At 38.5% G+C, this 126,956-nt stretch overlaps 6 protein-coding genes across 13 annotated transcripts; 3 read left to right on the top strand and 3 right to left on the bottom strand.

Moving 5' to 3' along the window:
* The first annotated feature begins 13,596 nt into the window (after nucleotides 1-13,596).
* LOC103703703 (heterogeneous nuclear ribonucleoprotein Q-like) lies at nucleotides 13,597-36,690 on the top strand. 2 transcript variants are annotated; one of them, XM_039117022.1, is made up of 9 exons: nucleotides 13,597-13,732; nucleotides 17,480-17,973; nucleotides 18,062-18,178; nucleotides 18,271-18,411; nucleotides 18,499-18,675; nucleotides 35,137-35,341; nucleotides 35,710-35,864; nucleotides 36,011-36,096; nucleotides 36,202-36,690. In XM_039117022.1, the coding sequence occupies exons 2-9, from the start codon at nucleotides 17,575-17,577 to the stop codon at nucleotides 36,323-36,325; spliced, it is 1,404 nt and encodes a 467-aa protein (XP_038972950.1). In that variant the 5' UTR covers nucleotides 13,597-13,732; nucleotides 17,480-17,574; the 3' UTR covers nucleotides 36,326-36,690. The 2 variants fall into 2 exon arrangements, with proteins under 2 accessions (XP_038972950.1, XP_038972949.1); XM_039117021.1 differs by lacking the exon at nucleotides 13,597-13,732 and having other exon boundaries at nucleotides 17,306-17,973.
* Nucleotides 36,691-45,531: 8,841 nt separating this feature from the next.
* On the top strand, nucleotides 45,532-47,345 carry LOC120105000. The gene has a single exon (XM_039117020.1). The coding sequence runs from the start codon at nucleotides 45,912-45,914 to the stop codon at nucleotides 46,437-46,439; it is 528 nt and encodes a 175-aa protein (XP_038972948.1). The 5' UTR covers nucleotides 45,532-45,911; the 3' UTR covers nucleotides 46,440-47,345.
* On the top strand, nucleotides 46,578-48,915 carry LOC120104999 (NAP1-related protein 2-like). The gene is made up of 7 exons (XM_039117016.1): nucleotides 46,578-46,589; nucleotides 47,461-47,583; nucleotides 47,702-47,752; nucleotides 47,966-48,037; nucleotides 48,146-48,254; nucleotides 48,347-48,408; nucleotides 48,873-48,915. The coding sequence occupies exons 1-6, from the start codon at nucleotides 46,578-46,580 to the stop codon at nucleotides 48,361-48,363; spliced, it is 384 nt and encodes a 127-aa protein (XP_038972944.1). The 3' UTR covers nucleotides 48,364-48,408; nucleotides 48,873-48,915.
* Nucleotides 48,916-51,915: 3,000 nt separating this feature from the next.
* Nucleotides 51,916-55,041, bottom strand: LOC103703702 (endoglucanase 1-like). Its single transcript, XM_008786651.3, has 8 exons — nucleotides 54,587-55,041; nucleotides 54,278-54,487; nucleotides 53,999-54,199; nucleotides 53,824-53,916; nucleotides 53,578-53,739; nucleotides 53,391-53,502; nucleotides 53,149-53,312; nucleotides 51,916-52,428 (listed from the first exon to the last, which is right to left on the bottom strand). The coding sequence occupies exons 1-8, from the start codon at nucleotides 54,791-54,793 to the stop codon at nucleotides 52,096-52,098; spliced, it is 1,482 nt and encodes a 493-aa protein (XP_008784873.2). The 5' UTR covers nucleotides 54,794-55,041; the 3' UTR covers nucleotides 51,916-52,095.
* A 27,897-nt stretch (nucleotides 55,042-82,938) lies between these two features.
* Nucleotides 82,939-87,183, bottom strand: LOC103703701 (beta-carotene isomerase D27, chloroplastic). Of its 5 annotated transcripts, none has more exons than XR_603479.4 (8): nucleotides 86,614-87,181; nucleotides 86,315-86,407; nucleotides 85,075-85,136; nucleotides 84,778-84,884; nucleotides 83,656-83,751; nucleotides 83,519-83,578; nucleotides 83,343-83,429; nucleotides 82,939-83,258 (listed from the first exon to the last, which is right to left on the bottom strand). XR_603479.4 is itself a non-coding variant. In XM_008786650.4 (8 exons), the coding sequence occupies exons 1-6, from the start codon at nucleotides 86,977-86,979 to the stop codon at nucleotides 83,529-83,531; spliced, it is 774 nt and encodes a 257-aa protein (XP_008784872.1). In that variant the 5' UTR covers nucleotides 86,980-87,181; the 3' UTR covers nucleotides 82,939-83,258; nucleotides 83,427-83,429; nucleotides 83,519-83,528. The 5 variants fall into 5 exon arrangements, 3 of the variants coding, with proteins under 3 accessions (XP_008784872.1, XP_026659051.1, XP_026659052.1); XR_603481.4 differs by having other exon boundaries at nucleotides 83,381-83,429; XM_008786650.4 differs by having other exon boundaries at nucleotides 83,427-83,429.
* Nucleotides 87,184-99,226: 12,043 nt separating this feature from the next.
* Nucleotides 99,227-114,922, bottom strand: LOC103703700. 3 transcript variants are annotated; one of them, XM_008786648.4, is made up of 3 exons: nucleotides 114,645-114,922; nucleotides 99,939-100,086; nucleotides 99,227-99,652 (listed from the first exon to the last, which is right to left on the bottom strand). In XM_008786648.4, the coding sequence occupies exons 1-2, from the start codon at nucleotides 114,765-114,767 to the stop codon at nucleotides 99,970-99,972; spliced, it is 240 nt and encodes a 79-aa protein (XP_008784870.1). In that variant the 5' UTR covers nucleotides 114,768-114,922; the 3' UTR covers nucleotides 99,227-99,652; nucleotides 99,939-99,969. The 3 variants fall into 3 exon arrangements, with proteins under 3 accessions (XP_008784870.1, XP_008784869.1, XP_008784868.1); XM_008786647.4 differs by having other exon boundaries at nucleotides 99,287-99,697; XM_008786646.4 differs by having other exon boundaries at nucleotides 99,287-99,658.
* Nucleotides 114,923-126,956: the final 12,034 nt, after the last annotated feature.

The raw sequence follows: 126,956 nt of genomic DNA, 5'->3' as shown, positions 1-126,956 counted from the left end.
TTAGCTCCGAAACCACTATAAATTTCCTTGTGTTTGTGATTGTCTTGTTGTCTCTTACTTTCATTTCATACACTGCACATAGCATCTAATTAATTCCACTTGCAAAAAGCATTAATTAGTTATTCACAAACCTTTTAATTGCTATAATTATTTTAAGACCCAATTCACCCCCCCTCTTGGGTTGTCTATCTGGGCAACACGATCCCTGAATTAGAAATTCAGATCGTCCAATGCCTAAGTACAGTGAGTTGCTTGCAAGTCACCGTGACAGTCTCAGATCTAAGGGGTACTTATGTCCATACACTTTGCTAGCTAAACTTCCGACAGTGGAGTGCTACACAGGTGAGTCACTGTTCAGTGACGATGTACTCCTACATCTCACCTGTATGCCATACAGTATCTCTACATTTCTTGATTTAAGAGGACAACCAACTAAATGGTATACAACGACCTATACTTGACATAGTTATCGTCCAATTAACAGCTCATCATTTGGTCGCGAACTGGTTTTAAGGACTAAATGATAAACCTTCTTTATCCACTAAATTAGTCCTAAGGACTTCATCACAATACACAGGAGTTCAATTTGAAGATGTAACACTTGTGATGAATAGAAAAATGCCAAAATAAATTTTTATTCATTTTAATAAAACATATACATACACCAAATTTCTTACAATTAAAAAATTGGCTTTGGGACAGCAATTTCCAACAACTCCCACTTGGACTAAAGCCAATTTGTACATTATCTTATACCCACTTTGTACAGTATCTTATATCCATTTTCGATTTGTGATAATCGAACTCCTTTACAAAAAGGGTTTTAGTGAATGGATCAGCTAGGTTCTCCTTTCCATGGATCTTCTGAAGATTGACGTCACCCTCGTTCCACGATCTCTTGTACCAGGTGGTAGCGACGTAGAATGTGCTTGTTCTTATGGTGAGACTTTGACTCCTTTGCTTATGCAATGGCTCTAGTATTGTCACAATACAAAAGAACTGGACCGTTGATTGAAGGAGCAACACCAAGTTGATTTATGAACTTCTTGATCCAAATAGCTTCCTTTGCGGCATCTGATGCAACAACATATTCTGCTTCGCATGCAGAATCGGCTATGGAATGCTGCTTGAAACTTTTCTAGCAGACTGCTCCTTCATTCAAAGTAAACACAAATCCTGACATACTCTTACTGTCATCATGATCTGACTGAAAACTGGAGTCTGTAAACCCCACAAGTTTTAAGTCAGATTCTCCATAGATTAACCATTGGTCCTTAATATTTCTCAAATACTTAAGGATGGTTTTCACCACCTTCCAATGGTTCTTATCCGGATCAGACTGATACCTACTCGCTACTGCTAAAGAGTAAGCAACATCTGGTCTCGTACATATCATGGCGTACATGATAGATCCCACTGCAGAAGCATGTGGGATTCTACTCATACGCTCTTTCTCTTCGGAAGTTGTCGGACAATCTTTTCTTAGAGAGAGAAATTTCTTTGGCCTATCGGAAGATAGCCCTTTTTGGAATTCTCCATGTTGAACCGCTTCAACATAGTATCGATGTACGTGGATTGGGACAATACAAGCAACCTCTTAGACCTATCTCTATAGATTTTCATCCCTAGGATGTAGCATGCTTCTCCCAGATCCTTCATGGAGAACTGTGATGACAACCAGAGTTTTACATTTTGTAATGCAGGGTTGTTATTCCCAATTAGGAGAATGTCATCCACATACAAGACAAGGAATGTGATCACTGAACCATTAGCCCACTTGTAGACATAAGGTTCTTATTCGTTCTTAACGAAGCCATACGTTTTGATAGTTTTATCGAAACGTATGTTCCAATTTCGAGAAGCTTGCTTAAGTCCATAAATGGACTTTTGTAGCTTGCATACTTTGGACTCATTTGTGGATGTGAAACCCTCAAGTTGTATCATATACACCTCTTCTTCCAGCTCTCCATTTAGAAAAGTTGTTTTCACATCCATTTGCCAGATTTCATAATCCATATATGTTGTTATAGCAAGCATGATCCGAATAGATTTTAGCATTGCCATAGGGAAAAAAGTCTCCTCATAGTCGATACCATAATATTGACGATACCCCTTGGCAACCAAACGGGCTTTATAGGTCTCCACCTTTCCGTCTGCGCCTCTCTTTCTTTTGAAATCCATTTGTACCCTATGGGTTTTATCCCTTCGAATGGATCAACTAGTGTCCATACACTATTGATTTCCATGGATTCCATTTCGGATCTCATGGCGTTAAGCCATAACTCGAGTCGGACCTCTGCATAGCATCCATATAAGTGATCGGATCCTTATTGTTCTCATCGAGCTCAATGGATCTGCGTCTTGGACCAAGAAACCATAGTATCTGTCCACTTGACGCGGTACTCTACCTGATCGTCTTAATGGTGCTTCTACATTGGGCTCCGGATTTGATCTAATTGAATCTGGTTCTGTGGGTTCAATAGATTGTGTTAAATCTTCCACCTGCTGAACTTCACTAAATTCAACCTTAGAGGCAACAATTCCTTCACTAAGGAATTTCCTTTCCAAAAAGGTTGCCTTAAGTCCTACGAACACCTTTTGTTTATTAGGAAGGTAGAAGTAATAGCCCCTAGTTTCCTTGGGGTACCCTACAAAATAACACTTATCGGACCTAGGACCAAGTTTGTCAGTTTGAGAACGTTTAACATAAGCCGGATATTCCCAAACCCTAAGGTATGAAAGTGTCAGCTTACGCCCAGTCCATATCTCATATGGAGTCTTCTCAACGGACTTACTTGGAACCTTATTTAGTATTATATACGCAGACTCTAAAGCATAACCCCCAAAAGATAAAGGCAGACTAGTAAACCCCATCCTGGATCAAACCATGTCTAACAGAGTTTGATTCCTCCTTTCGGATACACCATTGTGCTGAGGTGTTCCTGGAGGGGTCCATTATGAGAGAATCTCATTCTCCTCTAGATAAGTCAAGAAATCACCGGAAATGTATTCTCCTCCTCGGTCTGACCGAAGGATCTTAATACTTTTTCTAGTCTGTTTTTCTACTTCATTACGAAATCGTTTGAACATTTCAAATGATTCCGACTTATGCTTCATTAGATAGATATACCCATACCTAGATAGGTCATCTGTGAAGGTTATGAAGTAGGCATAACCACCTTTGGCACTTACGTTCATGGGTCCACATACATCAGTATGTATGAGGCCAAGAACATCGTTGGCTCGTTCACCCTTTCCAGAAAAAAAGTGTGGCCATCTTACCCAGAAGATAGGATTCACAAGTTGGCAATGATTCACAATCATTGATTTCTAAAATGCCCTGTTGGGCTAACTTGTTTATCCTGTTTTTATTTATGTGACCTAGCCGGCAATGTCACAAATAGGCTTCATTGACATTATCTAACTTAGGGCGTTTATTAGAAGTGTACATTATATTCACAGGCAGTGATAGAGTATAAATGTCATGTGTCAATTGTCCACGAAAAATTTTAATACCATTCAGAATGATATCACAAAAATTTTCTTTTATTGATAAACAATAACCATTTTTGGCCAAAAGACCTACAGAGATGACATTCATCAAAAATGCTGGACAATAATGACAATCATCTAATATGACTACTCTAGATTTAAAAACAAGCTTAATGGCTCCTAAATCTAGGATTGGAACAGATCTTCCATCTCCAACGTTCAGGAATCTTTCGCCATTCTTGAATCTTCTACTAACTTGAAATCCCTGCAACGAATTGCAAATATTAATTGGACTTTCGATATCCAATACCCAAGCAGTAGAATCATAAATAGAAAAATTACAAGGTGTTATCATATAATTACCTTGTGTAGCAACTGTTTGCTGCTTTTTCTTCTTAGGCCTGTTTGGATCAAGGGACGCTATGTAAGCCGGACAGTTCCGCTTCCAATGACCCATCTTCTTACAGAAGAAGCACTCTGCCTTGCTCTTATCAGCTTTATGCTTCTTAGTCTGGCTGCGCTTAGAGACCCCAGCACGAGCTTTCTGCACCTTCTTCTTCTTTTCTTTCTTAAAGGAAGAAAGTCCTGCAGAAGTCCCACCTACCACATTCACCGACTCCTTTTTGAGTTGGTGATCCTTCTCATAGGTCTGCAGTAAACCTAGCAAACCATGATAGGATACTTCAGGTTTAGTCATTCTATAATGACTAAGGAAGGTCAGATAGGACTTGGGAAGTGAGTTCAAAATGGTGTTCTTGCCCAATTGCTCGTGCAAAGGAAAGCCAAGTTTACTCAGGCGATCGATTTGTTCGACCATGTACAATACATGATCGGTGACTGATGCCCCTTCCCTCATGCGGGCATTGGAATATAGCGCAGGAGGTCTTATGTCGTTCGACATTATCAGGTGTGCCGAAAGACTCCTTCAACATTTGAAGGATTTTCACTAGCTGCGCTTCCTTGAATTTACGACTAAACTCGTCATTCATCGAGGCCCTCATGATGCAGCGCACTGTAGTGCGATCGTTGAGCCACTTTTGATAAGTGTCTCTGATTGCACGTGGTGCATTGGCTGCAGGTTCCTCAGGTGCAGAATCCGATATCACATACAGGATCCGCTCATGCTCTAATACTATTTTCAACTTTCGATACCAGCTATTGAAGTTAGGTCCATTAAGCTTATCATTGTCTAATAGTGTTCGGAGGGACAATGAGTTAGCCATATTTGAAAAATAAAGGAAAACCCAACTAATCAGTATATGACTTATTTAATCCTAAAGACTTGGACTTTAGTTTAAAGTTTTCTCCCACTATTTTAATCGAATTAATAGCCTCTACCTTTAATTCGAGGAATTACTTTAATTCCCTAGTGGGTACTAGAATCCGCATAGATTGCATACGGGCCCGAGGAAGGCTCGGCCAACCCATGTGCATCTAAGAGTAGGTACATTACCAATTGGTTCTTTAAACAATTTCTAGTAATCAATTTTGCCCCAGGTGGTAATCAGTAGGCGGAGGCCTCCACTGAAAATCCTGGTTAGGTCCAACTATTAATGAACTAACTCGATGACACTACCTAATGTATGATTAGGCCCGAGGAAGGCTCGACCAACCTAATCATAATTAGATAACTCAAAAAGCTATCATATAATGAAGGATAATTCCAGTATTCAGAGGAACACCAGACGGAAGCGTCCTGCATGTTCAATTGTAATATTGGACCCATTATCATTCACCTTAATGGGAGGCTATGATCTAGTTATCTATATAACTTTATCATTTTAAGGACCTAATAATTTAAAGGATTTTAATTGATATGTGACACTGACCGATAATTCTAAATTCTCCCATTGACTTCACCAAATCATACAGAGGACTAGCTCTTATTGGTCTATTAGACACCAAAATCAGTCACACTGATTTTACTTAATGGCATGGGTGAGTGCCAAGTCTCAAGGTAGCTTAATCAAAACTTGATCGACCAAATTGGCCAGGTAAGAGAGATTATGGGAGGGTTACGCCATTAACCTCTTTTCTAGGCACCAACTATGTTGGCCAGGTAAGAGGTAGCCCCAATTAAAAACCATGATCAAATGCCGACTTACCTTAGACACCAATTGGTTTATCAAGTTGATTTAAGTTATCCTTGGGAACTCGGGCTCAACCACTGAGCCACAATCAGATCCAATTGAAATGTTTGGATATGATAAACTACAACTATTGAGTTTGATCATTTTATAAACCTTGATTTAATCTAGTTCAATAATTGATTAGATTAAATCATGTTTCTTAAGTTAGTCCATTTCAATTTGATTTCATGATTAGGTCTAACCTAGTCAACTAATCTGATTGTGCTAACCCATGCCCCAAATCCCATGTTCAAATTTAAATTTTAATTCAAATTTCAAATTTTGAATTCTAAATCTTTATTTGAAATTCAAATTTTAAAATTTAAATTCAACATTTAATTCTTAATTAAATGTATTATGATCATGGATTCAAGGTGTCAATTTATTCCAAATATAAACAATTTATATTTAAACTTTGTGGTCATAATAAATTTAAAACTGAAATTTTATAAACATCAATTATACATAATTTCACAAAAATAAACTATTTATTTTATGATACAAATTAATCTCAATTTTGTGCTAGGACAACCTTTTCACTATAAGGGGTTAACCTTATAGTAGGACAACCTTATAATTCAGCACAAGATTGATATTTTATCAATAAATCTAGATCTAATCTAAATTTAAAAATTAAATCATGCATAATTCTAGATGTTATAGGCCAATTCCATCGGCCAACCTAGCTCTGATACCAGTTGAAGGGAAAATTTTCCGAGTTGTCCGATAAAATCGAACGCCAGGCATGAAAATCAGTTTTAAAATTTTTTATTTATTTTATTTATAACAATTATAAATATTAAATTTAACTTTTATGTAAAATTATCTCAAGCCCGCAGCGGAAGTTAGTCGAGGTAATCTAGATCTGAATCCCTGAAGGTAGCTCTGCGAGGCCTGAATCTGCAAGCCCTCTACTTCGCATGCACGTCAAGCTTCGCAATAAGGTTGGATGATGTCTTTACTCGTGCAAAACAATCTTTTGCAAAAGGACCCTTGGAAGAAAGGAAATCCAGAAAAATGACCTTCTCTTTTCTGTTTCTTTCTTTCTTCTCTTTCTTTCTTTCTTCGGTTTCTTTTCTCCCGTTCTTCACAGCATGCCTGAGAACAGACGCCCGTCTCTTGATCCTGATCACAGAGGGAATGGAAGGGAGGAGAGGACACCGGACCTGGGCCGAACTCCAAACCACCAGACAGAAAGGACTCCTTCCTCTCTCTTCTTCTTCTTCACAGAATCAACCTCTCTCTGTCTGACGTTTTCTTCCCAAGAAAAATTCTCTCTCTCTCCTTTCGAGAGGAAACGGTGGCCTACATATAGGCCAATGCTGAGAGTTAAGAGGCGTAAATGGCCGAGCGTTATTGAATTCATTCATTATCGAATATGAATGAATTTGATAACGATTGTTTCAAAAACAACCGTGGAAAAAAAACAGCGATTAATACCAATTATTGTCGGATTTCAAAAATCAAACTGAACTGGAATGTTGGCGGTTCAAAACCACACATTCCGGTCCAGTCGGCCGTCTGGCCGGTGGCCGGTTGGCCGCGCAATCGCTGGTCTAAAGGGCCGCGGACGCGTGGAACAGAGCTTCTCTGTTTCATGCATCCCCGGTGTGAGTCGCGGCTCGCAGAAAAAGTGTTAATGGTCCATGAGGGGGAGTGGTCCACGGGTCCATGAGTAATATTCACGGTCAGTAGCCAATTTAAATGAGAAAAGTCAGCTTCTGATTCAAATGGGTCAGCCCATTTGATCATAAGCTAGCCTATTTGATTCTAAACTAAATTGGCAGCCCATTTGAACGAATTTTTGACCCGAAAAATTTCCACACGAGTCCGACTCATAGGAGATTCAATTGGGTCCAGTTTCGGCTCAATCCAAGTCCGACTTAGATCAGAACAAATACGAAATTAAATCTTAATTAAATCGTGATCGAGCCCAATTATACTAATTGAGACTTAATCAAACCCAATCTCAACAATTGAGTCCTGATCAAGTTCAATTACATTAATTGAAACTTGATTGACCCGGAATACAGACTTAATTAGTTGTTCATCCTTGAAATTTAGCATGTACCTCATGCTCAGTGCTAGCTGAACATAGACAGAACCAAATTCCAAATGACCCATAATTTAATTTTTAATCAAATTGGGTCAAGACCTTCCTACTTAGCTTGACTAATGTGTGTGACTCCGATGGGTTGGAACACTAAGCCGGTAGTACATAAACTACTTCATGCACTAATCGAGATGACCATCTAGCAATGATACCCGACGTCCGGATAGGTCAAATATGCAAAGCAATATTTAAGAACCTAGACGTATGGTTATTGCATAATTCATCCCTATGACCATCAATGCTCAAGATGACCTCAGAGTGGACTGCCGAACTCTGGGTCCGGTCATCCATAGTGTATGTTAAATAATCAAATCAAGTGATCTATCACTTGGTTTACCTTGGCCAAGGTTTTACTGAATTGAAATACAACGAGACATCAACTCCTATAATCTGGAGCGGTCAATCCCATCTTGACTCATACACAGACTTCGAGAGTACTTGATTGCACCCAGCATCCTTCCGATCTCTGAATTAGAAATTCAGGTCGTCCAGTGCCTAAGTACAGTGAGTTGCTTGCAAGTCACCATGACGGTCTCAAGTCTAAGGGGTACTTATGCCCATATGCTTTGCTAGCTAACTCCCGATAGTGGAGTGCTACGCAGGTGAGTCACTATTCAGTGACGATGTACTCCTACATCTCATCTGTATGCCATACAGTGTCTCCACACTTCTTGGTTTAAGAGGACAACCAACTAAATGGCACACAACGACCTATACTTGACATAGCTATCGTCCAATTGACAGCTCATCATTTGGTCGCGAACTGGTTTAAGGACTAAATGATAAAACCTTCTTTATCCACTAAATTAGTCCTAAGGACTTCATCACAATACACAGGAGTTCAATTTGAAGATGTAACACTTGTGATGAATAGAAAAATGCTAGAATAAATTTTTATTCATTTTAATAGAACATGTACATACACCAATTTCTTACAATTAAAATATTGGCTTTGGGACACAATTCCCAACATTGTCATCCCCACACCACACACTATGCGGAGGTATGCTCCCCCCGTCTGCTGAGGACAGATCTCGTCGGGAGTCTATTCCAGACCACCTTTCAAAGGAACAGAGCCAGTCTCAGGTGTAGACTAAATCGCCAGACCCAAGCGCAATCCAGGCTGGCCTCATGATCCAACTCCAGGACCCGGGCGACGTCCCCTACCCTGACCTTGGTCGTATAGGAGGTCTGTGTTGCCCAAGGAGACAACCCAAGAGGGGGAGTGAATTGGGTTTTGATTAAATATTGACCAATTAAAAATTAGGTGGGTGATTAACTAAATCTATTGCAAGTGGATTAGTTAGATCACTAGATGCAATGAGTGAAGAGAGAGAAAGAGACAAAGACCAATACAAACACAGAGAGGTTTATAGTGGTTCGGAGCCAACACTTGCTCCTACGTCCACTCCCCAAGCCGCACTTGGGAGTTCACTATAATCCCCAGGATTACAGCCGGTTGTTTTGCAAGCTCACAACCAAACTTATTGTTTTCACGAGATCACAACGAACTCGGTCGGTTTTGACAGGCTCACCGACTAGAACCAAACAATTGTTTTTTCGGGGTGACAATCAAACCCAGTTGGTTTTTTCCGGTTCACCAACCACAACCTTACACCGTTGGTTTTATCTTTGGCTCACCAACAAATCTTGCAACCCTTGATTCAATCCTCTGATTGAATCAAGTACAAAAAGCAAGAGTTTAAAGTTCACAAGTAGAGCTTCTGAAAAGCAAATATGAAACAATATAAACAATATTGAGTTAGAAGCTCTCAAACAGATTTGAGATGAGGAAGTGGGGCTTCTCGATTTCTGAGTCTCCTCTTGAATGAGTCGGAGGATGGGGAACAGTTGGTAGAGCTTTGAATGCGAAGAAAGCCTTTTTGGTTTGAGTTGAATGCACACTCCCTCCTTTTGCTTGGATTCGCTCTTGAGATGCTTTTGGTGGTTGAAAACCTTTAATACTCAAATGGAATAACTCTCTTCTTATCTACTACTGTTCACTCTAGCTATTTAAGTGATTTCCTTCGAAAAATAGCCGTTAGAGAGGAGATTAGAGCCGTTCTGACCCATCTGCATATTCTGACAATATATCCGTTGGGATCGGAGTTGACTCGCGCTTTACTGGAGACGACTCGGCCACTGTTCCAAATTTGAATTAAAGTGCATGCCTTGTTCTGGGGTCGACTCGGACTAAACTGGCGTTGACTCGCCAACAGCTGGAGATGACTCGGGCACTTAGGGGTCGGCTCGTTTTCAAGGTTCTAGAAATCCAACTTTCTGTATTTCTCTCACGAGTCGACTCAGCCAAACTAGGAGTCGACTCGGATGACTTGGGAGACGACTCTGGAACACATGGAGTCGACTCGTTCACAGGGTCTCCGAAACTGATTCTCTGCCTTTCAGACTGCTTTTCTCTGGGAGTCGACTCGCGCTTTACTGGAGATGTCTCGAAGTCTTTGCGAGTCGGCTCGCTGATAGGGTCTCAAAAACTGACGTTCTGTCTTTTTGTCTGCTTCCCTTTGGAGTCAACTCGGGACCATCTGAAGTCGACTCGCCAAGCATCGGAGTCGACTTGCAACCTTTTGGAGTCGACTCGCTAACAGGATCTAAAATCCATCGTTCTGTCTGTTCTCAGTCGGAGTCGACTCGGAGAGTCCCGGAGTCGACTCGAGCTTATGCCAGAAACTTCAAATGTCCCGGAGTCGACTCGCAAAGTTCAGGAGTCGACTCGTGATGCAGGCTTTGGTTCAAATAGAGTTCAATACTTAACCAAAATACTCTAAACCAAAGCTCAAGGCACTTAGACAGAAATTCATAAGGATTTACCTGAAACACTAGATTGAATTCATTAGAACAACATAAGATATACTCAAATACTTTGAGCTCATCAAAATCAATTAGGGAATACTCAATCACTCCGCAGTTTGCCATACCCGGACGTCCGGTCTCGCACACCTTGGCACCGGGAGGAGCTGCACCCATTCGGCCAGATGCACACGAACACCGGCCTCAATCTATCCTCATCCCACTTCCCCCTCCTGTAGTGAGTAGGTCGCTCACCCGTAGACCCTCGACCCCCTCTGGGCTGACCATGGTCGGCCACAACCTCAACTGTAGGGTGTCCATCCACGTTTCTCTTACCACGTCAATGCTCCTTCCGTCATCGATCAGCCAACTAGTGTTAGTCAGCGCTATTGGCAGATACCTCCTAATCTCACGCCACATAAAGGAGACTGACCTCCCATGCCGAATCCCCTCCACCGGCCCTACTTGACCATATTGGGCAACCATAGCTTGACTCCAGAGGCCCTAAGGCTCAAGAAGGAAACGCACCACATGTTGGGCAATGATCGCCTCACGCCTGGTCTAGGGAGACTATAGTCTAAGGCCACCTTCCCCAAGGGGCCGACAAACACTATCCCACACCACCATGTGCACCCTATGCGCCCTCCAAACGAACCCCAAAGCAAGCTCCGCAAGAGCTGCTCAATCCCGTTTAACACATTCAACAATAGCACCGTATTGGCCATAAGATACATGGGTATCGAGCTCAGTATTAACTCGACCAAAGTCAACCTATCCATCATGGAAAGCGATGATGCTTGCCAGCCCTCCAGCCTACTCTGAATCTGCTGCACCAGTCCAGCGCACTTAGAGATGCACAGCCTCCTACCAATGATGGGTATACCGAGGTAGCTCCAGACACGCTCTTGCTCTGGTATCTCTAGGATCCGCTTGACATTACGGTCAGTGCTCGAGCTAAAAGAAATGGATGACTTCTGGAGGTTAACTCTCTGACTCGAAGCAGCGCAATAATCCGCCACCACTCCTTTGAGGATCGGTGCTTTCCTCACCCACGCCCTGTCCACAAGAAGGCAATTGCCGGCAAAAAGTAAATGAGAAATGGGCCGGGCTCCCGGGCTAGGAACATAAGCTTCCATGGCTTGGGAGGCGCAAGCAGTCCGTAGTGCACGCGACAGTGCATCAAAGCACATGATGAACAAAAATGAGGATAAGGGGCATCCCTGTCGCAACCCCATAGTTGAAACTGGGCCCTCAAATGCAGGCCAACACCCAGTCAATCCAGATACTATGGAAGCCAAAACTCTTTAGTGCATGCCGGAGGAAACACCAACGAATCCTATCATAAGCCCGCTCCATGTCCAGCTTGAGAGCCATCAAACTCCGCCGCTCTAGAGCTCGTTGGAGGTCCCACATCATCTCTTGGGCTAGCATGACATTATCCGAGATACTCCTCCCCCCCACAAATGCCCCTGTTCTTGGCTGATAATAGCCGGCAACAAGGGTTTCACCCTCTCCACTAAGATTTTCGCTACAACCTTGTACAGGGTAGTACACAGGCTGATGGGCCTAAAGTCGCTGGGTTCCTTTGCATTATGGTGTTTCGGGATCAGGGTAACATAGGTAGCCTTTCAGTCCTCAGCCATTACAACCCGACTCAAGAAACATTGAACCGCTTCCACCACTGATCTCCGAATGATCCACCAATACTTCTGAAAGAATAGTGGTGGGAAGTTGTCCGATCCTAGGGCCTTATCCTCGACTAAGGACCAGACCACCTCCTACACCTTCCTCTCCGATATAGGCCTCACCAAAGTCTGTTTTCCGCATCTCCTATTCGAACGTCAGGTCTCAGGATATGCACTACCTCCGCTACGTCTCCCTCCTTCGTCCACCTGGATCGAAAAAAGTCGAATAAGACCCTACTGACAGCGGCTTCTCCCTCCACTCGCTGACCCGTCTCATCGCATAAGGATCGGATCATACTCCTCTGCCTCCTGATAACCGTTGTTCGTTGAAAAATTTGGGTGTTCCAATCCCCCTCATGGACTCACTGAATCCTTGATTTTTGCCTCCAAAACACCTCTTGTTGTCGCAGAAGTGAGTGATGTGTGGCAAGATCTCGTAAGGTAGCCATATCAGACTCTGAGAGTTCGCCCCCCTGATCTTCTCTATTCTGCATATCCACTATAGAAGCTTCCACCTTCTCCAGTCTGCGAAAGATGTTCCCCACAACCTTCCGGTTCCATCGGTATAGCCACCTCTTAGTAAGCTCCAGTTTTCTCGAGGCCTTTTGTATAGCATCGCCTCGGACCGGCAGAGCCCAGGCCGCCCTGACGATATCCTATGACTGGGGGTAAGACAACCATATCTTTTCAAAGTGAAATAAGGGATGATGACTCGAGCCCGAGGTTGTGGAGACTAGTAGCGGACGGAGGTCCGACGCAATATGGGGCAGGTGTCTCACATGGTAGGTAGGGAACCGGAGGACCCAATCCGGGGACGCCATGGTCTTGTCGATCCGTTCCCAGATCCTGGCTTTGCCTATTTGGTTATTGCACTATGTGAAACGCGGACCGGTATAGCTAAGATCCACCAACCCATTACACGACACGAAATCCCGAAATTCCCTCTTATCCATTGAATCAGTAACCTTCCTAACCCCCCCCCTCTTTTCTCACTAGGGCTCATGATGCAATTGAAATCCCCAACTACAGCAATGGAGATACCCTAGGATACCAAGGTGGTGATCTCATCCCACAGCACATGCCGAGTCTTGTAGCCAGTGCTCGCATAAACCCCGCATAGCACCCATGGGTCCACACTGGGCTCAGAGATGACCATGATAATCTGTTGGGTGCAATTGCGGAAGACATCCACCGTTACCACCCACCGTACCTGAATGTTTTAAATCATCTATTTAGTGTTTACCATATTATTTTAATCGGGGAATCGCGCACCATTTGCATGTCAATCCGAAAGTCGGGCGGATCCACCAAATGGCAAGATAGGGTTACCGTTTTGACACTCCCAACCGTCAGATGTTCCCCGGACGTCCCCGGAATACTTCACTTGTTACCGTGTAGTGCCGATAAAAAGCAGGGGACGCAAAGTAAGCGACTCTCACCCCTCTCCCACTCTCCCGAGCCATTAGCCTCCGCGCCAGCGCACGGCGAGCCAAAACCCAAATCCAGTAAGCTAGCCCTATCTCTCTTCTTTTTTTTTCCCCTTCTTCGCACGTAGAAGGGTTCGTATATATTAGAGATGGGCACTGGGCCGGGCCGCCCACGGCCCGGCACGGCACGGCACGAAGCGGGCCGTGCCTGGCACGGCCCGCCAGCTACAGTGCCGGGCCGTGCTTGGCACGGCCCCTTTGATAGGGCCGTGCTGGGCTAGAGGTTCCTGGCAAGCGGGCCGTGCCAGGCACGGCCCGCTTCGGGCCTGGGCCGGCACGGCCCGGTCTAGGCCCGCGGGCCAAGCACGGCACGGCCCGCGGGCCAGCACGGCACGGCCCATAAGGGCCTGGGCCGGGCTGGCACGCGAGCCTGGCACGGTCCGGGCCTGGGCCCGGCTCGGCCCGATAAAATTTTTTTAATAAATTAATAAATATTGAACACTAAGAAATCTTGATTTATGAATATAAAGCCACCTTAATGGTGGGGGGTTTGGCATAGACCCCTACCAGTTTATTAATTTAAATCAAAATGGTACATGAAGGGAGGTTTGGACCTTGGTCTGACCTCTAGATTCTAGAATACAATAAGAAACTAAGAAAGGGCCGAGGTTTGGACCTTGGTCTGACCTCCAGAATACAATAAAAATGTACAATTATAAAAAATTAAGAAATCTTACTAATCATCAGTGATTCAGTGAATCAGTATTCACTCTTCAGTCTTCAGTCTTCAGTCTTCAGTAGTGTTTGTATCATCATCATCAGAGGATGTTGTATTATGTCCACCTTTATCTTGAAGTCTTGCCTCAGCATCTAGCCAATCCTTGAAGCAGAGAAGCATCTCCACCGTTTCGCCCGTCATCCTACTTCTCTTTTCGTCAAGAACACGCCGACCTGCACTAAAAGCGGATTCCGATGCTACCGTGGACATTGGCACAGCTAAAATATCGCGTGCAATTGCAGACATAACAGGATATTGATTTCTAACACTCTTCCACCAAGATAATACATCTAGATTCTCTATTTGATTTTCATCATATGCAGACTGAAGATCATTTCGTAAATAAAATTCTAGTTCACTACTTAAAGATGAAGAAGATGAAGAGGAACTTGAAGCATGTGTGTGTCTTCTCTGTGCAATGAATGAAAAAATAGATGACGAACGAGAACTACTAGAAGGAGGAATAGAGGTTTGTATTTGTGTTCTAGATCCACGAATTTTTTCATCATATATAGCATAAATATCATAAAGAAGTTGTCTTACCTCATCTTTAGCAGATTCAGCATCTTGATTCATATTTTCAGCGTATGCATCAAGTAAAATTAGCACGCCATTTAATTTAACTCTAGGATCAAATACAGCAGCTAAGTTATGCATAGGACATATCCTGTCCCAATACTCATTCCATTTAGATTCCATTAGGTGAATAATAGGCATTAAAACATCATCATATCTATGTTCTGCAAATTTTTGACTAATTATATATGCTTGTTGTAAAAATGAACATGAAGTAGGGTAATAAATACCAGAAAGAACATTGGTAGCATTATAAAAACTAAGCAAAAAATCTTCCAAAATTTTTCCTTTATTCCAATCAGTTTCAGTCAATGTAAATCCTAATCCACGATCATTAATATATGCACTTAATAAATTTTTATATGGGTATGCATCATGTATCATGCTATATGTGGAGTTCCAACGAGTAATTACATCAAGTTTAAATTTTTTAAAACGTTTACCATGATTTATGCATAATTCCTTAAATTCTTGAAGTCTTGATCTAGAAGCATGAATAACTGGAATATAGGACGAATACCTTGAAGAACTAGAAGTATAAAGAATTAAGTAAGATTGAAAATGTTTTCTTTATAAATTAGAAACTGCATTTCTAATTTTTGAAATCACATCTTGAATCATGCCCATGCCAGCTTGAACAGAAAGATTTAAGATATGACATGCACATCTAATATGCAGTAAATTTCCATCTAATATGGGATGCAATGAGTCTTTTAATAATACAACAGCAGAATTATTATTAGATGCATTATCAAAAGTAATAGACATAATTTTATCATTAATATTATATGAACATGCAGTTTGATAAATTATATTTGAAATTTGTTGTCCAGAATGTGGAAAATCAAAAGCACGAAAAGCAAGAATACGTTTATTTAATTGCCAATCATTATCAATATAATGAGCAGTAATGGCAATAAAACAATTACTACCTACAGATGCTGACCAAATATCAGAAGTTAATGAAATTTTTACATTTAAAGTAGAAAGTGTTTCAATTAAATTTTGTTTCATTGCTAAAAAATTGGTCATAGCTACTCTTCTAAATGTACGCCTACTAGTTCTTTTGTAAGCAGGTTGTAGGTTTAATTGAACATATTCTTCAAAATTAAAAGATTCACATAAACTAAAAGGTAATTCATCCTTAACTATCCATTTTACAAGTGCTTTTCTTTGATTTTCATGATTATATGCAAAATTACCTACAAGTAATCCCCCTTGTATATTAAGGCTACTTTGAGTTTGAGCATGAGAATCATGCATCCTATGACTCTCTTGATGTCTTTTTAAATGCCCTGTTCCCCCACTACTACTACAACTATAAAGTTTGGCACATTTTTTACATTTAGCTTTCCAGACTCCCTCAACCATAACTCTATCAAATTCATTCCATACAGTACTAGTCCTCTTACGAGAAGAGGTTTGACCTTCACTCGGTTCACCAGTTCTAGAGGAACTAGGAACAGGGGGGTTGGGGATTAGTTTCTTCTCCCTCAGAAACAGGAATGCCAAACTGACTTTCCTCAAAAGATGACATATCTATGATTAATTCAAAAAATAAAAACTAACCGCAAGGAGGAATTGAGTAGAGGGTCGGAGGGCAGAGGCAGAGCCGAGATTCCGAGCTTCCTCTTGTGCTCTCAACAGAAGCGACCTTCTCTTCTCAACAGGAACCTCCTCTTGTGTAGCACTTGAACAAACTAAAAATTAAATTGCTAGAAGAGCACTTTAGAGGAGAGAAATAATAGCAGTAGAGAAGGAGAGAATGAGAGGTTTGGTGTGGTGAGAATGAGGGAGGAATGGGCTATTTATAGAAGCCCAAAATTTTTTTTTCCCAAAATACCCCTCCATTCAGCCGTTATTGGACTGTTGGGAGGGGTAAAATCGACTTTTTCCCGAAAATAGCCGTTGGAAACGGCTATTTTCCCTCCCCCTCTCCAGACGGGCCGTGCCAGGCACGGCCCGTCTGGAGCCGTTACGGGCCGTGCTAGGCACGGCCCATTTAGAGACGTTGCGGGCCGTGCCTGGCACGGCCCGTTTGCGCCCGTTACGGGCCGTGCCTGTCACGGCCCGTGCCGTGCCGTGCCCGGCCCGGCCCACCAATAGAGGGGCCGGGGGCCGGGCCGGGCTGGCCTTCCGTGCCTCACGGGCCGTGCCAGGCACGGCCCGCTTCATAAGCGGGCCGTGCCAGGCACCTGGCACGGCCCGCTTAGAATTTGGGCCCGGGGGCCTGGGCCGGGCCGGCCCGGCACGGCCTGTTGCCCAACTCTAGTATATATTTTCTCTCCCCGTTGTCTCGTCCCTTTTTAATCTGGGAATTGTTGTCGTTGAATCCTTTATCGGAGTTTAGGGTTTTAGGATTCGCCGGAAAATATTCCTTAATAGATTCTATTTACCCTCGTTTTCTGTGATTTTTGAAACTGTTCTCAGTTCTCACACACACTATTTGGAGCTATTTTGATGGTTTCTAGGCCCTTTTCTGAGAAAAAGATAATGGAGTTTTAGGGGTAGAAGAGTTGTGCGAGATACACGAAAGTATTTGAGTTGTTGCTGTGACTGTCGAGCTATGGCGGAGCCGGAGGAGCAGGTGGACCTCGATGGCGACAACGAAATCGAGGACATGATGGACGACGATGATGCTGGGGAAGATTATGGCTACCGGAAGGTCAGGCAGGAGTCCCCGGATGAGGAGGAGGAGCGTGAGCACGGGTCGGACAGCGAGGGGCAGGAGAAGGCCTCGCCATCTGATGGAGCCAATGATCCTGCTCGTGATTCGATGAAAGAAGGGGAGGAACAAGAGGAAACGCCGGGAGACGGGTCGAAGGGAGAGGCTGACGCCCAGAAGTGGGTGGAGCTGCTTGCACTGCCACCTCATGGGTCGGAGGTTTTCATCGGCGGGTTGCCCCGAGATGCTACAGAGGAGGACCTCCGAGAGCTATGCGAGAAATTTGGGGAGATTTTTGAGGTTAGATTGGTACTGAAAATACAGAATTTTGGCTTGTTTTATGAGTTTATATGTTGGATTGTTGTGTAAAATTTGTGATGGGTATAAGGTAAGGCTAGTGAAGGATAAGGATACAAGGGAAAGCAAGGGTTTTGCTTTCATTACATTCACAAACAAGGATGCGGGTCAGAAGGCAATTGAGGAGCTCCATGACAAGGAATTTAAGGTAATTTGGTTGATAAATGGTTGCTTTAGGGCTATGCCGTTGCTTTACCTTTTGGTTAAATTCTTGAAAGGTGTTTGCTTTTGTTCATTTAGGGGAGAACCTTGAGATGTTCTTTATCGCAAGCAAAGCACCGGTTATTCATTGGTAATGTTCCCAAGAGCTTGTCAGAGGATGAGTTGAGGAAAATCCTTGAAGAAAGTGGCCCTGGGGTTGAGAATGTTGAAATGTTCAAGGTAGGTGCTTGTCTATGAACTTTAGTGAGTCTCAAGCAGTCTGGATTCTCTGTTGGCCTCCTTATTTTTTTCCAATGATGATCTCAGGATCCGCAGAACCCCAGCCGCAACCGTGGTTTTCTTTTTGTTGAGTACTACAACCATGCCTGTGCTGATTATGCCAGGCAGAAGATGTCGAGTCCAAACTTTAAGATGGATGGAAGCAACCCAACTGTCAGCTGGGCCGACCCAAAAAATTCGGCCGACTCTTCTGCTGCTGCTCAGGTAAAGCAACTTACATAGAAAAGAATGTAATGTAGTATGTCTTGTTGTTTGTTTTTGACCTTTATATCATGTATGCTCTTATTTTTTTCAGCTTCTTTATTCATTATTGGCAGCACTTAGTTATTATTCATGCATATGAGCTTCTTATATGATCAAGATATACGGTTAGAAATGTGGCAAATGTTGCTAGATAATAAGTATCTGATTTTTGCCTGTGGCTGCTTGTTGATTTTTGTATTACTGTGTTGCTATATAACAGGGCAAACTTCCGTAATAAAGGGAGGTTATTCTGTCAAATCAACAGTGAATTCGCAACTTTAAAAATTAATTGGTTGCTTGGCTTGATAAAAATGCATTGTAACAATTTCATGATGAATATTATGCAAGGTCAAGTAAATTTCTAAATATTTTATTCTTTGCAAATCGTACAAAGTGAGATATTGACTCAGAGCTTATGTCTTTTGGTTTGATATCCTCACAACAGACTACGTTTAATAGTGGTTGAAGGGTAAAATGATCAAACTATTGAATATGTTCTCTAGCTAGATTGCTTACCCTAACACAGAAGGTGCTTGGCAGTGGAGATGGTGAACTTTGTGATTTGACCGATGCATCAATACTACTTGATGGCGTCAGGTTATATTTAATGAAAGTGGATATATGTAAATCCTTTATGGCGCTGATGGTTAAAGTTTTTATGCAGATTAGAGATTGTGTGGCACTGGGGCACTTATTCAGCTTCATAGAAATTCAAAAGGTTCAAAATGTGTTGAAGCTTTTAAAAACTGAAAAAACTTTTTTTAATTAAAAATAAAAGAATCATAATTCGAACTAGTTTTTAGTTGGAAACTTGAATATTTAAGGGATGAGTGGCAATTTAAGTATTTTCCTTATGGTAAGGGAGGCACTTGAAGTAGTACTGAATGTTTGGATAGCTGGGCTGAGACTGTCTCTGTCAACTGAGAAACTCAAAAAACATGTCACTAGAATTCATTCAAAAACAATTTTTTCATTCAAAAAGGAGTTCTGGGTTTTGCTATGTTCAGTAGCTGTGTCCAATTACTTTTATGTAGGAAACTATTTTGATCTTTTTGACTATGTACAATTTTTTGTACGTTACATGACATCATTGTATACCATGTGGAAATTGCTGTTGTGAAATTTGATTGAGCTTGCCATGGCTAGTGTAGTGGTACAAGAATGCAGTCCATATAGGGGTTAGACTAGTTTGAACTGCTGTAGGAACTGAGAACCTAGGTACATGGATGCTCCAAATTGCATGCTGTGATTATATCTGACAGGTGTTGAGTACCAATACTTGGTAGATACATACTTATTTTTAATGGTTTTTTTTTTTAAGATTGAGAATCCAAAAACAAGGTCTCTAGTTACTTCTTGTATATGCTGGACATACTCCCTAGATCATACCTTTGGGGTGGGAGTTTTTTTTGGGTGTTACTTCAAATAAATGTTCTCTAGTTTGGGGATATCTATGTTATTCTGTGTAGTATAAATGTACTACTGTGACGACCCATTATACTTTATGGATGCCTTTGACATATATGAAAAATTAAAGATTTTATATTTATTCTCATCTTTCAGCCATATTGTGTTTTTTATAATTTTTTCAGTATCATGCTGTATTTGTTTCTTGTATCCATTTTTTCATGCTCCACAGGCAAGCACTGGCTGTGAATTTATATTACCTTAGATCGCATAGCGGTATAAATTTCTTAATACTAATTATTAGTCAGGCTTAAACAATCATGGGCATGGCATAAATGCTTCATGCTAAATTTGTAAATGGTCATGTGAAGCAATTAAGTTGCGCAATAGGGGATTTGAATACAAATGATTATTCAAGGACCCTCAATTTTATGATGTCCTGTCATGTCACCCTTACAACCATGCCATGGAAATATGTATATCCAATATCAATATTCAGTAACTTGACAAGAGACAGTAAGTTCCACTAATAACTATGTTAAGGCATGTGTCTGGTTTATATAAGCTTGGCATTATAATTAGAAAATCTAGTAATTGGAACTCCTTGACCAACAGCAATTTTGTTTTTCCAGTCGCCATCATTATCCCAAGTAATGTTCTAATACAGGTTTTTGAGGCCATTGTGAAATATTTTTACTAACAAATTGGCTTCTCTTATGGGTGGCAAAAGAGGCTTTTTTTGTTCTAAGAGGCCTTTTGTACTTATTAATTACAGTAATTGAAATAGAGGAATATATTGGGAGTTCACTGTACATGAGGACTTAGAAATCTCTCAGTTAAAGTTTGCTTTGCAAGTGATGCTTGATTTTATAATAATGATGATATTAAGCTTTACATGCATCTGTATGGTAATTCCTGATTTTTTGATTTGATTGAGCACATGAATTTCAACTTTCTACTTATTCAATAAGTTTTTACACTTAAGTGAAAATTTTGTTTTGATTTTGATTTGCATCAGATAAATATAGTTATAATTACCTTTGTATTTTGTGCATCCAAAGACTTAGGTGCTTTCCTAACTGCTCAAAACTTGAAATTGTAGTATAATCTTTTGAAAAATTGCTCTGTAGAGGTTTCATAAATTGTTCACAAGCAAAGCTCAACCAAAATAATATCAGTTATGTCAAAAAATCTTTTTACATTAGTTATTGAAATGAAAAATGTTAAATGACATGGGTAACATTAGTTACACATGGTGAACCCCCACCAAAAAGAAAAAGACAGTTATGTTAGTTTTGGTTTAAACTACTCAAATTGAGTCAAAGGTATTTGATTTCAGCCAAGACCTCTGGGTACTAGGGCAGTCTTGGTTTGAATTTGATCAGAGTTATGATTCATTTCAAAATGATTTAGTTTTGGCGAACAGTTCAGATCTTGACCATGGCAAAATCATATTTTCCAGCATGGTGGTTGGTGGTTTAAATTCTATAATGTATTAGTTTTTTCCTCAGGAAGTAAGCAGACATAAATATATTCAAATATCTTGTTGTTGGTTCTTCTATTGTTGTGGTTTTTACTAGTTTAATTGTCCATTCAATGGATTTGGCATATTTAATACTAGTTTATGGGCAAGAGAGTACGGGAAGAATTGATTCCTATGCGTCCGAAGCTAATGAATCTGATGCCATGGATTCTGTTTTCATGCTAGCGAGAAACGAATACCTGGCTTCAAGGGAATGGGCAGAGACCCGGATTTACCTAGCCGTCAATCATCCCACTTCTTTCACTCCTGGGGGGTCAGATACTCCTGCATTAATTGTATTAAAGGGGGAATGTTGTATAGCACTCATCGTAGGCCCCATTTAGCAGAGCTGTTGGCAGTTGAGCTTTCGGAAGTAGAGCTTTTTAAAGTAGAACTTTTATAAAAAGCTATTTGCTGTTTGGTAACTACATTTCTAAAATATTGTTAAACTTTAATATGTGTTTGGTAAACAAACTGAGAAAGTACTTTTGGTATGATAAAATGACCTTAAAGAATATTGCATAATATTATACAACAGAACATAATAGAATATAATATGTATTAATACATAAATATATGATATGGTATAATATTACTGTAATGTAATATAATATTATTATAATATAGTAATATAATATTGTATACTATAGCATAATAGTATAACATAGTTTGATATTATATAACATAACATATCAATGTATTATGATATAATGTAATATAATATTATATTTATAGTATAATACAATAATAAAGATATAAAATATTATAATTATTATCATTATATATCAACAAATATAAAGGGACATTTTCTGTAATTATAATATTTTATCATGGGTATTTTGGTTCAAAAAAAAATTATAAATCAAAACAACTTTCCGCCGCATGCTAAAAGTGCTTTTCCGAAGAAGCTTCATTTTGGAGTTTCTCCCAAGAAGCTGTTTTAGCTTTCTGGCAAAGCTAAAATAACTTTTCAATTTTTTTACTAAACACCTCTATTCTATCCAAAAGTATTTGTGGAGGGTCAGAAAGTGCTTTCTGGCCCACCAAAAGCTCTACCAAATGAGGCCTTAGTAGTTTGAAGCACATAAATTGAAATTTAGGGGCTACATGCTGAACCTAGAGCTGATCGCGGGCCTTCTGGCTCGCCCAGCCCGCCCAGCCCGACCCAGAATTTTTCGGGCTTGGGCATTAAAAAAAGGCCCATGGGTCGGGCCTGGGCAGGAAAAGCGGCCCGACCAAAAAAATTGGGCCGGGCCTGGAAACTTTTAAAAATGGCCCGGTCTGACCCATGTTTTATATATAAAGGTAGAAAAATACATCCAGTTTTAGAGAGCCCATTAAGCTGTTGGGCCATTATGGCCCATTTTCAGATTCCAAACAAAGAAAAATATCTATTAGAAAAATAGAACTCTATTAATTCTATTTAGTCATATCTAGTTCTATATTATTAGTTATATTAGTTATCGGGTCGGGTCTGGGACCAAATTTATAAAGTCAGGTCGGGCTTGGACAAAAATTTAAGTCTGACAGTCGGGCCGGGCCGGGCCGGGCCTGGGCATAGCTATCGGGTCTAATTTCTGCTGTAGAGCCCGGCCCGGCCCGGGTTTTGAGCAGCTCTAGCTGAACCATGATAAATAATATTAGTATTTGTTAAAAGATAATCAGATGATTCAGATATTTATTGCTTATAGTATAAGTATCAATTAAATTAATAATTCTTGATGTATTAGTAGTTTTATTTGATTTATAGTTTAAAAATACTTGTGCTGGTTGTTGGCAATATGTGCTTTACATGAGTAGGTCATGCTCAAGAATGTGAATCCTCAATTTATACCATGTTTCTGAGGGTTCATTGATGCATCTTCTCTATTTAAATGGCCATTTTTTATTTACAAATGTGAGATTCAGGCTCATAATCCTACTTGTAGAATTACAGCTCTCTTTCTATGCATGCTCGCATGCACGTGTTTGTTGTTGATTCGTGTGTTGGATAATGCGACTGTGCAACTCTACCAAACCACCGACAAATAAATTTAAAGGCATGAACAGCCTCTTTAGCAAGAGAGGCCTTCATGTCTGGATTATTACACCCTATATACCCTATTTTTGAAGTTAGTGTTTACTTAACTATTGTCAAGAACTAATTTCCAAGGTATGACTGACATTGATCGTGGAGTTGATTTCGAATATACGTTGTTGTAGAACATTCACATCTTTAGTTATGGCTTCATTGGAGCTCACTTCAGTGTACTTGCTGCTTGGTGACCTTAAACATGCCTTTTGTCTTCATGGTCTGCTCGTATGTGGTCTATTAAAATACTACCAATTGGATGATTTCAAATCTTATGTCATTTCTGTTTGAGTACTGCTGGTAGAAAAGTTGAAGATAAAGGAAAAGTGTGGAACAAAGAATTTTCTTAAGAAAAGTATGGGGCACAGGTGCAGGAAATCTATCCGAACACTGTGGAGAAAAGCAAATGTTATCAAATTAACTATTAATGTAGACAATAAAACTTTTACAAAGCTCATAGTAAAGGGATTTAAATAGCTGAAATATTTAAAATTCAACATAAAACTTCTAGAAAAATAGTTTCAAACAAATAAAATTCAACATATTGTGAAAGTAAAAATTCTGAGACCAACCCCGAAACCAAGTGGAATGGAGGTAAAGGAATCATGTAATTGACCTAACTAGTTTGGGATTAAGGCTTAGTTGAATTAAGATTTTTAGACAAGTCAAATAATCAAGTTCTTACTTTTCAAGGAATTTCTGCAATTATTGCATATATATAGTTCTTAAAAATTTCAACAACATTAGAAATTTATAATGTTCCTAATAATACTTGACCTTAAATGCATCATCTACATATGTTCCATATAATTCATCTTCTAGCTTTAGTTTGTGCATGTGTCTTTCACACAGTAAGTAGCTATATATCAACAAAATTTGGACATTACCATCACATAGTTTTATTCCCCTAGTTAACATGTTAGACGAATTCTCGATGAGTTGATGATGCATCTTAATCCTTCTCTCGCTTCTTTGGCATCACGATCACATAGTTATTTTTCCCAGTTAACATCTTGGACTAATTCTTGATTATTTGATTATGCATCTTTATCCTTCTCTTGCTCCTTACCTTCATAGAGGTGATAATATATCTCCATGCCATGGTCTATAATTATAGGTGATATTGTTGGATGATTGAGTAAGAAAAAATGGTGAATCCTCACCTTGGTTGGGCTATATCTTGTAAATGAGAGTGTCTTATATTGTTGGACCTAGGCCATCAAAAGATGGACCTTTAGATGTGGCTCTAGACTGGTCTCTTTGTGACCTTTGGCAAATTCACATGTACTTGTAGAAACTGCAGAGCAAAGGGAAAGTGTAGAGAGATATGTAAAACATAAACTAATATACATGAATTACCATATATTTATGTGTATATATATGTATGTGATCATTTGTACTAATAAAAAGTGCATGATTTATTAGTATTTAGGAGTTTCCTTTAGGGCTTTCACTTCATGGTTTTGCTAGAGAACTTGTATCCTTCTTGTTTTGGCTTCATGACTCTGTTGTTTAACATAGTTGTTTCAAATAGAGAATATGACTTTTAATATCTCCACTACTTGTTGGTCTTTCACTGTAAATTGATATCTAGGAAAAAAGAAACATGTGACAAGAAAAGGAAAAAGCAACAAGATAAATAGGGGTGAAAAATAGACCAAGAATAATAATAATGCTTAGGCCACCTCACATAACTAAGTATGATGCAGTTACCATATGTCTCATAAAACCGTATAGATGATCGTGGTTTCAAATCCCGGTGGGACATCTTGTAGGATGTTAGGAAAGGGTACCATCCTAATTGTCGGGATGGGACTGTCTTGCCATCATCTCAGCTTCTTGATCGGCACATCTTGGCATTCCCTGCCCCAAGTGTCGAGACAGGGTGGGATGGTGGTGCGTCCGTTCTATGAAAAAACTGGGACAACCCTATCCCATAGGATTTAAAACCTTGAAGAGGATAACTAATCGATCTTAGAAGATGACTTAATCCTAAAGGCAAAAATATTTGAAAAGTTTGGGATGGGTTTTGACTTAGCACTGGAATACATAGGATTTTCTGAAACATATCCATAAATAGTTCTAAAAATTAAAAACAACAGAAAATCCGGAGGTACTTTTGTTAATTGACTTTACTTGCATCTCAGGAGTTGTGATAGAACTTCGAACAAAGTAAAATTTGAGGATGCTTTCCTAAGCTATGTAGAGCTAAGTTGTACTGTACTTCAATCCCTTGTTTCCCATCAACACCCCAATGGTAGGGATGGTCATATAGGTCATTGAGAGATGTCTAAGACTTCATCCCCAAATCATGTCTCCATTGGCAGAATTAACCTGACTTCATTTGAATAGTAAACCATCTACAAAACAGTTCTACAAATTAACTATATCAATGGTCCTCTCTGCTGACTAGCTGACACAGACAACCACTTGCTTACTCCTTTTATTCGAAATACCCAAAGAAGCCGTCAGAGAATTGATCTTGAAGTTATTAACTCCCAAGTCATATATATAAAGCCACCTGATGTCATTTGATGAAGTAGTAGGGATGTCTGAGAGGATCCCATCAAGTTGAGAAAGAGTCTAGAACTTTTTTAAGCACTCTACAATGATTTAAAAGGTTATTTTCCATCTTCTTATCATCTTCATGTATGACACAGGTGAAGGTTTTTGTTAGCTATAATTAGGAACTTTTAATTGACAGTAAATACTATTGGTTGTTTCGAACAACAAAACAAATTTAACCTCCCCAGCTTATGACATGGTGCCCAACTTATTACATGGCGAAGGGAGTGATATATGCTCCTGCTTTTGATTCTGAATCTTTCTCAATGAAATCGAAGAGAAGTGGTTCCACCAATTACTTTGCAAAATATCATTGTAATGGAGTTAGGTTGACCTACATCCAAGGTTTTAGTTAGACATTCTATGACAGCAACTTACAAATCAGTCGGCATTTTGCCATAAATCCACTTGCTTCAAGAAAGTCTTTTTCTCCATTATGATATCTTCTCTGATAGTGGGGTTCAGTTTATGCTCTTTTTCCTCCTCTTCTTCAAGTAGCTCAGGAATGCCCAGCCATGATATAAGCTCTTGCTCTGTAATATCTGGAACTTGAGAAGAGCACTCTGTGGGAGCAATATCCCAAGCATGTTCATGTAGACGAGGAACATGCTTCGAGACTAACTCATACAGGCTAAATTGTGTATTGGCTTGTCTAATGATGACGCATCAATTTAACCTTTTTGACTGAGCTGCTTCTTGTTCTTCTTTTTATTCTTCATCTCTTCATACTTGAGATTGGTGCTTATGTTGAACTTCAGAACTTTATTTTACTTGAGAATGCCGTATCATGAAGTTTGTCACTGTATAATGCATATTTATATCTGAGTAGTGAAAATTTGGTCAACTGCAGACTTCCTAAACTTGTTATATAGTGCTATCTTGACTCATTTTAACATGTGGATTTTCACTATACTGTCTTATTATGTCAATATATTCGCAGTATGAGTTTCATAGGAATTATATCATGAGGAGATTGTGTATGCGTATTCTACATGATACTGTACTTTGTTGCCTAGCTTATAGGTGTCATTAACAATTGTCTATAATATATGTGGGTAAGTTCTAGGAAGCACTTTTCCTAGAAAAATGTGTGATACTGTGATTGTTAACAATATCTGAAAAGTGTTCTACAGGAAGCAAATGTTGAAAAAGTGCTTGTAAGAGAAGGTAGAAAAACTAGCTTCTGGCTTCTTGTTTTGCGAGAAGAACTTTTTAAGTAGTAAAAGCAATACCAAACACACGCAAATGAAATAATGCCTTCATTCTGCTCGCACTCTTTCTCCTTAAGTTTGTGGTGCCTTCACCAACTCTGGAGACTTGCCATGAAATAGTATAGTCAGTCATCGACCACCACTCTTCATCAGTGTCTGTAGTGACCATTTGGTTGAAGAGAGTTTGTTGGCATTAGACTAGGCCCTATAGTTTGTTTTTAAGAGCAGTCTTGGTCTTGTTCCTGGATTTCATTTTAACAGATTTTGATAATCTGAACCCTACTTTTAGATTAATTATTGATGATTGACAAAGTATTTTTTCTCTCCTAGCTTTCATTTATTTTCCATGGCTTTTCTTTGACTTTTTGAGAACCATCATGCGAATAAGCAAATTTCCTATTTGATTTAATTCAGTTAAAGTTTGTGTTCTCTAATCCAGCCTAACTGATGGTGGGACACCAGTTCCTTTTCTCATCTACATGTTTTGCACCTATCTTGGAATTTCCTTTGTGATTTTTACTGTTCCTGGTTCCATCATCTGCTGGTTTATATTTTCGGCCACAAGGGATTATAGAATGGCCTTGATCCTATCTTAAGGATATTTTTGATCTTCTGTCTCTCACAATGCAAAAAACCCTAGACAAGAACTTTTTCTAGTCTTTTCATGCTATTTTGAACTTCTTATTGCACCTTAAATGGTTGTCTGTCTGCCTTGTGGAGGCTTTTAGTATTCTATTTTTGTTAGATTGCTTTTGAAAGCATAATATCTTTTTAATTTTTATGCTTGACCTTGGGACCTTTTAGTTTGTGGTGCAACTCTTTGGTTCATCCATTTCTCTACAAGTTAGATTATTAATGGCCTTCATGTTTTATGCAATCCAGATTCTTATATGTCCCACCACATTTGCAATTCCAGGATTCACCTGTTTTTTGTGTTCTGCCATTGTTCCATGAATTTGTTCTATTATTGTACTTCAAGTTGATATATGGGTATACAGGCATCCTTTTTGTTTCACATTTCAATCATGTTGAGGACCTGTTTTTACCCCTTTTTGAGCTTCTTTATACTTTTGAATTGTAGCACTGTCAGCCTGTCCTGTCATCTGAATTTAGCCTTTTGTTCACATCAATCTGACCATGATAAAATGTTTTTATTGGTTGATGTCATTGTCCATTTTGCTCTGTTTGAGATCAGTTCAATTTCACAATTGGTTAATTACCTTCAGTTATCAGGCTTTCTTTTTGTTGTAATTTGTCTATGCTTTAAGCTAGATCTCAGGGTTGCTCTCTTGCCTCTCACTATTACTTAATGGATAATATTATGACTGATCGCACCTCATTGCTTAATTTTGGACTGCTGTCTGCGTACTTATCATACATGCTGTTTCTACAGCCCGAATACGTGATCCATGCAGCTTTAAGACTGCCTGCTTATTCATATGTATTTAATTGATAGGTATTTCTCTATTCTTATAATATCTCTTGAGCATGTTTCTGTGAACTGACTGGTCATCCCCATGAACTGATCTTGTTGGTGGCTTGTTTGTCATATGATTGTAGATTACCACCATCTTTATTGCCTATCTCTGCTTGTTTCTGGCATCATCTAATCAATTAAGTTTTACAGAATCGTTTGACCATGTGTAATTTGCCATGTTGTTTACCATAGTAGTTGGGGCTTACCGGCTTGTGGTCTTAACTAGCCGGAATTTTATATCTGGATATTCATGCAGTCAATCCAATTTCTTCCTGAGGCTTTCATGGCGGATGAATCACAGTTCCAATAACTGTAATGTGATTCAACTTCTTTCTTTGCATACAAATTCTTTTGCTACTTGTAGTGCTTGCAAATCTATCAGCAGTGATGCAACTTCTTGTCCCTACTTCCTCAATATGCTGTTTACAATGCTCTTGATCACTTCTTAGTGCTAGTGCTTTTGTTAATAAAATCTCAGCCCACAATCAGAGTCATCACCAGTCTACTCTATACTGTAATTATCGAACCATTTCTTTTGACTGACATCGGTGGTGGAGGTGGTAGCAGCTGTGTGTATTCTATTTTCTGGGTTGTTTTTCCTTTTTTTCTTTTTTTGGTTCTATGTGTTCGTATGCATTTTTTTTTTTGTGTGTGTTTTTTTTGTGGGGGGGGGGGGGGGGGGGGCAGGGGAGGGGGAGCGAGGGACGGTTATGATATGCCTGGTGTAGTTGCTTATATCAATATGTTCATTCTTTTGCAATTAATTATTTGTTGTCCTAATGCCTATATTGTATTATATGCATATGATTCTATTTATGTGGCTTCTATGATGTATATGGTTGCAGGGTTTTATATACATCGTCAACATAGTGTCCCACAGGTGCATCAGAGAGCTGGGGACCTGTAAAGCTTGTTCTGGACTTATTTCTAGTTGTCTTTCTTCTTCTTCTTCTTCTTCTTCTTCTCCTCAATTTTCTAGATAACTCATTTTTGGTAGGAAATTTTCTAGTTGACTTTCAGTTCTTACTTTTCAGTAGGTTATTTGTAGTCAAGGGATAACACTAAAAGATCATGGACCTTGTTTGACAATTTGATTAGGACTGTAGCAGTATCATTCATGGTATTTATCTTGCTATAGTACCATGAAAAAGACCTTTTTTTGTCATAGTGGTATTTTGAGGATTTTAGGTTTGAGTTGGAGTTTCTACACTCATGAAGCCATCTAACACTCATCATAATTCAGTTTTAGATGATTTAATTCAGTTTTAGTTTATTCTAATAGATTGAAGACTTCTTTCTTTTCAATAGCTAGAAAAGGTGCTCTCTTTCTCTCCCTCTCCCTTCTCTTTGTATTTTCTCCTTTCCTCTCTTTTCTTTCCTCTCACTGCTTTATTCCTTTTCTTAGATTGCTTATTAATTCTTTATTTTGTTGGAAATTTGTCATATTCTGCTTTCCTTTTTTTGCCACTTGAAACTAAAGCAAGTTAGTTTACCTTTTTATATGTTTGATCCTATGGATAGATACATCACAGCTGTGGGTCAAATTCATGCTTATTGCAAGATAAGTCTCTTTGGATGCTTTCTGGAATTTTCAGACAGCCATAAACCTTTTTTTTTGTTATTCCTGTGCTAGAACTGCTAGGAAATCCTAATCTTGTGGCACTTTCTTTAGGGTTTAAGCCTGCTAAAAGTTTAGAACAGCACTTATAGTTTCCCTTGAAATTCTCATATTCCTTATGGAAGGACCTCTGAACCCTCTTACATATGGACCTAACACAAGATTTGCATCACCTATGATATGTTTGCTTAATATCTTGATCAGATAGTTGTAGCCCATGCTCGTCCTATTTAGTAGTATTCAATAGCCCAAGGCTCTAAATCTCGATTTTGGTTTTAGTCCCCTAGGTAGAGTTTCGGTTGTGGCGGTTTCGGTGATTTTGACAGTTTTGGTCAAAAATTCATAAAAAATTCAGAAAAATAAAAATTAAGAATAAAAATCAAGACAAATTATTTCGCATTATTTTACCAGACCGAGATTAGTTTAAAAGCTCAATGCATTAAATATATCAAACTTTTCTATGATTTTTGTTTCCTATCCTTTTGTCTACTTTTTGTAATTTTCTATATTTGCTCTAATTTTGTATTTGGCTACACTTTTCTCCAACCATAATTTATTTTATTTCATTTTAATAACTCATCTAAGAAAGAAAATAAATCCATTAAAGCATATTTCATTTGAATAACCCATCCAAGCAAGAAAAAACTCACCTATGTAAACCCTATTTTATTCTGGTATTTCATTTTCATTGTTATCATTTTATTCTTAAAAAACAATCATCGAATGATATAATCATGCAATTCTTTGTATTAGTGAAGATCAAGGTATGTTGAACCGATCGAAACTGGTCGGTTCAGCTTGTGCCCGTCGGCACCGGTACGGTATAGCATATAAATTTGGTTCCGACCCAAACGGGTCGGAACCGATTGGTTCCGTACTTGAACTGGTGCAAATCGGGCCGGTTCGCACTGGCCCAAGCACGGCTTCTCCACGCGCGCGGGGAAGAATGCCTGCGTGGGGGGCAGCGCGCCTGCGTGGGTGCGAGGTGGGAATCGTGCTTACCCGCGGTTCCCTAAGCTGCGGTCTCAGGGAACCGCGCCCGCGCGGGGCAGCGCGCCCACGCGAGCTGGCAGCCTGCGTGGGTCATTTAATGCTACTCTGTGTCGCGCGGATGCGGAGTTTTTTCCCCATCGACTCGCGGACTCATGAACGGGGAATCGCGTGCCTGCGCGCGATTCTCCGCGCAGGAAACTGCGCCCGCGGCCAGTTCTCCAGCTGGGAATCGCGCCCGCGGCCGGTTCTCCAGCAGGGAATCGTGCCCGCACGCGGTTTCTCGCATGGGGCAACGCACCCACGCGGGCTATTTAATGCCACTCTGTGGCATTTTACGTGTCCGCGCGCGCACGCGACACGCGCGATTTTTTTTTCCGTCCGCGCGTCACGTCCTTGTGCGTGTCTCTGGTTCGGTACCGGTTCCAACCGGTACCGATGCCCACCGGTACGTTGGTACGGTTGGTCTGGCGGAATAATTAAATCATTAGGGCCTATTTGCTAGGCTGAATAACCCACGGACAAAAGCCTTTACTTTGTGTTATGCTGCTAAACAACAAAAAAGGACAAGCAATAAGAGATAAAACCATTTGAGCCCACTTATACCATGTGCAGGTATAAGTAGGCCCAAACGCTATAACTTATACCCCAAAAATAGGAACTAAAGTTATATGGTGGAGTAGGGGAAACTAATTCCCAGTAATTATCTTTTCACCCCTATCAACTCTTTAATCAAGCAAAAAGTGGAAGAGCAATTTTGTCTTTATGATGAAATCCAAATCTATCACCAAATTCATTGCCTTCTATTCCCTTGTACTTATCTCTCCAACCAAATGCCTAAGAAAACCTATTCTGCTCTCTGTGTCCTATCCATCCATGGTACATGGTGTAAACCTTCGTAATTTATTCCGCCTACCAACTGCTATCTTTGGGTCTGTGATTAATAGAATATTAAATAATATTGACAAATTTTTGAAAACACTAGAAGACATTAAACATATATATGTTCAACAATAAAATGATCAAAAACCGTAGCTTTGGTTAGCAACATTCTTAAGATTGTCCAATCCACAATCCAGATCAAACTGCATAAAATCGATCCAGATTGGACCAACTGATCGAAATCAAGATAGAACAATCCAATGTTGGATTGATACAAATTGTGGATCGTCTGATCCATTCAAACAGCCTTTTGGGTGCTGTTCACATGCTGAAACAGCATGGGTGTCCCTATTTTCGCATGAGGAGGTAAACGATGCCCAAATCTGATGATGGATTTTTCTTTTTCAAAATATAATGTCGGAACTCAAGTGATGAAGTTTTGCAATGCTAGGACTTTAACATCCTCACCACCTTAAACTTTTATCTGATTTCTATAATTTTCCTATTTTTTGTCTTCTTTTTGAATTTTCTGTTTTTGCTTTAATTTTTGTATTTAGCTAAAATTTCTCTAACCATACTTCATTTTATTTCGTTTTAATAACTCACTTAAGAAACGAAAAATCCAGCTAAGCATATTTCACTTGATTTCATTTGAATAACCCATCTAAGCAAGAAAAAACTCATCTAAATAAAAACCTATTTTATTTCAGTATTTTGTTTTCATTATTATCATTTCATTCTGAAAATGAAAAAATTCGTCTATGAAGAAAAGCAAAAATGATATAAACATGTAATTCTTTGAAATTAATAAGGATAGACATCATAATAAAAAAAAAGCTTAGCCAAAAATAACATAGATTAAATCATTAGTCTTGTTTGCTAGGTGGAATAGCCCACGGAATAAAGCCCTTATTTTGTTTTATGTTGCCAAACAACAAAAAATGGCCAAGTAATAGGAGTTATACCATGTGTTGGTATTAATGGGCCCAGACAGTATAACTTATGCCACCAAAATAGGAAGTGAAGTTATATGGTGGAATAAGGGAAACTTATTCCCTCTAATTATCTTTTTGCCCCTATCAACTATTTAATCTGAGCAAAAAGTGGAAGGGCAATTTTTTCTTTGCGATAAAATCCAAATCTATCACAAAATTCATAGCACTTTATTCCTTGCACTTATCTCTTCCATCAAACACCAAAGAATACCTATTCCACTGTATAAGTTGTATCCCTCCATGGTACATGGTGTAAACCTTCAGACTTTGTTCTACCTACCAATTGTTGTCATAGGGTCTATGACTAATAGAATATTGAATTATATTTACATTTTAGAAAATACTAAACTAAAGACATTAAACTGTATATTTGTTAAACCAAGGTTCGCCGTACCGTACCGTACTGGTTCGGTATCGGTACATGGTACGGAGGGCGTATCAAAACTCAGTATGCTGACCGGCCCCTCACCGCACCATATCGACATAGTAATAGTGTGGCACCGGTATGGGCTGAGTACCGAGACGGCATACCTTGTGTTAAACAATAGAAAGATAAAAAACAGTAGCTTTGGTCAGCAACTTTCTTAAGATTGTCCAATCCACAATCCGGATCAAAATGCATAAAATTGATCCAGATTGGACCAACAGATCTAAATAAAGAAAGATAGAACGATCCAATGTTGGATTGATCTAAATCATGGATCTTCCAATCCATTCAAACAGCCTTTTGAGTGCTGTTCACATACTGAAACAGGATGGGTGTCCCTATTTTCGCATGAGGAGGTAAACAGTGCCCAAATCTGACGATGGATTTTTCTTTTTTAAAATATGATGTCAGAATTCAAGTGACGAAGTTTTACAATGCTAGGATTTTAACTTCCTTAGCACCTTATCCTTATGAGCTCTCATGCAACGCTTATCAATCTGCTTTTCAACTGATCCAGCAACATTCACCTCTAAGAAATATCCTGTCTCAAAGTTTATTCAAAGCTTCCATGACACCTCAACAAATTCTCATCCATCACGTGATTCTAAGCTCCTAATTAATCTCATTAACTGAATGAGGCCTGCGCATGAGATAAAAGCACAACAGCAAGGGACAGATCTGTTCATGTAGTCAAGCAGAGTCTATTTTTCATTTTTCTCAGGAAAAACCTTAAAAACTTAACTATCCATGATCCATTATTTTTCATATACGATCCAATCCTGATCTTAACAATATTGTCGGTTAGTTTCAGTCGAAACTCAACCAATACTGACCGAAACTGACCAAAACTGGAATTTTTGGTTAAGTTTGGTCGAAACTATCCGTTTTAGATGAAACTTTAAACCATGGAATGACTATTAATTTCTTGTAGTAACTGTTAGAAAATAAATATTGTCACACTGGCAGAAGTATGATATGAGTATATGGTAGTAATAATTACTTTAACAGTAACCCACAAAATGAGAAGTTTATGAGGTCTCATAGTGTCGTGCCATAGAACTGCTTGACAATTCAGTTATATAGTTGCTTCTCCTTAATTTGCTTTCTGAGTTCTTTGCACCAGTCTTGCATATAGTCTTATGGATCCAGTGGTTTCATGTTTCAGATATTGGATTGGATATGTACATTCTAAGTACCTTTGAAGCTTTAGCTGCATTAAAATACAAACCTTATTATGGTCCTTTGAATTTCTTGCAGGTGAAGGCTTTATATCTGAAAAATTTGCCTGAGAATGTCACACCAGAAAAGTTGAAGGAACTTTTTGGACACCATGGAGAGGTCACAAAAGTTGTTCTGCCTCCTGCTAAAGCTGGACAAAAACGAGATTTTGGATTCATTCATTTTGCTGAGAGATCTAGCGCGTTGAAGGCAGTTAAAGGAACAGAAAAATATGAAATTGATGGTAAGTTTTCTTGAAGCTTTTACCTTCTGAACAAATGCAAGTAGCATCAGTGCAGTTCCTGCTATACCTGAGGATACATCTTTTTTAGCAACCAATATATTTTATATTTGAGTTTATTTGTTTATTGATATAGATGAGGGCTATATGAACGTGCAAGTCATCTTTTGCTGGGTCTGGTATGTTGGAAGGCATCTAGATTCCATTTAACATGTAGAACCATAATTATATTGGTCTTATAAAGTTAACAAATTTACTCTGAGCGAGAACAGCCAGTTGAATGATTTCTGCTCTGTTTGCTGTAAAACTTTTGGTGATGATTGTAACTTTTAGGACAATTTTCATGACTAAGAGATTAATTTAAACCACAGGGCATGTTTTGGATGTTTCCCTGGCGAAACCTCAGGTCGACAAAAAGTCTGATTATGCTTCAAATTCATCCAAACCTGGGCTTCTTCCAAGTTTCCTTCCATATTCCCCATATGGGGCCTACGGTGGTGGATATGGTGCAACAGGATTTGGCCAGGTTGGATTTCCCTTACCACTGCATTTGAGATTGCGCATGCATTGTAGTTCCGCCATCTTTCTTTCTTCACTGCTAACTCTTATATGAAATTAATGAGATTCTGCAAATTGCTAGTTGACGTTGTTTGATATTTGTACTGTATGCAGCCAGTGATATATGGTAGAGGACCTATGCCATCTGGGATGAGAATGGTGCCAATGGTGCTACCTGATGGTCGACTTGGTTATGTTATGTGAGTACATGGAATTCATCTAGTATATGGGGCATTTTTATGCTGTTGTGGCACCTGATGTTCTTTCATTTATGTATGGCTTGTTTTACATGATAAATTGTTCAGGCAGCAGCCTGGTGCACAGGCTTCTCCATCCTCTCATCGGAGGAGTGATCACAGTGGCGGCTCAGGTGAGGGTGGAGCTAGGGGCAGTGATGGGAACCGTGGGCGCCGATACCGCCCTTACTGATCTGGTGTTGAAGCTTGCACATCGCTCACTATGCAAATCTTTTCACCAGCTACCCATTTTGGCTATTGCTCCAGATAGACCGAAGTTTTACAAATGAGGACATGTAGCATCATCAGGGTTCTGTGCCTACCATCTGATCAATACGAGCACAAGATTGTTGTACCGGTTTCTCCTTTTGAGATTAGTGTTTTTGTGTTTCCATAAATCAAGGGATGGCATGATCTTGAAAGATATAGCAACAAACATTGGGTCTATTAATCGTAATATGGATGAGCCTTGTTAGCATGTAAGGATATTTGGATCCTCTTAATTTCTGTCCTTAATATGGACCGAGCCTTGCTAGTGATGTAATGATTGTTTCCTTTCTGTGGACCTGTTAGATCACCCAGAACGAGAATAGCGGGAGGGATGTAACTGGAACAACCCTCTCTCTTTGGCAGTGGATCTAAATGTTACATGTAGGGTCTGAAGGAGGGCTGGGTAGGGTGGGATACCAGTTTGTGTATCGCTATACCCATTTCCACTTTTGTTTGATGAATACAGATGCAAAAATTTATATCTATTTTTATGGATTTTGATTGTATGGGTGTAAATATGGATATAAATAGAATGGTTAAATTTTATGAATCACCAAAGATAAGATGTCACTAGGTGGAAGATAAGGTAAAACTTGTCAGCGTTGTCACTTTTGTTCCTCAAGTGTTGAATCTTGCTCATGTTAATAGCCATACACTAATTAATTGTTTAACCTATGGTGGGGCAGTGGAAAAGAGTTTTCTAAGAATTGAAATGTGAAACTGGAGCCTCGTGGATAGGGGCACTTGTGAGGTTTAATTTAATTGTAGAATAGAGAGATATTGAGCTCATTGTACTCCTTGTTCGCATCCTTCTTGTTCCATCTTCCTATGAAATTGGTTATGCTTAACGTATTAATTTGAAATGTCCGGTGCAGTCTCACTAATAAGCTATAGATAAACTTTAGCAAAACCATGTCAAACAAAATTCTGCATTGCTATTTAAACATCGTAAAGAAAACTTGAGTTTGCATCCTACTCAGAACTTGGGTTTTCCTTCGTCCACTGAAACAGATGTACTGGGTTCTACATTCTCTATTCTTCTTCATGCATATCCTCGCCCTGGAGCTCTAAATTGAAGTTTTTGGGCGCTCATTGTCTTGATGATGGCTCCCGCTAAACACATTCTGAACTGGAAGGAACTAGCAGCATGGCCTGGATCTTCATGCAACAATGGGCGATGTTCTTATTAAATTTCATAATGGAAGAACAGAGGGTTAGAGGCACCTTTCAAAAACCGTGGTCCACTTGAATCACTGTGCCATTATAGTTGCTGGAAAAAAGAATTCATACCTTCCATCCTTCACATTTTAATTAATCACGTGGTATGCATTACATGAGAATGTGGAAACTTGACCTGCCAATAAAGTATGTTTCAAATCCAACCTTCATCAGTGTTGCTAGAAATATTTCGACGAGCTACTCTTATTCTCATATATAACAGTCGTCGTAACATGTCGCTGCAGAAATATTCTGTCCTCTAATAGTACATTGCATGAGCCTTCACATGCTGTTATGTGACTATGCTAGCATGGCCACCACTGTCATACGCTGCTTATTGCATGCAATATATTTGCCAAGATCTACAAGTACGCCATTTTTTTTTCTTAATAACAATGCTCATGGCTTGAGGGAAAAAAGAAAATATAAAATTCATTTCTAAACTGGTTAATCCTTTTTTTTTCTTGATAAATCTAAACTATTTTTGTGAGGGCTAGCCTTATTGGACCGGCCTGTTGGCCTAACCCAACTTCCGAATGCGGCCTGAAGGCCCGTCCGAACCAAAACTAGGGTAGAGCCCTAGTTGAGCAGGGCAGAACCAAAACATGGCTTGCCGAAGCTCTTCGCTAAAGATTTTGTTGTTTTTTCTCTCCAAACACCGATTGCCATTTGCGCTGCCGCCACATCTGAATGCTGGTGGAAACCAGGTAAGGGCACGACCATCTTCGATTTACTCATCTCCTCCTTCTTCCGGACTATTTGAATCTTCGATTTCCGTCGGTGATCACTAGAATTTGGTTGAGAAGGGCAATGCCCTATTTTCCTCTGTTTCGGTAGATCAACCTATGTTTTTTTTGAATTCGGCTGTTTCGGCCGTTGGTGCTCATCGTTGGGCTCTTCCTCCAATCCACCGTAGTCGCAGAAAACCATGGCCGGAGCTCCGCCTATTAGGATGCTTGACTTCCGCAGTTAAAGGGGCCGGAGCTCCTATTTTAGTGGATTTGGTGCTGCCAGCCGCTAGTCGCCGCCGGCCGCATGGTGGCCGGCAGTGGGTCCCTGACCTGGGGCACCACTTGCATCCACCCTCTTTCTTTCTCTTTCTTGGTTAGAGAGAGAAGCTTGTTCTTTTTTCTCTCTCTTTCCCATACTTTCTCTCTCTTATTTTTCTCTCTCTACTTAGACTTTCTTTCTTTACTCTCTCTCATGGTAGTTGAATTCAGTAGGGACTCTTCATCGTGATTTTGAATTGACCATGGTTAAGGATCCGAATCTAGAGTCATCGGACGATGTCTCTGCTTCCACCCTGCCTCATGCCAAACAATGTTAGATTTGATTGCTTCGATTTTTATTAAATCATCTATGCTATAGTCGGAGCATGATTCTGAGTTTCGCTTTGATTAGATTGACCAAAGTGTTGGGCACTTCCGCTGAGCAAGCCCTGTGAGAGTGTTGGAATTTAAGGTTTTTATAATTATGATGAAATTTTGATGAAAAGTATAATCTTTGGATATTAGGCTCTGGGAAGAATTTTTAGAATTAATTAAATATGTTAGTTAAATTGCATTCGCAAGATAACTAATATTTTATTTTTTCTAAATTTATCAGCAATTATTAAATTATTATATTTATGACTTTGAGTGGTATTGTTCATGATGCATAAATTTGATGGATAGTATATTATTATATAATATATTATTTTAAAAAATTATGACGATATATGATTTTATTATGGATTTGATTGATTAATTTTGATACCTCATAATTTTAGAACTAGAATATGAAACTTAGAATTATTTGAATTTCAACTTGGCTATGTTGAGGACCCCGCCAATAGGGGTTAATATGTTGGCGCGTGATTTGTTCTAAAGGTTGGGTCTAAGATAATTAGTGACGTACCGCCAGTAGACCAGCCATCCTGAAGGACTTTGTTGCAAAATGATGCGCAACTCACCGTAAAAAAATTAGTCGGTGCTATGATCGTGCCACACGATGATGCGCTTATAGCTCAGAATCAATAAGATGATTTGAATATTTGAAAGAATTTGTATCTATGAACAAAATTTAGTAGTTTAAGAAAGATTTGATTCGTATATTAATGCTGTATATATGTTTATTTTCTGCAAATTATTATCTATTTGATTGTCTGATTTTGTTTAGTTAAAGTGATCATTGCTTACTGGGCTGTTTAGCTCATTATACAATTTTTTATTTTTTACGGATTCAGAGAACTAGAATAATCGAGGTTTTCAATATAGAAGAGCAACTAGCAAAACTTTGGCACAAATTATCTTAGAATAGAGTTGATTAAAATTGATTTATTATCCTAGAATATTGTTAGAATCGTAGATATTTAAATGTTGAGTTAGTTATTGAAATAAAGTGTGCACATTATTATTTAAATTGTTCTGCTGCATATTTATGAAATCATGTTAAGATGTCTTGCATGGTTGTGGAGAATGTTGCTTATGAGTATGCGGCGGCTGTCACAACCTTCGGTTTGTGAACTCATGTTAGGGGCATGACAATTATTATGGTATCAAAGCATAAGTGGATAAATTCTAAGATAAGAAAATTTGCATAAGATGACTGTAAGTAGGTAGACACTAGGAATATTGGGACGTACATCCATGTTGATTGTATTGTAAGGTGCTTTAAAGATTTTCTGTTAAACCTTTGTAATCATGTATGAAAAGCTTACGAGGAATTTATGATAAAATTATTTATAAGGTTTGAAACATTATGTAAGGTTGGACAATCTTGGAATCAAGTTATAATTAGTTAGATTTGTATCTAAATTAAGTGCAAAAGGATTGACCATAGAATAATATCATGCATTGTGATTATTTGTTATTTAAGTGAACTTTGAAAACTCAAAAATCAATATGGAGGTATATTATGATATTACTTAATTTTGAAATTAATTTGTTAGTGGCACGGTAGGATTTATTTATAATAAGTTATTTAAGATTTAGGACCATGAAAGATTTTTATGGTACCCGATTGGAATATTCTTCGAGCTTTGAATTTGTATATAGATTATGAATGAAACTAGCATGTAGAAAGAAAATATGCTTGGAGATACTGTAAAAATTTTATTTTTTTATTAAAGAATTGATTTTATTTGAGATCATAAAGTATTCATCTTGGTGAAATTATTAAAAATTTTTATCACCATCTTTAGATCCAAATAATAGATCTTATTTATGTCTACGGAGACTATGTGGTGTGTAATAAACTTTAACTCAAAGTTTGGGCTTATAGGTTGATCTAGAGATCTTTTGCCAATGTTTTTGAGGTTGCTAATGAAATCTAGTTTTGCATAAAGAATTTGATTTTTTGAGGCTTGCATGATTATCATAGAAGATTTTGATAAATGCTAAATATCTTAATGAAGAAAACTCTAGGTGAGATGACTGAGTTGATTTTACTCATATCTATTGATTTAAGGTCTTCTAATTTGGTAGAGCATTGAGAATTTTTTTTTGGTTGTTTTACTTGTAGCAGTTTGATTTGAAATTGTCTAATTGAGTTGATAAGAGAATTAAGATTCAATTCATTTTGAATTATAGTAACTAGACTATATAATGGTTTTGAATGTATCAATTAACTGGAGGGTTAATCTAGATGGATGTGTTGGAGGTAAATTAGGGGACGAGAATCCAAAGTTTCTTTTTGGGCTTTACTTGGAAATTAAAATTTTGGATTTCTTTAGTTCATAATACATAGTAGTATTTTGATAAAAAAAATATTAGTGAATCCAAAGAATTTTGGTGGTTTGAATTAGAGTGCGCAGCAAAAATGTAGTGGTCTGAATTATTTTAAGTTGGTCAAAAGTATTATCTCTTTGATTTGGTAAATTTTAATAACAAAAGACTTGATCTGTTTTCTTGTGTGGTAAGATTTCTTTGAGAAACGAAAGAAAAATATTCTAATTTTTGGATGTCGATGCACTATCTTAGGTTCTCCAATTGTATATCGTGCTCATGAAATTCTTAGCATCTTGAGACTAGAATTAATGGATCATTGATTTTTGATCTTGGATATGGAATATTTTGGTGTAGACCTTTTTCCTCCTAAATCTAAAGCTTGTACTTCTTCAGTTTAATATCAATCCTCTATTTGATTGAAAGAGGCTGAGGTTATCTATCAACCTTGATGAATATTTTACTAGGGGCGGCTTAGAGTTGATTATGATCTAATCTTGTGATAGATCGATTAATCAAGAGTAGTTGATATTTTGACAAAGAAACTTCTTGTTCTTATTCGGAATTAAGACATTTTTTTTCGTTTATAAGAGAGAAGTTTGATTTATATCATCTATAGAAAGAATCAAGATTGGAGATATGGACTTTATTCTTCTGATAAGATCTAATGATGAAGTTGTATTGATATTGAGGATGAGATTAGAATTATGTGTCTCTAACTTTTTGAAAGCTGAAAAAAAAATCGAGGATGAAATTTTTAAAGGAGGGGAGAATGTGAGGCCTAGCCTTATTGGGCCCAGCTTTGAGACGCAGCCCGAAGGCCAGTCCGAACCAGAACCAAGGCAGAGCCATAGTTGAGCAGGGCAGAGGAGGATGAGTTCTCCTCCTCCTCGGACTCTATCGAAGAATAGGGCTTCCTAGTCTCTGGTTTATTTAAGCTCCTCCTCATCCTCCCTATCCCCCCACTGGAGGTCCAACCGTGATCGAAGTTCTTCGTCGGAAATCCTAGTCTTCGATCTATTTAAGCTCCTCCCCATCCTCCCCATCTTCCCACCAGAGGTCCAACCTCGATCGAAGCTTTTTGTCAGAGATTTTGTCATTTTTTTCTCTCCAAACACCAATTGTCATTTGCGCCGCCACCGCATTTGAATACTGCCAGAAACCAACTAAGGGCTCGGCCATCTTCGATTTACTCATCCCCTTCTTCAGGACTATTTGAATCTTTGATTTCTGCCGGTGATCACTAGAATTTGGTCGAGAAGGGAAACACTCTATCTATCTCTATTTTAGTAGATCGACCCATATCTTTCTTGAATTTGGCTGTTTCAGCCACCGATGCTCATCACTGGGCTCTTCCTCCAATCCCTCGCTGTGGAAGGAGACCATGGCCGGAGCTTTTGCCATTGGGATGCTTGATTTCTGTGGTTAAAGGGGTCAAAACCCCTTTTTTGGTGGATTTGGTGCTGCCGGCCGCTTGCTGGCTGGCCTTGGGTCTCTAACCCTAGGCACCACCTGCAACCATCCTCTTTCTTCCTCTTTCTTGGTTAGAGGGTGAAAGAATCTTGTTCTTTTTTCTCTCTCTTCTTTTTTCTCCCTTTTCTTGTCTCTTATTTTTTTTCTATACCTATACTTTCTCTCTCTACTTTCTCTCTCTACTTTTTCTAAGATAGTTGGATCCAGTAGGGACTCTTCACAGTGAATTTGAATTGACTTTGGTGAAGGATCCTGATCCAGGGTTGTTGGCGGCGTGTCAGCCCCCACCTTACCCCAACCGAACACTGTTTGATTTGATTGCCCTGATCTTTATTGAACCATCTGTGTTCTAGTTCGAGCATGATTTGATGTATTTAACTTTGATTGGACCGATTGGGGTGTTGGGCACTCCCGCTCGCTTGGTCAACCCTGTGAAGGTATTGGAATTTAAGGTTTTTATAATTATGATGAAATTTTAATGAAAAGTATAATTTTTGGATACAAGGCCCTAAGAAGGATTTTCAGAATTAATTGGATATGTTAGTTGGATTGCGTTCGCAAAGTAAGTAATATTTTATTTTTTCTAAATTTATCAACAATCATTAAATTATTATATTTATGATTCTTAGTGGTATTATTCATGATGCATGAATTTGTTGGATAGTATATTATTATATAGAAAATTATGACGATATATAATCTTATTAAGGATTTGATTGATTGATTTTGATACCTTATAATTTTAGAACTAGAATATGAAACCTAGAACTATTTAAATTTCGATCTAGCTATGTTGAGGACCCCACCAATGGGGGCTAATACGTTGGCACATGATTTGTCCTGAAGATTGTGTCTAAGAAGATTAGTGATATACCGCTAGAGGACTAGTGGTCCTGAAGAATTTTGTTGCAAGATGATGCACAACTCACCGCAAGAAGATTAGTCGGTGTTATGACCTTGCCACAGGATGATGTGGTCATAGCTTAGGATTGATATGATGATTTGAATATTTGAAAGAATTTGAATCCATAAACAGAATTTAATATTTTAAGAAAGATTTGATTTATATATTAGTATTATATATATGCTTATTTTTTGTAAATTATTATCTATTTGATAGCATGATTTTGTTTAGTTAAAGTGATCATTACTTACTAGCCTGTCTAGCTCATTATACGATTTTTTTTTAACTGATTCAGGAACTATCCTGATCGAAGTTTTTAATATGGGAGAACGACTAGCAGAACTTTGGCATAAATTATCTTAGAACAGATTTTATTTAAATTGATGTACTATCCTAGAATATTGTTTGAATCGTGAGACATTTAAATATTGAGCTATTTATTAAAATAAAGTTTGTACATTATTATTTAAAATGTTCCACTGCATATTATGAGATCATGTTGAGATGCCCTACATGCTTGTAGGGAGGGTTTCCTATGAGTATGTGGCGGTTGTTATGACCTCTGGTTTGTGAACTCGGGTTGGAGGCGTGACAATTTTAATTTTTATTTAGATGATCCTTCTCTTTTGGTCTATCATCCTATCCCTTATTTTGTTGTTATCATGGACCTATAGCAAGTCAAAAAGAAAATAAAGTAATAAATAAATAAAAAGAAGTAATTTAGTACTATAATTAGACAATTATAATGTGATGCCTCAACCTCGTCATCTGGGTTGACTATGTAATATGGCCACATGAATCCTAGAACGATGCTTAGAGATTATGCAAGGTCTAAAATAAATAAATTCCAATAATTTCACAATTTTAAATCAACAATTAATAACCAATTAATTCAACTAAATAAATCCATTGTGAACAAATATCCAAGTTGTTCAATTACACTAATTTTTAGATGTTCATCAACATCAAAGAGTAAACTAACTCACTCTTAAGCTCGTACTCCATGCCCCACCCGTCCATAACTAAGTACCATGTGTCTTTAGAAAAAAGAAAGAGATAGATATGAGCTTTTCTAGCCCAGTAAGATTTCCACATAGTCACATTTTATAATAATAAACAAGAAAAGTAATAAATAATTTGATGTAAATTTCATGCCATAAATTAGTATAATTGCAAAATGAGCATGTAACACATCTTTAAAATTCAACAAATCACATCAAATAGTTTTCTTAAAATAGCTTATATTGAATTCGGTAGCATCTAGGTTCTCAGTTTTGGACTATAATAACCATGTTTCTGGCCCGTGGTGGGGCATCAACAGTACCACATTTTCTGCTCATGTGGAAAATCAACAGTACCATATTTTTTGTCTGTGACAGGCATCAACAGTACCACATTTCTGGTCTATGGTGAGGCATCAATAATGTGGCTAGTCCACCACAACCAATCATGCAGATTTACAATCTATAACATGCTGAATATAACTAAACATCACACTCTTTCACAAAATTCGATACACACAAATAACCAAGTCTACAGATATCAAAATTAGTAATACATGATACATTCATCCATAAAAGATCCCTATACACTTAACAATTGAGTATATACTACGCAATCATCATATACCATATAAAGCACAATCATTGGTGCACAAAATAATTATATATAAATAAAGGTAATTAATGAACAGGAATTTTTATCTATATTTCTGACAAAACTTAATCCATACCTTCCATGGAAACCGGTGTCAAGAACCTGCTCGACGTTCTCCTGTCCCACTGATCGTTCCCTATAGTACCGAATGCATTACACTACAACAAAAAAAGATTTTTGCCGACTTTGTATTGCCGACGCTAGTTAAAAGCGTCGGCGATTTTTTTTGTTGGGACAGTAACCACCGACGCTTCTGGGAAGCGTCGGTAAAAAAGCTTCCAGCGACGCTTTTTTTAAGCGTCGGCGTCTGGGCGCATTACCGACGCTTATAAGCGTCGGAATATTTAAACACCGACGCTGTTATGCGTCGGCATAACGGAAGAACACGACGACGCTTATAAGCGTCGTCGGACTTCATTCCTCCCGCATACCCCCTCCCTCTAAAGCCCTAAATCCCCCGACCGACTCCCTCTCTTCTCAACCCTTTTCACCGATCTCATCCATTCTCCTCCGCCGAGCGCTCTCCGTCGTCGCGATGGGGGGAGTCGCTGCTGATGCGGGCATTGAGCAAGCGGCGGACGTGGGTCTTCCTCTTCCTCGTCGTCTACTCCCTCCTCCTCTCCTCCTCCTGGAACCTCCTCCTCTCCATCCGCTCCTGGTACAACTCGGCGGCCGCCTCCGCCTCCTCCCGCGCCGCCGCCGGCTGGAAGGCCCTCTACGCCTCCGTGCTCTACGGAGGGGTCTTCGGCCTGCTCTCCATGGGGGCGGCGCTGGCCGTGGCGGTGCCGGCCACGTTGGTCACCTGGATCACGATCCTCGTGCTGCTCGCCTTCGCCGGGAAGCCCCGACGGGCGCTCGTCACCGACGGCCGTCGGATCACCGCCGACATCGCCGGTTTCGCGCTCAAGATCCTCCTCCGAGAGGGAAACCTCGTCGCTGTCGTCGGCGCCGTCCTCAGCTTCGTTGCCCTCCTCCTCCGACGGAGACGAGGCGGAGCTGAGGACCAAGGTTTTTGTTCTATCATTGCATCTCCAGAGTCTTTCAGAATATTTCGTCTAAATCATTACATTTTTTTTTCATAATCTATAAAATTTGGATTTATAGCTGTACCTTGTCTATTTTGTGTTAATGCTTTTTGGTGGATAGCTATATTCTTCCTTAATTCCTGGGATTTTCTTCATTTACTTCTTGCTGTTGTCACTAGAATCCGAGGATAAAGTATGGCCTTGGATGTCTCTCATCTAATTCTATGTAATTCTCTTTTTCTTGGAGTTAACCTTTTCTTTTGTTGCTTTTGATTGACCGAAATTGGTCCATTGCATTGTTATTGCTTGAAGGTCTTTCCTCTGCTCTTTTGGTGTGCTTTTGAGGTTTAATTGTTTTGGGTGGGAAAAATTGTGTTACAAGCTCATGATTAATAGATAACAAGATTGTTCTCTTGTATTTCCCTCCTTCCCACCATTTGTGTTACTCGATCTATTGTTCTGCTTCTTTATTTAGCTGACTGAGCTCTTTTTGCTTATTTTTCACTGAAATTGTGCCTCCCGTTATTATCTTGTTTAAAGCATTACTGAATGTTTTGAACTCTGATTTGATAACTCACTGGTGATATGGAACATTGAATGGAGATTTGTAGGAGATTTTTGGCCCAACACATACTCGTATGTTGACAGGGCTTTACACATATGGTGTCTTTTTATCCTTATGTTTGCACCAATAATGTGGCTTACATGTTCTTCATGTGATCTAAGAACTAGATCAGTTTCATGAGTGAACAATGGCTAGGCCTTTGACTGACATGTGAGCCTTGCAGTCAAGTTTTAGGCATGTCATGTGGTTTTTTGTCTTTCTCAATGTTGGAGAAGAGAATGGCCAAACCAGCTACCGCACAAAGTGTTCTGAATTTTTACTTGTAGAATTTTAAGGCTCACCAAAATTGTCTGTAGTAGAGTTTCTGTCCAACATAATCTCTACCACGATTTAAGTAGAAATTTCTTTTTTACTCTCATAGTATTTCTTTTTTACTCTCATAGTATTTTTACTTGTAGAGTTGTCGGCCTGTTGCCTGTGTCTGCCATATGCTCGTCTCATTCATGACTGTAGGTTAATGAGGAAGCAAGTGATAAAGTTTTGGAGGTGGAACAGAAATATAATGAGATTCGAAGACCTGTCTACGTTAAACGGAATGAGATCATCCAATCCATTCCAGACTTTTGGTTAACTGCGGTTCGTAATCTCTCTTTTTTTAGTAATTATATATTTAAGCTACAACCTCTTTTTTGGAACATTCTCATCTAATAGTTTTTCTTTTTTGTATTTTTGTGTGTAATGTTTAACTCTTTAGTTCCTGAGTCATCCTGCTCTTAGCGATCTTCTGACAGAGGAAGACCAAAAGGTATGCATGCTGTTATTTTTGAAACATGCTGTGTTCAAACTAAGTGTGGTGGAAATTGTTACTCCATCCAGAATAAATATATTAACTATATCAATTAGAGATATCATTCTAGGACCTTTGTCAGCTTCTTCTGGATTTATCTGATGTCTGGTATTACTTGGAACCCATTATAGATTTCCAGGTGCTTGTGTTAATAAAGTTCCTTTGATGCAAATTTTCAAGTATTTGGTTTCATTGGACGTTGAAGATTGTCAAGATTTGAAGTCAGGCTACTCCATTATATTTGTGAGATGTTGTTTGTTTTTGACGAAATAGCCATTCTGTTGCTATGAATAAGTATATTCTTGTGATTTATTACCTTTAATCAATTGACTGGGTGTTTGTAATGTATAGAACTTCTCTCCTAACCCATATTTTGAAGACACAAAGCTTGTGAAGACTTATTCCTTCACTGAGGAAGGAGTGGCTAATATAACCGGTACGACTATCAAGTGGAAGGAGGGTATCGTAAGGTTATTATCTTATGCGGTAATCATTGATATTTTTCTGAGTCAGGTATTAGTTTTAATATTTGTTTCTCATAATATCTTGTAGGAGATTGCCAATGGTAATGGTCATGAGAAGAAGGGAAGCAAGCGACCTTTTACTGAGGAAAGGTTGGCTTTAGTACCATGTAATCTTGTTTTATAAGCAGTTGCTGGATATTTAACTGATTTTGTCACGTTGAGTATCTGATAATTTATGATAATTCTGCTGTTGTTGCTTTCAATATTAGGATTATTCATGTTTATGTATATCATATGCATATTCTTTCCAAGTAGATCGCCGTTCACATTTCCCTCCTAGTTCTTCTTAGAAGACCAGGAATCTTATTTTTGCTATGGCTATGGCTATGGCATGCAAGCAGTCAAGGACTCCATAGTGCATATACAATGTGTAGGTTGCATATACAGACAATATGCAATTTGTATCAACATCCATGTAGTGCCCCAGCATGAAATCCATCAAAGGCCAGCCTTCTTAAGTCCTTCCTTCAACATGCATATAAATAAGTATCATATTTTTTTGAAGAGCTTAATAAATTTTGTATTCTTAACTTCTTAAGGTTTTTTTATTACAGGTTCCTGATACTTCATCTGCTCGTAGAAATGGTGACTCCGTTGATCCCTGAAGCTTTTATTTTGGAGTTTTATATGCATTTTTTTATGCTTTTTGAAGTACATTGCAAATGTAAATTGACAGTATGAATGTAATTTGACAATATGAATGTAATTTGACAAAATGAATGTTTTGATAAATATGTTTGATTGTGCTATGAGTATAATCTCGTTTAGTGTGAATGCCTTTGATTTTGTAAACAGAGTTTTAAAAAAAAAAATTTAAATTTTTTTTAAAAAAAATTATACTCTAACGACGCTTTAAAGCGTCGTTAAAATCCCGGTGTTTTAACTATTACCGACGCTTTAAAGCGTCGGTAGGTTTGACTTTAACGACGCTTTAAAGCGTCGCTAGTTACCGACGCTAAAAAGCGTCGCTAAATTGCAATTAGCGACGATTAAGCGTCGCTAAATTGTACGTTACCGACGCTAAAAAGCGTCGCTAATGACCGACGCTTTGCAAAGCGTCGGAAAATTATTTATCCACTGCAACATAGGCGACGCTTTACCGACGCTTGGGATAGCGTCGGGATGGTTTTTACCGACGCTTAAAAGCGTCGCTAATGGCCAAAAAAAGCGTCGCTAATGCCCAATTTTCTTATAGTGTTATTAAAATAAAAACCATCAACTAAAATCAACTACCTAGAACTCTCTACTGGGATTCACCGGTGATCTACCCCTGATTCTCTCTTCGGCCCAACTAGAGAGAGAGAGGTTTGAGAGAGGAGAAAGCAAGAGAGAGAGGAAAGAGAAGAGAGAGAAAGCTTTCTTCTCTTTCTCAAAATAGGGGAGACATCTCCCTCCCTCTCTTTCTCAACCTATGCCATGGAGGAGCCAATGGATGGTGGTAGATTACAATAGCCCCCGGTAGCGTCGACGGCGATGGCGACAGCCCCGAGCAAGAGCCGCGGCCAGCGGTGGTCAGCAAAAACCAAGGAAGAAGAAGATATAGGGACTACCTTGCTTCATGCCATCCGGCAGCTCGTCGACCGAAATAAAGCGGCGACCGCGACTAGAAGACCCAAAAAAAGAAAAGAAGAAGGGCAGCTTGCTCTTTACCTTAGTTCGACAAGGCCAACAGGGTAATCCGGAGATCCTTTTTGGATCGCATAGAGCTCTCGGTTTCGGGCGCGAACGGAGAGAAGACTCCCAACCAGTCTCTTCCTCCCCGCCCCTCACGTGCAACGCACGTTCAAAGCCCAAGGCCCCAGCCTCTTCAGGCTGACCCACTAGCCCAAGAGATATTGGGCTATCACGTACATGTAAAGAAATGAGTTAGAACAAAAATCAAAATTCAGCTAAGTTTTCTAGTCTGTTGTTCCATTCATCTATTTTTTTCTCCCTTTCCCTTATTATTATTATTATTATTATAAGGACAAGGAGAGAAATTTGATATGTATTTTTTTTTAATAAGAAATTCTAGTTCCAATAATAAGCCTTTGTGCGCCTGTTATGGCAATTCCAGCTTATTTGCTTGTGCTAGTTTCATTGTTATGCATTTAACTCTGTAAGAGGATGTCCTGTAAGTCTCAGAACTTGTTGGATTATTTTAAAAAGCAAGGAGAATTAGCTCCACTTTGGATGCAGAGTGGAACACATTGCTGATAATGGCGTCTTAGAACATGAAGGACATCAAAATAAAGTCTTTGTTTCGAAAAAAGAGTTCATCTCTCTATCTTTTCTAGAAGATTTAGTTACTCTTCTTCTGTAGGATTGGATGAGGACAATCCCTTTTAAACTCAAGAGAGGCTAATCTTTTTTTCATTATTTTAGTTTGGGATAAACGGCAATGTAGGCAAGTGAATTCTGTTTGGTTTATTATTTTGGTGTAGATATATGTTAGTTTTTACGTTTTTTCTCCCTTATGAGGAAGCTATTTACACTTTCGTTTTTCCTTTATGACAACATATACTTTTCATTCCCTATTTTCATTCCTTTATTATAATTATACTTTTCATTCCTTCAAGAAAAGTTGAGTTGGATACCCTTGGATTTTTTTTAAAAGAAAAGGTCCATCACCATCTTGCTATGTGTAAATAAAGGATTATTCATACTGCGTTATATTTCGTGATCCAGCGTTGTCTCTGAATGAGCTTTATTGTGAATTAGCTGTTCTAGATGTTATGCAAAACTTATGTCGAATATTGTAGGGAAAACTCTCCATTTACTCGAAGATTTTTCTTTACCAAAATGATTCTTTCTTCAACATATTATTCACCAATTATGCAAGAATTCGTCATGTTCAAGAAATTTTCATGAACTATTCATGGCTTACAAGGTGAATTGATTGTGAAGTGTAAGACAGCTGATGTCAATCAAATATCTCTGGAGTTTCATAAAATTCCTAACGAATATGTAGGAGAATGGTTAAATCATCTATTTTTGATGCTGATGACATCTCAACAAATAATACAGGAGGAGGCTACTACTTTCAAAGCCGTTCTCTGGAAGATCAGAGTAAATAGTATGTTGTAATGGGGTTCAAGAGTATTTGCTTGTTTTGTTTTTCTTTCTCAGGTTGGTTGCGTGTATAACTTTATAAATATCTATTTACAGCGTATGCTTATAAAGTATTTTTTTTTTTTGCATATCTATCCTCACAAATTTACTATTTGCATGTGTTCTCATATAAATTGTTTCTCTTTGCATGCCAACCTTTTATACATGCAAAAATATAATTTATAAAGGTACATATAAAAATAGTAAATTTTTGAGGATATGCATGTAATTTTAGATATATGTATGTGAAAAAATAATTTATGAGGGTATACATATAAAGAATCTTTCTGATTTTCTCTCTTACTACGTTTTTTTTTTTTTTTTTTTTGATCATAACTACGATTTCTTTTATTTTATACGTTTTACTTTGCTTTTCTTAACTTCACAAAAAAAGAAAGAAAAAAAGAAAAATAATGAATTTGCTTATCATTTTATTATTTTCTACTTGTTATGTTTGATCTTGATGCATGCAAATACACACCCATGCATATACGGAAAGGGAAGATGTTGGGGATAGAATAATAGGCATCTTAGTCCACTCGAGTGACCAAACAGCAAAGAAATGCTAAACCGAAATATTCCAATACTTGTACATGGTCAGGGGAGTCCAGGATTCTCACATCCCACTTCACCATGCCTCACAAATTCTACAATGGCCGCTCTGTTGCTTGGGAGCCATGCTATAACTCAGGCCACATTCTGCGTCCCAGCAAAGAAAGCTAGAGCACCAACCATGGGGGCATTGATGTAAGTAGCCGGTTCGGTCTGCTGGTAGTTGTTCCGGTCATCGGAGAAGCCATCGTTGCCATCCGGGCCACCAAGCACAGCTCCTACAAGAACGTTTGGATTCGGAGAGCCTGAATACAAGTACTGAAATCCGTCGTTGCAAGAGACATGGCCCGGGTGGGCATGCACAGAGGGAATTGAAGAGCCACGATGGTGAACATGCAGTGGATACCGCTCCCCAAATCCAACCATATACGACATCTTTGCCGGATTCTGGCCCAATATGTAATCAACCTGGTGTTTCAGAAAATCCTCGAAAAAATCAGACTCATGCACCGTGACAAGTATAGCATTTGGAAAGGAATATTCAGAGACTAAGATTGAAAATTTGGAAAAAAAAAAAAGATGTCAAAAGTTGAAAAGAAATTTGAATGATGACGAGTAATGAAGTATTTGACATGGTTTAATACTGTTAAATCTTATTTTAAAACAATATAAGATTAACAAAATGTGAATGTATTCATTCACTGGAAAACAAGTATCAGAGTGGTTTTTAAGGCCGGCAGTTCCTCATTGAGTGGCTGAAGCAAAGATGAGTAAGAGACTTCAGTGAATATATTTAAAAAATGTGAAGACAATTGATAACTAAAATACTATTTTTAACTTAAGCTAATTAATGGGGGAATCACCTATCACTTGGTGCCTGTTGTTGATACAAACTGATATTACTTAGTAAAAACAACATCATCAGCAGCAAAAGCACAAAAGCGTTCTTAATTTATAATTGATAAATATTTTCTTGAATTACTTGTTAATAATTCATATATAATTGTAAAATCTGTGAGTAATTAAAGAACTCTTGTTAGATTAATTTATCACAAGTATTTGAGAGGCACATAGCCAAGGAACAAATCAACAATAACTCAAGAATTTTCAGTAATTCAGATATGCTCTCTAGTGTTGGGAGAAAAAATAATGCTAGCTTGAGATATTGTTACTGTTCTTCCGATGTACCTGTTTCTTAGCTAGTGAGGTAAGTTGAGGGGCAGTGATCTTTGAAGTCCCACACGAGACTGATCCCCCATTGGAGTTGAGGTACTTGGCATAGGTGAGAAGAAGAAAGGTAGCAGATGTGACATACTGCAGGTTGCTCTCTCCTTCCTTGTAGAGCAGCCCCCCTGTTGGTGAAAGTAGCGAAGTTAGTTCTGTTCGGAAGAACAAGGTCATCGAAGAGGAGTGCCGAAAAAAAGATTGACCTGGAGTATATTGGGCTTGGAAACCATTTGCTCCTGGGACCAGAGAACAAATATAGTTGTCTGAATGAACTTTGTATAGCTCTAGCTGTTGAATCCTGTTCCGCAAGAAGCCCTGTAGAGATAAAAAATAAAGCATTCATGCTACTCTTCTCGGAGAGATGGGAGAGTACGGTGAGAGCTACGACACCTGGGACAGAAGAACTTTGGTGCCGGGTCGCTTGTCGTCCCAACTGAAAGAGTACGTATCATCTCCTGCCCCCAATGTATTGCCATTCGAACTTACATATGACAGGAATGAAGCATTCCTTGATGCCAGATAAAGCCATGATGCTCCCCACAGGAGCTCATCCTGATCCCAAATTTTTATCAGTTATCAAAATTATTCGAAAAGGCTGGCTAAAGCTAAGATTTACTAGTAGTTTGAACCCCTTACATCATAACCAGAGTAGGAGCAGTAGAATGGGCAGACAACCGAGCTAAGAGAATCACTGTACTTTCCCCTGTACCGGTTGGCAAAATCAAAGACCTGCATCAAAAGAATCACCCTCTTGTATTAATCATAACATATGAACTGCATCCGAATTATATAGCTGAGGGAGTGCCGTTACTTTCGCAGCAGTTTGAAGCAACTTGGCAGAGTAAGCAGGGTCGGTGCGTCGGAAAACAGTGGAAGCTGCAGCTAATGCTGCAGCAGTCTCCGCCGCGACATCTGAACCGGGATTCTGGCTCGTTACCTTGTACGCATTGCGAGCCGTGTCCATGTCTTCAGGCCTCTCCCAGCAGTGATGATCCTGGTTCGGGTCTGAGACCTGTAATGCAAGATGATATAAGACAGTCATGTTCATGCCATTAGCTGTGTTGGTTGATATGCTGTTCTTGTTGATCACCTGAACATAGAGAGTGTCAGGAGCTGCAGTGGCTGCTTTAAGGAGGTAATCTGCGCCCCAACGGACTGCATCCCTGGCATAGTTAATTTGTCTACCCATCTGGTCCCCGAACTCGATAACACTCCATGCCAGCATTGTGGTGGTGAATGCCATTGGCAGGCCAAACTTCACGTTGTCGCCGGCGTCGTAGTAGCCACCAACCAAGTCCACCTGAAAGGCCAATGCATGCATGGATGTTAACAATAACAACTTCACATTATGTGAGTAGGAGAAGCTCCAACTTTATTGAACATTTTGTGGAGCCTATACATGGTCAGTGGAGCCGTCGGACAAGCCCGAGTGCCCTCTCCATGTCAGACGCTGGTTGGCGGGCAGTTTCCCCGACCGCTGCCCCTCGAAGAAGAGGATTGACTTCTCGAGAGCATCGGCATAATTCAAGGTGGTGGCAGAGGCAGAGGGAAAGATCAAACAGAGTGAGATGAACAATAAGCATATGATATTGAGCTCCATCTTCATTAGTGGTGGTGTGTAATATATTACTTGACACCACTAGAAAATGGAGATTGGATAGGGCTGAGTTGGTGTGGGGAATTGATGGTTTGGGGTTGCAAATTTATAGTGGAGGAAGAGGGAGAGATGCTGGGGTGAGATGACCGTTAGTCGTTGGAAGCCACGGAACAAACGGCATGGGTTTCGGGACTGGCTCATGCTGTTCACTGAATCAGCTCCGGAAAACCGGACATTAGAATCAAGGTCGGGGGAGGAAAGAATTGTTTTGACTCTAAGGCCTCTTTAGCCAGAACGCATACTATCTTTTCTTTTAGTTAGATTACACCCTTTTAGATTTTGCCATACGCAACCTCTAGAATATCCTTCATTAGATGTTCATTCTGAGATTCAGATATGATGAATCTTTACAAGGAAAGGAATATTTCATCATATCCCTACTTATAACTAAGTACAATGAAGGGATGTGATGAGAAAAACTCAGAGGCATCTGACGTTGATGGTATCTTCTTCGTATCTTAAGGTGAAATTGCTTTCTGTCCATATTGGAGAATTAATCATATATTACTGATAGTATACAAGGCGAATATGATAGATCTCAGCTTAATTATTAAGGAGTCTAGCCATGCATTAATTCTAGAGGTTGAACAAACTTTAGTCTGATATCATAAAGTTTTCTACTGATGAAGTCGAAAAAGGAGAGCCCAGTCATTTGTTTGCAAACCAAAGAATCAGCCTACGACCAATCCAACATAAGAGGATAGTGATCAAGTTACAGAATCAACTTTATATGGATAGTTTCTATCTTGCACATCATTCTTTCTAAGAAAGATCAATTATAAAAACTAATTGACAAGTCTTATATAGATGATTAAATTTTTAACTTTTCTGTTGAGAAAAATCCAGAATGGCGATGACTAAAATGTTTCCATATATGGTGTCATTCTCATGCAAATCGAATACCTTTGCAAATTAGATGAATCTTGTGCTTTAATATTTTATACAAGAATTATATATGCTATACAAAATTATCAACATTTCTTAATGAGAATTTGGCAATATTTGTATCAAAGGATTAATCTGTCTTAATGACTCAAAAAAAGAAGAAGATATTTTTCATAAGTTGCAACTACTTGGGTTATTTTCTTGCCTACTATCCATGATATTAGTTGGTCTTTTGTAGGCCAATTAAGGTAGGCCTAGCTGGATACAACTTTATAGATTAAATGATCCAACTTTTGAAACCAAACCCAGTCCACGGGTCTGTTTTGGATGGAGGCACAAGGAGAGCTGCGGGTTTTGTCATCCGAGACTCGAACTCCAGGGTGGTGGTAGTGGGCGGCTACCAGCTATTCGACATTTCGATCCTCGGGGCGGAGTTGAAGGCTACTTGGGCATGTCTTCAACATGCACGACGAGTGCTACAGACCATCCCGGTCATCTTGAAGGGTGACTCAGCCACGATGATCAGTTGGATACAAGGAGGTCCGAGGGGTGTGGGCTTGGACCACCCTCTGCTTCGAGACATTTGGATGATGGTAAGGAATGGTGGGGCCTTCCAGACCAAACATGTCTTTAGAGAGGCCAACAGAGCTACGGATTGGATGGCCGCCTATGTGGCTAGTCGTTCTGAGAGCACTTTGTTTGCCGGAGAGGGAGAATTGCCTCAGACACTTGATTTTTTGTTTTCTGATTTTATTGGATGTATTCGTACACATATTGTATGATATACTTGCCAAAAAAAAAAAAAACCATTTTATGGGATACGCTACTGCCTTTAGGTCAATGGATTTCCATTCAGATTATTGCTTCATGTGGCCTCAACGATGACATGTCCATCTTATATCATATCATAGAATCTAATAGACATCACCCATATAAAATGCCGTTCTTGGCGTAGTTTGTAAGCCGTAATTTGAGGACGAGATTTAGAATTTGGAGCAGATTTTATCCGACTCTCTTGCCTCGTCGCCTTCTTCACCGCGGTACGTTTTGTTTGGTAGTAGCAAGTCACGGACGGATGTGTGGAGAAATCACGAGCCTAGACGTTTTTTTCGGGGTTTTTGGGAGACAGAAGTCACGAGCTTAGACGAGACGTGACGCAAAGGAGCTCATGTTTGGCATGGTAGTATTTACTCTCCAAAGAAAACGGCCTGTGACTTGCATTGTACTATTGTAGTTGAAGAAGACTAATTAGTTAACAAGCGGCGTAGAGACAGATAGGAACAACGGGGGGAAAGGTTGGCTCGTATTTAATTAGAGAAGCTCAGCGAGGGGTATTAGTGGATGAAACTTGAAGAGGGCAAGTGGTGATTCACAAGCAGAGAATTGGGCTGGGGTTTATTGAGATGTGGCCAAGATCAAGCATTAGAATAATATTTGGGGAGGCAAAGTTGTGCCGTATGAGTTTCTAGTGCTTTGGTTTCTTGTGATTCTATCCACATCCCTTAAGACCGTGACATAGGATTCCATTTCCACTGGAAAATGTCTGAAACAATATCCTGCATATACTGTGATTGTCCATGTAAGTTCTGTACCGTGAGCCTGAATGTCAGCATGAAAATGTGCAGCCGATAGGTTTTGTTACTTGGATGAGAAATTTAATGGAACTTATATTGGATAACATAATAATGATTCTTTTAAACTGATACACTTATATCTCTAGCTGATACAATATTAGTATGCAGGCCAATTAACACATCTTAGTCTCTTATTGGATTCTTTATTCTAGAAAAAATTCATGCATTGGAATTTCAAAATGCTATTTTGAGCCTTTTTGGATAATCTAATAGAGTCGGACTAAATTTATTACTGGATTCATGCATTGGATAGATTATTTGAGTGTGTGTCCCGTATCAACCCAATACCTTCCGATCTAAATAGTATGGGAAGAACAAAATCCACAGAACTTTCAGCGAAACCTTAATAGATGCAAGCTGGATGGGTAAAAAGGCACAGTTCTTATGAGATATTTATATAAAAATATCCAAATAGGCTCTTAGGATCTGTTTGGCTAGATCGGATGATAGAATTGGAGTAATGAGTCAGATGAGGAAGGGAGCCAGAGAGGAGGAAGGGACTCCCCCTCCATCCAGCCAATCTAACCGCATTTAGGCAGTCCCATACAAGCCGTCAATCTTGTAATAGATAAGTTTGTCTTTACTAAATTACTTGTTGCTTTGATATCTTGATGACTGAGATATGGAGAAACCTAGCGTGTTCTGGCTTCCCACCTTGGCGGAAGTAAACCGAGATATAGTTTTCTTGCCGTATAATAGCCTCTCAAGTTGCCTAGAATTTAACTTACAAAATCAATGAAACAGTGATATTCTCATGGGTTGATCCGCGAATTAGGCTATTTGGTTTTGTTCCTGACAGGAAGCTTTTGCGTTAGGACCGGCGAGGTTTGCTGCCTCTACTAGGGTTCTTGTTGACGTAAAACGTTACAAACGTTGCGTTTACCTTACGGATAAAGTGGGAGAGAGAAGCAGAATTCAAAAAGTTGAAGTTATCTTACTAATAAGGGCGACATCAAAATGAAAATATGAATTTTTGATCATTAGAAAAGTAATTCTACATGTTTAGTTCAATAATATGCATCGGATTGGATAGATCTTGAATGCTCATACAGAGTAAAAAAAATTAAATAATATCCTTCGGCTTGCTTTTTAAAATAAGATTATAGGTTATGATAAATGATATTAGAGTAGATTTGTCTATGGTCTATGTGAAGTAGATAGAAGACACTAGCATAGATTCATTAGAGTTGACCACGGATAGATTATGGTGCTTATAATTAAATTTGAATGAATTTAGATCCTTAGCCATGAGACAATTTTAGAATTTAAATGGAGAAAATATGTAATGATCCATGCAGGCGTAATTTTTAGTTCTATATCTGCTATATAATATAATAAGTAGATTTTGGATATTTATATAAGGGCAAGAAACTCAAATAATACTGGCCACACTTTCTCTATCATAGTCCACAATCTTGTTTATACTGCCAAAGACTGCCTGATATACCCTCTTTTAAAGAAAAACAAAAGAAAGGGGATTCACGTGACAAGTCTCGGTTGTGCAGGCTGCGAATAGCTAATCCTAGGAGCCTACCTTTCTATTGTTTTCGGACGGCCTGGTAGTTGTGGATAGGCTGTCCAAGCCTAGCCCCCGTGAGGTGCTTTGAGGCCAGGATCTTTCTCAACTTTTGTGGAATGAGCAGTAAGAGTACTAGGCGAGAATTGATTAGAAATAGGAGAATGGTGGGCTTGATTCTGAAGCTCCAAATCAAGGACCGTGCCTGCATTTAGAGGACTCTGTAGCTGAATTCATCGCAGGGTATAACTATTCTCTTTCTTTGTTTAAAAGAAATAAAGGGGTTTTAAAGTTCCTCAAGAAATAAAAAAGGAACAAGGAATGACCTCCAATTGCAAGTATTTGTTTAGATTTAGGCAAACATGGTTTTGGCGACTCTTTTGTTTTTTCCTCCTTTTCCTTTTATATAAAAAGTTCATGTAGTTCGAATTGGGATTTTAAAGAGAATTGAGTATATATGTGTACAAAAAAAAGAGAAATGGTTATATATAGAAAATATCCCACCTAATTAATAATTATGGTGAGTACAAAATAACCAAATAAAAAGTTAAAAAATTTCCAAATAAACAAAATTAATATGGTTACAAAGTAGAAAATTTTCAAATAAACAAAAATTAAAATTATTTCAAATTTAAGCCAATTGAATTTAAGTAAAATATATGCAAGTAGAATGCTTTCAATTTAGTATAGTTAGACATTTATGAAATTAAATAGTGCAAAGTACCAATTTTTCAAAGAAATAAAGTTAAAATTTATTTCAAATTTAAGTTAATCATGTTTGAGTAAAAAAAATATGTGAGTAGAATATTTTGAGTTTACTATAGTCAGATATTTATGTTGAGTAGAAAATTTAATATTTTTCAAACAAAGAAAATTTGAAACTATTTCAAATTCATAATCAGATAATTATGATGAGTAGAAAATATCCAAATAAAAATAAGAATTTTTTCAAATAAATAAAATTAATATAGTTAGTGAGTAGAAAATTACTAAATAAAAACTGAAACTATTTCAGATTTAATTTAATCAAAATTAAGTAGAATATTTGAAAGCAGAATATTTCTAAATTAATATATTCAGGTTAGTAGCGAAAATTTAAAAATTTCGAAATGAAGAAAAATTGAAACAATCTCAAATACAGTTTAAACATCACCGAGTAGAATATTAGCGAGTGCAATATTTTTAAATTACTAGAGTCAAATAATTACGGCAAGTTAAAAGTTTCCAAATTAAAAAAAAATATGATTTTCAATTTAGGTTATTATAATTGAGTAGCTTGCCATCTTTGCTCTCTCTATCTCTCCTCACCACTCCCATCTCCTCGCCCCTCCCTTCTCCTCGTGTCCTCTTTCTATCTCTCCTCATGTCATCCCTCTTCCTCATATTTCTCTCCCCACATTTCTTCCTTTGCTCCATCTCTCTTACGTTTTCATTATCCCCTCTTTTTTCCCATGCCCCAAGTCCTCTTGCATGCTCTATCAATTACTACATCGTCTACTTTTACTTATTTGAATGATTACTTATATTTTGTTTTATCTATATTATTTTAAATTTTTATACGCTATTTTTACTTTATTCTTATTAATAATTTATTTTTTGTAATTTATTTATATTTTTATATTTAATATTTGTTTTTTGTGTTTCCAAAACTTAAATTCTTTTATCTTTAACCCTATCCACAGTTCAGCTCATATATAAGACTTAGAATTTGGAAACTAACCCTGGAAATTAATCCCTAAAACCTATCCAAAAGTTCAAATAAAATTAAATAGTTACTACTGCAATTCATTTCAAAAATAATCGTAACTCCATAATTATAGAAGAGTACTAAAATAAGTCAACAATATCCTAAATCAATTTATTTGCATTAGTCTCCTTTGCTAAACATTTGAACTAGCATTAGTCTTTTCTGCATTTTATAGCAAAATAGTTAGTTAAACATTTGAACTAATGAAGTATTGACAATATTTTTACCATCACTTGTATTGTTTTAGGCCAGTCAATTTTTCTCAATCACTGTTAATTTATCTAGTTTTCTCCAAATTGTTTGTTGTCTCTCCAATGATTGAATCTTGTATTTTGTCAATGTTCCTTACTTTAGATTGTATACAAAGTGAAATATTATTCGATAATGAAAATGATGTGGAATTTCACAAACACAATGACATGGCATAGTAAGATTTGTCTGGCTTATGACTTATATAACCATTCAACCACATTCAGAAATTTTTCAAAGAATTCTAGTTGGGCCTCCTCAGACTAACTTGAAGGCTAGGTCGAGCAGATCAGAAGTAGCCAACCTCTAAGGCTGGTACCTCTCAGCCTAGCTTAGTGACCTTGGCTACTGTTCTGAGACAGGTAGATCCTCTTGTGGAAGAAGCAGCTCGGTCGATCTATCTTAAAGGCATGCATGATTCGACCATGTGCTAGGTTATTACAGCACGTCTCCAATGTTGTTACGCCACATTAGCAATTTGTTGCAGCATGATCCTAAGCTTGTTGGGATACGACACCAAAAGATTTGGAAACCTATTTATTAATAGGTCTAAAGGCTCTCTGCAAAAGGTAACAAAACCTAAACAAAAAAATTACCTAAGCTAGGGAAGACTCTGTTCCTCTATTCTTTCCTCCTTCATTCTTATGTTAAACCCTCTCTAACATATCCATTAGAGGGCCCGACCAGAGCCAATCTAGCAATCTCTTACCCTCATCTATTATCTTGTCGGTCTAGGGATGTGGTCTGTTTCAGCATCCTAGGATCGACGATAGTAGATTGGCATTGCTTGCGGGAAACTTGAACGAGAAGCCATGCCATTTAGAAGGAAGAAGTAGATTGCAATATCTCTCATCAAATCTCAAGGTTCTCTAGGGAAGGACCCCTTGAGAGGTTCCCACCTTCCTCAATCATGGTTGTCGACTCCACCGCCTCAACTGTCTGCTAGAATGTTGGTGACCATGGAATAATTTGACCAGCTTCAATAGCATGTTCAGGCTTTGACCAGTCTGGTCAGGGGCCTAGTCTTAGAGAAGAAAATCCAATTAGCAGAGCCCTTTAAAGACCAATCAAATCAGCAGTTAGGTCCTAGCCAGAGGGATGATCGGCCTTACCGCTACTAGCCCCCTAAAAATGGCTGAGAAAGCTCATGCTCGGAGAATAAATTAAAGGAGTTTGAGGGGAATTCCAGCCTAGGGCAAGACTCATTCACTTGCGGAAGAGAGCGATGGTCTCAAAGAAGGCAGAAAGCTAATTTAACCTGCTAGCCAGATGAGATGAACGAGTTCTTGGCATAGGTCATGGAGAAAGTAAAGGAGAAGAAAGTAAGAAGTCCAAATGAGCCTATCCTTTGTAATGTAGCGGACTTCACCAAGCAAATCATGGCTAAACCCCTTCCTCCAAGGTTCAAGATGCCCAAGGTAGAATCGTAGGATGGGATGATGGATCATGTTGACTATCTGGAGTCTTTCAAGGCTCTTATGCTGTTACACAGTGTTTCCGATGCCATCATGTTTGGTGCCTTTGTTACCACATTGAAGAGAGCAGTTCAAGCATGGTATTTCAACCTTCAGCCATGCTCGATTAGCTCATTTGATCAGCTGAGTCAAAGATTTGTGAGCTACTTCATCAATAGCTATAGCAACTAGAAGTCCTTTACCGCCTTGATGAGTATTAAGTAGAGGAAGGATGAGACCCGCCATGAGCCTTCAATTTCGAGGTATTGGAAGTTTGTGATCTTAACCAAGCTGCAGCTATTACCATCTTGATGAACAGTCTGAGAAACTCCCGACTTAATTTTTCTCTCTCCAAGAGGCCTCCTAAGGACTTCACCAGGCTTCTTCCACGAGCAGAGAAATGCATCAATACTAAGGAGACTATGAGATCGGGTGACAATCAAGCAAAGAACATGAGGAAGAGATGAGAAGACCCATCATGGGAAGAAGAGGACTTTGGAGGGCAAAGAGCCCCCACCATGTCTGAGGACCCCCCTTGGAGATACAAGAATTATACCCTCCTGAATACTTCACGAAGCAATATTTCTATGAGTATCAAGGGGGAGAGGTACGTTCAATGGCCGGAGAGGATGAAATCAAATCCTTCTAGGAGAGACTTGAATAAGTTCTATTTTTTCCACCGTGACCACAAACATGATCCAAAAAAGTGTCAGTAGCTAAAGGATGAAATTGAGAAGCTCATCTAGCATGACAACCTCGACCAATTCATCAAGCATGGCTGAAGAGAAAGAAGGAGGAGGAGCAAACAGCTTCAGTTGACTTTAGCGATGGGCTCTAATGCCGACTCTTTGATTTTTTTTGGGTGCAATAGGCTCCTTGGGAACTGATACCACGATGACGAGCTCCTTGTCCGGTGGACTCTTAGTGATTGGCACCCAAACAATAAGCTCCTCGGCCATGGAATTATGGCTATAGATTTGCCAATGATTATGGCTCCTATGGCAGTGGGCTTCCGGACATCCGATAGAACTTCGATAAAGGTGTGCTACTGCAACTCCTGCTCAGGGAGGCAAGATCGCAATAGGAGTCTAGGAGAATGAGATCCACACTTGAGAAGAGGATCCTGGTTTGTTCATAATAATACTCGAAGCATACTAGGTATGACTTGTTCCCAGCCTGCTTGAGCTCATCCATGAACACCTTCGAGATCTTGTACACGAGGATGGCTTTCTTGCCCTTGTTTACCACCTTGGATTTCAGGGCTTTGATCCTCTCATCGGTGGATGCCAAGTGCCTCACTAGGGAGCTGATGTCATACTTGAGATGCCCAATATGGAGTTCTTGCTCCTTCAACATCTGCTTGGCATCTATAGCCCGGGCCTTTTGCAGCTCTCACCACTCCTCCACCTCTTCTGCCACTCTAGCAGCTTCCTTGGCTCTCTTCATGGTCCCATTAGTCCCTTTTCTAGACTCTTCAGCCTCCTTGTTTCCCACCTCCTTCTCGGTGAAGGCCTCATCCAGGTGAAGACCCACACTTTGGAGGTGGTCTCAAAGGGCTCTGATGCCAGATGTGGCCTGCAAGATGATAATTAGATTGCCTCAAACCCAAAAATATTTAAAGCATGAGAAAAGCAAAGGAGACTAGCACTTACTATCATGGATGAGTGAGTCATGAGCAGTCTAAGCTCAGAGGCTTGCATCACCCCCTTCAGAGGAGTCTTGAAGGGGGAGCTCATAATGCGGAGGGCATCGGTAATCATGGGGTCATCTATGAGAGGCCCAATGTTCACTAGGTCGGCCTGCTTGGCTTTGGAGGCCTTTGATCTTAGCTTCATTGCCTCGGAGCTGGGACCTTGGCTTGACTCCTATGCCTCCAAAGTGTTCCTGCAGCTGACCTTCTCATGCCGAGCCTCGGACCTAGAGGGCTCATATTGCGATGCCTTCTATTGCAAAGCTCGGAGCTTACACCTTGATTGGACAATGAGGTCGGAGCCTAGGGATTCCAGCAAGACTTCTTCACAAGCTGTTGATTATTTTGGACTTTGCTCCAAATAGTAGTTTTGAGAGGGACTCATTTGCAAGATTGACATCCCATTATATATATAAGGTAGCCTATTCTCTTATTCGTGAGAGGTGAAAAGGGTTTTTTGTTTTTGGGTGAAAGGAGGATCCAGCCGCCGCACTCCATCCTTTTTTCATCCTCTCGTGCGCTCTCGGTCTTCCGGCAACAACAGGCTTGTGTTCTTTTGATCTACCGCTCGCTGGAGGCCTTCTTCCTTCTTCCCTTCTTCAGCCGTGACTCCTCTTTGTAGCTTCTTGTTTTCGTGAGCCCCTTTCTTCTTTGCTGTTCACAGTATATGAAATAAAGGAAGGTAAGACTTTTGATATTCATTTGATCTACCATTGGAGCCGTAGAAAGGTTGCTTTGCATACTACACTTTTGATCTATCATTGTGGCTGCAGAAGGGTTGGTCCGATCGGTTATTTTGCCTTATATTTTGTTTATTGTTGTTTCCTCTTGTGATCATTTGGCAGTCCATATTTTGGGCTTTTATGTAGTTTTGTTTGTACCCTATTAGGACGATTGACATAGTGGATTGCTCCTCTCCGTGGATGTAGGCACTTGCTGCCGAACCACGTAAATCTTGACTCTTTGTGCTTATCTATTTATGCCTGTGATGTGTTTGATGAAATGCTTGAATGAGAATAACTATTAATTGGTAAGCCGGATAGATTCAATTTTGTGCCTAGTAATCCCAACAATTGGTATCAGAGCTATAGCTACTGTCGGGCAAAAAAAATTCATCTAGGGCTAATGATTCGGCTTTTATTTATCATTCCACTACTATAAGGTATGAAGTGGCTGTATTTGATGGCACAGGAGACTTCTCACTATGGAAGGTAAGGATGAAATACTTGTTGGTTAAAGAGGGTGTAACAAAGGCCCTCAAGGGTATGGATGCAATTCCAGAAGATAAGGAGGCTGTCAAAGAAGAGATTAATGAGAGAGCACTCGGGACTCTGTTTTTGGGCTTGAGTGATAAAGTCCTACGCAATGTTGTGGATCTTGATACAGCTAAGGGAGTATGGAAAAAATTGGAGAGTCTATATATGGCAAAATCCCTTACTAATAGACTGTATTTGAGGAAAAAGTTGCACACATTTCGTATGGCAGAAGGGGCTTCACTCAAAGATCACTTGGATGAGTATAATAAGCTTCTGCTTGATTTAGCAAATATTGGTGTTGAAGTTGATGAAGAAGATAAGTCTTTGATTCTGATCTACTCATTGCCTAAGTCCTTTGAGCATATTACTACTACTATGCTCTATGGAAAAGAGACAATAAGTCTTCAAGAGGTAGAAGCTACTTTGTTATCCAATGAGCTTAGATTGAAATTACAGCTACAGCATCAGGTTCAGACTCCAGCTCAAGGACTTATAGTTAGAGGTAGAGATGAACAGAAGAAAGGTGGACAAGGTAGAAGCAAATCCAAAACCAGATCAAAGTCTAGGTCCAAAAGACCATGTGTTTGTCACTATTGTAAGAAGTCAGGCCACTGGAAATCAGAATGTAGACTCCTACATTCTAAGAAAGAGAGGGAACAAAGGATAAAAGAACCATCTCAGATTTGGCAACAGTTGCAGTTTCATCGCAGGTCACAATAGTAATGATAATGATGCAGTATTTACAGCTGCTTGCAGTGTTAGTCATCCTGATACTTGGATTGTGGACTCTGGAGCATCTTTCCACATGACATCCCATAGGGAATGGTTCTCTTCTTTTAGATCATGTGAGGGGGGCACCATTCTTCTTGGAGATGATGGCATTGGCAAAGTGGAAGGTGTTGGTACAGTTCAAATTAAATCTAATGCAAGCACTGTGGTGATTTTGGACGATGTCAGATATGTTCCTCAACTAAAAAGAAACCTTCTCTCAGTACATGCTTTCGATAGTGCAGGTTTTGAGGGCAGATGGGGTAGAGGATCAATAACTATCAATAAAGGAGTATTGACTTTATTGAAAGAAAAATTGTGTGGGACCCTTTACTATTTGGATGGTAGTACAATAGTTGAACAGGCTTCAGCAGTACAGTCTTCTATTGAGCAGCTGACACACCTGTGGCATCAGAGATTGGGCCACATCTCAAATAAAGGTTTACAGGAGTTGAGCAGACGTGGTTTGCTAAGTGGTCAGAAGGTTGGTGCACTTGGATTCTGTGAGCATTGTGTGTTCGGAAAACAACACAGGGTCAGCTTTTCTACAGGCGTGCACATGACAGCTGGTATATTAGATTATATTCATTTTGACCTATGGGGGCCTGCCCCAATTACATCCAAGGGTGGATCTAGGTATTTACTCACTTTTATTGATGACTACTCCCGCAAATTCTGGATATACACTATCAGAAATAAGAGTGATGTGTTATGACACATTCAAGAGGTGGAAGGCTATGGTCGAGAGGCATACTGATAGAAAGTTGAAAACCTTCCGAACTGACAATGGATTAGAATTTGGTTCAACTGAGTTTGATGACTTTTGCAAATCATTGGGCATTGTTAGACACAGAACCACAGTCGGTACACCTCAACAGAATGGTGTGGCAGAACGCATGAACCGCACACTAATTGAGAGAGTCAGATCTATGCTATCTAGTTCTGGATTAACTAGAGATTTTTGGGCAGAGGCCGCTCATACAGCCTGCTACATTATAAACCGATCTCCAGCATCAGCATTGGGCATGAAATCTCCGGAAGAGATGTGGACAGGAAGACCTGCAGACTATTTAGTACTCAGAGTCTTTGGACCCCAAGGCTAAGAAGTGCGTATTTCTTGGATACGCATATAGGGTAAAAAGCTACAGACTATGGTGCACAGAGCCTGGATCCCAAGAATTTTTATTCAGTAGGGATATGACATTTCATGAGATAGCCACTTCTTTAAGGCAGCTACATCCTAGTTCTTCTCAGAGAGATCAGGATCAGAATCAGATGGATAGGACTGTTATGAATATTGACCAAACTATCAGATCACAGCAGCAGCAGGCAAATGAAGATACTTTTATTCTAAATTTTCAGCAACACCTGACAGATGCAGAGATACAGACTCAGGAGGAGGTTACCATGCAAGGTCAGGATCAGATTGATAGCATTGCCACTCGTAGACCTAGGCGTCAGATCAGAACACCACAAAGGTATGGCTTTGAGGATTCAGCTTGTGCTGGGTTAGTTTATTATGCTCTGAGCATTGCAGACATTATTGGTGATGAGCCGACCACATATCAGGAGGCTATTAATAGTTCACAGGCTGAACAATAGACCGTGGCTATGGTTGAAGAACTACAATCTTTAGAGAAGAATCAGACTTGGAAATTAGTCAGATTACCAGAGGACAATAAGGTAATTGGCTGCAAATAGATCTTCAAGAAAAAGGAGGGAGTCAGTCCTCAGGATTTTAGATAAAAGGCCAGGTTGGTAGCTAAGGGCTATAGTCAACAGTAGGAAATTGACTACAAGGAGATATTTTCTCATGTAGTCAAACACTCTTCTATCCGTGTGTTGCTTGCTTTAGTTGTTTCTCAGAATTTAGAGCCGGAACAGCTAGATGTTAAAACAGCTTTTTTTCACGGTGATTTAAAGGAACAGATTTATATGCAACACCCACCTGGTTTTGAGGTTCCAGACAAGGAAGATCATATATGTTTGCTCAAGAGATCATTATATGGTCTCAAGCAGTCTCCAAGATAATAGTATCGCAAATTTGATAAGATTATGGTCGACAAGCCAAGAGGGGGGGTGAATTGGGTTTCCTAAATTTTTAATCCCTTAATCAATTTGATAGATGAATGGGTAATTTAGTTAATACTAATTAAGTGCGTGTAGTGAAGTTAGTAAGACACTCAAGGCAAACACACAAGAAATATAGTGGTTCGGTGCTCTTCTAAGCACCTACATCCACTCCTCAAGCGTCCCCTTGGAAATTCACTATAATCCCGTGGATTACAGTTGGATTGTTTTTCGGGCTCACAATCTAAAAACCTTTACACTTTGATTTTCCGAGATCACCAAAAATCTATGTTAGTTTTGCGGGCTCACCAACAACCTACACCATTGGTTTTACGAGCTCACCAACCAATCTTACAAGAGATTTAAAAAGAAAAGAAGTTTGAAGCTCCTAAATGAGCAAATATAATAAATATGAACTCAAAGAAGAGATGAGAGATAGTTATCGCTTTGGGATGCTCTTCTCTTCTTTGCTCAGGTTACTTCACTTCACAATGGGTTGGTGAAGCTGTTGAATGCGCTTTCAGATTGCTCAACCACCTTCTTTTGGGATTTGAATGAAGCAACTTGATGAAGAATGCTAGGGCTTGCTTTAACTTGAATGCTCTATTGATTTCTTGCAAAAGGATATTTTCCTCTGATGAATAGTGTCTCTTAAATATCTCTCAACCTCTATTGGTCACTTTCCATTCATTAGATTTGAAATACTAGCCATTTCTAGCCGTTGGAAGCTTAAAAAGTACTTCTACAGAACTAGCCGTTATGCTCCTTTCCCTGCTGGGGTCGACTCAAGTTACTGTTCATCAGCCTTGGGGTCGACTCAACCTTCTCAGGGGTCGACTCAAGCTTCTTTGGGGTCGACCCCTACTACAGTGGGGTCGGCCTTCTCAGAAACCACAGAAATTTTATTTTTTTTTGGCATTTTCACTAGGGTCGACTCATACTTTCTTGGGGTCGACCCGTGCTACAGTGGGGTCGACTCAAGTTCCATTGGGGTCGACCTTCTCAGAGATTCCAGAGACATGATTTTTGAACACTTATCCTGGGGTTGGCTCCACTAGGGTCGGCTCCATTGGGGGTGGGCTCCACTTGTTGTTCATCTGAGCCATTTTTTCAAGGATGTGCCAGATGGTTCCAAAATGTGCCAAAGTCAACTCTACTTCTTCTCGGGTCGACTCAACTCACAATTTTCTACATCTTAAGGTTAGACTGATTCATACAATCAATGGAATATATTTCAAATAATTTTGAGTGTATGCCACGGTAGAACTTCATACCCTTAACAATGAAAATTACTGTTTTGCCCTTAAAAATATATTTCACTTGAAACTTTGCCGAATTAGATTTAAAAGCTCTCTAACATTTTTATCTCGTTGTTAATCATTGGGAGTCGTCTTAATCTCATTCTTTCAATGTATCAGGAGTGTGGTATTCATTAGTGGTGTATCAAGTTAAGCTATATTATTAATTTGATATTCCCTCAATTGTTGTGTTAATCATCGAAATAACACTATTATTCTCAATCTCCTTCTTTTTGATGATTACAAAACATTGAGTATTGGCAAATTGACTCTTGTATCAAAATTAAGGGTTTTGATTTGGAAAAAACTTAAGTTGCTGAATTTCAGCTTTTCTAAATATGAAAGTGAAAGCTCCCCCTCCTTCATCCAAATATTGCCAATTTGAACATTTGATTTTCTCCCCATTACACTTGTATTTTAAGAAAGATGGAACTTCAAGAGTTTGAGATAAAACAGGATTTTCAAGTTATGTATCGAGGCATGAGGTGTATGTGCCAAATTCAGAAATTTTGCTTAAAAATTCAGATTTTCTTGTTTTGAAATTTGAAGGTGTAGAAAATTTTCATTGTTGCACATATCTCCCCCTTAAGTGAATATATTTTCTTCCTATTTATTTCTACATTGCTCCCCTATATTGCAACTTCTCTCTTTTCTTACTTCTTCCCCTTTTTGTTATCATCAAAATGTATAGCAATAAATGATAAAATCTAAATACCATTGATCAAAATGAAATATTGTAGTACATGGATGTCAAAAGTACAATGTTTATCAAATTAGATGCAAAATACATCAACAAGATAAAATGCATATGAATACTAGATAGATCCTAGGCACTAATCATGATGTGCTCCTGTAGTGCTATCATCGGGCCTAGGGGGAGTCTAGTGGCTGTGATCTAGTCCTCATCCTCCTAGCATAAGTGGCGAGGGAAGGTCTGGCCTGATGAGACTGAGTCTGTCGTGGGGCTCTGTGAACTGGGTGACTCTGTGCCGAAACCTCTGACTCAGCTGCTCGGGGCACATATGGACCATGAACCTCTCTCTCTAATGCTGTCATCCGGTCTGTGAGGCCTGTCAGCTGAGCAGATAATCCTCTAATCTCAGTATCATACTGTCCATTCTGCTCATCATGCTATTATAGAGAATCCTCACCTGAGCTGACACAAGCTCAGTCATCCTACTCCAGTATTCTTCTGTACATCCCGCAGGTGTGGATGATGAAGGTCCTGCCTCTGAATGTGCTGTAGGGTGATTCGCAGGTATCTCAGGCTGAGGGATAGAGTCTCCAAGCTCTGGTGCATCAGCCTCCGGTGCATGTGCCCCTACACCTCCACGCACCCACTGACCGTCCACCTTCTCATAACCCATGCGCACTAGGGATCGTGAAGTGTAGGTGTCGGTAAATAACAAATCTCTGGATATCTCTCCCTCTACAGATATGTCATTATGATTGAAAATTAAGGTGAGTACCATACCATAGGGCAAGGATGCTCTCAATCTGCATATGGCCTCACGCATCTGCCTAATGATCATGGCTGGAAGATTCAGGGGTATACCCTGAATGACATGCTCCATAATGGCCAAATCGCACGCTTAGATACATGATCAAATCTTCCACTTTTCGGAAACAGTATCCGACCTATGAAGTTATGCAAGAACCTCATCTCAGCTGATAGGGAGCTAGCTACTAAATTTTCTAAATAATCAAAGTCATCTCTCTCTAAAACCAGCTGTAGGACTCTCATCTTATGCTCTGGTTTTTTTGGTGTGGCACCCTCATAGGGAAGATGAAGCAACTCACTCAGACTTTTTTCTGAAATACGAACTCGAACTTCTCGGACCTCAAACACAAGCCCTCCCGGACCGACCTTTAGAAAGGCATAGAACTCACGAACTAAACCCGGGTAGGTCTTTAAATCTAGGGAGCAAAGATACTCCCATCCTTGCCTTCGGATCCAACCCCTCAACCGGAACCCTTCTTGATCCAAAAATTCGGAATGGATCCTTCTACTCGTGGTAACCGGTCTCCCTACATACTTAGCAAGTTGAACTGAAGGGGAAGGAGGTGGAGGAGGCTATGCACTTGTCTCACCTTGTGGAGGCACTGTAAAAGACTCTTTAGGACGCCCTTCTACAATGTTTGGCTGTGAAACTCTCCCGGATCTCTTGGCAACGGCTCGCTTGGGTCCTATTTTCACCAAATCCCTTCTTAGATCTTGATCTAACGGCTTGGGGAAGCAATCTACTATTGTTTGGAAGTGATTGGAGGGAATTGGAGAGTAAGAAATTTGATTTGAGAAAGGGTACAATGAACAGTGATGCCCTAATGTAGCTCACGGGTCCCCTTTTAAAACAGGGATCCCGCCGTTGGGTCGACCCCAGCTTTTGCTTGGGTCGACTCAAGAAGGGCTCGACCCCATTCTGGACTCGGGTCGGCCCCGGTTCAGGCTTCCATTTTTTTTTTTTGATTCTTCCTTCTTTCAGATCCTTACCAAATCTTTATGAGATATTGATATATGAGTGGAAAATCTATAAATGAATGACTTTATCAATGTTTCATGGGATTTACGAAATGGGAAGAGGGTATCATGAGATAACTTGTTCCTTTCATTTGTTTTCAATCAAAGGGATCACATATGCCTAATTCTCTCCTAAGCATGCAAAATCTATCTTCACTTAAGAGTTTTGTAAATATGTCAGCCAATTATTTCTCGGTGCACACATGCTCAATACATACATTCCCATTTTGCACATGATCTCTAATGAAGTGATACCTTATTTCAATGTACTTTGCCTTAGAGTGCTGAACCAGATTTTTGGTAAGATTAATGACACTAGTGGTATCACATTTTATAGGAATGTTGTCAAGTTTGATTCCATAGTCGTCTAGTTATTGCTTGAGCCATAATACTTGAGCACAACAACTCCCGGCAGCGATGTATTCGGCTTCAGCCGTTAACAATGCAACTGAATTCTGCTTTTTGCTAAACCATGATACTAAGTTGTTTCCTAAGAATTGACATGTCCCACTAGTGCTCTTCCTATCTAATTTGCATTCAGCAAAATCCGCATCAGAATATGCAAGCAAATCAAGACAAGAGTCTCTAGAGTACCATAATCCTATGTTTGTGGTTCCTCTTAGATATCTAAGGATTCTTTTGACAGCACTTAGATGTGATTTCTTAGGGTCTGATTGGTATCTAGCACATATTCCCATACTAAATACTATGTCAGGCCTACTGGCAGTAAGGTAAAGCAAAGATCCAATTAAGCCTCTATAAAGTTTCATATCTACACTTTTTTCTTTTTCATCTTTGTTTAACTTACTAGTGGGGTTCATCGGAGTGCCTATTTTCTTGTGATTTTCATTTCCAAACTTCTTTAGTATTTTCTTTGTATACTTAGTTTGATGAATGAAAATTCCTTCCTTAGTTTGCTTGATTTGTAATCCGAGAAAGAAATTTAGTTCTCCCATCATACTCATCTCAAATTCTCCTTGCATTAATTCAGCAAATTCTTAACAAAGACTATCATTAGTGGCACCAAATATTATGTCATCAATATATATTTGTACTACTAGCAGATTTTTATTTTTTCTCTTAAGAAAAAGTATTTTATCTACATTTCCTCTACTAAAATTATTTTTTAATAGAAATTTACTCAGCCGATCATACCAAGCCCTAGGTGCTTGTTTCAATCCGTATAGTGCCTTATGTAATCTAAACACATGATCAGAAAATTTATGACTCTCAAAACTAGAAGGTTGCTCTACATATACTTCCTCTTCTATATAACCATTTAAGAAGATACTTTTTACATCCATTTGATATAGCTTAAAATTCATAAAGTATGCAAAAGCTAGAAGTAGTCTAATAGATTCTAATCTAGCTACGAGAGTAAATGTTTCTTCAAAATTTATCCCTTTTTCTTGATTGTATTCCTTAGCTATAAGTCTAGCTTTATTTCTTATAACTACATTTTCATCTAGCTTATTTCTAAAGACCTATTTTGTTCAAATTATAGAATTATGCTTTGGTCTCTCAGTTAATATCCATACATTGCTTCTTTTAAATTGATTTAATTCTTCTTGCATAGCATTAATCCAATTTATGTCATGCTCAGCTTCTTCATAAGTTTTAGGTTCTATTTATGAAACAAAAGCAAGATAATCATTCAAATTTCTAAAAGAGGATCGAGTTCTTACCCCTTGAGATGAATCACTAATAATTAAGTCTTTGGGATGTCCATGTGCATACCTCCATTTCTTTGGCAAGTCTTGAGATTGCGGTGGCACACGATCATCTTCCTTTTCCTTTTCATCTCCCTTTTCTTGATTTGGCACGTCATTAAGATTCAGCTTTTCAAACTCAATAATTCCTACATCATCACCAAGAATACTTTCTCTTCTAGGAGACTCACTATCAGACTCATCAAAAATAACATTAATTGACTCTTCAACTACAAGAGTTCTCTTGTTAAAGACTCTGTATGCCCTGCTAGAAGTAGAGTATCCTAAGAAGATACCCTCATCTGACTTGGCATCAAATTTGCTTAGATCCTCCTTGCCATTGTTTAAAATAAAACATCGACTTCCAAATACTCTAAAATATTGAGCAGTTGGTTTCTTATTCTTCCAAAGTTCATAAGGAGTTTTCTTTGTTATCGGACGTATTAAAATACGATTTAAAATATGGCAAACAGTATCTATAGCTTCAGCTCAAAAGTACTTTGAAAGATTTGACTCACACAACATCGTGCGAGCCATTTCAGCCAAGATCCTATTTTTCCTTTCAACAACCCTATTTTGTTGAGGCGTTCTAAGTGCTGAAAATTGATGTGAAATACCATTCTTATTACAGAATTCTTTAAAGTGTTGATTTTCAAATTCAGTTCCATGATCACTTCGAATTGCATTTAAGGTAAAGTTCTTTTCAGTTGTGATATTTCTATAATATTTCATAAATACTGAAAATGCTTTATTCTTATGTGCAAGAAACGAAATCCATGTATATCTTGAGAAGTCATCCACTATTACTAGTCCATACTTTTTTCCTCATAGACTTGTAGTTCTAGTAGGTCCAAATAGATCCATGTGAATGAGTTCAAAAGGCCTAGTGGTTGACACTACATTCTTTGATTTGAAGGATGATCTTGTTTGCTTTCTTAATGTACATGGTTCACAGATTTTATCTTTTTCAAAAATCAATTTTGGCACATCTTTTATCAAATTCTTTTTGACTAGTTTTGATATTAAGTCCATACTAGCATGTCCTAGTCTATGATGCCATAACCAACTTGTTTCATTTTTCTTTTCTTCATTTGTGATTAAGCATAATCCATTTTTCTTGGTTAAGTCATGAAGATCTACCATATAAATATTTCCATGCCTATGTCCCATAAGTACAATGCTATTATCTTTAGGATTTGTGATTATGCATACTGAGGCTTCAAATGAGACTTTAAGAACTTTATCACAAAATTGACTTATGCTAAGTAAATTATGTTTAAACCATTAACTAATAAAACATTTTCTATAAAAGTGGATGGAGTGATATGAATTTTACTCTTTCCAATGATAAGTCCTTTTCCATTGTCTCTATAGGTTACCACTCCACCTTCCTTGGATTCCAAAGTGACAAATTGTTCTATATCACCTGTCATGTGTCTTGAACAGCCGCTATCTAAATACCATCGTCTATCCTTCTTATTGGCTGTAAGACACACCTGCAATTAAAATCAAGGATATACTTTAGGTACCCAAACTATGTTGGATCCTTTAGGGTTAGTGTTTGATGTTCCTTTTGGAACCCAAATTTTTTTGTATTTTAGTTTGTCTTTTTCACTTAATTTGTTATAGTTGAATTTTCTAAAATTACATTCGTATGCTTTGTGTCCTATTTTATTGCAGCAATGACAAGTTGTAATTTTATTTTTGGCTTTAACAAATATGTTCTTTAAGTATTTTTGCTTTCTATTTATTTTATATCCTAATCCTGCTTTATCGTATATAGCCTTTTGACTATCAAGAATCATATTTAATTTGGTTGAGCTAAGTGTAAACTTGTCCACTGAGGATTTATATTTTTCTGTATCTTCTTTTAGTTTGAAATTTTCAGTCATTAGACTTTTAGTTTCATTAGTGAACTTCTTACTTAATGTTTCATAGTTATTAGATAGTTTCAGCTTTTCTTTCATAAGAGATTGATTTTTATCTTTTAGAATTTTATTTTTATTGATTAACTTCTTGTGTTCTTCCATAAGATCTAAAAATACATCATGTAATTCTTTTACTGTAAAATCATACTCAAGTTCAGAATCTACCCCATCATCATTGGCCATGTAGCAGATTTGGGCCGTCTCTTGTTGATCTTCCTCTTTCGAACTTGATTCCTCACTTTCACTCCATTCAGCCATGAGGATCTTCTTTTTGAATTTTCTTGCCGTCTATTTCAATTTCGAGCAATCTATCTTGAAGTGCCTGAGCTTGTTACACTCATAGCAAATTGGCACTTCTTTTTTCTTTTCTTTATCCTTTCCCTTGTCCTTGCTTGAGTTGCCTTTGAGGAAGGGCTTCCTTTTATGGAATTTATTCTTACCTCTCATGAATTTTCTGAATTTCCTCGCGAACATAGCCATTCCTTCTTCATCATATTCCTCCTCATCATCAGACTCCTCTGATTCAATGTCTTGTTTTGGAGTCGTGGACTTCAAGGCAATGGTTTTCTTTTTCTTGACCTCTTCTTCTGAATTTTGCTTCATGGTCAACTCATGAGTCATGAGTGATCCTAGAAGCTCTTCCAATTGTAGTGTGTTGAGGTCCTTTGCCTCCTGAATTGTGGTTACCTTGGCCTTCCAAACTCTTGGTAGAGACCTGAGAATTTTTTGCACCAATTCAGAGTTAGTATAAGATTTGCCTAAACTCTTTAGTCCATTTATGATTTTCATGAATCTAGTGAACATTTCAGTTATGGACTCTGTGGACTCCATTTTAAACAATTCATACCTAGGTACTAATATATTTATTTTTGACTTTTTGACTTTTTGACCTAATTAGTTTCTTTATGTTTGACCTCTAGTTTATCCCAAATTTTTTTGACGGAGGAGGATGTAGATATTCTATTGAATTCGTTTACATCTAGTGAGCAGTAAAGTACGTTAATTGCTTTAGCATTTAGTTGTGTTAGTCTTTTATCACTATCATTCCAATCTATTTCAGGTTTAGAAATGATTGTGCCCTCTATGCTAATTGTGGGTGTGTGTGGTCCTCTAGTTATGATATTCCACAAATCATAATCTAGAGCTTGAATGAATATCCTCATCCTAACTTTCCAATATGTGTAATTCGTGCCATTAAACAAGGAAGGTCTATTTGTGGATTATCCCTCGCTTATAGAGCATCCTACTTGGGTTGTCATGATCTTTGACTCTTGATCGTGAGATCAGCAACTACTATGAGAGCACCTGGCTCTGATACCACTTGTTGCCCAAGGTGACAAGCCAAGAGGGGGGGGGGGGTGAATTGGGTTTTCTAAATTTTTAATCCCTTAATCAATTTGATAGATGAATGGGTAATTGTGTTAATACTAATTAAGTGCGTGTAGTGAAGTTAGTAAGACACTCAAGGCAAACACACAAGAAATATAGTGGTTCGGTGCTCTCCTAAGCACCTACGTCCACTCCCCAAGCATCCCCTTGGAAAGTCACTATAATCCTGTGGATTACAGTTGGATTGTTTTCCGGGCTCACAATCCAAAAATCTTTACACTTTGGTTTTTTGGGATCACCAAAAACCTATGTTGGTTTTGCAGGCTTACCAACAACCTACACCGTTGGTTTTACAGGCTCACCAACCAACCTTACAAGAGATTTAAAAAGAAAAGAAGTTTGAAGCTTCTAAATGAGCAAATATAACAAATATGAACTCAAAGAAGAGATGAGAGATAGTTATCACTTTGGGATGCTCTTCTCTTCTTTGCTCAAGTTACTTCACTTCACAATGGGTTGATGGAGCTGTTGAATGCACTTTCAGATTGCTCAACCTCCTTCTTTTGGGATTTGAATGAAGCAACTTGATGAAGAATGCTAGGGCTTGCTTTAACTTGAATGCTCTATTGATTTCTTGCAAAAGGATATTTTTCTCTGATGAATAGTATCTCTTAAATACATCCCAACCTCTATTGGTCACTCCCCATTCGTTAGATTTGAAATACTAGCCGTTTCTAGCCGTTGGGAGCTCAAAAAGTACTTCTGCAGAACTAGCCGTTATGCTCCTGCCCGTGTTGGGGTCGATCCAAGCTTTTCTAGGATCGACTCAAGTTACTGTTCATCAGCCTTGGGGTCGACTCAACCTTCTCAGGGGTTGACTCAAGCTTCTCTGGGGTCGACCCCTGCTACAGTGGGATTGGCCTTCTCAGAAATCACATAAACCTTATTTTTTTCGGCATTTTCACTGGGGTCGACTCATACTTTCTTGGGGTCGACCCGTGCTACAGTGGGGTCGACTCAAGTTCCATTGGGGTTGAACTTTTCAGGGATTCCAGAGACATGATTTTTGAACACTTATCCTAAGGTCGGCTCATGATTTCTTGGGTTGGCTCCACTCGGGTCGGCTCAAGTCTTCCTGGGGTCGGCTCCATCGGGGGTTGGCACAAGAAAACTTGGGGTCAGCTTCACTTACTGTTCATCTGAGCCATTGTTCCAAGGATGTGCCAGATGGTTTCAAAATATGCCAGAGTCGACTTCACTTCTTATGGGGTCGACTCAACTTACAATTTCCTGCATCTTAAGGTTAGACTGATTCATATAATCAATGGAACATATTTTAAGTAATTTTGAGTGTATGCCATGGTAGAACTTCATACCCTTAACAATGAAAATTACTATTTTGCCCTTAAGAATATATTTCACTTGAAACTTTGCTGAATTAGATTTAAAAGCTCTCTAACATTTTTATCTCGTTGTTAATCATTGGGAGTCGTCTTGATCTCATTCTTTCAATGTATCAAGAGTGTGGTATTCATTAGTGGTGTATCAAGTTAAGCTATATTATTAATTTGATATTCTCTCAATTGTTGTGTTAATTGTCGAAAAATAACACTATCATCCTCAGTCCAGAGTGCCATATGCAAGTGCAATAGGCAACATCATGTATGCAATGGTCTGCACTCGACTGGATATTTCACAGGCAGTAAGCGTAGTAAGCAAATACATGGATATGCCTAGAAAGGCTCACTAGTCAGCTATGAAATGGATACTTAGATATCTAAAAGGCACTTCTAATTTGAGATTGGTATTCTGCACACAGAGTAATTGCATTGTTACAGGATTTTTCGATTCAGATTATGCTAGTGATTTCGACAGAAGGAGGTCATTAACCGGATATGTGTTTACTCTCTCTGGTTGTGCAGTCAGTTGGAAGGCTACTTTGCAGCATACAGTTGCTTTGTCTACTACAGAAGCAGAGTATATGGCGTTGACAGAGGCAGTATAGGAAGCTATTTGGCTAAGAGGGTTGGTACAGGATTTGGGTCTTGAGCAGGACCGTTTGGATATTCATTGTGACAGTCAGAGTGCTTTGCATCTTGCCAGAGACCAGATGTATCACGAACGCACTAAGTATGTAGATGTCAGGTACCACTTCATCAGAGACTTGGTGGAGAATGGTGATGTCCGGCTTCAGAAAATTTACACTACTCATAATCCGACTGATATGCTCCTAAACCAATTACATCAGTTAAGTTCAGGACTTTTCTGAACTTGATTGGTGCGAGCACTTGTTAATGCCCTTCCGGGCTTGTGGTGAGGAAGAGGTTATTTTTATCAATCCATATTTGATGATAGGTACATGATTTGTCGCAAGGAAGAGGATTGTTGATTATTTTGGACTTTGCTCCAAATAGTAGTTTTGAGAGGGACTCATTTGCAAGATTGACATCCCATTATATATATAAGGCAGCCTATTCTCTTATTCGTGAGAGGTGAAAAGGGTTTTTTGTTTTTGGGTGAAAGGAGGATCCAGCCGCCACACTCCATCCTTTTTTCATCCTGCTGTGTGCTCTCGGTTTCCCGACAACAACAAGCTTGTGTTCCTTTGATCTACCGCTCGCTGGAGGCCTTCTTCCTTCTTCCCTTCTTCAATCGTGACTCCTTTCTATGGCTTCTTGTTTCCGTGAGCCTCTTTCTTCTTTGCTGTTCACAGTATATGAAACAAGGGAAGGTAAGACTTTGGATATTCATTTGATCTACCATTGGAGCCGTAGAAAGGTTGCTTTGCATACTACACTTTTGATCGATCATTGTGGCTGCAGAAGGGTTGGTCCGATCGGTTATTTTGCCTTATATTTGGTTTATTGTTGCCTCCTCTTGTGATCATTTGGCAGTCCATATTTTGGGCTTTTATGTAGTTTTATTTGTACCCTATTGGGATGATTGACATAGTGGATTTCTCCTCCTCCCCGTGGATGTAGGCACTTGCAGCCGAACCATGTAAATCTTGACTCTTTGTGCTTGTCTATTTATGCCTGTGATGTATTTGGTGAAGTGTCTGAATGAGAATAACTGTTAATTGGTAAGCCAGATAGATTCAATTTTGTGCCTAGTAATCCCAACACAAGCTATCAACATCAGGATGTCCCACAGTTGGATGGGACATTACTTGGACCGACGTTCCTCCTGAGGTATTAGAGGGAGCATCTTTGGTCAGTTGCAGGAAGGCCCAACCGAAGCGCCTCCAACTTTTTTTGGCATCCTAGGTGCCCTTCATTGGATGTTCTCTTTGTGGGGCTTTCTCTGCCTTTGTGGTAGAAGTTATCTCGGTAAGAGACACATAAGCCATGGTAAGAGGTTAAATCAAGCCTGCAAAAATCGAGCTGGTGGTTTACCCAATGATCCAAGGTCCGCAAAGTCGACTCAAGCTAGGTTCTTGGCTAAAAAGTGCTGGTCGAGACTTATCGCCCCTAGTTGGCGTAGGAATTCAATTGTTTCCCTCTCCCAATACTCCAAAAGCCGCATCTTGTTGGGCTTGCTTGTCATGGCCCCATAACTGGTTGAGACAAACTAGCAGCCGAAGAGAGAGGTAGCCATGAAATACCTCTTTCCACCTGTGGGTGGAAGAGGGGTATGAGGCAAAAATCTAGCGCTCTTCCTCGAGGTTAGGTACCACCATCTGTCCTCACTAGGATGGTTCTTTAAGATGAAAAAAGATCTAAAAACATATACACTGAGCCTAAGATTATGGAAATCACAAAATCAAATAAAACCCACTATCGTCTGCCAACAATTGGGGACGGGCTGTGTGAGTGTAGTTCATAAGTACCTAGTAACTCGACTATGAACGAATGAATGGGGGTTTTGAATCCTACTTTAAAATATCCTCTGAATCCTTCTTTAAAACTATCCCCATATAAGGGCAGATAGTTCGCCCTTTGTTTAAAGATCCCTTGTTTAGGGAATGGCAACTTAAGCCCTACAGAGGCTAGAATATTATATGCTCTCCTAATTTGGTCGAGGTCAGCCTCAAAGAGGACTCCACCCACCTTAGCCGCCTTATTTCTAACAGTGCAGGTTGCTGGAGAGCCAACCTAACAGAAGGTGAAGAAAAGGAGGACATACTTATGTTGAAGAATGAAAGGCGCTCTCTAAATAGCTACCTACGGTAGAAAACTCAAAGCTCTGATCTCAGGTACTCGGGGAGGAAGACGAAGATGAAGAAGAAGAAGAAAGGACACCACCTTCCTTTTGTAGCAAAGCAGCTGGTCCAAATACCATCAGATATACAGCTCAGATGAAAGCTCCTTTGCACCACACTTCTGGCACGGATCATGCCCTCTAGACCCGCTACATAGGAAATGCCACATGTCTTATGCGTAGTGTATGAAGTGGCATTATTAAAATGCCGATTGACAGACTGCGGATTCCAAGCACTGCATGCTTCAATGGAGGATTCAAAATCATAAGATGAGAACCAGGCACCTGGGCATCACCAAGTATATCTCCAAGCTCTTGAACAAACTACTTCCTCGAGTCGAGCTTTTGTCCTTAGCTTGGCTAAGGAAGTAGGGGGCAAATGTTGTGGCATTTCATAAACACAATGACATGGCATGGTAGGATTCGTCCGGCTCATGACTCATATGGCAGTCTAGGCACATCCAAAAGATCTCCAAGGCATTCTGGTCAGGACTCTTCGGGCTAACCTGAAGGTCGAGCCGAGTAGATCAGAAGTGGCTGACCTCTGAGGTCGGCACCTCTTAGCCCAGCTTAATGACCTCAGCTACTGATCACCTGAGTCGACCAGAACCCACCCATAGAAGAAGTAACTCGGTCTATCTACCTTAAAGGGGAACAAAGTTCCACCATGTACGTTCCCAGAAGATTTTGTACCCCTAGCAATAAATAGGTCCAAAGGTCCTACGCAAAAGGTAACAAAAACTAAATGCGAAAATCACCTAAGCTAGAGGAGACTCTATTTTTTGTTCTTTCCTCATTTGTTCTTATTTTAAACCTTCTCTAACTTAAACATCGGAGGGTTCAGCCGGAGCCAATCTAGCAAGCTCTCATCCTTCTTTGTTGTCTTGCAGGTCTGGGAAATGATCCACATTGGCATCCCGTGATTGGCAGGAACAGAAAAGTTCTTACATTGCAATATAACAAAGGCTTTTTAGTTTTCCTCTAATTATTTAATAGAGAGAGGTAACGTGACGAACAAATCTCATGCAAAATATTTCATAGCTAATTTTGCCTCATACTCTCGCAGCTAAGAATGAAGAAATTAGAGAACATACGTTACTTTTTTTTATGTGAGGGTGAGCCTTTGATAAGGTTTCCCCATCATGACCTGGGCATCAAAACATGAAAATGGTGGTCTCTGCGCATGCAGGGACAAGGCCGTCTACACTGACAGTCCCTGAACCTCGCATTTGCACGAGCCTCATGCACTAGGTTTTTTTTTTTTTTTAACATTTGTACGGGAGATTCCTGTGTTACTCAAGCATACCTCTGACAAATCTCTAAGAACCATGCTACGGTGAACCTGCTGCCAACATGTTGGGCTGCTTCCTCTGCTAGGCTGCTAGCTCATAAAGATGTTTCAATTGTTTTCCTTATTTTTGCAGTAATAATAGCTTTGTTATACAAACTGCAAGCAGTATAGCTCATGAATTGGTAAGGATTGTCGGAATCTAAAAATTATCTTCTTATACCTTCATAGAGCTTCAAACTACCGACTTTAATGAAGCCTTCCGAACTGAAAGATCAGTTACCTTGGAACAAATTGGCTAGATGATCCATCACATTTTTGAGGGATAATGATAAAACATGGGTATTTATTCAAATAGATTTATATGCATCATAGGTTGAGTCATGCCGCAAAGTTGGAGCAAACTAATTTGTATAAACTTCTTGTATCTATTTTTGCATAACTAGGCTTTATTTTCTCTTTTGTTAATCAAACATTTCTGGATGTTCCCCCTTGGCTCCCTGGTACATGTCGCAGAGAGAAACTGCAGAAACACCTTCCAGTTCGTTGAGAATAGAACAAACGAAAGCCTCTCTGTTTTTCTTTCAATCATTTCTAAGTTAGTCATGTTTTATTTGTACAACAGCACCTAAAATTAAAATCACAAACCGATGTGTTTTGTTCTTGAGACTGGATATACTGATGGTAAAGTCATGCAATTAGATTACCAGCATAAAGAAATATGCAGTAACAATGCTGATTAACAGGCTATATCCATAAAATTCCTTTTGGGACAACCTCTCAGGTTGAGAATTAACTTGTTCATAGACCTGACATTAGTATCATCTACTGAGTGTTCCATTGATTCTGTTCACCTCCCAAAACTTCTGTACTCACTGCACATTATAATTAGAAGCATCAATAGATGAGCAATGAGTAATGCTAAGCTTTTGAATAAAGTATACTATTGATATATATACTTTATGCTGCAATAGACTCAGGAGCTAACAATTCCCACCAGATGGGAGCTTTTCCGAGAAACTGAATGATGCAGGACCAATTACCAGCTATGACAGAAAACAAAAGCCACTGTCAACAATCCCGAAAAAAATCACGGTGTGATGCTTTCAGTTGTCTCAGAAATTTGAGTAGGTACCTGATGTTTTTCAATTTTGAAGTTTCGGACAAACTTTGGAGCTGAGATTGGCCATAGAACCTGTGGAAAATCTCATGGTCAGGAAGTACAGAAGGAACATATTAATTGTTTAATGTATTACAATATCTTGAACATACACATGTCAGCATAGCAAGGCTGCTTTGAAACAGGATCCTCTTCAAAAGGAGGAGGTACTTGACCATACACCATGTCGCAGCTCATATCCTCAAAATCTGGATCAACAATCAAATATTTATTAAGTAAAGGATCACCAAAGTAGGGATGCAGAATTTTTGAATTACAGCATACAATTGCATAAGATTTCGAACTCATGAATCATTAAATAAAAGTTAATATGAGATGATACAGCCCACATAAAGCCATGATTAGATTCAGGATCTATATACTGAAATAATGTCAGCTATAGATTCTTCTTTTTTCGAAGGTTTTATATTATTAATGTGGCGAGGTCTGGCAAGTAATCCAAGGACCAAAACTGATGTTAAGATTTTCCTCAAACGTAAAATTTTCATAGGAGCAGTTTAAGATGCATATTGTAGATGATATTCAGCCTTATGTATCAGTAAAAAATAGATTGAGCCTAGGGGAGATACAAGTATAATGGAAAGCTGAAATTTGGACAATTATATGCCCACTGTCTCACATGATCTTGTCTCTTCTTTCCTATACCTGATTTCAGGTGCTTGACCTTCATTTGTGGATTAGTCAGTCTGTCAACCTATCGCATAAAAATACTTTTTACTAGAGCTGATTATATCAAGGCAGACGGGTGGTAAGAATAAAAGTTGGAGATGACTAATTGCTTTCGCTGATTGCTATCATAAACTATCCATTGGATCTGCTATCAAAGTTTTGCAGTTTCTTCTTTCAGCCATGACAAACTTTGCTTCATTTTTCTTCTCTCTCGCTGGTAAGTTAATTGGACAAATGATATTGCTGCAGAGGATTACCTTAAATAAAGAATAATGAGAAAACCAAGCCTTATCTCCTTCGATGGCTTCCTAGAGGATAAAATTTGGTTAAAATTGTGGTAAAACAAGCAAGTCGTTCCATTCAAATATATCAGGTTATTTGTTAACAAGAACTGAATTTAATACATAAAAGAGAATTCATTTTCATCAACATAGATTTCACTCATTGAGTAACCGTTTATCCAAATTCTCCTTAAGAATATTTATTGCAGAAGAACAACTTGTATGTCATGTACATAGAAAAAATCAAGGAGATGGCTCTCATACTTGGGTTCATGGTTAAGGGAAGTCCAAATTCATTGGTAAAGAAATCTTGGGTTGGAATCTTGCACATATTAACACACATTCCAACACATCCACTGTTCTCCAAGTACCTATACGGATGCAATAAATGAGAAATCAGAATGTCTGCTTGACTCTTCTCAAATTTAATTAGGTAACAATATTAGAACATCAGATATTTATTCCACTTAGCTGATATGCCTCATGAAAAGAAAAATTCTACAAATAGGCTAACTCTTGCATGAATAATCTTTGAAATAACTGAAGGATACAGGGACACACCTGCACTTCTTTATATGCACACCACTTCTCTGTTTCACCCCATTAACTTCCACTTCTATAACCTAATAAATACTCAAAACCTCAGTAAAACATATCAAACATGTCTATATCAGTGTAAGGAAAGGTTTCCTAGTCATCCACATGAGCCATACCTTGTATCTTTAGTTGCATCACAAAAGCATAAGATGGTAAAATAGATCCATGTTATGGGCATCCTAAATGTTTGTTAAGAATATATGTAATAAGAAATTAGATGGCATCCAGACCATGATAGATGACATATACACATCTAAGTTACAGGGCACAGGTTCTAACATCAGCACAAAAATTGCATAATGCACATAATTTGTAGAATTGGAAGTAATAATATTCATAAATGTAATCTATGTTAACTGTAATCAACTACATGAATGTGCTTGAGTATATTGTTGTTCTTCCTTTTCTCAGTGATACCACTATTCTTAGACCAATTAGATAACTTGATAAGCATATTAACAAGCATGGAAATATGCAGTCAGCAAGTAATTATGATCAGAGGAGTTACACAAAGAAACAGTATTTAATTAATAAGTTATATATTAAACATTGACTCGAGAAAAAAACTATATAGTCAGTTAACAGTCATCAACTTTCTTTTAAGAATTTTCATTTACATTTTCATTTAAGTTAACAGTCATTAACTTTCTTTTAAGGATCGGATCACCACCATGCTTGTAATTAATCATTTTCATTTAAGATGAATTTTCTTAAAAAGAAAATGGAAATTATAATATGAGGCAGCCACAAATAAGGAGTCATGAACTCGAAGTCAATTTACATGTCTTTTAAATTTCCCCCAAAGTAAAAGCATAATATAAGAGAATGCTAGTTTTATAAAAAGAAGAATATCTTAAGGAATCTCAAGCAGCCAAAATCCCTAAGAATAGAGCATAAGTTCCTAATATCAGTACCATCCCCAAAGAGTAAACCATAAATTCCTAGTATCAGCATTCTTTGGATCGGTAGGCAATCCTACTATCTGTTATAGAGCTTAAAGTATTGGGTAACACATTAAGCATTTATTAGACCAAAGTATACAAAATTGTGAACTAATATTTCTAACCTAGAGCTGGTTTAGTTGTCAAAAAAGAACTAACTACAAGCTTATTTCATATGAGGGTCCACAGATAAAAATACTGAAATCTCTTTAAAAAAATCAGCATTTGCTCAGAAGAAAGAAGACAAGCAAATCAGTAAGTACCTCAGATGGCCCAACTAACCAGTGGAAGAAAGGCACTGTTAACGCTGCATTAAACTCAGCTGCCCATTTGGTTGGTGGAAACAATTTTCGAAACTGCATCAACACAAACAAAAAGAATAAATAACGATTGCAGATTTCATTGGAACGTCTATTTTTTGTCCAATCAGATCCCAGGTGCCTCGCAATTTATTCTTTTCTATTACTTATCCAGGAGGCATAAAGGAAATAACTTCAACCAATTTTCAGTCGCTACAGGAATTCAACATTTTTCTGCAATGTATATATGACTGAGTTCAGACCTGAGCTGGAGCACCAGGGGGCAGCATGGAGAGGAGCACCTCCCTAACGACCTCCTGCTGCTGCTTCCTTGACCTCCTTATCATCACCCTCTTCGAAACATCCACAAAGCTCTCATAGTCCCACCCCCACATGCTCCTCTTGCTCTTCCCCTCGCCGCCACCCTCTGCAAACTTCTCCATCTTACGAGCAAACAATGACATGAAGGCCTTCTCAAACAGTCCATCCCTGTATTCCGTCTTTTGTCCCATTGGTGCTGGAACTCCTGATGGCTCTGCTATCCCTGTACAAATAATCGAACAAGCGCGACCACCAACATGCCGCCTACCAATGGGCAACCGAGCAGTTGGCATAGATAAGAGCTCCATGATCTCTTCTCCTCTAATACTATCTTTATGAACGCCCTAATGGATGCTGCAAGTTAGGTAGACTGCATGCAGAGCTGGAGCAGTGGAGTGGGAGGGGTCTGGCTAATATATTTCAGAGGCCATGAAGATGTCTGTCTAGATTGGTCAGAAAAACATGAGTTCTTGGTTTCGGAAGGAATTGTAGCCATTCAAAAGACGACCAGATTGGCTTGGGACATTGATCAAATAGCAGTAACTTGAGACCTGCTGCTGAGATGGGGATTTGTCCTGCCTATCAAGTAATGTGAGGCCTGGAATGCGACACAAAAGCAGGGTCCTCTCCAGTCATTTGTCTTGAATCGTGGCGAGCGTGTGGACTCCGAGAGTGCTCGCTGCCACAAAAATGGGATGAGATAAAACTGAACCATAGCCTTAACTACTCCACATTTGTAATGCTAAACGTAGTGGTTATTAATCTGGTTACTGATTTTTCGCCAGTCTACCAGTGTAATCAGTATAAATGAAGTTGAAGCATTAATTTATTGTCAGGGAAACTTTTACGATCAAATAAACTTGTCTCCTCAAGGAAATCACAATTAAGTAAACTGTAAATGTTCTAAATGAAGCCATCATTTAAGTCACGCGTCCTACCGGGTCGTAGCAACGGGCACATGCTCACCAGGAAGTCTTCCCATAAGCATGCAGGGTAGTTCATCTCAATATCATAAACAAGTAATGAAATAAATTTAAATAATTAACATTCAAATTTTTAATTTAAATAACTAAATAATATTTAAATATCTCATAAAATCAGCAATTAAATATCTTATAAAACCAGCAATATTCTAAAATCTTGCACCAGACTTTAATAAAACCCTAACATAAACTAAAGATGCCAAAATCTCTATTTCTAGTTGCACTCTCATAACGCTATCCCAAGTCAAGCTTGCTCTACGAATCTATAAAAATAATAATGAGCTCGACAGCTCAGTAAGAAATGATCACTTTAACTAGATAAATCAGACAATAAAATAAATAATAATAATATATTGAAAATAAGGATTTGGAAGTACGTCAATTCCGACTTAAATCTAGATATGCTGCTATATAAAAACATCATACATATGAATCAAATTTGACCATAAATCTAATCTCTTTTAAAATATTAAGTTCACCTCATTAACCATGAACCATGACCACATTTATACCCTATGGCTAGGCTGGATAATAAAACTTCGAAATAGTCAAAGTGCCACTATATAAGCCTCAATGGTAGGGCATCAAAGTCTAAAGTATAACATTCACTGGTAGGATATCGAAATACCAATATATAACTTCTACTGGTAGAGTATCGAAGTGCGAATATACACTCCCCACTGGTAGGATATTGAAATGCCAACATACAACACCCACCGGCAGAATCTCAAAATACTAACGTACAACCCCAACTAGTAGGGTATAGAAATATAGTCTTGCAAGTCCAAATCTGTCTCAAATCAAAAGTTTTTTCTCAAAATATTTTTCATGTACCAGATCAAGAAGATTCATAAAATCATGCAACATCAAAATCAATCGGGCATAATCCATATCAAAATCAATATGTTCGATCATGAGTCATTTAATATTCTAAAAGGGTATTTTTAATAATTAAAATACTATACATCAAATTCATAAATCATGAACAATTCGATTTAGAAAAATATTTTATAATTTATCAATAAATGTAGAAAAAAGATTACATACCTTGCTAAAGAAACCAACTGATAGATCTAATTAATCTTGAAAATTTCTCTTAGAGCCTAATATTCAAAAATAATTTTTTTATCAAAATTTTTCTATAATTTTTTTAAGAATAAAATCCTAAGTCCGAGCACCCTCTTAGAGCTAGTCAATCGGTAGCGCCCGGCGTCCTAGTAATTTTGATCCAGATCATCCAATTGATCAACTACAAATCAAGAGTCATGCTAGGATGCAAATAACACTATAGAAAATATTGATGGTGCAATCTAGTGATGCATGGCCTAGGCTGGGGTGGGGGCCGGCACAGCATCCGGTAGCCATGGATTAGTACCCCCTTCACAAGGGTCGGTCAAAATTATTGAGAAAAAGATATTTTTTAAGGTTCTAACAAACCCTAATACAGACAAAAACTTTGTAGAGAGAAACAAGAGAGACAAAAAAGAGAGAGAAAGTGAGGGAAGCGAGAAAAGAGAGACAAATGGAACCCCTTCTATTCTCTTTCTTTTTTTTCTTTTTCTTTTCTTCTTCCTTTTTTCCTTTCCTTGGCTTCTCGGCAAAAATAGGGGATGACTTAACAATCCAAATAGGGTGATCTCAAAAGGCAATCTCAGCCAGCGATGGTGAAGGTGAAGGAACTGCTACCTAACTCCGACGGGGCCTTAGTGATGCTAGCCGATCGAGAAAATCAATAATAACAAAAAAAAACACCTGGTTGATTTTTTATTGAAAATCAACTAAAACCACCACCGAGCTATTACAAAAAAACTAGCTGTTACTATAGTCAGGTGCAGGCAGGTCGACTTGACTTCTTTAGGGGTTGACTCATAATCATCAGGGGTCGACTCGTGGTCTTCAGGGTCGACTCGAAATAGTTCTTATTTTTTCTACGCTCTATCTTTCGCATGTGGCCATTGTAGAGTCGACTCTTTTGGTTTACCTGTTAACTCATCCAATGATAGGGGTTGGCACGTTAACATACTGATTTTTTCAGCCTTTTGTCTTCATGGTTCAACTCGCCAACATGCTGATTTTGACTGCTCTTTGTCTTTTATTTGTGGCTATTCAAGTGTCGATTAGTTTGCTTTTGGGGTCAACTCTTATTCAACAGAACAACTCGCGATCTTTATGGTTCGACTCGAGAAAGTACAAATTTTTACTATCCTTTGTCTATTTTGTAAGATTGTTCTAGGGTCGACTCGTGAGATACAGGGGTCGACTTATGAAGGCATATCAATCTATATTAGGGTGTAGAGTCGACTCATGTTTTTTTTTGGGGTCAACTCTTGAAACTGCCCAAAGTTTCAGTCTTTCATTTTTGACAATGGAAGTTTAGGGGTCGGCTCGTAACGTTCTCGGGGTTGGCTCCTCTTGTGCAAAGTTTTATAAATGAGTTTTATTCTTCCACATTGAGTGTTATGGATTGGTATCTTCTTGGCTTTCTGTCAGCATTCTTGTTCACTCCAAGCAAGTGATTAGTAAAATTTTTTTTATTCAAACATTTTGTATCATCAAAATCAAACTTTCTGAGTCAACAAAAGTCTCTCCCTCAATCTCTTTTCTAAAGAACTAAAAATGAGGTGTTCCACAGTAGGGGAGCTTAAAATCATTCCTGATGCAGGAGCATGGCGCATGAACCTTAGGTGTGCGTATGAAGATTAGGATGATTTTTGATTAGTTTGTTTTATCACATTGGGTCCAAAATTGAATCTTAAATTGAGTTGTAAGTTTGCTGATTTGAGTCCTCAATTGAGTCCATATAATTGGTTGCCAAGTGGCATCTAATTGAGTCCTTATAATTGAATGCCAAGTGGCATCATCATAGGGTCCATGTCATGTGTGAAGAGGGAGTTGAATTGGTCAAAGGCTAGATTGAACCTCCCCACGCCATGAAGCTTGTAACGTGGAGAAGGGATAAATCCTTGACTTGGTCAAGGCTTTTTCCATGTGTCTCCACGTATGGAAGGATAAGGCTTGAAGGGTTTTTGACTTGGTCCAAGGAATTGATCCGTCATGTGGCAATCCCTTTAGTAGGTCCAATCTGCATAGAGACCTCCCTTAGCCCTCCATGTGTGAGATCATGGCATGAAGCCTTGGTGAGTTTTGACTTAGGCCAAATCCTAGGTTATTTAGGAAGTCTACTTAGCCTTAAACTTTAGAGTGTAGTTATATCTTATAGTGTTCATTGTAAGCCCACGCCTTATCTATTTAATGAGGTAAACATGATGAATAAATCAATGCAGAATATTTTGGCTTAAAAATTAATTGCTAGAGGTGAGAGGCTTCTCTTCTTTTTCTTTGGTGAGACTCCAAAGGCTCTTCTTCTTCTTTCTTGGTGAGAAACCAGAAAAACCCTTGGGTTTCGGGTATAGGTGAGACTCTTATATTCAGCCCATAGTTATCTTCATTACTTTTAATTCATAGCACTTTCGTTATCATAGCTTCAATCCATCTACCATCATAATTTTTTTGAGGTTTCAGACTCAACTGTAGGCCTTAGACCCTTCATTACCACGTCCAATTAACACCAACCCAAGCCATCACACAAGGGAATTAAAGTGAGAAATTTTTGCTGCATATTCTAGGCTGCACCACATCACTATTCTTTGCTCTACGCCATCAATTGGTATCATAGCAAAAATTCTTTTTGCTTCATCATGAGTAACCAGAGTGGACGTCCTTACAACAATGACAAACAACCAGAGGGAGATATGGCCGAGGTCCTCCAACAAATAGCTTCCCTGAACCAAAAGATGGAGGCCCTTTGGATGCACATCCTCCCCGGGTAGAGCAACTCCGAGGATGATCAAGGCATCCATGGTGATGCTGAAAATTTAGATGCAGGTAATCCTTTTGCTGATGATTCTTTTTTTAGGGATCTCCCACCCCGATGCCCACTTAGAGGCCTTCGAGCACCAGCACCAGCAAATCCTCGCATGGGGATGCACTACGGAAACCAACATTGGCAACAACAACATCGGAAACATGATGACTTCGACGATGGATCCAAATGAGTACATGTTGATGTTTCTAATTATAGTGGTATCCTTAATCCAAATAATTTTCAGAATTAGTTGCTATCCCTCGAAGATTACTTCGAGTGGTACAACATGTCTAGCGAACGAAAAGTTCATTTTATGAAGATGAAACTCAAAGGTCAGACATGAGTTTGGTGGCACAGCATGGAGGATAGACTTCACGGACTTCGGCAACCTTCCATCACCGATTGGGAGGAGATGAAATTAAGGGAGAAGTTTCTTTCCCTTGATTATGAGGAGACTATTTTCGAAGAGTTGCTAAAACTTTGTCAAAGAGGTTCTACCATGGAGGACTACATCGCCCGCTTCAACAAGTTAACGATCCACAACAACATCATGGAGTCGGAACATCCAACTTTGGCTCGGTATCGATCTGGGCTGAGGGAGGACATCCGAAGGGAGTTTTTGACATCTCGTATCATCAGCATGGAGGAGGTATTTTAGCTTGCTCTTCGTGTGGAGGTGCAGCAGCGGTAGAGGCACCTTACTCCTACTTTCGTTGGGCGACGGCCTCCAAAACGTAGTAACAAAAGTACCCCTTTCTCTTGAGGTATTTGCCCCTTTATATGGTCTGAAACTTCTGCAGCCAGGGGTCCTCACCTAGAGCATGGAGTTTCGAAGCCCGGCGACAAAGCCAAAAGCCTGATGCCGCCAAGAGGTAATCACTCTAAATGCTACAAATGCGGTGGTCGCGGACACTTTGCGGTCATTTGCCCTACGAAGGACCAGCGTTTTGCCTTAATTTGTGAGGAGGATGAATTCGGTGAGCCCTCTGAAATTTTTTCTCAATTTGCTGATCCTAATGATGAAGAAAATGTCATCAACGACGAGGAACCAGCAGAGAAACTCGAAGGTTTAGATCAGCCATCTTGTGTTGTTCATCGAATTCTGACAGGTTCTAGGCAAGAGGAGAACGTGGAGGAGGATTGGCGATGAACCAATATCTTCCATACTCGCGTGGAGCACAACGATAAGGCCGTGAACCTCATCGTTGACAATGGTAGTAGCATGAACATCATCGCCAACGACTTGCTGAAAAAGTTGAAGCTAAAACCGGATCCCATCCTAAACCTTACCGGATAAGTTGGATCGACAACTCTTTTATTCCTATCAAACAACGATATTTGGTTTCTTTTTCATTAGGCAAAGAGTTCCATGATGAAGATTGGTGCGATGTGCTGCCTAAGAAGGCGTGTCATATCTTTTTGGGCCATCCATGGTTATTCGATCGACGGATGAAATATGCCGGTCATACAAATTGTTATTCATTGTATTGGGCCGGAAAAATTAATGCTAAAGCCCCTTAGGATCTCTGATTCAAATCTGAAGTTTTTGTAAAGCAAAGGGTCTTATCAATGCGGCGATTTGAAGAAATCAGTTGTGATGTCGGGGTAGTTTATGCACTTGTTTCTAGGGAGGTCGGATCTGAAAATTCAGAAACTGTTCCATCTAATTTCAAATTTATTTTAAATGATTTTTTTGATGTAATACCTAAGGAACTCTCCAAGAAACTTCCACCCCTTCGAGACATTCAACATGCCATTGATTTGGTTTCGGGTTCAAGTCTTCCCAACATTCCTGCTTACTGGCTAAATTTGAAGGAGCATGAAGAGCTTCAATGATAAGTCCAAGTGCTTTTGGACAAAGGCTTCATCAAAGAGAACCTCAGCCCATGCGCCATCCCCGCCCTATTCATAACGAAGAAAGATGGAACGTGGTGCATGTGTGTAGACAGTCGAGCCATCAACAAGATAACGATCAAGTATCTATGTTATAGTGTGAAGAGGGAGTTGAATTGGCCAAAGCCTAGATTGAACCTCTCCACGCCATGAAGCTTGTGATGTGGAGAAGGGATAAATCCTTGACTTGGTCAAGGCTTTTTTCATGTGTCTCCACGTATGGAAGGATAAGGCTTGAAGGATTTTTGACTTGGTCCAAGGAATTGATCTGCCATGTGGCAATCCCTTGACTAGGTCCAATCTGCATGGAGACCTCCCTTAGCCCTCCACCTGTGAGATCATGGCGTGAAGCCTTGGTGAGTTTTGACTTAGGCCAAATCCTAGGTTACTTAGAAAGTCTACTTAGCCTTAAACTTTAGAGTTTAGTTATATTTTAAAGTGTTCATTGTAAGCCCACACCTCATCTATTTAATGAGGTAAACATGATGAATAAATCAATGCAGAATATTTTGGCTTGCAAATTGCTTGTAATCTAGAGGCGAGAGGCTTCTCTTCTTCTCCTTTGATGAGACTCCAAAGGCTTTTCTTCTTTCTTGGTGAGAAATCAGAAAAACTCCTTGGATTTTGGGTATATGTGAGACTCTTATATTCAATCCATAGTTATCTTCATTAATTCCTAGCTTTAATCCATCTACCATCACAATTTTTCTGAGGTTTCAGGCTTCAACCGTAGGCCTTAAATCCTTCATTACCACGTCCAATTAACACCAACCCAAGTCATCACACAAGAGAATTAGAGTGAAAGATTTGTGCAGCATATTGTAGGCCACATCACATCACTATTCTTTCCTCTACGCCATCAATTCTCTTGTCCGCTAAACATTTAGTTTTCCGATTAGAGGAGCACAGGACATGGGTGATGGCGAAAGGGCCATGGATTATAGCAAGGCAAGTCCCACTTGAGCCTTGGTGTCCAAATTTTAGTGCTGGTTAGGACTCTATCACAAATGCAACGCTATGGATTAGGTTTCCAGATCTCCCAATCCAGTCGTGGAAGGGAGACATGTTCCTTCGAATAGCCTCTACTGCTAGCATTCCCAAATTCATTGACAATCACTGAAGAAGCTATTAAGAGAGGATATGTGAAGGCCTATGTTCAAATTGACTTGTCTAAACCTCTACGCCCAAGAGTCGACATTGTGGCCAACGGAAGAAGATGGTAGCAGGCATTTAAATATGAAAATATCCCCGTCTTGTGCTTTTTGGGCAGTAGAGTTGGCCATAATGAGGATGAATGTTGTCATATCAAATGGAATGAGGCTGAGAGGTTAGAGAAAGAGAATAACAGACTTTTCGGGCCTTGGATGGTGGTCTCAGGGTCCTGGTCGATGCACGAGCCATGAAATAAAAAGCAGAAGAGTGGCGGGTTACGAATGCTTCCAATGCCAAAAAATTGATTACAAGAGCAGGGGAGGTGGTGGATAATTCAAATCAATTGATGAAAAAATTCAAATCAGGAGTTGACGGACTCTCTCTCATCATCACTTGAGAAGTTTAGCGGTGAATTGGCATCATTTGGCCTTCTAAGCAGCCCATTTATACTGACAATCTGAGAGAAGGGGTCCATCTCCGCCCAGGCCAGAGCCCAAGATTCTTGTTTTTGAGCAAGAAGGTCAGATGAGGCTACGTGATTCCATTGTGGGTTGGCCAAGAGAAAGGAGGTTATGTCAGGTCAAGTCCTCCAATGAGCTAGTGGTCATTAAGCGGGCCAACTGCAAACCTAGTCAGAAACTAAAGAAGTTGGTCAACAACACTATCTAACTACTTTCCAACCAATCCCTCAAAACCTTGAAGGCAATCCCGATTCTACATGTTGATTTTTACATCAATAACAGACAGGCTGTTTTTGGGGTGATCACGGCTGATGGTATGAAGCCTTGGGGTTGCTGACAGAAGATGAATCTTAAATGCAACAATTTGAAATTTCGTTCGGCAACAGTGGGGTGTTCAGGATCAATCATCTTTGCTCGAGTTTCCTTCTATCCACAACTGTTACCAACCGTCAAAATCAAGTTCTAACTAAAGAGGTAATTGTTGATGAAACTGTAGAGGCTTTGTCTCAGCTTCCTTCAAACAGGGCTCCTAGACCTGATGGCTTCCGGCCATTATTTAACGAATGTTTCTGGTTATTTAAGAGGACAAATGTTATTGCTGCACTCCAAGAAGTGTTCTGATTTGCTGAAGTGCCTGAAGATTGGAAGCAAACTTACATAGTATTGATCCCCAAAACAGTTAATCCAAAAGAACTGAAACAATATCGGCCGATCAGTCTTTGTGGAACATTATATAAATTAGTTGCAAAAGTCATTGTAAATAGAATGAAACCCTCTTACGCCAACCTTGGTGTCATTGGAACAAGGAGCCTTTGTACTGTGACAATATAATGAAAGCTCGGGAGGTTTTTCACTCAATAAATAGAGCTTCGACAAGAAATTCTTTAATCGTTATAAAAGCCGACAAGGAAAAAGCCTATGCCAAAGTCTCATGGAGGTATCTTGCTACTGTTCTTAGTCACTATGGGTTTCAATCTAAATTTTATTAGGTGGATCATGTGCTGCATTCAACATCCCATGATTTTAGTCATTATTAGTCATTATTAATGGCAGCCCTTTTCTGTTCATTCTTTGCTCTGATAAGCTTTCGAGACCTTTGAAAGGAATAGCTAATGCTGGCATTCTCCAAGGATACCAACCGCAGCCGGATGGTCCATGTATCACCCATCCAATGTTCGCAGATAATTTGCTCCCTGTGTCCAAGGTAACTAGAATGTTAATTAATACCATTATGAGCTATTGTCTTCAATTCGGCCAATGAGTTAATGCTCAAAAATCCTAGATTCAATTCTGAAAAAAAATTGCTGCGAGGGTAAAGCTGCAGATTCTTGGAATTTTTAACATTCCATTAAGAGAAGGTTCTTGGAATTACTTAGGTGTGCCATTATCTGGAACTTGACTGAAGCGGCAAGATTTTAATCACGTGTTTGATTGAATTTACAAAACACCTGATGCTTGGAAATGGAAGCACTTGTCACAAGCAAGACGAAGCATCATTCTTCAATCTATTCTGAATTCAAGTTATATTTACTTTCTGAGAAATGTGCTTCTCCCAACAACAGTTATAAATGAGCTTGAGAAAATCTTCTAAGTCATTTATATAGGTCATGATATGGGATCTATTTTTATTTTCAAAATTATCTAGATATAGATAGAAATTTAAGCATCCGACTAATATCCATATCCGTATCTATATTCATAAAAAAAATAGATATGTATATGGATAGACAATTATCCGATCCATATCTGAATATCCGATTCCATTTATAATCCTATTTAATTTTACATAACACTCATAAATTTTTACGAAAAATAATGACTATATTATTAACATGCTACTAGCTTGATATATCATCCACTTAGTATTATCTTTGATTCTATAGTCATAAATTTTAATTATCTAATTTTATATCTATATTTATATCCATACTTTCGGTATCCAATTTGTATCTGTATCCGTTTAAAATAAATATGGATATAAATTTTTATATCCGACTAACATATATATCTGTATCTATATTTATCAAACAAAATAAATATGGATATTAGTATCTGATATGTATCCAATCTGATTTCAGCCTTAGTTTGCATGAAAAATGGAAACAGAAGCACTTGTCACAGGCTGGAAGAATCATCATTCTTCAATCTATTCTGAGTTCAAGTTATATTTACTTTCTGTCAAATGTGCTTGTCCCAACGAGAGTTCTAAATGAGCTTGAGAAAATCTTCAAGTCATTTACATGGGGTCATGAATCTGGAACAAGGAAGTTGCACTTACTGTCATGGGATATTGTTTGCATGGGCAAAAGAACAGGGGAGGGCTTGCTTGCAGTCAATCAAAATATGGAGGCATGCATGGGACAAGCTGCAGGAAACCTTATTTTATATAGAGACTCGATGAGGGCAAGGCTGATTCAAGCTAAATATGATTTCAAAAGCTAGGATAGCTATCATCCGAGAAGGGGAACCTTAACTATATTGCAATCTATGTGCTCTGCAAAGTAGATTCAATATTCTTTTAAGTGGTACATAGGCAATGGTAGAAGCATCAGCTTGCTCAAGGATCCGTGGGTGACTAATGTTCCAATAAATCAGTGTGGTTTCGATCAATATCAATCTCTGGGAGAACGATTAGAAGATATCCCAATTGATCCACACTAATGGCACTTGGAACCAGGACTTGGTGTACCAGGTTTTTTCTGAAGATTATGTTGCTCAGGTAATGGTCATTCCTATCCCCAAATACCAATGTGAGGATCATTTTGCTTCACAAAACTTCGGAGGCATTAAACTAAAGATAAAAGATGGGTACTCACAAATTATTAACTACCAGAATCATGATGCAAATGCCAATTTAAGCTGGATTTGGCAGCTCAAAGTTGCTCCAAGACTCACAAAGTTTTTTGGTGGAAGGTGTGCTAGGGCCGTCTTCCGTGTAAATCTCTTGATTCAACAACATACCACTATTTGTGAGCTCTGCCAAATGAATATAGAAGATATCGAGCCCTGCCTATTTTCTTGCCCTCAAGCGTTAGAAGTCTAGAACTCTATGAAAAGGAGACATCCAACTATTCCATCATTCAACCATTTACAGGAGCTTATTTTAATTTCTACAAATCGGATGGTTATGGATCCTTATAAAAGTCTCATCCGCTACACTGCCTGAGACGTATGGAACTCTAGAAACAACCATATATTTCAAGGAATTCAGAAAAATCATGCCATAGTTTTCCTTTCAGTGCAGCGTCAGACTGGGGAGTTTATCCAAGCATCTATGAATACAACCGGAACCGATGATTTGCAGCACTGGGGTGCCGGCAGCTCTAAGAGCTCTGATTATTCTTCTCCAAGGTTAGTGTTTTGGGTGCCCCCGCCCTTCAATATGGTCAAAATTAACTTTGATGCTTCATGGTTTCAACATGCTATTGGCCTGGATTATATCCTTAGAGACCATTACGGAATTGTTCAATATGCTGGCTCTTCAAAATCCTTCGCAACCTCAGTGACAAAGGCAGGACTTCAAGCAGCTTGGATGGGTTTAACTGTTGCCATTCATCAACTTGGGTTTAAATGGATATGTCTTGAAGGAGACTCCTTAACGATAATCAACTGGATAACCAAGCACAGCAAGAGGAATTGCATCCCAATGCCTCTTCAATCTCTTCACCACTTGCTTGAAGATATTGTCCAATGCACAACCTTAAAATGCTTTATAGTCTCATGCTTCCTAAGAAGCCAACCAGCCAGCAAACGGGTTAGCTCAACCTGCTGATAATCCTGTTTTTCCTCAACGTATCCGTACTCTTATCATGGCTGACATGGTAGGAGTTCTATACACTCAAATGTAATCTGGTGTCTTCTTTTTCCTTTTGTTGTTGGGACGTTAAGCCCCATAATATACCAAAAAATATAAAAAAAAAGCATTTTTCTTTTTGTTGTTGGGGAGTTAAAGCCACCCCCCCCCCCCCCCCCAAAAAAAAAAAAAAAAAAAAAAAAAAAAGAAACATATAAAGTTCCAACAATAATGTCATTAAAACAAATTTTAAAACCAACAGGGCCTTGATTCAAGCAGCATAATTTTTGGTATTTGTATCTTAGTTCTCAATTTTAACATCACGTAAAATCATGAACTCACTTTCACAAGGTAAAATACTTATAAGGATGAGAAGATGAATGCTGCCATCCTCGCACAAAACCTCCATTTTAGCATGCATAATTCCATCCTTTTCCAAAATTAACATGGAGGAATAACCGCATAAACTGCAGAAATGTGACATGTAATTTTCTCTTTTTACCAGTCCGACGTTCACTACTTTTTCTCCATTGTCCTCCTTTCAAATTGCACAACCTACCCACCAATTGGTTTACCCAAGCGAGGTTCTTGCGAGTTTAGAAGTTCTTATGCTTTGACATCTTGTTGTTTATTGTCACTAATACTACTACTACTCTACCAGTCCAAATTCAGACAGGCTAGAATTGTGAAATCAAGTACTGTCAATTCCACCCTCTGCATTGATTTATTTACCAAGATAAAACAGTGACCAAGAAAACAAAACCATCTCAAGTATGTAAAAAGAAAGAAAAGGAGCTTTCCTCCCCCAAATGCCTTGGAGATGCTACAACTCGCCTGCACCTGACAGAAAATGAAAACCAATGAAGGGTCTCTCCAATTCTGCATCATGAGGTGACAAAACAAGGCACTCTTAAAATAATCATCTACTTGGATCCTGCTTACTATAAAGAAATGCAATCATCATTGAATAAACAGTAAGGAAGAATTGGGAGTTACATCCTTGTACCAAATTGCATTTCGAATAGCACAAAACTTCTAATGAATGCATGTTAGTCACAGAGATCATGGATGCTATCATTAAGGTTGCATTGATAAAATCAACATTAGCAAGAAAGCAAACCTTTGTCACTCAAAAAGCAACAACACATTATCTACTCAGATCCCTCCACAGGTCCGGCAGTTTCTACTTCCTTCAGATTTTCCAATGCTGTGATGCGCCTATTCAGAGCTTCATAGCGCTCATCAAGTGTTTCATAAATGCCTGATACCTGAAAAGCAAAGCATCAAGTACTATTCAACTGATCCGCAGCTTAAGATGTGTATCGTTTATGCAGAGTGGAAGAGGTCAAAATCAAATTTAAACCTCCATTTACACTCTGTTTGCCATTGAATGCCGATAAGCTTTCATTCAGCTAGAGGAATAAATCATATTATATTTGAAATCAAGAATGGCATAGAAAAATGGTAGTTTCGTTTAAAAAAAGCAGTAAACTTAATAGCATTGCTATTTTACATGTAGCAAATTAACATGCATTTTTCATGTCTAAGGCTAAACTATTTCATTCTTTAGGTAGTTTATGGTAGGTTTATGGCCCATACCATATCAAAGGATCCACTGAGATATAGCAGGTTTCCCACAAAGGACAAAGGGTAGAATGCAGAACCACCTCATGGATCAGTATACACTGTTTAGCAACATTAATTCTTGCAATATGTACCCATCAAAAGAAGGCAAAGTAAAGGCACTAGTGCTACATTATCTTCATCCATGATCATATGGGATCATCACAACTATTCCTATGACATGGTTGTGGAAGGGTGAAAGATGCTGAAGACTTGTTGGCCTATGACATCTGGTGACAGTAAATTAACTGAAGCTATTTTACAAAACCTTGGGACATGCCAGAAGCCCAAAAAGCTTCAATTTGAAGGTCCCAACATGTCTCAAATCTCTCAAATATTTCAAAGCAAAAATCTGCACTAGATCTATGACTGAATTCTCCAGACACTAGATTATTTCTCAATCATCTCTGACCAGCAGGTGGGCACCATGAAGTTGTCAAACAAGTTGTGAAGTGCAAAGGTGTAAGGTAGGCACGCAATCCCCCAGCAAGGCAAGACATAAGCCTCAAGGTGTAAAGTATACATTTCAATAGGATTTTTCCCTTTCCAAAGTAAAAAATGCTCATGCCAAAAAGTGAAATTTAGGATTCTAACATTATTTGGCAATAAGAAACCAAACTTAGCTAGCCTGTCACTTCACATTGCCAGAATTCACATTACAAGTGCAGCATATTAAAGCTTCAGGTATATAAGAATAGAACCTCCGGTATTATATATCCAGCTTCAGCACAATTTCAATTATGAAAAACCATCCCCTTTCTCACATTCTGAGAAGATTATCTACCTTCCTTTCTCTTGCTTTCCTGTGCTAGCAATAAAAAGAGTGAACTTCAATAATTGAGAGAGAAGCACCTTGATCATTTTCAAAAGACAAGTATATCTTCCTCATGCCTTTCTTTTAATACATAACTTTTTGACTTTCTGGATCCCATCAATTTAACCGAATAAACAATAGAAAATCTCAAGTTTAGATGTAAATGATGCAAGCTAAAACCCTTTCACATCTCTTTCTGCTAACAATGGGAAAAGCTCTTCATACATTAATTGATTGCATTCACACTAAACGTCTCAAATTCTTAACCTACCACTATTCCACTGCAAATTAAGTCTCTCATCTCTAGCACCTACCTCTCATCTAATTGAAAAAACTCATAGATCATTAGTGATTAAATCTCATTTTTATAAATAACTTCACACTCGCTTGCTAGAACATCTTTTCCTTCTTTAATGGTTGCGAAAATCATAGCTAATGTATATTCAATAAGACAAAAAATAATATTTAAGGCATGAGCTTTTGATGTAGAACTGATTTGATAAATCAAATCTAGAATTGTGTACATCTGAATCAAAGAGATTCTAATGGAGAAACTTCCAAAAGTCCTGGATTTAAGTTGGTTGGTCTACTTAACATTATCAGTCCACCACCACTTGCATTAAACAGCAACTAGAAACTGTAGATAACCCTTAAAATTAATACAAATTAAACTACTAGAAGCTCAAAAAGATTAAGCCACAAGAAACTAAGAGACTCTAACATGAGATATCATGTCCCTATTATCACCTTGCGTTCTCCATTTAAGAGATGGAGCATTTCTTAATGACCCTAGTCACTTGAGCTCAATATCCTCCAGAGCAAACTACTAGGAAGCAAGATTGAGTAAACTGCCTCAATTATTTGCCAATCATCTGATCTAAGAAAAATGGCCTTCCCAACATACAGCTTGGACAAGCAGAACCATTTTTTGGTTTCAATTATCTCCTTCACTGTGCTACTTTATCTTGGTTTGTCTAAATGAAAGACCTTTTCTGAATGTATCTATGCCTAAGCAAGCATCATCAACGTCTTATTCCTTGGTGTTCTCCTTGTATTATCCTTCATTTTCCTACTAGTGTCGACTAAACAAGTAGTACTAGCGAAGTGGCCAACTTCTCCAAATTAGAAGCATGCCAGAGCCATTTTCTTCTCTAATATCTATTAATTTTGTTGTCTAATAGGTCCTGCTGCTGTCCTGGAGGTTCAAGTTTGGATCTAGGTATTCTATATTGTTCAGCAATACTAGCATGCCTTGGAAGATTCTCCTCCACATGCAGTGCAATTTTCCACACATGAAAATAGCCATCTAATCCCAAGTCTTAAACCAGCCCCATATTTTGTAGCCAAACTTCTCCTTGATAAACATCAACCCACATTTACATAGTGAAATTTAACAAAATCCATCAGATGGGGGAAGCCCCACGAGGTATTCATCATATCCCGCATAATCATTTAGCCTCATTGGCATCGCCCATTTCACTTTTGAGTAAAACTCTACCATGTGTCCAGGTCTTTTCTGTGCGCATTTCAGCTTCAATGTACCAAATTTCAATGAAATGATGACATGTAGAGATGTTTAAAACAAGAAACAATCCAGGAATACCCTCAGGATTCATCAATTAATAGACCCACCCCACATTAACAAGTTGATGATTGTATTCAGCTTTCCGAGGCACTTTCCCAAGTGGCAACTGACCATTACTGTTCACATTCAGTGTTGTTATCCTTGGTGTAAAGGTTGTCCATATCTACTTAAATGGTTGCAAATGACATCTTTAGCAATGTGATGAAGCACCCACAATATATAACCACAATCAACAAACTTTGTCCAACTATCCGGAATCAGCTTTATGAATTTGTGATGAACCACATGAAAGGAATACACTGTTAGATTAGATGGGAGATTAAAACAATGCAAGGGCTTATGAGTTCCAATTTAGAAACTGGGCTAGTGTGGTGCATTGATGTTAGTTTCTCTCTCTCTCTCTCTCTTGATTCTAGCAATGCTGCTGCTTTCCCTCACATCTTTCACTCTCTTGTGGCCCTTCTTCTGACCACAGCTCCTTTCTCACTTAAGTGCTACTTTTTCCGCTCTTGCTCTCTCCTGTGATTGATCCCTTGCCTTTCCTTCCACTTCTAGGACTTTGATGCATTTTACTCATTACATAAATCCTTGTAGGGCTGCAAGAAAACAGATTTAGATGGCTTTTATTGATCTTCTGGGCTCAGATTACTCAAATCCTTCTTCTCATTTGATGCTTTGGCATCACATTTCATGTCGGATCCAAAGGCTTAAGATGCACCAACTATTTCCTTTTTCCACAAAGCATGAAAGTATGCAGAAGTGCCCTCTCAAGCAGCAAGTTTTACATATTTAATGGTTTCATCCTTAGTAGAACCGAATCTTCTATTTGAAATCTCACATTTACTTCAGAAACTTTCTGGTAACTTGCTCCTGCACATGAATTTCCTGCATATATCTTCATCTTGCATATTTCTCAAGTCTTATTTGCTGTATGGTTCATCAAAATTGTATATCATCATCTTTTTGTCAGCCCATATTACTTCTTAAACCGGCAACATGCAAAGCCTAACCCTTATGTATTTTCTTTCTTCTTAGACCTCCTTTCTACATTTTGGTGTTCTTCTTACCTCTTAAAATTTCTTTATGCTTGCTCATATCTATTACGTATCAAATTTGTGCTTCATGTCCAAAAATATGTAGATATAATTGGACTTCTATTGCAAGAATGTCCTGGCTTATCTACATAACCATGAACTTTATCTGAGCGTTTATCAGAAGTACTGGGTGATTGTTTGTTGATATGAAAGTTGCAACTTTAAATCATAACTTGTACTCTAAGATCGACCAAAAAAGACTTGCAGACTCTATGATGCATTAGGAGGAAATCTTAGGCCCACGGGGACATAAGAGGATTAGGGTTGGCTTACAACGGAATCTAGCATAATGAAAACTAGAGGTGCATAATAAACTTACTTTGCATCTCTTGAGAGAGACAAGAATCCACCCAAAAAAAAGTGCCCACATTGAAATTTTGAAATTAAATAGACAGCCTGTCTATTATGAGATATGTTATCAGGTTGAGTTGATCTCAGGTCAAGACAGATTTGACCCAAACTTGTTCCAACAAGGTTTCAAGGAAGCAAACCATAAGCCAACCAGATCCATCAAGACAAAACATTATGCTAAATGAAAAGTTGTTCAAGCTGGCCTATTAATTCAATGAGCTGACCCAACTCATTCACATCCCTACTCGCTTAGTAAATTAAAGGGCTGTTTGGATGTAGGCATAGGCCATCCTTGGATAAACTAGACCTTGGGCTGAAGTTTAGGGATAGAGCAACAATGGGAGATGAGAAATACAAGGAGGAACTAACACCGTCAAGGCTCCCAGAGAGCCCTCAATACAAAAGTTGGAATGCCCAATTCCACTCAAATTGTGATTTCCCATATCCTGATTTTTTGGGGAATTTATGATCTCAAGCTTCCCCAATTGGAAGGAGCCTCCCCTCCCACCATTAACTCATTTGTCACAAATAACAACATAGGGAATATATCATGGTCACATTGTACCAGCATCAAAACAGCCCCTAAGAGTTGCAACAGGTCACCACCACGTAAAAATCAAAATAACAATATAACATCCTGCAGTACATCAAAAGACCTAAAGTCAGCCCTCTGCTTAATCACTACTAATAAAATGCAAAAAACCCCATAAAACAACACATAAAGAGTTAGTTCCAAAACCTCCTAGCACTACGAAGTAGGTAACCACATATTCAATGAAGTATTGGCCTTGCCCTTTGGCACTTCCCTCCAGATGGCTTCATCTTTCCCTAGAGCACTTCCCTACACAAGGCACATGCACCTACTGCCAAATAGTCCATTACCTGGAGCTGGAGTCAATTCAGGTGCGGCTGGCAGTGCGTAGAAGCAGATCTCTCAAACGTATTTTGAAGGTGAAGCACTTAGGAAGCAGGGAACTGAGTTCCTATAAGATTTTGAAGCAAGCTTCCTAAGGGATTTTGAAGTTGGCGTGCCACCATATGTACAAGTGCTACTATATAGCCTTTCCTATAACTCTCATTTTTATTTCGGTGCCCTCCCTTAAAGTATGTGGCATGGCAAGCCTTTGTTGGGGCTTTGTAAATGATTGGTGAAATACATGATGTTACTTATGTGTCACAAGTTAGGGAAATGTCAGATTCAACAATATATTAACATCCAGGAAAAAGAAATGAGTTGGTGTATGCATAAGCATGTATATATATATAGACACACACACACACACACACATATATGTATGTATGCATGTAAATATATATATACATATATTTATATACGCACGCATACAGTGCATATGTATCACATCCATGGGAGAATTGCATGGATTTCAATAGAAATTAATCTATTTGACTCTACCTTGTTTTTGCTATGGTATCTGGAATTCTTCCATTTTCACTTATGTCAAAAAAGAATTTACAAGTTATTATTAGTAATCAAATAAGGGGACGTTGGTTCCTGTAATATCATTACTTCTCAAAATTAGTTGAGAACTTCCAAAAATGATAGGAAATGCTATTTGTGGCATCTGTCTTCACCTTAAATTCCTTTATTGCTTTAGTTTAGACAACCTTGGATCACTGCAAAACAATCAGGATATGGCTGACTTTGATAAAAGACAGATTTAGCAACTAGAAATAATATACACTTCATTTAAGACAGCATGGTAGTGCTAGAAAGCTGGTTTCAGAGTAAGAACCAGACTCTAAACTAACTGCATAACCTAGGGAAAAAATCTAACTACTAAGAGTTCCAATTGTCATCAATACCATGGCTTTCAGATATTATAAGCATATCTTAGTACATATTAGTTCATTTCTTACCACATTTTCAAAGTACAGATTACTTCAATCATTCACCATCCAAGGAAAATAGTACAGAGTTTATACATATGATGCAGTAAAGTACATCATATTCGATTTGGAAGAGCTCTTTTTCTCTTTGGCTCGCTCTTGTTCTATCGTTGAATTTCCTCGAACCAAGATAGGAAGACCAACCCAAAATTTTCAATAAACCCCACGATTTATATATAAAGCTTCTAGTCAAGATCATGGTTTCAACAACAGACAGGACCCTGTACAAGGCACACCAAAGCATTTGGTGTGTGTTCATCTTTTTCCTTCAAAAATTCAATTGTTGTCATTCATCATGAATATGTCCATGCATGCTTGCATAATCCAATAGAATGAACTTCGCCTAATCAATCCTACAAGTCATCATTTGGACAAAAAGTTGGAAACAACCTCTCCATCTTTGCTTAAGATTGCCTTTTACCACAACCATCAAGCCTTCATCTTATTGCAGCTACATGGTTCATATCTCAAGTTTTTACATGGTTCATATCTCAAGTTTTTACTCCCCAAACTAAGGTAAATTGTGGATATTGCTCTCACCTTCTATCTAGCTTAAACTATTTCAATATCATTATTATTAGGTGCACAGATGGGCATATCCAGAAGCATCTTCTGACTTGTACATAATTTATACCAATCACGTTTTCATCATCATTCCTCGAAGTGAAACCCATACATTAATCGCATATTGAACTTTAGTTTTCGAAAACAAAGTTCTGTACATGCATAACACTCAGCTATGCAATTTGCACTCCAAAAAAAAGAAAAATCATTTCTATAATATGTTACCAAACCCTAAAATTGCATAATTACACACTACAGTGTATACAACAAAAGTTCTTTTGAATAAACAATTCGTATGGGTTGCTTGTCATTGCCAGTGGACAGTGGTCAGTGAAGCTTAAAAATCGAGTTCACTGCCATGCTAGAAATTTTATAACTCCACAATATTGCAAAAAGTATTTAAGTATCACACAAAAGAAAACATCAAAAGATATTATTTGTTAAGTATCATGCAAACTTTTCAGTTAGCTTATAGGATTTAAGAAAAATAATAATTTGTAAATTTAGTTTAATATGCACATTCTTAACCAATCTTTAAAAAGAAAAAACTTAGCTTAAACATTATTATAGTGGATCAAACTAATTGTTGGAGGAGTCAACTCTAAAAGCTGAAATTAATAAATTTTAATAAATACCAACATATCCAATGTGTATCGGACTCAAAGATGCATCCAACATGGATCCTAGGAGTTGGATGTGAGTGTCCAGGTAACATAGATTTTGACCAGGCAAGCAACTCTTGTGCAGAGTATGACAATTAACATAAACCATGCCTTACTCCCATTTTGGCACCAGGTATGAAATAGAGGGTCGTCTTACACATCCACCTCAATAATATCAAATACTATCGCCAATTGATTGAACATTTTATAATGTGTTTATGTGACACCTTACTTCACTATCACACCTGTAATAAATTCTAAAGTTTATCTAAAATCTACCTTAATATCCTCAACTTTCTTTGTCATGGTAACTCTCATTGCTTCCCTCACTACATAAAATTCTTTTCTGCATAATGGAATTGGTTAACAATCTCATAAAATCTTCCACCAAGCGTAAATTCAATCAACTGGACATTTCACACTCCAAAGCCAAACCTTTACTTTTTCAACCACACACCTTACACATTAACTTTTAGGAATTTTGGAGTGCCAACACTTGTGGACACTTTCACGCAATGCAACACTACGAGACAATTTGTGACACATCAAAACTTGAGTGCCAAGTTAGAGCAATTAGAAGTCTTGGAACTTGGCACACCTTTTAAGAGTAAGGTTCGTCGAACGAGTATCAAAAGAACCCAGCGATCGATTCAGTACTGTACAAATCCATAACGTACCATACAATGCCGGAGTGTGCCGAAATAGGGAGAGGGAGAGGGAGAGGGAGACGGTGAAGGAGAGGGAAGAAGAGAAAGAGGGAGGGGGGAGAGGGAGAGGAGGGAGAGGGGGGGGAGAGGGAGAGGAGGGAGTGGGAGGGGGAGAGGGAAGCCGACAAGCTTTGATCGTCATTGGGGAGCTTTGAGAGCCTTGGATCCTGCAACAAATTGAGAGAGAGGGAAATGGCAGGAGAGAAGGGGGAGAGAGACTCACCTATCATCGTCATTGTATGTCATCATCATCGACAGATGGCTTCGAATGAGATTAGGACATCGAACAGAGCGAGTGAGGCCAACGAGCGACCGAAGCTTCGAAGTCAAACAAGGCCAGACTTTTATAATCCATTATGACCAGCTGAACCATCTCGATAATCGGACGGCTGAACCGTATTGATAATCAACCGGCTGAATATCGATAATCGACCGGTCTAGTTTAGTACACCTCAAACCGGCAATCCCTATTTAAGAGTGTCTATTCAAACAAAATAAAATTGCAAAATGCAAACCAAACCTATTTACTTCACAGCTAGTTCGTAGTTTGTAGAGCTTGCACATGGTTCAAATGAATCAAAATCATGTGCAAAGTTATTTCATTTCACCTAGGACATTAGAGAAAATTTGGACATTTGGGGACAAGAATAGGGGGGTGCTGGGATTAAAATTGATGCATCCTAGAGTTCCTAGTATGATGCATTAAGATGCCACTCAACAATGCTGCAGCCAAGGCCAACCAAACAGAATCTAATAGACGTTAACTTTGAGCAGAAGAAACTTTAGGAGTATTTTAAAGAGTCTCTTTAGTGGCGCTTTTGGGTACCAATATGTATTGGCTTTGAGAACCCAACAATCTAGTAGATGCTTCCCTTTTATTGAATACTAATTTAACTCAATAGAGGCATTATAGATGCCGACTATCCTTATTTTGGTGGCTATTTGTCAGTTATTTGTTTCCTAGTTAGAAATCTTGTGTCCAATGAGTTTCGTCGTAGAGGATTTCACTCAGCAATTAGATCGAACTTTTATTTCTTTATTCATGTACTCTAATGTCAGCAGAACAGCTGGCTGGTTCAATCAGTCTAAGGAACCTGTGGCTGGCTGTTTTGGAGTCTTTGGAATTTATATGCAGAGAATATTAGTGAGACAAAGAAATATCACAGACATCCTTCCCTTTTTTTTCTTACCTTGTCTTCACACTCTTTTTAGTTCTTTTTTATTTCTTAAATTTCGACTTCTTCTTGTTATTTCGATTCTGTACTTGTTGCTCTCCTTTTCCTCTTTTCTATTGCACTAACAGATCTCCAACAGAACTGTTGCAGGATTTTATCTCAACTTCAAACATTCAAAGCAGTTCTCACATAGTTGCAGGGAAAAAAGACTTAATATTCCAAGATTGTACTCATTCTGAATTAGTATAACTCTCATAATTGGCTATTAGGCTGCATTTCATTATCGAAGCAGTACATCCTGCCCAATGATGGGTGTGAAGATGAGAGAGATTTTCTTTATAATAAAATGGCTCAAGGAAAAACTCAAGGTTGTGATGTTATTCCTATGACAGACACAAACCTGTTATTAGGAAAATCATGGCTATATGATCAGAAAGCAACACATAACATTCAATACAACCCTTACACCACAACTATCAACGAATGAGATACACGTCTACTCCGAACAGGCCCAAAGATCGCAATCGTGGACCTAATTCTTATGGTTGGACTCAGTAGATTCTCATGCACATTTCATCTCTGGGAAAAGGAATATCGGTTCCTTATCTTGGATGGCTGGCCGACCAGTACCCAAAGGCAGTAAATTCACAGAAAAGTACTCTGTAGCAGAAGCAAGTTGTTGCAGCCAGGATCAACCAAAAGGAAATCAATAGCATTGTTTCTTGAGCTAATGTCACATAATTTTTTAGTTATGTCTTATTTATTCTTTTAATCAGATTTAGGAGTATTTTGCGGAGTCTTCAGTGAGTTTTAGACATCAATATGGGTTTAGTTTTGGGGATCCAATAATTAAATGAATTTTTTTTCTTCCATTGAATTCTAGGAAAACTCAAATTGGGGATATTGTAGATAGCTAGCCAGTCCTCATGCTGCTGATTATCAGACAGTTATTCATTTTCCTAGTTAGGAGTCATTATTTCAGCCAAAATGTCTGACTAATCTCATCATGAAGGCCTTCATTCAGCCATTAGGTCTACTTTTGTTTCCCCAGTAATATACACTACCATGAGTAGGATGCACTGGCCTGCTAAATCTAATGGAACGGACTGCTGGCCAGAGCTCTGTTGGGATCTCTAAAATTTGTACAGAGGGAATATTGGTGAAAGAAAAAAAGGTAACACGTGTCCCTCCTTTATTGCACTTATTCTTTCTCGTATTCTTTTAACATGAGTAGGACCCCCTGGCCTGCTAAATCTAATGGAAGGAACCGCTAGCCTGCTGTGTTGAGATCTTTAGAATTTGTACATAGAGAACATTAGTGAAAGAAAGAAAGATCACAACTCACAGGCCACCTTCGTTTGTTGCATTTATTCTTTATTGTATTCTTTTTCTATTTAAATTTCTTTTCCCATTCTTCTTGACCATCATCCTAATATTCTTCTATTTCTTCCGTTTATTGTTTTAGTCCTTTACTTCCTCCTTGGTCCTTTTTTCCTCTTTTTTATTGCACTGCATGATACCTTCTACAGTTCCTTCCAATGTTTCATTTTGCGAGTTATTCTTTATATAGAGTACCAATGTTATAATATAGTATTTCTGGTACCAAGTGATAAACAGATGACTTTATGATCGATGCTTTGTTGATGACCACTTCCACTTACTGAAGAATACCTAATGTGTTGAACATAAATCCTAAGATTAATTTGTGTTGTAATCCAACCTGCAGTAGAAATCCAATCATGCATGCTATGTACCTATCATAAGGACATACAGAAAGAACATCAAATGATAATAAGCAACAAAGCAAATGAATATATGGTCAAGGAAATTCTAAGTAAAAACGAGAGAAGATGAAATTATGGAATGAAATAAAGCTAAATGATGGAAAGCAACAAAAGAGTTACATGTAGACCATTGCTCAAAAGAGCATCCTAGTACACGAGGCTCCTGCAAACTGTAGGGTTTAGAGAGGGTCAGATGTACGCAGCCTTATTCCTACATACAGAAAGGCTATTTCTATATTTCGAACATGTGACAACAAGTCACAATGGAGTATTGCACCAAGGCCCACCCTATCCATGGACCATGGCTCAAAATTGCACAAATCCAAACCTCCACATATCACCACAAAAGGACTGATCTTAGGGATGACTCAGTACTTGCATCCCTGCACGATAAACAGAGGAACAGCAAAGAAGCAGAGGAAGAAGCAAAATCAAGGGAGCAGCAGGAGCGATTAATCAATAATGCCAGCAGATCCCTTATTCACTTAGCCCTAGAGCTTAGGAGGCCAAAAAGGAAAGAGGAGAAGATGGCTAAGAGAGAGAAGAAAACAAAGAGACTTGCAGCAGAAAGAGCACAAAAAGGTTCTGTGGATGAAACACCAATTATACACTCTGGGAATTTAGATCAAGTGGCCCATAATGGTCTACTAAAAGAATCTAAAATTTGCCAATAATCTGATGAAGGTAAAGTGGGAGTGGAGGATGTCTGAAGGGCTAATTCTCAGTTATAAATATGTTAATTTGAAGCATTCCAGTGTGAAGCAACTATCAAACAAGTTATGGGACCAAAGAACCCTCAGGATAGGGCAATCTAATATTCATAATAAATGGAAGTTGTCAGCTATGTTGGCAGTGGCTTCCATATGACACAATTGAGATTTGAGAAATTGTTGGTTAGCAACATTTACATGCTGAAACTTTATATTAGTTTTTGTCAAATTTCTTTGTTGATTGTCTTAACTGCACAAATGCAATTATTTGAAAAAATAATAATAATATCTTCTCAAGTTAGAAATATTTCAGGAAGGACTTTGATACATTTGGACTTTGATAGTGTGCTTGGCCGAGAACCACTTGATCCTGTATGCACAACTTTGACATGCAGCATTTGCAAACATAACTTTGCAGTTTCAAGAAAAAAAGGGGGCAGAGCAATCATAACAGGGTTTTAGTCAAGGATAGATGCCTGGCAAAGGATGAAAGAAGGAAGATCAGTTACTAAATTATGAAATTATTTTATAACAAGGTAGAAAGGAATATTTCGCTAACATGGTCAAAAGGCAAAAAGAACTGCATTTTGATGAATTGCTTATGTTAACAAATTAAAGAAACGGACGGAATAGTGGAGGATAGGAAACATAACGTTCCTAGTAGAAAAGAGTGGGCTATGATGCACAAGCTATATAGATAATAATCAATTTTGCCTCTTCCCAACTATATAGGGTTGGCTTTATGGATCCTCCTTCTAGCCCTCCGATACACATGCTATAGAGGAGCTAAGAATCATTTTTGAAAGGTCCCTTTCAGTTCCAAATTATACATCTTAGCCATAACTCATCAACTAAAATAAGAATACTGATGGACTTTTTCATAGCATGTGTGTGCAAAAAAGCATGCAAGAAATTAGATACAAACAAGGGTTTTTTCACAATGCTTTTGATTATGTCCAAGGGACCTGTTAAACCTTTGCTAATTATTTCACTGCAAAACAAATTGTTACAACTCAATTTAACAGCTTCACAGATACAAAACAACATGAAGCTAGTCCACCCTTATTTGTCAGAATATATGACTTTCCTTTATGTTGTATAACATATCTGTGCAAATAGCAGTGAGTGCCCTAATCATGTATATCATATAACAGCCAATCATTCCTACCCTCTTGAACGAGAAGCGAAAAGAAAAGGAAATCCTTTAATCATAATAGATCTCAATGAATATTGGTCTATCCAAATTATTGAGGAAAAAAAAAAAACAAATGAAATAAATCATAAGATGCATCATCAGAAGAAGGCAATACACTTTCCAATGAAGAGAAACATATATATCACAATATTAAGATCAGAAAAGGGATATTACACCAGGATGATGGTGAATCATGACAATGACTAATTGAGATCCTATGGACCTGCGCAGAAAGATCATTTTTTCAAGAATAAAGGGGGAAAGTCAAGCAACTCTGGAGGTATTCAAGAAATAACAATAAAAGTAAGTAATTAGGAATACAGGGGAGGGGTTTCCACATGGATGCCTAATTAGTTACATATCCATTTTATCTCTCTACTGAAGTAGATTTCAGTTATTCAGAAGGCCACATTGACCAGGCACAGAATAAGAAAATAGGGCAGGGAACTTCTCTCGATTCATATTATTTTAAGCCAAACAGATTGATACATAGCAATGCTTCCATACATTATATCATGGGGATGAGACTTGACCTGATTAATAATATTCCATTGTGTAGTTTAAAAATAAATCACTGGTTATAATAATTCACTGTGTTTCAGTAAATATCCACAGATACATCTAACTTATCTAGAGTAAGAGTTAGAACAATAAAGGCACAAGGAATGGAGTTATCACAAGGAGACTTAAGAAAGACAAAGATAAATGTGTAGGACCAGAAACATAACGCCATTATAGAGAACTCTAAACTCCTGTCTCACAATATCCACTTTTTTTCTCTCCCGCAATTTGAGTATTTTGCTAATCAACGTCCTTAAACACTTGCTATAATACATCCTTCGGTTTATAACTAGGATATGAGTCAAAATTTTAAAGCATAACTTGGGTTGCTCTCTCTTACACTCTCCTCTTGTTATACAGAAAATGATTTCTTTTTATTAAAACAGAAAGAAAAAAAGAGAGAGGGGAATTGAATCTGCCTGAACGTTTCGAACCGTGTGAACAGTTGCTCCAAAAATGGCAAATAAGAAGCAACAACAAATTGAACACGTCAAGCATCCTTAACAACTTGATCCCACCCCAATCCCATCTTAATTCCGGATCCCATCCCAGTGTGGATCCAGGGTTGCTCCTAGATCATAAAATCAATAACCCTATCATAGCTAGCCTCCAAAATCTTCATGCTAAGTCTGAAAGAAAATTCCTAATATCGTTCTAGTATAATTATTCTCAAGCTTTCCTCTATCAGATTGCTTGACAATAAAAAATGATGCCCAAAGGAAAAAGGTGAACGAGGAGACAAGCAAATTAACAGGAATGATTCAAAGCACAACATTTACCAAACTTTAATCATGCTTAGGTCTAAGGGAAAACCAAAATTTCCAACTTATCAACTCATTCGAGACTGCGGAGTATTTCGCAGAAATTGGGTCAAAAGATTAACCAGAAAGAGGAAGAGCACTGAATCTTAGTAGTGAATGGTTAACTGTCCAAAACTACGGCAAGCTAACTCAGTTCCAATAATCCAATGCCTATAGAAAACAATAAAAGAAATTGAAGCCAAAAAGTAAAAAAAGAAGAAAACAAACCTCAGAATTGAATTGTTATATAGAAGGAATAAGAGCAAAGAGAGGGAAAGGGAAAGGGAAGAAACCTGTCCAGAGATGGCTTCATGGGCGACCATATAGTCCTTGTAGAGAAGGTAGAAGCCCACGACGGATGCGGTCGCGGCGCCCGCGAAGAAGGACGAGAGCCTCACTCGGAACATGAACCCCATCGTTCCTTCGGCTCGCTTGATGTCTTCTGCTTGTGCTTGCTTGCCGCCGGCGCTTCACCACGACGACCAGATGTTCGATGCACAGTTTCCTTTCGGAATGGGCCACGTATCTATTAACGTGGGCGTTTCCCGTATCGGGGCCCTTTCTGGTTCGTGCCTCGACTGCGATGGCTTTAGTAGAAGTCTTGCGATCACGGCCTGTTGGCTAGAGGTGCAAATAGACCAGATTACAAATGACTCCTGATCCAGTCCCTTTCTTTGTTCGGATTTTAATGTTTAGCCCAAATCCATCCCGAACGAATCATATTTTAGTTCGTGCCTCAACTGCATAGTGCAATTTGTATGCAGTCACAGCTACCTGTATACTTGGATATAGCTAGGGGTGAAAATAGATCGGATTGGATCGGATCATGAGTAATTTCCAATCTAGCTTGGTTTCTTAACCGGATTTTAATGTTGGACCCAAATCCAACCTATTAGAAAATCAAGATGGATTAGGTCTGGTCTACGACCAAAATTTTTGAGTCCAAATCAGGTCCATATATAACTGAGCCCTAACTCAAAAAATTTAGATCCGGATTGGTCCACATAGAATTCAGGTCACACATATAGAAATATGTTTCAAATTTTAATTCATATTTTTCATTAAATAATAAATCCATGCCTTAATAGTGAGAAAGATTAGAACCTTGTCAAACATTCTGTAGAATAGCTTCTAAAATATCTTTTATTAAAATTATTATATTTTCACATTAGGCTTGCACAAAATTTATTTGGACTCCCTGTTCTAGTATATTCAGCTAGAATGCTATCTGAGTTATATAATTTTAGCAAATATTTTTTGGGAAAATGCTAAGGAGTCTATGAAATAGGTTTCCAGAAACTGGGCCTCAATACCGATGAAGTTCTTCGAACTTATGATTATATCAAGAACTACATGTGTCGCCTCTATCTTCCATAATTCTTTGGTGAGAAGTTTTGAAAGTAACACAGTGGTGTATCTTGAGGATCATTTAAAAATAAACTTTATGCAGGATCACCATAACCAAGTAAATGGCATTTGTTCATATGTTGTAAGTCTTAACTGAGTAAAAGGTAATTAACATACCTCAATTAGTATCCCCATTAGGCATTTGAACATCAGCTTTACCAATAAAGCCTTCTAAATTACTTTCTTTTGAGCTTGACTTAGTCCCTTGTGCCTTAATAATAGCATCCATTGAATCATATACCTCTTCATCAAACAAAGTTGGAAGTTAAAATTGTTTTCTCTTCTCACCCTCTAAGCACCAATAGGCTTAAGTGCTTAATACCCTTGCCCCATCCTCGGGTTAATGGGTATTCATGTTCAGGTCAGGTTGGGTCGGGTCGGGTAATAGATCATAAAGCTCAAATTAGATGCATAAAACAACTGGGTCATGTCAGGTCAAGACTCAATGAACTCAAATCCAACCTAGAATGTGGAATGGGTCCAAATTAATTTGGAACCCAATTTGGCCCCACGAGTCCTTAAATTGTGTCTGAATCAGGTCTAGCAAGTCTGTTTGGGTCAAGTCATGGGTTAACCCAACCCATTTGCAGCCTTAGTTGTGGCATTAGATTGTATATATACATACATAATATACATACATACATATATATATATATATATATATATATATATTTATATTTATATGTGTGTCTATATACTATTTTTTCATAAATACGGATACGAAAATGGATATTAAAATATTCAAAACTAGTGTATATATCTATTCTAAATGGATGTGGATATAAATAGGATATTATTTATATTTATATTTTTCTACCTTAGTACAGACATAAGCCAAATGTCATTGAGATATAAACCATGTTTTTAGAATAATTTAGTGGTGGAAGGTAACATCAATTATATAATAATAAAGGAGGAAAATAGAATCCAATCTCAAAAATCTGAAGCTCCGCCTCTTCCATCTTGACTTGGGCTCCTCGCACCTCAATCTCTATTTCTGCCACCCTCTAATGGGCATTAGCAGCTTTCTCTGACAACTAGCAGACTCCACAGAAGCCCCAACTTCATCTCGATTTCGGCCACTCTTTCTATGACCCGTGATAAAGTGAGCTAGAGCGCTTCAAAGTGAATTGGAAGCTAGTCCGCCAGCAAGGGATCCATATGCTTGAAGGAGGGTGGAGGTAGAGAAAGAAAAAAAGGGACGAGATGTACCCCATCCATGGGGAGCAATTCCCCTCCTTTTATAAAGAACCTTGATAGCCGAGATTAATTCCCCCGACTCCATCATCAAACATGTGGCATGCCCTCTAAGTCTTTGGGACAGTAGGACACATGGCATCCCCTTCGGCCTTTAATGATAGGCCTTCCTTTGGAAAACGCTCCCTAAGGCTCCACCTTTGGAGGTCATCGCCGTGCAATTGTCGCCTTCAGAAATGCAGCCTAAGATTCGATTAAATGCTTCCTTCAAATGGCAGGATTGAGGAACAATTGAAGATAGTTGGAGTGACGTCACTCAATCGCCTATTCATGAGGCTACCAAGTGGCCTTAAGAATAAGTGATTTTTGACCTCAGCTGTATTGAAACCAAAAAGTAAGTAGCTTGAAAGCCCATGACTGGCCCACGTGTTGATAAAAAAAAACCGACCAAAAGGTCTCGACGAACGAGCTCTAAGAAGCCTATAGGCGAGATACCGATATTGTTCTGAGCTACAACACTTGTCACCAAAGCAAAGGCAAATAAAGGGATGATATTCTGAAGAAGTTGTTTTTTATATTAAAAAATTATGAGGATGATTACAAAATGGCATAAGTAGAGAAGGAAAAATATGAAAGAAAGCTCGCCTCATGCCTGGGCCAAAATAAAAAAAGAGAAGAGAAAAACCTACTCTACTCCTCTCTTTCTCCTCCTACTTTAGAGAAAGATCCCTCCTCTTTAGCAGCAATAGGTCCTCTAGGAATGATGTGGTTGAGGTCGACTTGGGGATGCAGCTCACCGACCATTATCCAGCATGCCTCGAACCCCTTCTTGAAGGAGTCCATGGTAGCATCCAACATCTCTGTGCAAAAGTCCTACGAGCCTTTGAAGTCCTGGACTACCAGTCGAGCCGTCTTTTTGGTTTCAGAAACCTACTTCTTATCTTAAATGGCCCTTTCTTCAACCTCAATGACCCTCCTCCTTGGCTCGGACTACTCGGCCCTCAACCCAGGTGAATTCTCCTTAACTCGAAAAATTCTGCCCTCCACCTCAGTCGCTGCCTTGTTGACCTAAGTAATCTCCTCCTCGAGCTGAACCGCCATCTTCTTAGACTCTAACCTCAACTCCTTGAGCCTCGCCGCCTTGATGAGTGTAGATTTAAAGTGATGCTTCTTCTCCTAGGCAAGGCTAGCTTTCTCCTCGGCATGCAAGGATGACTTTGATGGCACGGATAGTGTAGGCACACTATAGTCAAAATGATGATGTCGAGATGATAAGAAGAATTAGACACACTAAATGAAGACATTGGAACCTTGATCGTGTTGATGTAAGTAGCATTGACGAGCTCCCCTATCGTCATTGTCTGGAGATGCTTCTCATCTTCCAAAGCATTAACCTCCTGACCAACTCTCTTGAGAGCTCGAGGGAATCAATGACCGAGTTGGTGGTCTTGATCGACCATGCTGGCTAGTAGATATCTAGCCTAACCTCCTAAGATGAAGATGGGGATAATTGGGAGGTCAACGCTCTTGGAGCCTTGGTGGCTGGGGCCGGAGTAGATTCTAGTGCAGAAGCTAGCTCAAGAACAAAAGCAGGTTTATCAATATCCGCTAATGTCTAAGCAAGCTCAATAGCAATTGCAGGTTCTAAGGTCAGATCCATAAAAGTCTCAAACATGATGGCTAGCTCTTCCTTCGAAGCCCTTTTAGGAACCACCCTCAAAGAAGCCTCCATGGCAGGTGGTAGAGACTAAGGCGATCACCTCCACCTTAGGAGATTCGACCTCATTAGATTGCCCCTCGGCCCAAGTAGCACTTATCGAGCTTGGAGTCGTGGGGAACTTGACATCAAGGACTAGAGGAGCAGTAGGTACCTCATCTTCCTCTTCCTCAATGGGCTAGCCTCACACCCACCATGCTTTCTTTTGTGAGGAGTATCCTTGTTGGCCTCGAACATGATCTAGCTAACATCGAACATCATCTCTGCAAAGACCAAAAAAGAAAGGTCACAAAGTTGAGCATCGACACTTAGAAGAAATCAAGTTCAATCAAACTAAGAAATTACCCTCGATAGAGGCTGGGGTAAGACCAGCATTCACCAAGGCAGTCTTGAAAAGCAGTTTGGCTAAGGATGAAACCAACATACCATAAGAGTATTGTCCGTCGCCTGCCCCTCATCAGACAGAATCAGGAATAGATTCATCGCCTTTTTCCTTATTGTGAATCATTGCTTCAAGAAGGCCCAACTCCTTTTTGAGGATTCAAAAAAGAATTGGCTTTTCTAGCCATGAATAGAGAAAGGTCCCGATGGAAGAAGGTGGCAACATTGCTTGCTGGAAAGGTACCGCCAACTTTATTACAGAGATGCTTCTTTAGCTGGAAGAAAGCTCGGAATAGCCCCAAAGAAGGAGAAAGACCATGAAGAATAATAATAAAAAAGAACTCGATGATCATCCTCTAGACATTGGGGATGAGATGAGTAAGGATGAGCTGGTACCTATACAGAAGCTCGGCAAAAAGAATCATAAGCATCAGTTCCGCTTTTAGAGTTTCCTCATAAAGAGTGAGTTGATTCTTTTCAAGCGACATCACCTAGTCAGAATGGCAAGGAAACTCCTGGTTGAAGACTTAAGTGATGTGGTACTCAAAATGAATCCACTTTAAGTTGACTTCCCCCAAAATCCTCTTATCAATAGTGAGGGCAAAATTAGCCACCGAAGAGGATCCTTCAAGCCTGTAGAGGCTCGTGATGACCCAAAGATTGATTTAAAGATTGATTTTGATGATCACAAAACCTTGAAGTATAAATACTAATGTTTGTGTTGCAAGAAGAAAGATAATTGATTTTGCAAGGAAAAACACAAGAAGGCCTCAAAAGCTCTCAAGAAGAGTTGGAAGAAAAACACACTTCATTGGCCCAAGTTTCAAGTTTAAAAGTATTCAAGTTGGAGGAGCAAACTCTAAAGAAAAATTCAAAAGAATAGTTCTCGAGTTGACTCCTCGAAAATTCGAGTCGACTCCGAGACAGTTCGAGTCGACTCCAAGGCAGCGCAACCCCAAAAGACAGAAGACTGTATTTTTTTCGTCTCTGAGAGCCGAGTCGACTCCAAGATAGTTCGAGTCGACTCCAAGGCAGCGCAACCCAAAAGACAGAAGACGGTATTTTCGTCTCTGAGAGGCGAGTCGACTCCAAGACAGTTCGAGTCGACTCCAAGGCAGCGCAAGCCCAAAAGGCAGAAGACTCTATTTTCATCTCTGAGAGCCGAGTCGACTCCGAGACAGTTCGAGTCGACTCCGAGACGGCACAAGTCAACAGACAGAAGATCGGGAGTTCGGGCTCTGAGTGCCGAGTCGACTCCCAGAATATCCGAGTCGACTTGAGTGAGCAAATTTGAAAGCAACTTCTCTGGATTCCTTAGAACGAGTCGTCTCCAAAAGTGCCAGGTCAGCTCCAGACATTGGGGAGTCGACTCCAAGTCAAGACAGCACTTTAATTCAAATCCAGAACAGTTGCCGAGCCGTCTCCAGAAAAATATGAGTCAACTCCTGCAACAGGCGAGTCGACTCCAGATCGCGCGAGTCGACTCCGATCCCAACGAAAATATTGTCAGAAGGTACAGACTGTGTCCAACGGCTCTATTTTTGTCTCTAACGGCTAGATTTTTGTTTTCACGCCATCTAAAGCTATAAAATCAAGAGGAGAGCTAGGAAAGAAGGTATGGAAGTGGGAATGAACACTTAGGAAAGAGATCTCAAAGAAAAATCTCCCAAAAGCACAAAAGGGCCATTCAAAGCAAAATAGAGAGAAGAAGAACATCCAAGTGAATCCTAAAGCTTCCTCTTCAACTGTGTGCTGCCTCAGTGATCCTCTACCTCGTGCCAAATCAGAAGAGGGACAAGTAAAGAAGAAGCCGAGTTCCTTCATCTTCAAAACTCGTTTGAGGGCTTCTCTTTACTCTATTTGTTTATATTTGCAATATTTGCTTAGTTAAGAAGCTTATATTTGCTTTAAATTCTTAGTCTAATATCTTGTAACTTGATTCAATCAAGGAATTGAATCAAGGGGTTAAGGTTTGTTGGTGAGCCAAAGGAAAAACCAACGGTGTTAAGGTTGTGGTTGGTGAGCCTTTGGAAAAACCAACTGGATTGATTGTGAACCCGGAAAACAATCGTTGTAAGGTTGTGGTTGGTGAGCCTTTGGAAAAACCAACTGGGTTGGATTGTGAGCCCGTGAAAACAATCGGTAGGTTCTAGTCGGTGAGCCTGTGAAAACCGACCGAGTTCGTTGTGATCTCGCAAAACAACAAGTTGGGTTGTGAGCTTGTAAAATAACCGGCTGTAATCTGAGGGATTATAATAAAATTTTCAAGAGGTCTTGGGGAGTGGATGTAGGTGCTGGGGTGCACCGAACCACTATACTTTTGTTGTGTCTGTGATGCTCTTTGTTATCTAACTTCCTCACTCACTTACTTACTTAGATAAATTGCTTGCTTAACTCTTCACCGTGCATCCTTTAATTGCAAGCATATTCAATTTACTTAATCAAGTCTCATTCAATACAACAGCATTAAGACTCATTGTATTGAATTGCATACTTGGGCAAACTTAGACTAATCTTTTATTGAGTCCACTGCTTAATAGTTGATTAGATTAGAATCATACTATTGCTAAGTTTAAATTCCACTACTAGTGGTATCAGAGCAGGTGCTCTTCTATTAATTATAGTCTTAACCGACTAGAGCTAAAGATTATGACAACCCCACATAACATATTATTTGCCGAGGGACTTTCCATAAACAGACCTCCACTGTTTGATGGAACTTATTATATTCAATGGAAAGCTAGAATGAAAATTTTTGTTCAATCACAAAACTTAAAATATGGAATATCATTATAGATGGACCTCACACACTCTCTCAAAATGTCAATGAAAAAGAGTTAGCACAATTGAATGCTAACGCTATGAACTTTCTATATTGTGCTATCCATGAATCTATATTTCATAAGATTTCTGCATGCTTATCTGCTAAAGAAATCTGGGATACTTTAACAATTATTTATGATAAATCTCAGTTTAGCTCACATATGCTTCAATTGCGTACTAACAATGAGATTACAGAATCTTCCACATTAGCCGAGTCGACTCCCAATTTGTCCGAGTCGACTCCTAGAGAAGAACAGTCTAAAAGGCAGATCAGTTCAAAAAATAAAAAGTTCGGTGATGGAAACAAGGATCCATTCCCAAACACCAAAAGATTCAAAAGCTTCCTAAAGACAAAAAAGAAGAGGAAGCAAGAAGAAAGAAAGAAAGAGATAAAAAGGAAGAAAGTTTTGACCAAGGAAGAGTCAAGCAAGAAAATGAAAGTTAGGAGCAACAATGATGATATTAGCTCCAAAGAACTACAAGAGGTAACTAACTTGTGCTTTATGGCACAAGAAGATAAGGTAAAATCTGAATCTACTTTTGCATCAAATGATTTTCAAGAAGAATTTTCTTATGATGAACTTTTAAATGCTTTTCATGATTTGTATGGTGAATGTAGAAAATTAGCTATGAAAAATAAAAATCTTAAAAAGCTAAATTTGAAAATTTCAAAAGAAAGAAATTCTATTGCTGAAATACAAGACAAACTAAATTCTGAAAATAAAAGCTTAAGGTTAATTTCAGAAGAATTAATTCAGAAAAATCATAGCTTAATCAAACACAAATCAAAACTTAAGTAAAGAAATTAATCAATTAAAATCTTTTATTAACAAATTTACTGTAAGTTCAGAACGATTAAAAATGATGTTTGAAAGCCAATATGTTGCTTATGATAAATCAAAACTTGGCTTGACTCCTTTACTTAACAATAAATCTCTAGAGAAAAAGGTTATCAATTCACCAAGCAAACCATTAAATAAGATAACTTATTTCAAACATGAAAAGAATGGGCATAATAACTTTACCTATCGTTCTAACATAATTAAATCAAGTGGTAAAGTTATTACAATTAAACAAATTTGGGTTCCAAAAGAAACCATATGTCCTAACTCTCAAGGACCCAAGCAAGCTTGGGTACCCAAAATGAAAATATGAGGATGTAGACATAGGTGTGCCAAGATACCCATGGAACAAATAGAACTTTCATACAAATGGGTGTTCTAGACACACGTCAAAAAATGAAACTTAAAATATACTTATGAAAAGTAATTTTTAAAAATAATAATAATAATAATAATGAAATCAGTAATCCTTGCATCTCATCATTATTTTTGCTTTAGTATTTGATTAAAATATGAATTGCAAGTATTGATCAATTTTGTAATATAGAAAATACTTTTGAAAATATAATCAAATCACTTTATTTTATAGTATGCTTTACTCACTATTGGATAAGTTGCTAAATGATTAATCAATTTATTAAGAATAACTCTATGAATTCTCTATATGCTTGATTGAGAGTTTTTATCTATGGCATTATTGTTTATCGATCATAGATATGAAAATGTATACTTGGTATGCCTTTGAATATATGCACTATGAATACCAAGATTAAAGAAACCATCTTTGGCATATAAAATCAACTCATGCTAGTATGTACTTAATCTCAAAAGACCTTGCCATTGGCTTACTTAGATTATCTTCTGAAAGGTCAAAGTTTGCTATGCATGTTAACTAAGAAAACAAACAAAAATTAATTTCTAAATCTAAAGGTGTTGTTTCCATTACTAAGTTTTCAAAAGCTTACATTAGTTCTGTTCTTGGCACTCAAATTGAAATATTTTCTACATTGGCACAAACTCACAAAAAGGGTTCAAATGAAAAAGGTTTGCAAACTATGAAAATAAAGAAGTATCATGGCATAGTTTTGAAAACCAATTTTGTATTAAGCTGTGCACAGAAAATAATATTGAATACAATTGTTTCTGCACCAAGAACACCATAAGTAAAATAGGATTAATAGAATCCTTGAAGAAATGAAAAAGGCAATGTTGTATGATAGTCATCTACTTAAATGATTTTTTTTAAAAGCTATCATCATTGCTTGTCATATATATGGTTTCTATTAGATCTATTTTTTGATGAAAACTCCATTTGATCTTCTGAAAAATAAAAAATGATCTATTGCATATCTTTCATATTTTTCAGTAGTATATGTTATGCTTGATATGATCTTTTGAAAATAATGCCAAATTTGATAAAGATATTTCTATCATTGGATATCATTCATCAAGCAATGCATATAGAACATTCAATGAAAAGATTCTAGTTGTAGAAATATCAATTTATTTTATTCTTTATGAGACTAATGATTTATTATCAAGGTACTAAAATCAAATTATATATGTATATGGTTAATCTTTTGCATATAACAATCTGAAAACTTGTTAATAATTAGAACCAAATTGAGTTTTTCAGAAATGCACTTAATGAAGAAAAATTGATGACTACTAAAAGACTAAATCAAGAAAAGATGAAATAGATCTTGATGAAACTCTTGCATGATTAGAAGTATAGATCACCATTATCATTTGCTTGCTTTATGAGCTTTATATTCTGTCAAATGAATGTGTAGAATGCACTCCTATGTGATTATTTCATTAAAAAGATCTATGTAAAATAACCACCTTATTTGAAAACACTCATTACAAATATGATAAAGCAATATATGATTTGGAACAAGCATCAAAAGCATGATATAAAAGTTTGAGTAACTTTTTGATAAAAAATAATAATGATAAATCTATACATTAAAAAGAAGAATTTGTGATATCTTGCTTGCTCAAAGCATACATTGATGGCATCATTTTTGGTTCTACTAATGAAAATTTATATGGAGATTCTACTATGCTCATGCAAAGTAAGTTTGAAATATGTATAATGAATGAATTAACGTTTTCTTTCGAACTCCAAATTAAGATAAACAAGGAAGGGGATCTTCATTGACCAAAGTTAGTCCACAAGAAAACTCTTATAGAAGATTGGCATGAAGAAGGTATGTCTATGACCCCATCTTGTAGAATTTGAAAAGGATGAGCAAAGTAGATCTATTGTTTTAAAGCTGTATTGAAGCATGATAGAATAATTATTTTATCATACAGCTAGTAGACCAGATTGTATGCTCATTATGTGCCCTTATGCAAGACTTCAATCTAACTCTAATAAATCATATTTTATTGATAACAAATGAATCATAATCTGAAATTTTGATAGAAATAATTGTTTAAGGCAATTTGATCAAAACTTAGCTAGCATGCCTTTTTGACAATTATCTTAAGCAAATAGAATCTAAGCTAAATTGATTTTGAAAATAAGAAATTGATTTGATCTTGATGAATCTTTCTATTGCCTCACATGCTTGTCCTTGAACCATCTTGGTTAATAAAACTATCTTTTTAGTTCAAGTGATATGTGCTTGCTTATATTTAGGCAATCTCTTGAGTAAAGTGACTCAACATTCAACTATTGTCATATCTTATATTGAGTCATCTAGTTAAAAATATGTTGAATGAATGTTTTGTATCTTGAAGAAACTAATGACTTTCTTTCAAGAAAGAAAAGGAGTTTGTTAATAATGCAGGATCCTTGAGCAAGAAAATGAGAGATTTCAACTTGAAGGACACCTCCACATAAGATACAATAAACATTCACATGCAAACAAGAGAGAGGACCTTCTTCAACCAAACGTTCACACATAAGAAATCTAGTTTGACTTGAAGAATATAGAATGAATCGGTAATTTTAGATACCTCTCTCATAAATTAGCTGAGCAAAGTCAATAACTTAAATCTTATTGTGGCATGGTTAAAATCTTTAATTATTAATTTCTTGATATCATGTCTATATATGTATTAATTGACTTATGCTTTTAGAAACTGATTCTTGGTTTGCTCAAACTAAAATGTTCCTTTGCCTATATCATAACCATGAAATACACAAGTATATGCTTAAAATGCTGATTTGAATTGACTTGTGAGAAGCTATGAATTCTTGAGCATAATGAAAATGTTGTTTGCATGATATACATCTATATGATACATAAGATTATTTCTTTATTCTGCTCTTTCATGTAAATTACTTGAGAATAACAAAAAGAGAGAGAGATAAAGAAAAGAAAATGGATATTATTCAAGAGAAGTAAAATCTAAGTAAAGGCAAATACTTCAATCCTAAGGAAAAGCAAAACAAGCATAATACATTCGGCACATTTGTGAGACTTGTGAAAGGGATAAAATCCGTAATTAATTACACTTAAACAGGAAGAGTTTGAAGAGAACATTTTAACATTTCTATATTGCTCATCATAGGGATGGTGCCAATCGAGAGGCTAGTGGTAGTACCCGGCACTATTTGACCCAACTATTCGGTGTAGGGTATATTAGGGACGGCACAAGAGGGAGGCTAGTGGTAGTACCTCGTGCCCCTTCCAACTCCACCAGATAGGGAGCAAATAGAGTATAGAGCATAAGAAGGTAAAAATGAAAGACAAAGTAAATGAAAGTATATAAGAAGAATTAAGTCAAATTTTTTAATCACTTGAAAACACACTTTAAGGATGAAATCAGTGCAAGATTATATTTAAATAGGGGGAGTTTATTTGAAATGAATTGATTTTGATCATTGACATGCTTGCTCTTAATATTTTAATGCATGACCTAACACATAATATATTTAGCATGTGGCATGATGTCTTGAATTATGGGTTCTCAATATTTTGTAATGCTCCATGCTTGGACAATTTGATTGAATGTTTGAAATACTACATAAAATGTTTGTTTGGTATTATTGAAAAGAAATTTCAGATTTGTCGTTCAATCATCGTTAAAATCTGAAAGTTGAATAAATTTGTAAAAAGGAGAAGAGAAGGATATCTCTATTTAGGCAAAATGAATTGATTTTGTTTTATCCTTCAACTTGCTTAACTTTGATATATAATGTTCTAATTTATACCAAAACTCAACAAAAATACAAATATTCTAAATATGCTCTCATATGTTTGAAATATGTGTTTTTCAATCGT

This window comes from Phoenix dactylifera, unplaced genomic scaffold (assembly GCF_009389715.1).
Source record: "Phoenix dactylifera cultivar Barhee BC4 unplaced genomic scaffold, palm_55x_up_171113_PBpolish2nd_filt_p 000162F, whole genome shotgun sequence".
NCBI lineage: Eukaryota > Viridiplantae > Streptophyta > Magnoliopsida > Arecales > Arecaceae > Phoenix > Phoenix dactylifera.
This window is presented reverse-complemented; position numbering and strand designations above follow the sequence as displayed.

Excerpts from the sequence above, each read along its gene's own strand:
- LOC103703702 (XM_008786651.3), bottom strand. The coding sequence starts at position 54,793 with ATGAAGATGGAGCTCAATATCATATGCTTATTGTTCATCTCACTCTGT. Across the intron at positions 53,313-53,390 it reads CCAAGCCCAATATACTCCAG|GGGGGCTGCTCTACAAGGAA; the intron begins GTCAATCTTTTT and ends TTTCACCAACAG. Across the intron at positions 52,429-53,148 it reads CCTCACTAGCTAAGAAACAG|GTTGATTACATATTGGGCCA; the intron begins GTACATCGGAAG and ends CTGAAACACCAG.
- LOC103703703 (XM_039117022.1), top strand. The coding sequence starts at position 17,575 with ATGGCGGAGCCGGAGGAGCAGGTGGACCTCGATGGCGACAACGAAATC. Across the intron at positions 18,676-35,136 it reads ACTCTTCTGCTGCTGCTCAG|GTGAAGGCTTTATATCTGAA; the intron begins GTAAAGCAACTT and ends AATTTCTTGCAG. Across the intron at positions 35,342-35,709 it reads AGAAAAATATGAAATTGATG|GGCATGTTTTGGATGTTTCC; the intron begins GTAAGTTTTCTT and ends TTTAAACCACAG.
- LOC120104999 (XM_039117016.1), top strand. Across the intron at positions 47,584-47,701 it reads CAGACTTTTGGTTAACTGCG|TTCCTGAGTCATCCTGCTCT; the intron begins GTTCGTAATCTC and ends TTAACTCTTTAG. Across the intron at positions 47,753-47,965 it reads TGACAGAGGAAGACCAAAAG|ATTTTCAAGTATTTGGTTTC; the intron begins GTATGCATGCTG and ends CCTTTGATGCAA.
- LOC103703701 (XM_008786650.4), bottom strand. The coding sequence starts at position 86,979 with ATGGAGCTCTTATCTATGCCAACTGCTCGGTTGCCCATTGGTAGGCGG. Across the intron at positions 84,885-85,074 it reads GTGCATATAAAGAAGTGCAG|GTACTTGGAGAACAGTGGAT; the intron begins GTGTGTCCCTGT and ends GCATCCGTATAG. Across the intron at positions 83,579-83,655 it reads GCCTTGCTATGCTGACATGT|GTTCTATGGCCAATCTCAGC; the intron begins GTATGTTCAAGA and ends GATTTTCCACAG.
- LOC120105000 (XM_039117020.1), top strand. The coding sequence starts at position 45,912 with ATGCGGGCATTGAGCAAGCGGCGGACGTGGGTCTTCCTCTTCCTCGTC.
- LOC103703700 (XM_008786648.4), bottom strand. The coding sequence starts at position 114,767 with ATGGGGTTCATGTTCCGAGTGAGGCTCTCGTCCTTCTTCGCGGGCGCC. Across the intron at positions 100,087-114,644 it reads ATGAAGCCATCTCTGGACAG|GTATCAGGCATTTATGAAAC; the intron begins GTTTCTTCCCTT and ends TTTGCTTTTCAG.